This window comes from Hypomesus nipponensis, chromosome 22 (assembly GCF_054491055.1).
Source record: "Hypomesus nipponensis isolate SF chromosome 22, ASM5449105v1, whole genome shotgun sequence".
In the NCBI taxonomy this organism is placed as follows: domain Eukaryota; kingdom Metazoa; phylum Chordata; class Actinopteri; order Osmeriformes; family Osmeridae; genus Hypomesus; species Hypomesus nipponensis.
In genome coordinates, this window is record NC_140382.1 from 14,021,564 (window position 1) to 14,164,028 (window position 142,465).

Consider the following 142,465-nt stretch of genomic DNA (forward strand, 5'->3'; position numbering starts at 1 on the left):
ACAAACCAACAAGGGAAAAACACAACATAGCATTTTTCCATCAGCAATGCTGCAGTTTGCAAGGTTAGCAGCTTAAGCACGTGCTAACCAAGATTAGTACGACATAGGACGAAATTGCCCCCCTAATCTGCTGTAGTCCGTTTGGAGGTTCTAGAATACAAAACATTTGATTATTTGGATGTGATCATAGATAATACAGGAGGAAACGTTATAGAACCCAAAGCATGCAAGAGCTAATAAAGTCAGATATCGTTTTTCTATACTATTCCATTCCTTTGGAGTCTGCAGTGACTGCAAATGTTGGCAGGGGGCGCAAAGTACAACGCAAGGGCCCTAGTGTTGGGATGGCCGTGGCTCTGGGCCTAGGATGAAGGTGTGTGTGTGTGTGTGCGTGTGTGTGTGTGTGTGAGTATGCAGTGGGAACAGGCAGCTGCCACTGACTCCATTCATCTCAACAGCAGGTGTCACATCGGGGCCTCTGCATTGCCCTCACAAGTGTGCGTGCACACACGCGCGCACACACACATAAACCAACACACATTCACAGACACACATACACACACCGTGGGGGTGTGTGGGGGGACCTGGAACTACTTACAGAGAACAAAAGGGTAAATCAGGAAAAAATGCAGCCTCTTCGAATAACTTTCACCACAATGCGGAGAAAAAATCCCCGACCTCACTCCCAGAAACGCAAGGAAAAACCTGGTTTCTCTCTTTCAAAGCAGTCGAAAGTGTCTTACAAAAGCACAAATAGAAAACATTTTCGTTAAAAGGCTCCAGGCCCCCTTTATAAAAAAAGGACCTCACACCAAGAAATGTATAATGGCTACCAGAAAATGGTTTATTTACCAAAAAAATAATACGATTTCAAGCCAAAGCGCAAGGCTACAAATGAAGGACAATAAGAGATGGGTAGGGCAAAGGGTTGGGGCGGAGAGAGAAAGAGAAAGAGGAGAATCATTTGGCTGGGGATAGGTTTCTTTCTGCTTGTTCTTATTATTTCCTGGTATTCTGTATATATGACACAATAAGGAATCTCATAGTGGAGTAGCCAAGGAAACCGGACCTATTTGCAGGACTACCCTCTGAGCTATAAAAAAGAAAACAATAAATATGTAAATACAATTTGTCCTTTTGTGATGACAACAACTTGTTGTTTTTCTCTCTTTATCTCAGAGGAAGGACTCAAGCGACCCTTGTGGCATTCATTATAAAACAATATTAACATTTTCCGAGCAAGTGAGCGATGACGCTGACAAGTGCATAGAGCCAACGACAATATGCAGGACGATGGTAGTAAGGAGGCCTGCCACCCACATCGCTGAAAGAGCACGCTTTCAGACACGGCCGCTGAACTGTAAAACCATACAAACCCCTGTCTTACCCACACTGTCCTATTGGCTTTAGACTGAAATAAGCCAGTCATTCTCTCTCTCTCCTTTTCTCTCTCTCTCTTTCTCTTTCCTTTTCTCTCTGTCTCTTGTCTCACACATACACTGTCACACGCACATAGTTTTGGTGAATGAATAAGGGAAATAAATGAGTAAATACCGTCCAATCCCAAGAGTAGAACAAAAATTCTAACTCTTGATAGAAAGCTGCCTCAACTCCTCATCTCATCTGCTTTTCATTTACAGTACCCCGCCCTAGTTTGTGGTAAAGCAGGCGTGATACTCTGTGCTTACACGACCCACCACCGTAACATGGCACCTGTCACGTTGTCCCCTATTTGAGTTGAAGTTTGAGTTGTCAGTAATGGCAATGTCCTGTAACCATGACTCTGTAATCATGCCTGTGTTCTACAATGTCGGCCTTAAAAACGTGTGTATTAATCTCTTTGTGATCCCTAGAGAAGGAAACCATGTGCACACACTCAATCTCCCCCCTTTTTGGCATTCCTCTGTGTTGAAACTCTCATTCATATTAATATAATCCTGATGGATGTTCTGCTATGTGGTAGGTAGTCTTGAAGTCTGATGTGGAAACACTCCGACTTCAAACATCTTAATAAGTTCACTGTCTCCCGCCCTCCAACCCCAACCCCACACACACATATACATTCACTCTCTAAGGACCTGCTGACCTTTACCAATGACCCTAATTCATCGTTCTCATCCATGTGACGACTTTGAACTCTGTTTGCACAGTGGAAGTCGTACCCTTTCTTCTTCCCCTCTTTCTTCCCCTACTTCGCTTCCACAATGTGAAGCCATCAGAACCACCCAAATCATGCCATGAAAGAAGGTTCCTGACCTGACCGGAATACAGTGTGCCTAAATCGTTCCTAATATGCGAGCCTAGCGGCCCCTGTTGAAGGGATTATCCTCGAACAGAGAAGGAAAGATTTCCAGCTAATCTATATCGGAATGCCCACTGGAGAGAGGGCTAAGGGAAGTGGCTGGGACGAGAGGTTGCTCTTGGACGCCAATGCGGCTCTTTATTCCTTTGTACAGCAATTAGGCCTTCGTCGAAGGAGGGCAGGAACCTATTTCTGACCTGGAACAACCCGAATTTGCCTGGAAATTACAGAAGAGAAGGCTATGGTATTGGGTAATTTTGTGGCAGCAGCTTAAGCAGGTCCCACAAGCGAAAAGAAGAAGAAAAAAAAACCCTGTGAGCTGGCAACCAGGAACAACATCAGGGCTGTTTAATGAACACTTGATCTCTCTTCGTCAGTTGGTGGCCCGGACGTTTTTCCTCCTGTGTTTACGTCTTCTATTTCCTGACTCTTGGAGATGATATGCAACTATGTTTTAATTAGGACAAGATCACCTAGTATTATGACTTGATTGGTGTTTGCGTGGCTGGCAGGCTGGGTCCACCGCGGACCCCCTGCGTTATTTTCCCATGCTGTCCTGCACTCAACAGCAGTGCATGGGAGGGTGGAAGGGTTAGAAGGGAGGGGAAAGGGTGTGTGTGGCAGGGTGGGGGAGTGGGGGGGGGCAGATAGCGGATCCACTGTGAAGGAATCAGTTGCATGCAGATTGAATCAACGAGGGGGGCAAAAGCTGTAAATTTAGTTCACAAAAGGCTGGTCAATAACTCAGCTCAAATGGAAAGCGAGGCTGCTGTTGCAAGGGTCTGCCAGTGGAGGGCAGTGTGGGGATGGAGTGCAGTGTGGGATGGAGTGTGTGTGTGTGTGTGTGTGTGTGGGGGGGGGGGGGGGTTAGCATTAACGGGGAAAGAGTTTGTGTATGTGTGGGGCGGGGGGGATGGTCTGGCAGCGACGGAGATGGGTGCAACTTTAATTAGTGCTGTATTGGAAGCAGGAACAGAGGGTGCGTTGTGGAGCAGTATGCAACAGCTGCAACAACCACGTACGGTTCTCTGGCAAGACTCTACTTCTCTCCATCCCTCCCTCCTTCTCTCCATCCATCCATCCACCCGTCCCCTCCTCTCCTTCTGTCCCATGCCAGCTCAGGTGTCTGGGTCTGCCCGGGCAGAGCTGGGTGGCACACACGGTTGGGCGGCTCTGCGTTGGCAGCGGGGCACGGTGTTGGGGAATGTCTGAGAAGGCCGCTGGCTGGCATGCTGGCTGGAAGTCCTAGGGGGGATCACTCGATGAGACCGAGTTGTAGCCAAGTCCGTGTCACCAGCCTGCACCCTCGTGGGGGTGGCACAGACACACAGACACACTGAGACATACAGGGTCCAACTGTAGTATGTTTGAGACTTACGTAGATAAATATGAATTGCATTTTGAGTTCATCAGAGTAAGGCGGTTTCATGGAAAAGTAACTTTAAACATTTTATTGTACAAACTTGTATGTTAAGCAAACTAGAACATCCCCAAACGGTTTCTGAAGGTTTCACTGCTTCCATTTGTAAAACCTACCGACCAGGGCCAAACCGAACCTCAACTTCCACTCAAGCCTAAACCCAAGGAGCAGCCCACAGCCCCAGGCCTCACCCCAACATGACCGCGCTGCAACCACACTACAGCCCAGTCCAACGTCAAGATATTATGAACCGTTGGTTTAGATATCGTTTTACTTTAGACCTTTTTCTGTCTATTTTGGCACCGCCGAGATCAACACTGGCTGTCTGTTAGCTCAATGAATTACTGCCACAATATTTCAGATTACAAGAGGTTTCAAAATGTAGAGGTTGTTTTAATGGGAAAGTGTAAATCATTTGACATGGAATGTTTCTTGAGTCCTGAATTTGAGTCCAATTTTCCGCCCAAAGGTACCAGTGCTGGCTTTTACGCCAGATATTGCCAAGACTCGCTGAAAAGCCCCATTGATACACTGTTTGAGATCCAAGACAAAACTGTGACGTTCATGTTTCACAGTGATACTAGACTGACCTCTTGTGGACACATGTGGATAGTGCATGGAAGAAGAAGATTAAAAACATATATATATATATATATATATATATATATATATATATTGTTATTGTTTTGGAGATAATTTTTGTTGTTGTTGTTGAATCCAGCCAGACTAAGTACCCTACACGAGCAATGGTTCTGATAAAAAATGATGTGACAATAATTTCTGCATCTACAGTTACACAACAGAGAGCATTCGGTTCATCGGACCAGTTGCATCCCAGTACTATGGAGGTTATTGTGTGGCTTCTCTACCAGTGGACACAAAAGGGGTCAGTCACATTGGGGGTTTTCAAAAAATGTGCTGAATCAGGTTAGAAAGTAACCAAACACACATCTCTGCCTTCAACTATGCTCCCAACATTCCTTAACTATTATAGTATGAGCTGTCAACTATATTGGCGTAGCCTACTTTTTTATAGGTCTTTATAGTTTTTTTCTCTTTTGTTTTTACTAATTTACTCATTATCATTTTTTTGTCAACATTATGTCTGAGTCCTAAAGAAATATTATTGTGAGAAATCGGTATTGTATGAGGTTATTAAACGAATGCAAAGATTTACGTTATTCAATCAAAGCAGTAGGTGACAAATTCACACTCCCTGGTAAGAACATAAAACAAATTCAACCAGATGGCCTACATTTGCTTTTACCTCAAATACCCCCGCATTTTTTCTTCTTCTAAAAAGGTAGTACGTCAGACAGACGCACGACTTACGTACTCAACTTTACGCACGGGCGCGCCATATTTCCTCCCGGCGTTTGGTCCTCATTGGGAACACGTTGCATGAAACTCCAAATTTATATCGTCACGTTACAGATATCATTTTGATCTCTAAGGAAACGAACACCAAAGCAGCGTATTTGGGTGAGTCAATTATAAAGCCAGTGATTCATTTAATGAAACATTTGTTATAATAACAATGAATGGATGATGGTCTACCAATTTACTATCTAGCTAAGCTACCCGTCAGGCTAGCTAGCTACTTAGCTGGATGGCCGCACTGGATAGCCAGTGCTAACGTCAGAGTAACAATCGTCAGCAATCATGTAGCTAGCTAGCTAGTGTGAATTTAAAGACTGCATGCTAGCTAGCATGTGTCATTTCTCGTATCTTGTGTCAGCTGTTGGTAGCCAGCTAACTACTCAGGTTAGACTAGCTGCACTTGATTAATATGTAGTCTTTATAAATTGATATATACTAATTCGTGAATCCCAGCTGAATTACTATTTAGCGTCGTCCAGATGTGTTTTAGGACTAAAGAAGATGGATACAAATTGGAAGAACGGGCGATCTAGTATAGCCTAGCCAACGTTGGGTTCCATCCAACGCTAGCTACTGTAGCCTAGCTATCTAGTTAGCTAGCTATTCCAGTCTAGCAGGGAGAGTATATTAATTAGTTAACTATATGGAAATTCAGTGTATGGGGACATTGCAGACTCAAGCAAACTGATCAGTTTAACGTTGTACCGCGTATCTGTCCATGTAGCTATAAATTGGCTAAGACTCTAAATAGAACGTTTTGCGGTTATTAGTGGTTTTATTGGTTGGCTACGTGCTAACCCAGCTGTGCCAACTTTACAAACAAGTCTTGCGGTACTCCTGTGTCAAATTCAAATTTTAAGTCAAATAATTTGTCACTCGCTAGGGTCCGTTATGGTGACAGTTGCCGGCTTTGTTAGCTAGCTCTAGCTTGTTAGTTTAAAATGGAGTTTGGGCTGACTCACGACCTTGTTCTCTGTTAGCTAGCTATCTGCGGCAGCAGCCGAGGGGGAGAGGACCTGATCTGCCGAGACCTGATAGGAGGTAGTCAGAATGTCGGAGAAGAACACCCGAATCGCCATCGTCAACCATGACAAGTGCAAGCCAAAGAAATGTCGTCAGGAATGCAAGAAAAGCTGCCCAGTGGTCCGAATGGGTGAGATTGGAAATCATTAATGTATCGTAAACCTTGAAATCTGTCACCATAGTTACAGTATGCAACATACCACAAGACCCAAGACACAGACCCCAGCATCATTAAAGTATTTTTTAATAGTATCATTTTGATGCTTTCATGTACTAATTTCTGTCATGCAGGAAAACTGTGTATAGAGGTCACCGCTCAGAGCAAAATTGTCTGGATTTCCGAATCTCTCTGTATTGGCTGTGGAATCTGCATTAAGGTAAAACGTAATAATTTGACCAGTGAAATGCTTAGTAGTTGGTTGAATGTGGCAAAGTCTTGATAACGCTACCCTTATTCCACCCTCATCAGAAATGTCCATTCGGGGCCTTGTCCATCGTCAACTTGCCAAGCAACCTTGAGAAAGAGACCACTCACAGATACTGTGCAAACTCTTTCAAGTTGCATAGGTGAGTTTATCCCCAAGTTAAAGACACGGGGAGCTACATCATGACAAGTCATCCAGCCTTTCGGTCTGATTTTGTTTTTCCAAAATACAACCCAATGTGTGCGACATGTTTTAGATTACCTATACCCCGACCCGGGGAGGTGTTAGGGCTGGTGGGAACCAACGGTATCGGCAAGTCCACAGCGCTGAAGATCCTAGCTGGAAAACAGAAGCCTAATCTGGGAAAGTTTGATGTGAGTGAGATCTGCCCAGATGGCCACACATCAATCATTTTGGTTGTATTCCACTTGGTATTGCTAGTTTGTGTATCCTTAGTATAGTTAGACCACATTTAAATTTAAGATTCCTATTTGTTTATTGTATGCACCACCCTCTTGTCTGTGCAAACATTCATGGTGAATAAATCCATTTCTGATTCTGATCAATCACAGTGATTTCAGTTAACTTCCACATTCCCAGCACAAGCTCTTAAAGGGATTGATTATGGGGAGAAGGGCAATGGGATTTGTAGCATTCCTCAAGTCACAACAGGACTCATGTTTGAGAGCTGAAGTGTGTCGGCCAAAACTCAATTAAATTAAAATAGCATTCATATTAACACTGCTGAACCAGGACACGCATTGAGAGTATATATCACTCTCCGTACACAATAAAGGAAACATTCATGTCAACATATGTTTGGTGTGCCCCAGGCTCCCCCAGACTGGCAGGAGATCCTCACCTACTTCCGGGGCTCGGAGCTGCAGAACTACTTCACTAAGATCCTGGAAGATGACCTGAAGGCCATTGTCAAGCCCCAGTACGTCGACCAGATCCCCAAAACGGTCAAGGTCAGTCCCCTCTCAGCCCGTGTTGAATCACACTACCACCAGAAGGTCAAAGAACCAATGCGGTAGTCGCCCTTTCACGCTGTATGTTAGTAGTGGCAAAGTCATGTGATCTCCAGCCACATGCATACCAAACATGAACAGGAAGGCTTTGTGTCCCAACGGGCCAGGTGCTACTACAACCAAGTGTAACCATGTTACTGTGTTGTGCCACCAGGGGACCGTGGGGTCCATCCTGAGCAGGAAAGATGATACCAAGACGGAGGCCATCGTCTGTGATATGCTAGGTACGCCGGCTCCTCCTTCTGTTTCCAGCCCAGTAGCCTTTTCTAGTGTCCAAATGTAGTTCAAACCTTATTTTTTTTTTCTTTTCTTTTTTTGTTGTTGTGGGAAATGTTATCTTACAAGCCGACTTATTCCAAGAAATGAGTGTGGAAATTGTTTAGAGAGCAGACTTTGAGAACTTTTCCGTGTGTGTTTGTGTCCAGATCTGACTCACCTCAGGGACAGGAACGTGGAGGACCTCTCTGGAGGAGAGCTGCAGCGCTTTGCCTGTGCCGTGGTCTGCATCCAGAGGGCTGACATGTAGGTCCAGAGGCAGTGCCGCCTCAACCAACAGCACCCCAAGTAGCCCTTCCTTGTTGAGTAGCTATGATCAGTGCAGTGTTACCATTGAGGTTTCCCGTTGTCATTCCAGCTTCATGTTCGACGAGCCGTCCAGTTACCTGGATGTGAAGCAGCGTTTAAAGGCTGCCATCACCATCCGCTCCCTCATCACCCCAGACAGGTGGGCAAGAAATCAGTTCAAAACATCCGTCTGTCCGTGGGAAACGGGAGCGTGACTCTTTGACGCCAGATGTTTGTTTTGTGCGCGTGTCCCCTCCCAGATACATCATTGTTGTGGAGCACGATCTGAGTGTGCTGGACTACCTGTCTGACTTCATCTGCTGCCTATACGGGGTACCCAGCGCCTACGGTGTGGTCACCATGCCCTTTGGGGTCAGGGAAGGTACGCACCCCTTCCCTAGCGCTCCTACATCCCAGTCCAGTGCCTTTTGCCGCTACACCCTACAGTCATCCCGAGGACTGGCTCTGCAGGCTACACTCTGTGCCAGTCGTCTGTAAAGACAAGTGATCTGGCTCAATTTGAGCTCTGCTACAGTGCACCCCAGTCTGGCTCTGGCAGGCACTCTCTGACATGGAAGTTGCCTTAGAGCCAGCTGGTACACACCTCCAACATCAGTGTTGATGCGTTGTTACCTAACCTGTTGTGAATGATTTCTGAATGCACATCGAGCTCCCTGGGGGCTATGTAAATAGCTTTACGTTAATAATGTTAAAGTTGCCAAATTTGGGTCTTCTTTCTGAGTGTGTAACTGGTTTATACTAATGCAACCAATTACCAAATGTTGAAACTACAAACTCTCACACCTATTTTCTCTGGCCCTCCGTCTCGCGCCCCTCCCTCCCTCCCTCTCATCAGGCATCAACATCTTCCTGGACGGCTACGTGCCCACGGAGAACTTGCGCTTCCGTGAGGTGTCGCTGGTCTTCAAGGTGGCGGAGACGGCTAACGAGGAGGAGATCAAGAAGATGTGCCGCTACCAATACCCCCACATGAAGAAGGCCATGGGGGACTTTGCCCTGGAGATCCTGGAGGGAGAGTTCACAGACTCTGAGATCATGGTGATGCTGGGGGAGAACGGTACGTAACGCGTGCGCGTGTGTTTGTGTGTGTGTGTGTGAAAGAGAGAGCTTGCTCTCTGTGTGTGCCAGGGACACCGCTATTATAAATGTTTTGCCTTTCTCAGGGACGGGTAAAACTACTTTCATCAGAATGCTGGCGGGGCGTCTGAAGCCAGATGAAGGAGGTAAGCCTGTCTCACCTCCAGTCTTTTGAACAGCTGCCTAACACCACTGCTCCACTGCTATTACCTCAGTAAATCCTTTAACATCAACATTGATTGTCTGATTCATTTTAGGTGAAGTGCCTGTCCTCAATGTCAGCTACAAGCCCCAGAAGATCAGCCCCAAGTTCAAAGTAGGTGTCCCTCCTCCCCATTCAACCCCAGCTGCCTGCTCCTGCTCTGAGGGCCACACCACACCAGGCTGGCACCTAACCCTCCCCCCCATCTCTCTCCCCACAGGGCAGTGTGCGGGCCCTGCTCCACGACAAGATCCGGGACGCCTACACGCACCCACAGTTTGTGACAGACGTCATGAAGCCCATGCAGATCGAGAGCATCATCGACCAGGACGTAAGTGAGATACTGGCATCGTCGTGGCGACCGCAGGTGCCGCAGTGAGCTGGTTTTGTAGCATGTCAACACTTTTTTCAATGATCCTGCGTGTCAAGCTTTTCTAATGGCAGTGCACCACACTAGCCACCCTTGCATAGACTTCAGTCTACTATGTATTAGAAGATAACTTATAGATTATTTATGATTATTTTATCATAGGTGCTGTCTGCGTTTGTGGATATGTTCTTTTGATCCACCTTTTCCTTTTTCCTCCTTCTCTTCCCCCTCCTCCACTCCCAGGTCCAGAACCTGTCTGGGGGTGAGCTCCAGAGAGTAGCCCTGGCGTTGTGCCTGGGCAAGCCTGCCGACGTCTACCTTATAGACGAGCCCTCCGCTTACCTGGACTCGGAGCAGCGTCTCATGGCTGCCAGGGTCATCAAACGGTACGACCAGACTTCAGGAGAGCGCCTCCTACAGCTTGGGGGGTGGTCCAGTGCCTCTCGCAGCTACACCATAGTCATCCCTTGGACTGGCTCTGCAGGCTACACTCTGTGCCAGTCGTCTGTAAAGACAAGTGATCTGGCTCAATTTGAGCTCTGCTACAGTGCACCCCAGTCTGGCTCTGGCAGGCACTCTCTGACATGGAAGTTGCCTTAGAGCCAGCTGGTACACGTTTCCGTGATTCTTAATACCAAGGCATAAGAGGCCCTACCGGAATTGAGATATCAGCTGCTGGAGTCGTTTAGAAACAAATTTGATGGAGTGCATCGAGACTAGTTTAGTCATTTGAGCTATAGTTATCTTGTTAAGTGTGTTTCATTTGATTAAAGCTCAGTAGGACCCTAAAGCTAGGTATGTTAATGCTTTGGGTCTCCTCACACATCCCTAGATTCATCCTCCACGCCAAGAAGACGGCCTTTGTGGTGGAGCACGACTTCATCATGGCCACCTACCTAGCCGACCGCGTCATTGTGTTCGACGGCATCCCATCCAGGAGCACCGCCGCCAACACGTAAGCCCCGCCCCACCTGACGCCTAGCAACACGGCCACACTAATCTCTAGAACACTCCAGATACCTTTTTTTATGTTTCGATCCCCAGCCCTATTTATCAATCTGCGCTCTGTTATATAACCTTCACACCTGTATAACGATGGTAAATCTACTGGCCTAAGCATACATAAAAAAAACTTGGGAGGGGATGAATAGGAGGGTTGCTCCCTCATGAACTTAAGTTGGTGTAGAAGGTTCCAGAACCGTCCCTTATCTGTCCGACCCTCCAGGCCGCAGACCCTGCTCGCTGGGATGAACAAGTTCCTCTCGCAGCTTGAGATCACCTTCAGAAGAGACCCCAACAACTTCCGACCAAGAATCAACAAGATGAATTCCATTAAGGTACCACGTCGCAATTGACAACAAAGATGTTCCGTTGCTTAACATTTTAAACAACCTAGCCGAATACGTTTTATTTTTTTGCCTTTGTGTTTTCACTTGTTTCACACCTGCATATTCTCTATTTCCAGGATGTTGAGCAGAAGAAGAGTGGTAACTACTTCTTCTTGGACGACTAAATCCCATTCCCTCCTTCATAGAAAGAGAAATCTCCATCCTCCTCACCCCCATCTACAGTGGAAGAGAGAAAGACACTGGCCCAGCAGCAAGCCAAGTCCCGCCTTCCAGGGTCCATTCAATTACAACAGGGTTTCCTTGTCCATTTCCCAGGGGAACCTCCCATGGCCAAATCAAATGACAAAATATTAAAGTCATATAGAACGTGTGGATGCGAGTCCCCCTGAGAAATGTATTTGAATATCCTAGCTGAGCTCCAACTTATGCTTTGGGTTAGGGAGTCTAGTTATATATACATACACATGCCTTTGTGACCCAAAGGAGTGTTTTAGCTGAGTCATTTTTAAAGAGAATATCTTATTAAATAAATTGACCCCATATCCTGTGCATGGCCATGTTTTTTTTTCCCCCCCCAAAGTAAAATGTAAACATGTAAAGGAAAACATAAATTGACTAAGAAAATGAAATGTATTTCCTATCACAACTATGTACATTTGAAATGGATATTGACAACCTATATGTCTCGTAAGCATCACAGACCATGGTCTTGAAAGATGACCATAACTTGCTCTGGATCATTGACCTTACTTGCTCCAGGTACCATACATTATTTAACATTCAGTGCATAGCTACAGCTAAATATAAGGTGTACAGTTATGCTTTATTGATAGAAATGATGAATGGGTCTCTGGTCTTAACTGAAATTGTTTTGTTTTCAATTTCTGAAATTCTCACCCAAGTTTAATGTTTTCTTCACTACTGCTTGTGATATCTTAAGTTTGCTGCTAAGGCATATTTGAAGCTTGCTGCAAAAGTTTCTCAGATCAATGGATCACACCTTTGATAAAAATGGTTGTGTATTTAACCAGTGTCATCTCCCAAACCAACCACTAGATGGGGCTAAATATTAAACATATTTGCTGCTCTTTTGTATTGGTGGGCCTATACCTGCAATATGGACACGTATCTTGTTTTGTAACTCAAAATGGCAAGTGTGTGTGACAAGAAGAAATAATCACCATAAAAGAGTATCTTTGTCTCAATGTTTTCATTTCTGTCTCTGAAAGTGCTGGTATTTGAGAATAATCAATGCTATACCAGTGGTTATTGACAATTGATGTGCGAGTCAATCAAAACATCAGAAGTTGACCATTACACCACTAGTTTTGCATGACCAGGACAAGCTTTTTACAAGAGGGTAAATATTTGGACCACCACTAGTTGGAACGGTCAACCTGACATGTTTCAACATTTGTTCTTTTTCTATAGTCAGGTGGCTGAGCGATTAGGGAAATGGGCTAGTCTGGGCTTGCTGGTTCGATTCCTGGCAGTGCCAAATGACGTTGTGTCCTTGGGCAAGGCAATTCACCCAACTTACCTCGGGGGAATGTCCCTGTACTTACTGTAAGTCGCTCTGGATAAGAGACTCTGCTAAATGACTAAATGTAAATATATATCAAGTGCCAGTTTACCAACTGGATAGAGATATGGTAACCATAGAAATAAAATACAATGGGCAAGAAGTCTGAGCGGGCCTCTAACCTACATTCCAGAGAGGGAGGTTGTGGCAGGATGGGCTGGGGCTGGATGGTGGGGCTGGATGGTGGGGCTGGATGGCGGAGCTGGATGGCGGGGCTGGATGGTGGAGCTGGATGGTGGGGCTGGATGGCGGGGCTGGATGGTGGAGCTGGATGGTGGGGCTGGATGGTGGAGCTGTATGGTGGGGCTGGATGGCGGGGCTGGATGGTGGGGCTGGATGGTGGGGCTGGATGGCGGGGCTGGATGGTGGAGCTGGATGGTGGGGCTGGTGGTACTGGCTTGAGAGGCCTGGGGTCATGATTGACAGGTCTCTACTTTGAAGGAAGGTTGTAGAGTGAGAGGGGGCAGTGCGGGGCTAGAAGGAATAGATGAGTGTGGGTGGGGGGAAGGGGTATGCTTTGTCTACTGGGAGTAAAACATGACACCACTCCGAACAGGATCTGTGGGAAGAGAGGGGGCACATCAGTTAAAAGGAGTATCCAATCAGATTACAGCAGATTACAACCGGCCCTGTAAATGCATTACCGGGTCTTAACCCCACCACCACACACACACTCACATACACACAGGGGGTATAGAAAGGGCACAGCTGCAGCCCTCAGGCGTGAGGGGGGGTGTGGGTGCTTGTGGTTGTTCTACCAGGGATCAGTTCAGGACTTTGAAATGACATCATCACCGCATGTGCCACTCTGTCTTAAAGATCAAATGAAGCAAGGGATGTCCCTGACCTTATGCTGTAGTAAATGTGTAGCATTCAGACATTCCCCACATGCATCACCATTGTGTTTTGCAATGGAACTAGGCTTATGTACATGTATACAGGCAAGCTGGTCCCCATGCAGATCACCCCATCCTGATATTAGCTCATTCACATGGCATCTGTCTATTTCTATTAGCAATGTATTTATATTTTTTAGCAGTATTACCAAAGGAATGCATATACCGGTAATATATAAAAATGTTTTTCCATTCTTGTTCATTTGAAAGTGCACACAGGGACTCTTCTGGATCATCCTTCATTGTTTTGTTCCAAATGTTTCAACTATTCATCCTTCTTTGTGTTACTGATAAGCTTTCACTGTTGTGAGCCATCTGCCCCTCCCACACACATTTTACATTGAGCAGACGCTCTTATCCAGAGCGACTTACAGTAAGTACAGGGACATTCTCCCCGAGGCAAGTAGGGTGCCCTGCCCAAGGACACAGCGTCATTTTTGCACAGCCAGGAATCGAACCAGCAACCTTCGGATTAATAGCCCAATTCCCTAACCGCTCAGCTACCTGACTCCCACACACATACACACACACACATACACTGACACCCAAAAACGTACATAGCTATCTCCCCCTCCTGTTTACCCCTGCACCATGACAGTTGACCCTAAAAGCGCAGCAATGATCTAATCCACCGGTGATGATTATTCTGAGGCTGAACCAAATCCGTCATCACGTCTTTTGTTTTGGGAACCGTGCTATTTTCTGCCTCTGCTGATATGCCTATGGAAGCCCAGATCCAGGAAGAGGTGATGTCATGACACTATCGTTTACAATGCCCCCCCCCCCTCACACACACATACACACACTCCCCCCATCCCCAGATGTACAGACCGCCACCTCTCGTGAGAGATGACCTCACTGGACTGTATTGAAGGAACATCTGTGAGATGAGACCAGGCAGGAAGGACTTGCATACAGTCCCATAGTAAAACAGCCACATAGGCAGACACAGCCTTGACTCAGGGGTGAAGTACTGCATCAAATCCGCTTACCAAATCCTGTCTTTGGAGTTGAATTAGGTGTGTGTGCAGGTGCGAGATTCTTCTTCTCGCCCAAGAAGAATCACTTCTTGAGGGATTAACACAAGTCGTAAATGTAAAGTTACAGAGTTCCTTCCGACATTTTTCTACCACCTGCTGTCTCTCTTAAAATCCATTCTGAGAATTAGTACGACTCATTGTTTTTCATGCTGTATGTTAAATATGCACACTGCATGCACACTACATACTACATACACAATACATACTTATTGCAACTGTTTTTACTGTTATAACCTGCCCAGGGACTGCGGTTTAAAATTAGCCGGCTGGCTAAAACCGGCACTTTTACTGAAACGTTGATTAATGTGCACTGTCTCTATAAAAATAAACAAAATAAACAAAACTAAACTAGTACAAAGATTGAAATATGTGTAAATCAGAGTCCGACTACATTGGAAAGCTTTCAACTTGCACCAAACGCCATGGACGTACACAGAATAAATACAATTCCTCTTCAAATCTTTGGAGTCCACCTGTAGAATACCCTCTGGATTTTGCAGTCCCAAGCCCCCCGTAGCACAGTTGTCTTCTCCGCAAGTTCACTGTGTCATCACCGTGTCGTCGACCCCTGCTGTGACGACCCACAGAGGAGCTCTGTCTGGAGCTCCCTCATTCTCACCACCTGGGGACAGCTGATGAGGCCCCCAGAGAGCCAGGCTGCTGTATCCTCAGTGTCACCCGGCCAGTCAGCCAGACCACCCTCCATGGTGCCCTGTCACGGGGGAGCTCCTGTGTGGGGAAAAGGGTGTGTGTGAAAGGGGGGGGGGGGTGCATCAAACTCCAACAGGGATTTTTAGACACAGTTGGCAGTTGACTGAGTCTGTTTTTAAACAATGGGTTCAGTGTTAGAAATGTCAGCATTTCCTGACAGAGATCCACAGCATTTGGCTACCTAAATGATCTAGGAGATCGTTTTGTAGTGTGCCTGTGTTGAATTTGGTCAAAAATTAGGGATGTGGTTGTAAGGTGCGTGTGTGTGAGAGAGATTGTGTGAGACTATCTTGTTCATTGTTCCACACCTGTATGGACTCACTCCTTGGCATTGCGCTTTTACGTGGAGATGATTGACATTAACCACCCAGAGACACAGCAATGTGCCTAGGGCCCCAATCATGATGACCTAAGTGACGGACACCTTCCATGCTACTGTATGTGTCTGGTGCAAGGGTCTGTGTGGGTAAGGTGGGGGGGCTTTGGGCAGGGAGGGGGGGGGGGGAATATCGCTCCTCCGCACATTATTTCTAGGACTTGCGGAAGGCAGCGTCTTCAAGCAAGGCGCCCGTTTGAAACGCGAGCCGGACGATAGGCTGCCGAGGCGATGACTAGCGTTTCTCCACCGGCTCCAGCCAAGAAAGCGCCTATGCATGCTGCCTGCCAGGAGTCGGGGTGGGGGGGGTGAATGGCATGTGTGAGAGAGTGTCATCCCAACGCATGTATGTCAATCAGCTCCAAGCATTTCCACCCCCGTGCCAGTTCACAGTGGTGACTGTGATGTCAAAGTATCCGACCCTCAGCTATGTTCTTCCTCCTCTGCCCGCCGGCCAGAGACAGGCAGGGATCCAGTAGTTTTAAATGGCTCCCGTTCTCCGTAACCCTTGACCTGATACTACTAAGTGAACTCTCCATGGCGGAGCGACCACACACTGGCCATTGACTGACTGACTCTTAAGACCAGCGGACACTACCGACAGGGGGCCAGGGTTGGGGGGTTTAGTTGAAGGACTACTTTATAGGAGTATCTCATGACTCTGAGGTTATTGCCTTGTAGGGCCAGTCACACTGTACAGAACCGTGGTTATATTCTTGTCAGAACACGGCATTAGACAGTGAAGCATCTTCTTTCCCATACACTAGGCTGCTGTACTGGCCCAGTCCCAGCTCCCAGTTCTAACCCAATTTCCAGCCCTATCCCTAGCCCGAGACCTAGCCCCAGTCCCTAGCACCAGTCCCAGTTCCAGACCAAGCCCAAGCCCGTCTTGTGGCCCAGTGTGAGAGAGCAGGAGGGGATGGGAAGGTGGTGACCCTTTTCTCCTCTCCTTCAGTGCTGTCCAGCTGTGTGACGACCAAACAATAAGACATGTCATGGAACGACCTCCCTGAGCTGCTCTCCCACTACCATCAAATACTGGGAAGGCAAAGGCATGGGGTGGAGAGCGGCTCCTCAAGTTGTTCCACTCAGGGTTTGGTTTTCTTCTCATAAAGGCATTATCTCATGGATGGAATTTACATTGATTCTGAGAGCGTTGTTGATGTCTATGACAGTGTTACTACAATTACATCAGTATCAATAATACAATACTAAGAGCTAATAGTTTAACAGTATCCAATATAGTCGATCTGTCAAACCAGGACTAATTCTATTTCATATTTTAGTGTGATAACATTGATTAAGATTGCAGGAAAACTGCACTGCCATCATGGATTTACTTGGATGCAAGCAAAGCAAAGATGCTTGCTTATTGTACCATGATGCAAAAGACAAAAAAGCATGTTTAGCTGCTATCATTTAGCAAATATTTGCATTAAGAATTGCAGCCTGCTTCTTCTACAAACAAACTAGGGTTCAGTCGGATGAAGGCACCCAGGGCAGTAACTGTGGATCAGGGGACAGTGCAGGAGGTGTGGGGGGAGGAGGGGGCGCACACTGACACTCTTTTTCTAAATAGCAAAGTAATCAAATTTGCCGACAATTCTAGTCTAATTTGGGCATCTGTAGTGCCTGTCTTTCCCTCTAAACTACTCCCATCGCGCTCCCCAGATCGCACTGTTTTCCCAGATTTTACATTCACGTGCAGCTTGCTCTCGCCTTACTCAGACATTCTGTCGCCAGGTCCGTGACGTAACCTGCGCTAGGAGCGCCCACTTTCAGTGGTTCTCCTCCGCCGCTAAATCAGCCCGTCTTGAAGATAATATAGTTCCCCATTTCACAGGTTCCTGCAACCGGCGATTCTCACAGTTTGGCAGTGGTGCCTTTGAACTTGACTAAAGACTCAATTTATTTGTAGGTGATGCTTTCACGTATAAACGAGAATTCCTTGACTTTTCCATATTTCCAAGTTTTTCATGGAAGTATGCATCAGTGTGTTTATGTTGTGTGATTTACAGTAGCATCACTGGTATAGGTCCTACAGTCTATCTGTTAATAGCGTACTAAATGCAATTTTCTTTGCAATTATACTATTAAGTCACTAACATTACAACGCATAATACAATGCATGCAGACTTTATGCAAAAATAGTCCAGTTTCAAGAACATGAAAAGAGATGCTGAAACGAGATTTTAACTTCTACCCTTTTATAGTTGCAATGTATGCAACATTAATAAGACCATTTGCTGACAATCAAGACTCTGGTCTATCCTAATCTCTGATGTATATATAATATTGTTTACGACTAGCTTGAACTGTCCGTCTAGACCTATTTGCTCAAACAGAAAGGTGAGCATTTGAGATGGTGTATGACATGAGTGAACACGTTCTAATGTTTACCCCCTCCTAAGAAACTTTTGTTCTCCTGACAACGTAAATAGTGCTTATCATATCACAATCAAAGTAGAAGAGCGGATTGCTTAACACAGTGCAGTTCAGGAGTTCGCCATCAGATAACCAACACCAGACAAGGGAGCTATCTGTCTGTTTAAGGTTGCATGATAGTATGTGGACTCGTTTTGAAAACATACCCCAAAAGAAGTTAACTTTTTTCGGAAAGCTGAACATTTTGTTATGGAAATGATTCACAACAGAGATGTTTATTTGGCCAATGCAGAATACAAGTTCACGTGGAATATATTTTTGTATGGCAAATGCACTTATATGGATATAGGCTTTTGGCCATATGCTTATTTGTTTATCATCATCCCATTCATGTAGTTGTAGTTTGGCCAATTTCACAGTAGGCTATGTTAAACACAATAAAACGCTATTATATGGTTCAGTTGTGATGGAAATGCTTCTCAAAAGAGGAGCTGTGAGATAACAATAAAGCTGGCACTTCATTAAAAAACAAGTGTGTTTACTGGCACAAAATCCCCTTTAACTTCACGAAAGAATACATTGTTTCACAGTTACATAATCCATTCCACAGAGTGCATGAAAATGTTAGATGCGTAAAAGTAGGGCTTGTTATTCACGGACCGCCCCAAACTGTGTACCGCGGCATGATACTGGCGCTCAGCGGAGGGTGCGACGGCCCCGCGACTCACTGACGCCAGCGCGAGTAGACCCAAGACGGGCAGCCGTATGAAAGCACTGGAGGCAAGATTGAAAGCGGCACAGAAGGTACTGTTACTTTATATTTCTCATACTCCGCAAGGGCAATTGAAAGAAGGCTACACTCAATTGAGGGTTTCTGCCAACTTTTCGGACGTTTTATTCCAAACTTCATGCGTAAACTTAACTTTGAGCAATTTAGCATTCTTTCTTAGCCTTCAAACTTTTCTATCTGTCTGATGGCATAAAATATTGGCAATTGGCAGTGTATGGAACTCATTTGCTAATTGTAATCTAGTGTTATCAACACAATGACTGCGGCATTACCACATTTGAAAACATGTGAACGTTTCTGATGTGTGGATGGTGTAAATGTAAACGCGGAAAGTAGCCTATTCTTACGAACTACTAATTACTTGACGATGTACCATTGTGATATCTGACTGAGCTTTTGTGTTTTATCTGTGTAGGCTTGTCGTTTTGCGTTAGCTCGCGCAATCAGTTTCGGTTTTAGACGTACCTAATCATATTAATGCTTTGTTGCTCACCTTTTCAGACTGATTTAGTGCCAGTGTTTTTGGTCCAACAGTACATCTTTGTCTTTAAGGATGATTTGATTGATGTTCTAGCAACACAAAGAGCTGCACAATCCTAAGAATTACTAAATGACTTTGTTGGTCTACCAGTTTACACATGTCTTAACATCCTCTTGTGGAGGTCCTATGCTTTAGAAAGACAGGGTTGCAGCATCAACATATCTCCTGAACGCAGTGTGTGTGTTTGTGTGTGTGACAGAAAGCAAGAGTGAAAGACCCATGGCAGCCTGGGCCAGATCTCCTGACATCATTGAAGATGACATATCAGATTACCCAAAGGACACAAATTTGTCCTTGTCCGTGATTTACTTCAATTGTTTTATTCCGTTGCATTCAAATGAACATCTTTTTTCACTGTCTCATTTGTGTTGTGTATCTGCCTTTTGTAGCTTGGTCAGTCCGAGAAATGTAGGCAGTAGAATCTGCAAAGGTACCATATAGTTGCTTATGACAGAGAGCTTAAATCAATGAGGACTTTTACAATCTCTAGACATGCATCTAGAACAGTATGTTGAAGCAATAATTCGATTTGAGTTACAAGGCCTAACCTTGAAACCATTGACCACTTCAACCTTAAATCTACCGAGTTTTTGTAGCATCCTCTGAAGCTGTTATTATTAAGTGAAAACAACGCATTACTTTCAACTGTCTTTTCGTCTGAGAGCCGCCTATCACGTTATAGAACGATGAACTAATTCAGAATCAATTCTCCTGCATAGATATAAACAGAATGACATTGGAGTGTTTTACACGTATGCCTGTGTGCCAGTCATAACAGGATTTAGGCTCGCCAGCCTCAGTAATACCCATCCTAGAACCCAGACGCCCTCCTCCACCATATGTAGCGGCGAGGTGTCCGCCCCACCACAACACCAACCCCAGAACCCCCACCCCCAACTACACCCCCCCACCCCCTGAGTGCCAGGCATGGTTGGGATTGCTGCCCGAAGCCCATGTGTTGGTTTCAGGCGTGAGTTATGTCTGTGGTCACATGTGTGGAGTGGCCTGTCTGGGTGGAAACGCTAGCCTAGATCAGCTACAGCAGCCCTCTTGGGTCATTGTTGTGAGGTGGTTTGTCTGGGTTTAACAGCTGACCACAGTTCAGTCCCACTAGCCCGTCTGGGTCAATGCCGTTAGAGGCCTTTTCATGGCACAGAACTGACCCAGGATCAGCTTGGTATGTCCCCCTCCAGGTATGTGGTGTGACGGCTCTGACAGGGGTGTTGACTGACCCCAGTTTAGTTTACCACTTGTAGTGGTCTGTCTAGGTCAACGCAGCGTCTAGTCAGGGTGTACAGCATCTCACGTCGGACTGCGGCTATTTCAGGCCTTGCCGTAGACTACACTAAGAAGGCGGGAAACTTGTGGGTGACTGGGGCTTAAGACTACTACTTGAGGGCTTGACTTTCATACTTGCTTCAGCTTATCTGTTTTTAGCTCCGTCACGGACGCTTGCATACTGTGTGAATGTCAGGTTTTGGTGGGTGGATGGTTGCAGCCGCCAGCGTGTGGCCTGTGTATAGCGGGTTGTTTTTGTTTGTCATTCTTTGATTATCAAGTATGCTTTGTGTACTGTGTGTGTGTGTGTGTAGGCGTGAGATTTGGTACTGTCTGTCCTGCGGGTTATGTGACACACTTGAATGGAATTGTGTGGGCCGCATGGTGAAGTGCATTACAGTGAGGTCTAACAGTAACTATTTACATAGGCATGACTCTTGTTAGAAAACACACTTGTGTGAAGTGGCGGGTTTACCTCGAGAGGCTGCAGGGTGTGTGTGTGTAGAATTTGCATCCCCTTTCAGTATTTTTCATCATTTTTCACTCTCTCCATCTCTCCCTCACCTTCTCCATCAAGCAGACAGACACAAACACACACACACACACACTGTATATACTCACTCATGCTCCCTAATGAATGCACAAGGAAAATCTCTCTTTCTCTCAGATTCTCTTTTTCGCTCCATCTCTGCCCTCTCTCACTCTCCATCCATCCTCTCCCTCACTCGCCATCCCACTCTTACCCCCCCCCCTCTCTCTCTCTCTCTCTCTCTCTCTCCCTCTCTCATTCCTCTCTGCTCCGTGTTTTATAGCCAACGACTCAATTGAGCGGCCTCTAATGGAGGCCCTATCCAGGGCCCTGCTGATAAATAATGTAGCTTCTTCATAATGTCCCGTCCCCTGGGAGGGCCAGGAGAGCATCGTTACTGCCTCCTCATCCTCCACAGCCCGGCCCTAAATTGATTAACAGACACTGAAGCAGGGCAAAATGATCCATGCGGCTAGTCTCTAGCGTCTAACTGCTACCTAGCGTTAGTGCTAGCCAGGCGGGTCAACCCCACTCACAGCTCGCCAATGTCGCATGATCCCACTCAGCCTCCGATTAGCCCTTTAGCCCGCAGCGCTGGCTAACAGGCTAATGCCAACCCATTACCGAGGCAAATTGCGGGCTGAAGCGAAGGGGATACCGGAGTGATTTTTATGGTGCTCTTGTGTAAACGGTGGTGTGTGTTTCAGGTTTAATATGGGAGGTAGAAGTTGGCCTGTCCGGACAAGGTATTTATGCAATTCTTCATAGGCGGAACTTGTGTAAGAGAGTGAGTGGGGTTGGGGTGGGGGGGGGGGGGGGGCAGTTTTCAAAGAATGTGTTGGGTAAGGAAATGGACAACTGCGAGGCAGAGGGATAGATGCTTAGGATGTTAATGTGATTTAGGCTGAAGGAAGCTTCTAGGGATCAGATTATCTTTGATGTAGAGGTTCACTAGGACCCACTGATGACCATTTAGACTTGGTTGAGAATCACTGCTCGGTATAATGTGGGTCAATTGAGACAGTTAAAGTACACTTTCTGTGTAACCTTTTTTTTTTATGACTGAAGTGGCTACTAATCCGATACCTATACCATCAACACGTATCTGTTGTGTTCCCTAAATGAAGTCCCATTGCAAAACCTGACCATAAAAATGTATTGTTTCTTATTTCAACTGTTTCAAACGTGAACTGTGGACTGCATGAAAAATGAAGGGCCTTTTGTGGCGCCATTTGGTTTGGATTTTCTGATGGGCAACTTCAAACTAGCATTGTCTAAAGAGAAGCGTCAACACCAACTCAGATCTCCGCCGCTTACGTAAACATGTGGTCAGTACAGCGGTCAGATGTTATAGATCCCCAGGTTTGGAAATACCCTAGAGGAGGAGGAGGAGGAGGAGGAGGAGGAGGAGGAGGAGGAGGAGGAAGGGGTCCAGCTGCAGAGCGATGACAGGAAGCAACTGTGCGGACTGGTCCAGATGTTATAGTGTGTGCTTTCCTGGAATCCTGCATCTGAATTGGATTAAAAGTTAGTAGTTGGGTCTCTCTGCAGCTGGTCTCTCAAACATGCAGTTGGGCTTTCAGTAAACCTGTGAAGGCTGATGTTTGTAATGGACTGTTCTCCTGCAGTCCTCTTTACTGGTCCTCTCCCCGTCTTCAAATGCATTTGGAAGAAGGTCTGAGTATCTTTTCCAGCCTAAAGTGTCAAGCAAGAAGGACAGCAAAAGAGGAGAGAGAGAGAGAGGGGACAAGAGGGAAGTGTGTTTTCTCTCCCAGCCCCAGGATCGTTCGTTTTCTCCACCTGCAGAGAGGCCTCCGGGCCTCCAGCAGGAAGTGAGGGCACTTCTGGGACGGCGATGACAGAGGCGGAGAGATAAACGGCCGCGCTGTTTACTCCTTCTCCCAGAAGCAGAGCTTTTGAACAATGCAGCGAGGTGGCATGAGAGGGTGTGAGCCCAGCCACGCCTCACACTCAAAGGATGTCGGCCCTCACATGATCCACTTGATGTAGCTCCTCCACACACACACACACACACACACACACACACACACACACACACACACACACACACACACACACAGAGACTCATAAGCAGAGAGACATAAGCATACCATCAACCCCTACCTGACAACAGTTAGGCCCTGCCTTTTTAAATTAGCCAATGTGATTGGGGCAGCTGGGCTAAATATAGGAGCAACTCCCCTGCTTTACTGTCAGTGTGGTTAGCGATAGCAAGCCTCCAATGACGCCCCCCCCCACTCCGCCCAACGCACACACACTAACACACCAGCTGTTGTAAACAGCACCTGTTCTCACAGAACCTCAGTCCAACCTGGTTGCCCGCACTTACATTAGCCAACACAGATAGAAAATGGCTATCTGTCTACCACTGCACACATAGCCGGAAATACCAGCTTGTGTGAAAGCTTGAGGTTGTAGGCAGAGTGAAGGCTTGATGATGTTTTGGCTTCTGGTAATAGGAAATCTAATCTAGTCACTGTGTTCACTGTCAGAATGCTTTGTTTGAGTCAGAGAGTATAAAAAGATGAAGTCAAATTGTGTGTGTGTGTGTGTACGTGCAAGAGCAGGGCAATGATAGACACTGAGAAGATTTGCGTGTGTGTTTGTGCGAGTGTGTGCACGCATTCTATTTTAGATTCTAGGCATACCAAAAATACCTCCCGGTTTATGTTGTGACACTTGGTGATCCTTGACTGATTTTGAACTTGCTTGTAGTTTCCAAAGACAGGGGAACAATTTATTCAATGTCCTTGGTTCCCCTTGAAGGTGAGATAATCGTCCACCTTCTTAGGAAATGGGTGTTTGGGGACCACAGTGAATAGGCACATTTACCCACACACCTCTTTGTTTTGTTTTACGGTCCCAGATGTCGCCAGGCTCCTCTTTGGTGGATGTTTTATGGAACATTTCTCTCAACCAAAGCAACCAATAAAGTGTTGTTGATATTTCAACTCAAACAAGTACCTCAACAATGTATATGTCAAATGACTAAACCATCGTTAGACCAAGTTCAAATGCTACCACCCTCATCAGTTGTATTCCAGTCTCTGTAATGGCAGTATGTGTTCATATCGCAACCAACAGTGACATTGGAGAGTGCTAATGTGACGATTCATATGGACAGGAAATCATGTGGAGAATGCGCTGGTCGGCGTGTTCGCGGTCAGGCACACCGGCAGCAACTTCCAAGAAGTCATAAGAGTGACATCATTGGTCCTTGCCTCAGGCAGGGTTGCACCAATAGAGCGGCCCGGGGCTTTAAGATTTGTACGTTTGGTTTCCAGGCAGAAGATGTGTAGCTACGCTGTTCTTAGAAGCCGCGCCTTGAGCAGCATGTTTTATAGTGTCTCGTCAATGGTCTTATTGTCTGTCTATTTGTCGGTCTGTCTGTCTTATCTGCTGGTCTGTCTGTGACTGTAATTTGAGTGTCTGTGGTTATGCATTTGTGATAAACCGGTCTTGGTTCTCTCTCCAGGTGGTTAGAGTTGAAGCGACCCTTGGTTTTGGGACACTGAAGCTGGCAGCTCCATCTTTCACCCCCCACAAGAACAAGCAACATCCCTCCTTTGAAGCTCACCCTTTCCCTCTTCTCCCTGGACTATCCCTCCCCAGTTTCCTGAAACTCCTTCACACACACACACACACAATCAGACACACACGCAATCAGACACACACACAGCCGTCCGTCCCTTCCAAACAAGCCGCTGTGTGGGACCGATAGAAGAAGAGGAGGGAGGGTTCCACGTCCGAAAATGAACGTCACGTCGCTCTTCTCCTTCACCAGCCCGGCCGTGAAGCGCCTGCTGGGCTGGAAGCAGGGGGACGAGGAGGAGAAGTGGGCCGAGAAGGCGGTGGACGCCCTGGTGAAGAAGCTCAAGAAGAAGAAGGGTGCCATGGAGGAGTTGGAGAGGGCCCTGAGCTGCCCCGGCCAGCCCAGCAACTGCGTGACCATCCCTCGCTCCCTGGACGGACGGCTCCAGGTGTCCCACCGGAAGGGCCTGCCGCACGTCATCTACTGCCGGGTGTGGCGCTGGCCTGACCTGCAGTCGCACCACGAGCTCAAGGCGCTGGAGTGCTGCGAGTTCCCCTTCGGCTCCAAGCAGAAGGACGTCTGCATCAACCCCTACCACTACAAGAGGGTCGACAGTCCAGGTGGGTCCAACATTTCAACCGCGCACGCAAACCTACAGCTGCGCACTCCCGCTTTCAAATCGATTCACATTATGACACATTGTCACACTCTGTGGTACAATGCAGGTCAAAGGGGTTCATTGAAAAGGCAGTACAAAAACGTGTATATCTCTGCACTTTACGAAGATGCATGAATCGTCTTCTGGTTTAGTTCATCATTGCTCTGCGTGTGGGTTTCCAGCTTACAAAGGGCTTTCTTTTTTTCTCCCTCCTATCTTCTTCCTATATCCCCCACATCCATCTGCCAGGTACTTTTTGAACTGGGATACTTCAAAACAAACCTCTCAATCTCTGAAACCTGTCAAGAACGGACACAGACTCGTGCAGATACACATGCACATACACACATACAGACACACATAAAAACCATACAAGAACAGGCACAAACACACAGGAGCACAGTTTCCTGGCTGTCGATGCAGTTCAGAAGTCTCAGCTGTGTGTGTGTGTGTGTGTGTGTGAGACAAAGATATATTATTTTCTCTTGCTAGGGGAGAGGCAGGGGACATCAAATGCAGCCTTTTGTCTGTCTACTAAGCAGAAGATGAGTGTCAGCTGACCACACAGAAACAGCTGTGCACAGGGTGCTGGAGGAAGGGGGGGAAGCTGTGTGTGTATGCGTGTGTGTGTGTGTGTGTGTGTGTGTGTTAGCAGGAAATTCCACCCGAGGGAGAATGGGGGCTTTGTTTTGGGCATGCTCTGTGCAGCCAGCTGGGGAATACACACACACACATACAGACACACACACACACACACACACACACACACACACACGGTGTTGCTGTGAGGAACACTGGGGCAGGAAGCCTGTCACTCACATACAATAGGAGGAAGGAGTGGTGGTCTGCCTAGCACACTTTAACTGGAGGGGGGGGGGTGTAAGGGTCCACGCTCCGTGATCTGAAACAGCTGTCTGTTCACACACATCCTCTCCTCTTCCTCCTCTTCACACCCCCCCCCCCCCTTCGCACACACTCCCATCCTCTCTCCCAACCTCAAAGCTTTTCCCAAAACATGAACACAAGAGCTGGATGACATCTAATGATTCTGCCACACATCTACTCTTACACAAACTAATTTGACGTCAAATATTTTGGTTTAACTTCAACCTAACATCGAACTAAGTGAAACTATTACATCAAATCAAACTATCTTTTTTTATATACGAAAGATTGATACATTTTTGAGAATAATTTAGTATTTTAATTTCTATAATTGAAATGTGCCCATTTTAAGGGTGTGATGTCCTCAAGAGTACATTGTGTTTTGCTTTATCAACAGTTGGCCTAGTCATGCCATCAATGTTGTGGCACTAAATAGACACAACTTTATTGGTTCAAGTAGTTGGACACAAAGTGGAGAATATCTCTCTGGTACTGAATTTCACACATCTGAATGAGTTTTTCAAGATGATCTTCCATAATGTTTACCCCGGCATGATGAATTCCCCCAAAGTAGGATCTCTTGAAAGGTGCTTTCTCCCAGAAGAATGTCTGGCACTAAGGCCAAATACGGCTGGCTTAAATCAACAAGCTGGATGCCAAAACTCCCAAAAATGTAGGGGCATCTGCACCCAGTGAGCAGATAGAGAGAGGGGCTCTTTATGATGCTGTAATTAAAGAACTCCGTCTGTGCTAGAGAGGGTCCAGGGTGTGTGTGTGTGTGTGTGTGTGTGTGTGTGTGCATGTAGTCAATGCACGTGTATGTTGGTGAGTGTTTGCCTGGGTAGTGCGCATGCGTGTGTGTGTATGAGTGTGTGCATGCTTTTGCAGCGCTTCTAGACTCCAGGGGCTTACTGACACAAAGAGAGGGCAGAGCCCCCCCTGGCAGGGTCAAGCGTTACATCAGAGAGCAACACTTATCAAACCAAGGGAGCCTCATACACCTCAATGAAAATTAATAGCCCTTTCTAGATGAACGCGTAACTGTGTGTGCGGGCCTGGTTTTATTGTCAGTGTGGTGGTATATTGATTGTAGATCCTCAAAGAGATTTTTATTGCTGATGAAGTGCAGTTTTATACATCGTTCATTTGAGTAACTCAAAATGGAAGCCCCCCTCAATCCACTTTAACTGTTGGAAAGCACCACGGCGCCATTTTGTCTGATGTCTTACAGTTTCCAGAGAACGCAGACATTTTGAAAGGCACACACAGACAAATGGATTGAATGACAATCAACCGGACATGTCTTCTCCCTCTCTTCCCAGTGCTGCCCCCGGTGTTGGTGCCGAGGAACAGCGAGTTCAACGCCAAGCACAGCATGCTGCCACGCTTCCGCAACCCCCTGCACCAGACCGAGCCTCACATGCCGCAGAATGCCACCTTCCCAGAATCCTTTGCCCAGGCCAACACGCTGACGCCGGCCTTCCCCCCGACCTCTCCAGTAAACAGCTACCCCAGCTCTCCGGGCAGTGGGAGCAGTGCCACCTTCCCTCACTCCCCCAGCAGCACCGACCCAGGAAGCCCCTTCCAGATGCCAGGTGCGTTCCCGTGCTGTGGGGGCTCCCCTCCACCCGGGCCCAAGACCCCCCCGTCCCCCGTCCCATCGACTGTGGCAGCTGCCGTGACTGTGTTCGATAACGTTACACGTTCGATGGATCTAGTGCACCGTCTACTAAAATCCTTTGTATCCTTATCGTATCTATCTTTCACCCCCTCCATCTCCCGACCTGTGCCTGCTACAGAGACCCCCCCTCCGGCCTACATCCCCCCGGAGGAGCAGATGACTCAGGACTGCCCCCAGCCCATGGACACCAACCTGCTGGTCCCGGCTCTTCCCCTGGAGATCAGCAACCGGCCAGGTAACTATGGCAACACACACACATAAACAGCACTCACAACCCCCAGGCTAAATCCCCAACATCTCTGGGTCAAGGTGCATTAGGGGGCAGTTTCTGACCCCGCTCACTTGACCTGTCGGCGCTGTCCTTTTCAGCATGTCATATATTACATATCATACATATAGCATATACACAGGGTATCATAGGGAATATGTATTTATATATTGTGGAATACACAAGTATACATCAAGAGGAAAAACTTAGTTCAGCCAAAAGTAAAACAAGTCCTTATCTACCATCAGAAAGACTACCAGACATCCATCCCTCTGTTTTAAGGTCGTTAGGGGTCAAGTAGAAGAGAGCATGATGTGGTGTGGGTGCATGAAACCCAAGGGAAGGTTCAAAGCCTGGAGCAATTAAAGTCAGCCTCGATGCAGCTTTTTACGAGTGCTTTAAAACCCTCTGTCTGATGTCATCTCTGCCGGTGGTCATTACTGAAGGCTCGTTAAGCACTGCCTGTGCTAATTACCTCCCAGTTTTATATCTGAAACCCTGCCTCGACCGTCACTACCTCAAACTGTGTGGTTGAACCACAACTGCGTGCAGGTTTTTGCCAATTTTTCAAAACCACACGTACACAGGTCATTATTTAAGATCCTATGTTGAAGTTGTAATTGGGAGCATGCGACCATGCCCCTTTTCTTAGATCTGTGTCTAATAGAAGTGGCACGCTGCAAATATGGAATGATTTGGTTCGAGCCCAAAACTCAGTGTCTTTTGTTTTTAATAGTGAACGATATACACACTTACACTGAGAGAGGCACTGATAGCGGGAAGAGCTGCACAAATTAGGGAGTAGTTTTCTCTCCTCCACAAGCTGCATCCTGTCAGGGAAGGGGGGAGGGGGGTGGTGGGGGGGAGGGAGGGAGGGTTCTCCATTGTAAGCTGTCTGTTCTGGGAAACTGCAAGACAAAACACACCTGCTAGCCAGTACCCATGGAAGGCAGGAAGTTTGGGAGAAGTTCACATTTAGATAAACACAATACCTAATATCCTAATCCAGAGGATGCCAAGCTCAGTTGGCACAGGGCTCACGGTAAACACATGGGGTGAGGGCATGTGCCACACATAGGCAGGGCAGCTAGTTACTCCTGTTGACTGCCTGTTTCACTCCCTACAGCCTAGCTTGGACTACAGTCTTAAAGAGCTGGATTGGCCATTCTGCGTTGCATAGAACTATCCTGTTTTTGTTACTAAAGCTACTATGTGACTAAACATGTTTGCAAAAAAATGCATTTCTTCTCCCAAGATATTTTCTTGTATGTGTCCAGATGTTTTTAGCAGTGGATGTGCTTACGCTCACATTATCTGCGTGTCAACGTGTACAGGATATCTTACCCTGTGCGTGCGTGTGTGTTTCCTGTGCAGATGTTCAGCCCGTGGCCTACGAGGAGCCTAAACACTGGTGCTCCATCGTGTACTACGAGCTCAACAACCGCGTGGGTGAGGCCTTCCAGGCGTCCTCCACCAGCGTGCTGGTGGACGGCTTCACAGACCCCTCCAACAACCGCAACCGCTTCTGCCTGGGCCTGCTCTCCAACGTCAACCGCAACTCCACCATCGAGAACACCCGGCGGCACATCGGCAAAGGTACGGCCGGCTCCGACCTGCGAGCGCATGGTGCAGACGTTCTTGGATCAATAGTTGTCGTCGACGTGGGGATAGGCTGCTATTCTGAAGAAATATTCCAAAGAATGACACAGGCATGTGTATAGGGGCTGTATCAATGTTCTATTTCATTTTTTTAAAATGTTATGAATATTATACATTTTCTTTTTAATCATTATTTTTTTATGTATTCACTAAATATATTATCATTGATATAGTATCCAGGGTCTTTACATTTAGAATTACATTTTTAAAAAGGGGTTAACCTCATTGGTTGTGAACCAGCCAAGAGCAAAGGCTGAGGTAATGATTAGAATTTCCTTTCACAAACCGTACCTCAGCACGACTCTCCCTCTCTCCCCTACAGGCGTCCATCTGTACTACGTGGGCGGGGAGGTTTACGCCGAGTGCCTCAGCGACAGCAGCATCTTCGTCCAGAGCCGCAACTGCAACTACCACCACGGCTTCCATCCCACCACCGTGTGCAAGATCCCCAGCGGCTGCAGCCTCAAGATCTTCAACAACCAGGAGTTCGCCGAGCTGCTGGCCCAGTCCGTCAACCACGGCTTCGAGGCCGTCTACGAGCTCACCAAGATGTGCACCATCCGCATGAGCTTTGTCAAGGTAACTGAGGGGTGGGGGGGCCCCCAACATTACATTTAACTGACAGCGGAGCATTGTAGAAAGACACCCTCTGACCTTGCAGAGTACAAGATAGTTAGATTGTTACTTTAATGATCCCCAAGAGGAGATTGCGGCATTACAGCCGTGTAAAAACTATCATGGACAAAGACAGGGCTAATGCTCTACATTAAGTGTATATACTGTACTCGCTGACAGTTGACTGTTTTCTTCTCTTGTGCCGCAGGGCTGGGGGGCAGAGTACCATCGCCAGGACGTGACTAGCACCCCCTGCTGGATCGAGATCCACCTGCACGGGCCCCTGCAATGGCTGGACAAGGTGCTCACACAAATGGGCTCTCCCCTCAACCCCATCTCCTCCGTGTCCTAAACTCAGCTGTCCCCAGGCCTGTTGGCTGTCTAAACCCAGCATTTAGGTTCCGGTGTCGGGCGAGGGGGGAGGGGGGTGGGGTGGTGGTGGGTGTAGTCTGATCCTGGATCTGTTTTATCTCCGTCAAAGCAAGATGATTTTGACTGGAATATATTCAGATTTTGTGGCTAGACAAGGGGCGGGTTGTTTTGGGCGGGATTTGGGTTTGTACTCTACTTGAAGGATGTCTGAATCAGGCACATTGCAGATATACAGACGGACATGGCAGGGGATGGGGCAAGTGAGATAGAAGCACCTGGAAGATACTTGATCACTGTGACCAACTGTAATAATCAGGCCATCACACTCATCTTCAACGCAGGTATCCTCCCTGATCTGATCTTGCCACAGCAGTTTATACTCTCTTCTTTTTACTTTTCCTTCTCTTCCCTTGATCCCAGTTTACATCCCAGTTTTCATTGGACACTCGGATATTCCCGGGAGGGTTAATGACTGCCAGGTCGTTACAAATAAGCATGTACAGAGTCGTGGGTGGGGGAGGAGGCAGGTGACCAATATAGGTGGGCGGGGGAAAGATGAATTAATTGTAGCGGTGTTAAGTTTCTTATAAACATATTTAGAGGGTATGAAAATAACCAAGGTCAATAATCAACAAGTGTCTTCTCAGACATCAAATTGCGTTCATTCATTTTTTTGTTTGGCATACAGAATATGTAGCAAGGTTTTCAGATGAACGCCCTTTGTCAGTTTATGACAAATATTCTTGTAGGGGGGGGGGGGGTTGGGAAGTGGGGGGGATTGGGGAGGGAGGGTGGGTGGGTGGGTACGACGCCATAGGGGGGTTTAAGATATTCTTTTTTATGGGGGGGGAATACAAGTGTATAAATATTGCTCATCCTGTGTTACACTCGTGTTCAACTGAATAAAATAAAATAGTGTTTTAGGTATTCTCACCATTAGAGTATTTGCTGTGCAGTCTGTTTTTGCAAAGCGTAGTTGTGTACACATAGCATCACAAAAACAACTGGTAGACAGCAGGAACATCACAGCCGATGTGTAACCAGAGGCCTGGTTCTGGTGATGTGTGTCCCTTGCTGTGTGGGGTGCAGCTAAACAAAAGGTGTCAAATGTAGAGTCATGTTCAGAATATGGACACTGATCCATCTCACCTATGCCTCATTCTTTTATTACAATGACAGCGCAAACTTGCTGAAAGATGGTTCAAATGAAACCTTTTGCATTGTATTTCTTGGCTGGGCATATTAAGTTGTTGACTGAAAAAAAAGATTTGCAATCAGTAAAAGTTACTGATGATTCTATAATGGATTTATTGTTTTTGTTAAATGCAAATTGTCGCCTTTCAATTCTTTATTGTTAGAGGAGGCCCATCCACTATTAAACTGTTTTTTTGTATTTTTTGACATGTATCTTTGTTTTTTTAATCTGCACTTTCACAGATCACCTCTTTTCCTGTTTTTTAATTTGTGCTGTTTTTGCTTAGTAATCCCAGAAAGCAGTTTTATTCCATGAATATCAAGTCTCTACTGGAAGATTCAATAAAGTTTTTTTATTAACTGCAGGGTCATTTGTTGTTCCTGTGAATGAACGCTCATCCGTGTGCACACGTGCACAAATGTACACGTGGATTTGACCTCCAAAGACGTACTCTACCACTTGACCCAGTGCGCAATTTTTGCTCACACTTGCTCACATTGAAGACTAAAGCCACAGGTGTGATCTGGAGTTCAAGCGCCTTGGATCTGTTGTACAATTCTCACAAGCCTAATTGTCAAGTCCTGTGTTTGTCGGAGACTCACTTGGCTTTTACCCTCCTGGTCCACTTTTGCCCCATTTGGTCTGAGTGTGATTCATGGTGAGAAGAGGGGATGGGCAAACTGTTGGCAGCGCTTGCACCTCGCGCCAGTTATGGATTTTTGGGGTCATGTGAGGTAAGGTTGTTGATCAAAGATAGCACTGACGAGCAAATAGGAAATGGAAGGATTATGGGCTGGGTCAGTGAGATGTGAGGCAGTGGTAGTTAAATCATGAAATATTAAGGGTTGATGTGATTTCTTTGTCTGATTTAGAATCAGAAAGGGTTTTAATTGCCATGAAAGTTTGCACAGACAAGGAATTTACTTTGGCAGGAAGGTGCATACATTTAACATATAGGAGAACATCTTAAATAAGTGGTGAAAGTTTAAACAAGTCTAACTATACTATACAAGAGGTTCAACGTTTAATTAACTAAAATGAACTAATACTAAAGGGACAGGTATGTAAATAAAAAGTTATAAATATAATATAAAGTATAAAATAGCTATAATGTACAATATAAAAATACAAATAGGGTGCTTAGTGCAAATGGTGGGTGCAAAAGATGGCATGGATGCAATATATGGCATTTATTGAGGACATTTGTTATTGAGTTATTAGTGCATGCCTATCACTTGATTTACTTGGATTGAGGGAGGAGGGCAGGACCTCACAAACGTTCTAGAATTATCTTTGGATCCATCAGCATCTTCCTGTGGACATTGTTGGACCTGCAGAGTGCAGTGTGTGTAATTTGACACCAGATGGGGATATAGCCACACCAAACTTTTTTAGCGGCAGCGTCCTTAACTGTGGCTCAGATGCACATAATAAACAACTTACTGTGAAGGTGTAGACAGTGCCGCCGCTCCCATAACGCGCACTACGCGCTGTGCGTAGGGCACCAAGTCCTGAGGGGGCACCAAAATCATAAAGGAATTGTGCGTAGGGCACCAAAATGGCTAGCGGCGGCACTGGGTGTAGAAAATCTTCAACAATAGTTTCACACATCTGCTAGCCAATTAAGACCAAACAGGTCTGAACCAAAGCTCTAGCGTCTCTCCAACCTCACCTCACCCCGATTGGCACGCCGTCTGAGCGTCGTTACACCTGCAGAGCGAATGGCTTTGCACACATCCAGGGTTAACTCCGAGGATGAGAGCAGGGTGGACAACTGCTGCATAAATTGCATCCAAGTCCAGCTCTGACTTTGCTATGTAACAGTGTGGGATGCAGACCGATGTATTTTGTATAGCCTGTGAAGCACACCTGGAACAGACTCCATGTACACATCACCCTCTGAAAAAAAAAAAATATATAATATTGTAACAAAATGTGTATTTGCTACCACCTATTGGTGGTATGGAAAGGGGCGGTTTTCTTACGTCACCGGAAATAGGAAGTCAGTGTATCAACATAGCACGGAGGTCAACGTGTGAACGTTATATTGAATAACAGTGGACAAAAACATTGTGAAAACAAACATGTCATTTTGTTCTTTCACAGCAAAATCCGCTCGACCATGACTCGACTGTAGATTGAACAAGCTGGGTGTTCGAAAAGTAGGTAAGGGTGTGAGCGATTAATTTGTGTCCGAAAACGTAACCACTGCAATCTGCATGCAATCGTTTGGAGGTTGTTCAAGAGAAACCAAGCAGCCAAGGATCTTTCTTGAACTACGTTCGGTTAAAGTAGATGATTGACTTGCACCCATTTGTGTTGCACCCGTCAGAAATCCTACATTAAATGCGGTCTTGCCTTGAATTTGTTTCCACACATTTTCTGTTAAAGATCCCACCTGTGCTAATCAAACATGGGACCATCAGGATTCCTCCCCCTCATCCAACGTTTGGGCTACATCTCCCCCTTACGAACCGTCACCCGTACCCCCTGGGCCCGCGGTCTCCATCAGGGTCTCCTCGCCTGCCCCCGTACCCGGCATCCGAACTGCTTCCCTGGCCAGACCGTGCAGCCCCATAGTGGCCTGGGCATGGAAGCAGCTCTAAACCAGCACATCCAGGAACTTAGCGACCCAGAAAAAAGGCTGCTGAATAAGCTGTATGAGGGGCTGATCCGCGGTCAGAGGGCATCTCTGGCTGAGTCTATCACCTTGGTGGAGACCCAGCACCCCAGGAAGAAAGAGCTGGCCCAGGTGCTGCTACAGAGAGTTCTGGCCTACAGGAGGGAGCAGGAGAAACGCAACGGAGGGAAGCCGATGGCCTTCAGAGTTGGTAAGTACTGTGGTTAAATGTCATACACATTGTAGCTCCTCACAGGGGCGGTAGTTCTAAACAATTGTCCATTAGTCTGCAATATGAACAGTTGAAGTAGCCTAGTAGTCAGCGCGATTGTAAAAGAAGCAGGTTTGAGTGGTTGGAAGGATACCGTGATGGGTGGTCAATAAGAACACTCAGATTGCTTAAAAGAGAGAGCATGAATGGTTGACATGTTTTGTGTTTGTCTCCAGGTTTGTCAGGGCCACCAGGAGCTGGGAAGTCCACCTTCATTGAGGTGGTGGGGAAAATGCTTACAGCGCAAGGTCACAAGGTGTCTGTCCTGGCTGTCGACCCCTCTTCCTGCACCACAGGAGGTAACTGGAAGTCACCTTTCCCATTTCTGATATCCAAAGATATTTCTCTAGTGGTAGCTTTTTGAACAATTTTACCAGCCTCCCTCCCTCCCTCCCTCCCTCCCTCCCTCCCTCCCTCCCTCCCTCCCTCCCTCCCTCCCTCCCTCCCTCCCTCCCTCCCTCCCTCCCTCCCTCCCTCCCTCCCTCCCTCCCTCCCTCCCTCCCTCCCTCCCTCCCTCCCTCCCTCCCTCCCTCCCTCCCTCCCTCCCTCTCCTCAGGATCCCTGATGGGCGACAAGACCCGTATGACGGAGCTTTCCAGGGACATGAGTGCCTTCATACGCCCCTCCCCCACCTCCGGCACCCTGGGCGGAGTCACCAGGACCACCAATGAGGCCATAGTGCTCTGCGAGGGGGCGGGGTACGATGTTGTGCTCGTAGAGACCGTGGGTAAGGACCCCTGTGTGTTCGGCTCATAAAACGTCTGCTAACGGATGACACTATGGACACAGATGATTACGATAGCTGGAGACCTTCTCATAGACTTGTGTGCTAAGGTTGATTTGGCCATCTTAGTTCACATGGTGTGATTCATATTGGTCTGTGTTTTCCACAGGTGTGGGACAGTCAGAGTTTGCTGTGGCAGACATGGTGGACATGTTTGTGTTGCTAATTCCACCAGCAGGGGGCGATGAACTCCAGGTAACTAGCGGCAGCACGGCTTTAGGGGCCCTCTTTTCTAATTTATTGCTTTCAAACCTCCATCTCAAGTAATCTTTTGCTCAAAATATTGATAGTTTAAATTAATTTGAATGAAGCCTTACGTTTTCTGTTGTATTTTCTGTTTTGATACTAGATCTAAAGATTGTAGATTCAGATTCCACCCCCCCCCCCCAGCCCTCTACCAGATTACATGTCTAGACATCAGATTTAACAGTACAGATTATTTTATTTTTTAACACAGCCTTGTAAACAAACCCAGTTTTAAATACATTAAGTACATATAATTGACCCCATTATTCCTGCATGAATGTAAACTTGTACGTCCGTATAGTGCACCTGGGTCAACTATAAGTCATCTAGGATGTGTTTATTTGATCTCACATGTTAATTATGGGACAGGTCTGGTCGTTTGCTAAGTCAATGCATCCCAGATCATTTTTTGTTGCAAATAACATGTTACTTTTTAGCCAAAAGACTCTTTGACGAAGGCCTGACTTGCTTGGCAGGGCATCAAGCGTGGCATCATCGAGATGGCCGACCTGGTGGTGGTGACCAAGTCAGACGGAGACCTGGTGGTTCCCGCCCGGAGGATCCAGGCAGAGTACACGAGTGCCATCAAACTCCTCAGGAAGAAGTCCAAGTCCTGGAGCCCCAAGGTCAGGAAGTCTGCCTCTCTGTGTGGCAGGCCCGCTCAAGCTCCGTTATTCCAATCCATTTATGAAATAAAGGCTTATTATAGCCCCCCCAACACACACACATGCGCACACACACACACACACACACATAACCCAACAAGTCATCCAACGAAGGAGTCAGTTGACCAGGCATGGATTTGAAATCGATGATCATCTTAACGTTTTACCTCAATAGCCGCGTTGTTGAGAGGAACTCTGTCTCACAGTCTTTTTGTGGGACTCTGCCGTGTCATCAGACGGGTCCCTTTGTCTCCTGTCGGCCCCGTGCTGCATCTGCTCTGCTGGCATCGGGCCACACACACACACACACACACACAAACACACACAGCCCTCCTGCCGGAAGGGAGAAAGAAGGGGTGGGAACTGTGAATGGCAAGCTGCTGTGTCATGCATTTTCCTGATTAGAGGCCCACCCACTCAGATAAAAAGCCTTCCAGGACTCTCTCTCTCTCTCTTTCATTCCTTCAGTTTAACTATATCCATATCTACCTCTTAGGCTTTCTCTGTAATCAGTGGTAGCTTCGGAGAAAATATCCGCTCTGTGATTGATTTTACGGGTCCCTCTACTCCATTGGTTGAGAACATAATAATAGGATTTCTATCCAATGGGCCTTTTTTTTGTGTGACTATCGGTTCTAGCCTGTTCTTGGATAGCAAAAGTATATTTTTGGGAAAACCATTGCCATCTAATATAATTGTAAGTCTGAGACAGTGTTCAGGGAGACTGGTTTTGAATATGACTAAACTCTGACCAGATTTGGAGGTGTTACTTATTTCCTCATCAGTGCTTGTCCAAGCATGCTGACTGCCACCTGGGGAAACATGGAAATCCAGGGACTCCACTGGGTATCTGATTGCTGTGGGAGTGTGTGTCTGTCTGTAAGCGTGCAGGGGATGCTTCCTCTCCACACTGCGGGTTTGTGTGTGTGCGTGTGTGGGAAGACAAGGTGTGAAACTGTTGCACGTGTGACTGTGGGCTCATATAGACACGACATGCCGGGTCTGTGAATGTACACGCGTGTTCACAAGTACCCCCCCCCCCCCCCTCCCCGTCTCCTCCCCTGTAGGTGGTGCGGGTGTCATCCGAGACAGGCGAGGGCATCGCCGAGCTGTGGGCCAAGATGGCGGGCTACCAGGACGCTGCCCTGGCCAGCGGGGAGCTCCTGGTCCGGAGGAGGGCTCAGCAGAAGGTCTGGATGTGGAGTCTGATCCAGGAGAACGTCCTCCAGCACTTCCGGAACCACCCAGCCATCCAGGCTGAGCTACCCCACCTCGAGGCCAGGGTGACCAGGGGAGCCATCTCACCAGGCCTGGCTGCTGACCTGCTCCTCAGAGCCTTCACCTCTTCCTCATAAGGACTGTGTCTGGGTGAAGAACTGGTTTGACTTGTGTTGGTGTGAGTTCCTACCAGACTTATGATTGAAGGAAGACTGTAAGCACAGGTGTACGAGGACCAGGTCACTTCACCGTGAGCATGTTTTCAGTGTCGAGGAAGAGTGACTGAGGGGTGCTGCCTGTGGACGGGGTCTGCTTAGAACTGCCCCTCATTCCCTGTCTCCTCCCCTCGGAACGCCTGGGAGGAGAAGGTCATCAGGGAGAAACATGAAATCAAATTTTGGGGGGGAAAGCCTGGGAAAGGCAATATAAGGAATCGAGTAAATAATCAAAGAGGAGGGGATGATCTTTTAGTACTGAGATACAACCTTCAATCCCCTAATACACTGCCTTCAGACATTTCAGTTGGACAATACAGTTTATACTCCAGGAGTACATTGCATACTGTGTTTTTGGATAAATTAATAACACGATACACTCTTGTTCATTCTTTCAATTACAAAGGAAGTTAAGTGTGTATCAATAGCCCCCCACAGGTGTTCTTGTACTTCAGTCCCAATAATGTTCTGCAGTTACGTTTATTAATCACCAGAGGTCTCCCTCTTACCACTGACCATAAGCCAGCTCTTGGGTCCATTACCCTAATGACTCCTAAGATTTGAGTGACACCACACCAGACACACAACCACACACACACAACCACACACGTGTAGAGTGACAGGTCACGGAGAGACTCCCTCCCTCCAGGTAGCTTTATCTGTGCCAGGGCTCGTGTTCACCTCGTCACTGATGCCAGCTCGATAGCATACTGCAGGGAATTATCAAAGGAAGGCTACACTTCATAAAGAACCATTTTTCTAACTCTGACATTACAGCCTGTTGTCAATCTCTGTTGAGAGGGAACCTGTGTATAGCAGTAAATCCCTGGTTCATGGTTGTTCTCCTTGATCGCCTACATGTGTCTGTTCCAGAGGACCAGGCAAGAGCCTCCCATCCCCCACTCCCAGGTCGGTATTCGTTTGCTCCTGTCTGCGCCTGGGAGAAGAATGCCCCTTGAATGCAGATGGATTCATTAGGCCTGAGTAACACCCTTCTCCTCCATCACACCTGACACAAACACACACACACACACACTGTACCATTCTCCCTGTGGGTAGGGAACAAGCAGTCCTGCTTTTCTGGACACCATCCATATATACGGAAGAGCACAAACACACACAGACACACACACAAACAGTGCCAGGCTCCAGTGTAAACACGCCATGCGGTTTCAGTGAGGGAAGATTAACTCAAATACTGACGATACATCTTCGGCCATTTTAGCTCAAACACGTTAGGGCCGTCTCCCATGCAAGCAGGACACAGAGACTGGAACTTTGACTCTGCAAAGGGAATTCTTTCACGTTTAAGCACATATAAAATAAAACACCCGTTTTAAACCGGCACAACAATAAACAGACCATGTGTTCACTTTCATGTTTCACAACAGTCAAGATTGACAATGACTGCCGGGGGGATTATAAATAAGCATTGTCGTCGTGGACAGCAAATTGTTTGTCATGGGTGTTTCTGTCATGGGTGTTTCTGTCATGGGTGTTTCTGTCATGGGTGTTTCTGTCATGGGTGTTTCTGTCATGGGTGTATCTGTCATGGGTGTTTCTGCAATTTTTGGGTGCTCCTCCATCCACCCGGATCAGAGTGAGAGGCGTGCGACACTGAGCAAAGTGAAAAATGTCACTCCGCCCCAAACACACACACTGATTTGGGGCAGTGGAGGTGTGTGGTGGTGGGGGGGGGGGGGGGGGGGGTTTACAGTGTACTGACGGTCATGGTCTGACGATTGACAAAGCCCCGCCCCCCCCCTCCCCCCCTTTGTTGTTTGCTCTACTCGTCACACTCTCCTCGCCCCCTCCTCCTTTCCCCCGGCACACACACACATGCACACACTGTTCTCCCTCAATGTCGCCCGCCCACCCCCCGCTCACTCCGCTACTTAGACACACACTTCCTCTCCCCTCCTAGCCGTCTCTCTCTTGCAGCCACGACAGATGAGTATGCGATGTGTTTCCTCTAGACTCGAAGCTCAGTTTCAAGACAAGGAGCCACCCGCTCATGGGGGCTGGGTTGGACAAAAGAGGGCGGTGAGGATGGTGTGTGTGCGTTCACGCTCTAACTGAACTCTGCAATTCTTTAAGTGGCCTTCACAGTTTAAAGTGCTCCTGAGTGCCCTTCTTATTGGGTTCGGGCCCAACTACGGTGCACAATGTCAATGCACAGAACAACTATTTCTCAACCAATGTAAAGGGGGCATGCTGATTGGCTAAGGATTGATAGTGTATCATGAAGTGGGCGGTGACTGTTTAACCTGGCAAACACGGTGGGTTGGACTGAGTGGTTTGAGTACCCTGGGAGGGAGGGGGTGGGGGAAGAGCCCATACCACCGCACATATTATCAGAGATGGCGAAAGTACATTCATTGTTCACTCAAGTAGAATACTTAAGTTAAAGTAAAGTGTAAAGTGTCGTGATCAGCACTGCTGCTGTTGCATCAGCAGTCAATAAACAAGACAAGGGGGGTCATGTATGGGACAAAATGTAAGGGGTGAAAGTAAAAAGTTGTCAGAAAAATACAGAAGTACTGGTAGTCTGCCAGAAAAGTACTACTTAAGTACAGTAACTGAATATGCAATTTTAACTTTGTTACTTCCCATCTCTGCATATTGTAACCTAAGGGCCTATCTGATGTGTGTTGTGTGTGTTCTCTAGAAACACACACAAGCGCGTACACACACACACCTCTATTTGCACTGTATAATTTGGTCAACAGCCTATGGGTCGGATCATTGTGTGTGCGCGTGCGCAGCCAAAAACCATTCCTCAGTGCGGTAATTGGACTTTCGGAGCGATTGGGGAACTTGATTGACCCCTAGTAATGGATTTGAGTGAATAATTATTTGTAGTTCTGGTTGGAAGATGATCTGGAGGAGGGAAAGAGGGAGGGAAGGAGAGAGTCGGGTCCAGTGGCGTGACTCACCCTGGCAGCAAGGCGCTAACGCTGGCAGCTCTCAATTAACAGAATCCAGCTGCCTGGTCTCCCCACATGCAAAGGGGAGACTGATCAGAGAGGCACTGCAGTTATTGATGAGACCCTGGTATCTCTTATTTCGGGTCTCTTTCTGCAGCAAGGAGCAGCAATTTATCTTTTTCTCTCTATGGAAATCTTTTTTGTTGAGTCCAGGTACTATGGTATGTTATTTTATTTTTTGGAACGACCATAACGCTTAACAGGCCAGGCCATGTTAATTAGGCTCTTCAAAATGGCCACTCATTCTTCCCAAAAACCTAACATTGTTTGGATTGTAATAGGGGTCAATGTATTAAAGAACAAGACATGAGTTAGCGGTTTGCCCCTAAGAGTCTGACAGACAGAGAAAGAGAGCGAACAGGTACTAAATGTTCTCAAGCAGTGAAAGACACCTCAAAGGGCATCAGTGAGGTCCTGGTATGGAAGCTTCCCTCGCTGCACTCTCTCCTCTCTTTCTCCCTCTCGCTCTCCTCTCTCAGTCTCATCTTCCCCTGTCTTGCGAGACTGTGTTCCAGATAAGTAGTATGAAAGTGTGAAAAGCAGCCACCTCTCTCTCTCTCTCTCTCTCTCTCTCTCTCTCTCTCTCTCTCTCTCGCTCCCTTTTCTTTTCTCTGTCTCTCTCTCTGTCTCGTTCAAGTCTGTCTCAGTCTCAAGTCTCAGTCTCTTTTTCTTTCAGCCTCTCTTTCTTTCAATCTCTCTGTCCCTCTCAATATCTCTCAATGTCTCTCTCTCGTTCTCTGTGGTTTAAACCACCAGCTCTACCTCATTATCTTTAGCTGTTCATTCAGTCACTAGATGTCTCCCTCCCTCCCTCACCCCTGTCCCCTCACCTCCTCCTCCCCTGCTCTCTTGCCAGGCTCTATTATCTCTGGCTGCCCAGTGTCCTGGCCAGGCTGGGCTCCCAGGGTCTCAGACAGGCCATGTTTTGACAGGCAGCACTGGGCCACACACTCTTCCCTGGCTACATGTGCAGGTCAGCCTGACATACCTGTCCACAGCTCTACTACTACCACACACACACACACACACACACACACACACACACACACACACACACACACAGAATAACAATATAAACACAGTGGCTCACACACACACACACACACACACAGAATAACAATGTAAACGCAGTGGCTCAGACTCACACAAACACACACAAACACACACACACACACCGGAGGGCTGCTGTGTGTGGATAACGACCCCAAGCCACAGTCCCAGACTCAGCATAATTGTGCCATGAGAAGAAGCAGAAATAAAGTGGTACATCTTTTCTATTTTATCCCATTGTGTTTCCCACCCCAGTCTCTATTTTAAAGGTCTTCCATGATGGTGGCATTAATGTGCTGCACTTAAAGGCCAGGCCACCAGTAAAAAGTGTTCTTGTCTTACACCCCACTCCCTGCTTTCCTTTTCGGTTGAGAGGAGAATTTTGGACTGGATAGTGGCCGTTAACTAGCGTTAAAGTCCACTCCCTCGCTCTCCCTTTACCGGCCACAGTGTTTTTTTACGGTTATGACCATGGGGGGAGGGGCGGGGGGCTGGGGGGTTTGAGGGTTAGCCAAACATCTGAGCCCATCCAAAACAACTCTAAATCTCACTGGTCACAGTGTACTTATCTCCATTTGGCTTTGAGCCATTAAAGATGGAGACTGACAGACTTTAAAGATTTGTGCTTTGTGTAGGTTACATATGCCCCCAAATCTTACCAATCCAGTGTGCTACTGCATTCTTTAAAAGAAGATATCTTCTTAACTGGTGTTTTGTCTGGCTGAAGTGCTTGGGGTTTGGCCTGCAGTGTTTGGGGCTACCTGCCATACATTCACACTCTGCCACACCTCAGCAAGATGGCAGCTCCCAGATAGTTGGTCACTGTTCGCGGTTGCCCTGGCATGTTCCTGGCGTGGCCGTCTGATCCTGGGCCCGGCCCCACAAAGCCGGCTGTGTGCGTCGGGGCACCGGCCCTGCACGGGACTGTCATGCCATGGTTGACCTGAGAGGGACCTGCGCCAGGGCGCTGGACAAGTGATGAGGGAGCGGGAGAGTCAAAGCAGGCAGATGGACTGTGGCTCTGGTGCCAAGCACACTGGACCACGCCGGACCACTGGCCCTGGCAAGTGTGTACCAGCCAGCCGGATACAGCACAGTCTCTCTGGCAGTTAGAGAAGGGCCAGGTGTCTCTCGCTGTGTGCAGGCAGGGAAGGGAGGGAACATGCGTGTGTGTGTGGGGGGGGGGCATACTGTGGTAGGCAGCATTTAACATGTCAAAATAAATCCCCCAGTATGGCTTGCTCTGTGTGTGGGCACGCGCATATGCCTGTCATTTCCCATAGTGCACCTCTCAGCCAACCATGCAGTATGAACGTTCGTCTTAGGCAGACCAAATAAATCAAGGGTGGTTTATAAAAGACTTGTCGGTCTAATTGTTGTGATAACCATTCCTTAAGGGCCTTAGGGGTGGGTCTAACCAAAGTGGTGCCCAGAAATGTATGCACACCCACATACTATGTCCCTGGGAACTAACTGAGCTTTTGTGTGGTCAAGGGTCCACATAATGATATCTACCGACGCCTGGAATTGTTATATTCAAGATCTGTGTTGTGGATCGATGCAGTATTATAATTCTGTATTACATAATACAGAATATAATTACATAATTACAGAGTATTTAAACGTACTGATTACTTAGTGTTCTACTTTCTAAGTATATTGCATCTTTACGTAGAAATGTATGAAGTGAAGTTAATTAATACATTTTCTATGTTGACGTTAAAATGTTGAGCCTACTGGCAGTACGAATTGTATTGTTCTGTGTATACGTGGCATGTGACAAAATAATAGCGTTTAGAAATGATGGTGATTTCTCGAAAAGCAGGCAATTTCTCTGTCAACACATCAAAACCCAAAAGCCAATGTCCTTTCCCTTCCCCACAGCTACAAAGAGGAAGGCCTTGGTATTTACATATAAAAGAATGCTAAAGTCCTTCAAAGAATCCATATTTATGGCTATCTGGGTTGAGACAGGGGAGATAATGGAAATGGAAAGAGCACAGTGTGAAAAGGCTATTCTGCCCTCCGTTTGTCTCTCCACCAATGAGGGTTAAATGACTATCTGGGCACCTTGGCAACCATCGCTGTGTGCCTTCTCCTGAAGTCGGGGCTGAACTGGGTGAACTGTACTGCCTGCCAAGGTGCTGAGTAAATGCTCGTTAGCATTGCCACCTCTATTTCACTGAGGTAAAATTATTATAAGCAATAAAGACCTAGTTATGTAGGGTTCTTGAAACATGTAGCAGAAGCCTTTCTGACGTTCGTAAATATATGAATATATAATATATATGCAGACCTAGAAGACAACAATCCATTCATTTAAATCAGGTGTGTTCAGCAGGGAAACATCTAATAAAACATACAGCACTGTATGAGGACCAGGGTGGAAGACTACTAGTTTAAACGATCTGTCAAGCTCAAGAGCTAAGGTGAACAAGGTGGCACCAGGTGGGGCTGAAATAGTTGTGTGTGCACATCACATTCACATGAGAGAGATAACTCTCATGTCAGAGAGAGAGATAACTCTCATGTCAGAGAGAGAGATAACTCTCATGTCAGAGAGAGGGAGAAGGAATGCAATGCTGATGCACACACGTGTCATGCTAATAAATACAAGGATAACAAGGGTATAGATGTAGACTACATACTCTCAGATTTGATGGAAATGCTCCTTTAGGAGGGCCTAAGAGTCAGCCAAACACAACGTGAAATGAGGAAACACGCATCTCGCTTCCAAACAACCACACAGAATCGACAGAAAAGAAAGACAAAACAGACATCTGGATGAATGTGATCAACGCTAATTTGTCTGACCCACTCTCCCTCCAAATGAGAATTGATGGCGGGATTCCAAACGTCCTGATTGGGAGACAGATGAGTGTACGGTGGCTTAATTGATCGAAGACAGGAATTCAGTTAGGCTAATTGAATCGCATTGTGAAAATCATTAAAAGCCCAAGTACATGGGATTATTTATTTAGTGAAGTAGCCAGGATGTAATCAGCCCATACTAATTATTTCAAAGCTCCCTGTTGTGGTTCCTATTGTAAAATGTATGTATACATGTATTTTTTGTAGATACTTTCATGCAAAGCAACATCAAAATGTTGCAAATAAGTGCGGCAGATAACCAAAGACTACAATAACGTAGTTTAGTGTTCCCGTTAGTGTTCCAATTCGCCATCATCATATCAGATGTACAACATCAAATCTCCTCCCGTCTCTTGAACGTGTCCGTCTGTGACCCTGCGTCTGAGCTTGTGCAGGTGGTGGTGCAGGGCTCTGGGTGCAGGAGTCTGGGTGAAGGAGTCTGGGTGCAGGAGTCTGGGTGCAGGAGTCTGGGTGCAGGGCTCTGGGTGAAGGAGTCTGGGTGCAGGAGTCTGGGTGCAGGAGTCTGGGTGAAGGAGTCTGGGTGCAGGAGTCTGGGTGCAGGAGTCTGGGTGAAGGAGTCTGGGTGCAGGAGTCTGGGTGCAGGAGTCTGGGTGCAGGAGTCTGGGTGCAGGAGTCTGGGTGCAGGAGTCTGGGTGCAGGGCTCTGGGTGAAGAAGTCTGGGTGCAGGAGTCTGGGTGCAGGAGTCTGGGTGAAGGCGTCTGGGTGCAGGAGTCTGGGTGCAGGAGTCTGGGTGCAGGAGTCTGGGTGAAGGAGTCTGGGTGCAGGAGTCTGGGTGCAGGAGTCTGGGTGCAGGAGTCTGGGTGCAGGGCTCTGGGTGAAGGAGTCTGGGTGCAGGAGTCTGGGTGCAGGAGTCTGGGTGAAGGAGTCTGGGTGCAGGAGTCTGGGTGCAGGAGTCTGGGTGCAGGAGTCTGGGTGCAGGAGTCTGGGTGCAGAAGTCTGGGTGCAGGAGTCTGGGTGCAGGAGTCAATTCTACGTGAAAACATGACTACTAGTTGGCCAGATGAACATGTTTATGAGCTGCTGCTACACTGAACCTGAATGCTGAGCGCTTGCCACGCTGCCTCGCGGGCACAGCTCTGCTCCTTGGTACGTGGTGACGTACCAAGGCAATGCATTACTTTAGGCAGGAAATGGACCCTGTGCAACTGACCCAAAACTTAAACTTGCCACGTTCAATTTCCATCACCATTCCATCACAGAACCGTCGGGGAGCTGAAGCAACAACGCTAAAACATCCTATTTTAACATCCAATTAACATAAGTTGGAAGGAAGATTTGATTGTAGCAGCATGTTGAACCTGTGCAGGTACATGTGCTGCAGGTCAACTGTGAGGCCTGTGCTAGTTTTACAAATACCAGCTTTTCCCCACCTTCTTGGGAGATCAGGTTTACTGTACTACACTTCTCTATGTAGACATTATATCTTATTAACATGACAGCAGATCAATATCACACTGGCCCGGTGCTACACAAGGATCAGATCAATTCTGGAACACTGGAATGCTTGATCTTATTTTAAGGAATGATGTACAGGGAACTTGATATGTTAACAATGTTAACAAAGACACATTAAACCTGAATACCAGAGTGATGATTGCAACACGGGCAAACCCAGGGATACGCAAATGATCCTTATGACATTTTTGCTTTATGTCAAATTAGGCATGAAAGGCACTGTTCACACCATTGTGTAATGACTCACAACAGCTAACCATAGAAACACAGTAACCTAGGGATGGTCGTAGTCTTCTAATGCCATGGTAACAGTCTAGCCTAACAATAGGGGATTTACAGTAGAGTGTGTAATATTAGTTTAAATGAATTTCTTTGCAGAGTGGTATGATTGGTCCCCCCCCACACACTTTTTAAAATGCGTTTCACAATCCCCCTCTCTTCTTCATAGCATGCAAACTGTGTGTGTGATTGAATGAATGTGTGTGTGTATCTTACCGAGTGAAACTGAGGCACAAGCCTGTATACACATGATCCCCCCCCCCCCCGCCCCCACCCTCCCCTGCCGATTCAGGCTGCCCCAAGTCTGGACACGCCAGGCCCCAATGCCTTGTGGGTAATCCCCCTTCCTCAGTGGTGCCCCCCATGGTGCTTTCTGAATCAGATTGTCGTTGAGCCCCACAGAGTGATGTCTCGCCCGGGCATTGGGAGCTGGGGCTGCCAGAGGGGGTGGGGGTGGCAGGGGGGGCTACTAGTGACACATGCCCCCCAGCTTAGACGCCAGTGGGCAAGCATGTAAATACTCGCCCCTGCCTGCGCCGATCCAAAATTGTCTAATGAGTGAGACACCGCATGGGGATGCGAATCATCCACGGAAATATCCCAAATTTGCTGTATACACCCAATGTTGACGTTTAAGGAATGGAAGACTTTAAATATTTTAAATTGCTATATGAAGTACATACATTTATTTATATGCGTACGTAGTTTACTTGTACTGTAATACAGTACCATTGTTCTCCATAAGACAAAACAATCTTCCACGTCAAGTAAAAATGAATGTGTATCACACCGCGTATGTGTATGGAAAAATAAACAAATAATAATCTGTTTCTACCCGAAAACAAACTGGTTTTTCCCCCCCCACAGATTGACAGGCTGCTTCGACAAAGCATGGCTCCTGCTCCGTACCAAATTGATTCCAGAGATTCTTTCCTCGGCCCTTGTGGCCCTCCTCTCTCCCACTCCACAACTACAGTCTCCCAGTGGCAGACCCTGTGTATGTGTCTGGTGTTTTTGTTTTCTTTGCTGCGAGCAGACGGAGGGTGGGGGTGGGGGGGGCGCTGTATGTCTTCACTTAAAGTCTCTGTGTCCTTGCATGCTAAAGCCGACCGCAAACAGAGGGTAAGAGTAGGGAGCCTGGGAAGGGTTGTTGCTGGGAGGGGGGGCGTGACTGGTAGAGGGAAGGAGAGAGAGATGAAAGTATGTTGAGAGAAAGAGAGAAATAAATAACGGAAAAAGAGGAATTGGGGGAAAGAACCACAGTTGATGTACGAAGAGAAAGACTAACAGACAAGTGGCAAGCAAAAACTGAGACCAAGGGTGAGATGGAGAGAAAACAGATGAAACGGAAAGAGACTAAGAGCAAGAGGGAGAAGAAATAAAAAAAAGCAGCGTGAGATACAGAGAGAGAGAGACAGAGAGAGAGAGAGAGAGAGAGAGAGAGAGAGAGAGAGAGAGAGAGAGAGAGGGGAGCCAGGCAGCTGAGAGCTCCCGCAGACATGCACTTCTGTCTAAGCAGCTTTCCTCTCAGGGCGGGGTCACACCAGGTCACGGCAGGATTACACTTTTGGCAAACAAGAGGGAGCTCCTCTCGCAAAGCCGCGCGCGACTCCCCCATGACTCCCACCAGCTGTAATAAAGCCAAGGCGGCCTGAACCTACAAACAAAAAGCTAACACGCTATCGATCGCCCCGGCCAACTTTGGCGAGGACGTGTCGATAGGTCGCTGCTGTGCAGACAGCTCGCGCTGGGGGTGAAGGGCTATTATTGTGATGAGGTTTCAAAAAAATCACCAAAAAACTCCAGCTCCTGTGTCCAAAATATGTACACAATGCTCCATTCTGGACAATTGGTCATTCAATTGATCAATGTTAATGTAAATTTTTATGAATATCTTTACTATCTTAGCCTAGATCCCAACCACACAATTCAAACATTCCCCTTCCATCCATGTTACAGGGCTGGAAGTGTGCCTGTGTGTGTACAAGTGTGTGCGCGGGTTCATCTCCACCGCCTAATCAACACTTCCACTTGTAGGGAGGTCAGTTGTGCAGGAGCGTGGTGCCCCGAGCGCTGCTTTGAACTTAATTAAGCAGCTTTAAACACAGCGGAGAAGATTCATTAAGACTGAGAAGGAGGTGAATGGCCACAACGCAAACATGGCTGTGCCTGGGAGGAAGAACGAGCCGAAGACTCTCTTTCTGGAGCTCGATGTTGAAACCGCAGACAGGTCAATATCAGGGTCATGGGGATCTACAGGTTATCTGCTGTTTGGGTTCGCTTGAATCTCTCCAAAAGGCTTTTTCATCAACCATACGTTCTAGATGCATCTTTAAAGTGGTGGATAATATTTAAGGCATGTACAGTACATCTGTACTGTGGATTAAAATGTCACTGACTTTGGTCAGAAGCTTGCAAATTAGATGGAAATTTAGAGCTGCTAAGGGAAGCCCTTTGAGTTGATATTATGCCTGTAAAATTCTGTATGCAGTAGCAGTTACATATAGGTCCAGCCAAAGATGGTGTACTGCAATGAAAACTAAAGAAAGGAGAGAGCAAGACAGAGCGAGAGGGTTAGGAGAAAGTGACTCTGTTTTGATTCTCTCTGTGCATGTGAAAAAAACACTAATGGTGAGTGCGTACGTGTGCTGTATGTGAGGATGAGAAACAGTGAGAGTGAGTGTGTGTGTGTGTGTGTGTGTGTGTGTGAGGATGCAGCCTGTCTCCCTCCGGTGCTAGTGCAAGACATGGCCCTTTAAAGGAGAACTCTGGACCAAGGTGTTCTATAGCTGGAGGCCTAACAGTGATAAATGAGTCCCTTAATGTCTGCAAACACTTTATCTCTGCTTCATCTGTTTTCATTAGGCAGCACCAACCTTTGGCTGGGCGGGAACGTGCTACTGCTGCTGTTGCAACGACGCAGAGAGTAGAGATGCTTCCCACATTGTAAATCCACATCTGTCTCTCATTGAAACACCTAAGAGTTGTAATATTATTGTTATTGTCCTTATCGTTTCAGAATAAGGACTCTTCATCCTCCTCTCACATGGTTTTGTTCAGCCATATTTTTATGTTGCGATTGCAAAGCAGACCATCGCTTGATCCTGGGGAAAAATTGGTAGTGGTAGCGTCAGATTGTTTACGATTTAAACTTTGAGTGTCAGGATTCTCTTGTGAGACCCGGAAAGAAGAGAACTTTCAGTGGAGCATTTTCAACTTGTGAAAGCCAACAGAAGCAATGTGACGCAAATAAATTGCAAGGTTAAAAATAAAACATTACACCCACGGTAATATCTGATGTAAGCTTTACTTTCAAATCCTGTTACATTTAGAACTGGCAATTTGAACATAAAATAATGCCAAACAAAGAAAAAAAATATACAAAAAAACAAAAAAGGTACAAATGGTCTATTTACCAGTTATCGTCACAAACAACCCTGTACAGCCTTAACAATGGAGTAATAAAAAGCTTTATACAGCACAAACCATTTTTACTGAGTGCCAAAAGATTAACAAAAAACGAAATGAAAGACAGTTGAGCCATGTTGAGTCATAAAAATACAACCAAACTTAAAGCTAACAGATTGTAGATCGTGCAGTTCGATCCTAACAACTAAATGCAACCCAAAAAAAGTTAGTTTTGAGAATAGAGAAGCACTGAGAACTAGAGAAAGAGAGAGAGAAGAGCAAATGTCATGCATACTCCGAAGTGCTGAAAAGGTAGTCACGCGGTTAACATTAAAAGTCACTGTGTGCTGCTTACAATTATGCAAAAATAATAATAATACGTAGAAATAAGTGCTTAGAAATACTGGTTTTCCAAACTAAGGTCAGAGCCCTGTTGCCTTTTTCCAACATCTAACTAGGAGATAGGGGACCTAGAGAAACGGCAGCCATTCCGGATGGTGTCATATGTAGTATTAAAAGGCAGGACAGTCTGAGCAGTGTCTTCACTGTTCTTAGATTTCTTCTACTTCTCTCCGTTTCCTTGAGGCTTGGACACTGAAAACCAGTCAGACTAATTCTCAACAGTCGGTCCCCTTCCACCAAGTGGCACTATAGTATAAAAGATTACGCAGATAGTAGAGGGTGCTGTCTGACTGGGGTTGGGGGTGGGGTTGGGTGACAAGGGCTCCATTAACTCCTATGATGCAGCAACTGGCACAGCATGCCTGACAACATTGACACAGCAAAATGAACTGAGGAAAATCATTACAGGGGCAGGAGAGGGTACTTTAAAACCATTACCCTACAGGAAGTGACGGATTGAATCCTATCATCACATCCTGTTCTAAGCTTTATTTTGGTCTTGACAATGCGTGTTCTCTGTTCGATTGCCATTTATTGTATTAATTTTGTATAAAAACAAAGAAATAAACACAACAACAAATTATTAGAAAATAATAAGTACAACAAACAAACAAAAAATGAATAATAAGAATCCCTTTACAAATAAGAAACCATTTTGGCTTAAAGACCACTTAGGCGCTGTCAATTATGGGTAACATGAAAATAAAATCAAAATAAAGCCTTGCCTGTATTAATGTACACTGCCATTGTGTCATGGGTACTCTCCTTCTCAATTTGTCCATTTATACGGATAAATACATATTTCTCATGTTCAAAAGTGCCACAATGTGCAAAATTGGCTTTTCACAATTTAGCCTGGGCCCTGTGGTACCCAGGGGGGAAATCTTGACCTCTGCAGTCTAATTAATGCAATTTGTATTTCATATGTTCTCTCCAATTTTGCGGAGGAAGACCCCTGTAAAACCATAAATGTCTACACACAAAAGTAAAGTCAAGGGTTTGATTCAGCTACATTCCAAGCCATCTCAAAAAGAGAATGATACAGCTGATTTCATCACACGGGTTTAATTTGCGCTGTCAGTGAAGGATAGGTCTTAAGTGCTTTTGGTTTGAAATGTGTCTAATATAAGTGCAATTAAAGTCCAACGATACAGAAAGAAGGGGGGTTGGGGGGGAACGGAGTACCATGTCTGCCCGCTTTACACAAACTACGGCACAGAACAATCCTGAACAAGAGCAATGGCCGCTTCTTAATTGCACCAACAGGAACCTTTTTTCCTTCATTTACAATGGGTTCATAATGGATGTTAGTAGAAAATTATCCACCTACGATCAAAAGGCTCAGTAAAAAAAGAAAACATACAAGAAACAAAAAAACAACGCTAAACACAGAAGGCCACCGGCACGCCTCTCGTCCTCTTTATCGGCACAGAACGCTGCCCTGCTACACCTCTGTAGAACTCTCTCATCAGATACATCAACGGAAAAACATACATTCATTCAAGTCATTTTGGAACAGTTTTGTTTCTATTTTTCTTCTATTTTTTTTTTTTTTCCTCCGTTTCACAAAAATTACAAAAAAGCCCCATAAGCACCATTGAATCGGTCTGTTGTGGCCGGATGCTGTGGGCCGGTTAGGCCCACGGAGCCACGGTCACCTCCACAAAACTGTTCACTCATATTTTCTCATCTAAGTATAGGTGCGTCTACATAGCTCTACATCAGACGCCAGGACTGATACCCACTGGATCTCAGGGCTGGGCTGGCCCATGGTCTTCTTCTGGTGTGAGTTAAGGAAGCTGAATAGCATCCGCCACATTGACCTGGAATCTAAGACTGATTACATACTATGGCTGTGGAACCAGCTTGTCTGTTTTGATGGTTAGGTGGAATATTAGAACATGTTTGGGCAACATATGCTTGGAGATAGGGCTCGGAGTCGGAGTTGAGGCCTGATTGGTGGTGAAGGAGTGACAGCTGTTCTAATTGGCCATTGGGCCAAGAGAATGAAACGTACGACATTGACTGCAAAATCCATGCTGGGCTACCACAACAACTGTTGCCTGAGACAAAGGTGATATCAGTCAGCATTTCTGCATTATACAAAACCAACAGAGGTCAAAGCCGAGAGAAGGGGGGAAAGGCTACAAAACTATATACATGTTTGATAAATAATTAAGTGCGTGGTTTGAGGCGTTGCTTTGGAAACAAGCTTTTTTCCCCAAAACAAAAGCGCTCTGTTTCATTGGTTCTGTCCAGGGGTCATATCGCTAACACTTCTGGGTAATTCATATCTGCTCCCCTGAAATGACGTAAAAGCTAGCGGAAACACAGAGGCAGGCATGCTATTCTGATGCGTAGCATAAAAGACAAAAATGCACTAAAATGTAGCACTTGCAAGTTCTGTTTCTTTACACATTTTATCTTGTCAAACAACCGAGTCAAACTGAAACGTAAAAAAAAAAAAAAAAAAAAGGGATACGTTTCTGATAATGCAGTTGGGTCCAGGTCATTCAAAATTCCAAAAAACGGGAAAAAAACTGTATTAATTATTCAATCGATATAGGAGATAAGAAAAGCAGCTTTTTGATATAAATGCATTTGAGCACATACAGCCTTTTTCTCTCATAAATGTCCCCCCCCCCTCACTGTTTACAATAACAACCATAGAGTCTGTCTGGTCCAGCTTATTTTGCTGGTCTGATTGGAAAGTGTCTCCCGTTGCAGTGGATTAAGGATCATTCACACCACTGTCCAATAAGAGAGGGCCGAAGAGAGCGGAGGAGAAACAGGAGGAGAGAGCAGAGAGGGCGGTCGAGGTCACATGGTCTTGGGCCTCTCCGTCAGTCCCAGGTAGGCCAGGAAGGAGTGTTTGAGTGAGGGGGGCGAGGGGGCGGGCGAGGAGGAGAGGAAGGACGAGGCTCCGGTGGACTTCTGCAGTCTGGAGAGGGGCAAGTGCTGGGAGGAAGAAGAGGAGGAGGGCGGAGGGTGGAATGTGAAACGGCGTTGGGAAAAGAGGGTGGTGAGGGGGATCAGGTGAGCCCGCTCGCAGTTCCTGTACTCCTCGAAGACGCGGCGGGAGGAAGGGAAGAAGAGGGAGAGGCCGCCGCTGGGGCCGCCCCCGCCTCCGTTGGTGTTGGCCAGGTAGTGCTGGGAGGCTGGGGGCGGGACTTCCTGGTGGGCGGACCTCCCCAGGGTGAATGACAGGGCCACGGACTGCAGGGCCTGGGAGGCGGTCAGGCTCATCAGGGGGCTGCTGCTGCCGCTGCCCCCGCTGCTCCCGCCCCCAGCCCCGCTCCCCAGGAGGAAGTGCTCCTGGACCCGCCCCGCGGAGGACCCCTGGGGCGAGGAGGACCTGCCCCCCAGCTGGGCACGCAGGAGCAGCTCTTCAACCTCCTCCTCCGTCGCCTCGCTGGCCGCCGCCTCCTCCTCATCCTCTTCCTCCTCGCCCCCCCTCCTCCTCCTCCCACCCCCGGCCCCGCCCCTCCTCCCCCCCCCACTCCCCCCCCTCCTCCCCCCGCCTGGTGTTTCTTGAGGTGGCGGCTGAAGACGAAAGGGTGCGTGGTGGCGAAGGGGCACTCGGGGCAGCCGTAGGTCTGGCGCGGCGCATGCTTCAGCTTCTTGTGCAGGTTGAGGTTGTCCTTGCGCTTGCAGCTGTAGCTGCAGCGGTCGCAGTGGAAGGGCCGCTCACCCGTGTGCACGCGCACGTGCTCGATCAGCTTGTTGGCCGTCTTGGACAGGTAGCCGCACTGCTCGCACTTGTAGTGGTTGCCCAGGCGATGGCCGCGCACGTGCGCCTCCAGCGACGGCTGGTCGGGCCGCAGCGCCTGGCAGATGCGGCACCTGTACTCCATCTTGTAGTGCGTCTTCAGGTGGCACTCCATGGCCGCCGGCCGATTGGTGGAGTAGATGCAGAAGGGGCACCTGGGTAATGAAAGTAGAGGGGTTGGAACATGAGAAGGGGGCGGGGCAGTGGGAGGGACATGGACACACAAACAAACAGCACCAAGGGGTGGTTTAGTCACACACACACACACGCACACACACACGTTTAAGAAGCCAATATTCACATGTTGCATTGAGACACACACGGATGAAGACAGGGGAGGAGAGAGAGAGGTGTGGGTGTTTGCAAGCTGTCTTAAGTTTCAATTCTAACCTTGAGGGGGGGAGATGGTTGTGTTTGGGTGTGTTCAGTTTGAATATTGTGTATGCATGTGTGTGTGTGGGGGGAGGGGAGGGTGGGATGGTGGTGGGTGCGTGAAAATGGTGTGGGGGTGTGTGCGTGTGCGTGGGCTGGTAGACAGGTTGCAGGAAGAAAAAACAGGAGATTTGGATGAAGAGAAATGAAGAAATGAGTGGCACTTACATTTAAATAGCACCATTCATCTGCTCAGGGCCCCAAAGCGCTTCACAAACCCTGCAGGACAAAATCACCTCAGAAAACCTCGCATGGTCACAGCCCTCTCCCTCTCTGTTTAGGTACCTTTTATTCATATCTCTCTCTCTCTCTCTCTCTCTGTGTATATATATATATATATATATATATACTGTATCTCTCTCTCTCTCCCCCCTCTTCTTCCCCCTCTGGGTCTAAACACCCATTTTCTCTCTTGACTTCATGCTCCGGTGAGCACACTCTCCGCACCACACGAGAGGACACATTGATAAAGAGGTGTGCTCTTGACCTGAGCTAGCGGGTCAGACATGTTTAGACTAGTAGTGTCCGATCCTCCTGTTCCATCGAATAACCACCGCTGACCTCTCATAGAACACCGATATCTAATTAGACTCTTATTTTACTGCCCTCTGCCGTCTGGTATACGTTCAATACACACGCACACTCCTGGACTAGCATGTCAGAAATGGACGTCAAGGTTTGGCCTCTTTCAATGGAACGTGTGGATATTACGGCTGGTGGGATGACTGGGCGTGGGTTGTGGTGACGGGTCATGGCGGACCCGTCCTGTTCTTAGTCCTGTTCTTTCCCTGCTCAAAGAGATGACAAGAAAAGCAAGGCCGCGGAACAGGAGGCGACTACACCTGTATTCCTTCTCACAACTTCTGAGTCTTAGTTCTACCCAAGACAGAAGAAGACGACAGCTTGTGTCACTGTTGAATTGTTCAGCTTTCCTTGCCCTTTGTCTGGAATAGTAATTGTACAAGGAGGCTTTGAACAAAACTGTCAACACTCAAAAGGCTACTTTGAAAGGCACATTGTACAGAACTTGATCTTGATATTTCTGTTATCTACCAGGCTCAAATCTTGCGCCGCAGCATGTGACCATCTGTGATAGTGTGAAGGCGCTAAGGCTGCAACTGAATGCACACATTTCCACACGCTGACCGCAAAACATTGTACACTACACACTACAAGCTACACACAATGAGATAATGTACACGCTCTTAACTACAGACTTGAAAGCTACACTCTGAAACACACACACAACCTTGTGTCCCTTGGTTTATGTAAGAGATCATGGTTTGTTGTAGCTAACTGGTAGCGATCTGCATGTGCAGATTGTGTTGTCATGGTAAAGAACTTGGACAGCGTATAAATAAATTACAAATTAAAAAAGACAGAAGAAATGACAGTGGCTGCTGTGAAACTTGAGATGGACTATGAGAAATGTTAACTTCCTGCTGCTTGTCTGTATTATCTGTTTACTTCCATGTTTGACAGTATCTGAGTGACAGTTTATAAGAAATAATTTACTCTGAAAGTACAGTAAATATCAGAAGACATAGAAATGCTACACATAAAAAAAGAAAACGAGAACTGAATAACACTTTGTGAAATACATTCTTATGTCAGTCACCACAGACTAATCAAGTCGTTGTGTGTCTTGTGTGTTGCACTAGACAATGTGTCCTGGCAGTGACACTGAAGAGAGCAGATGGGCCTATCGTTGTCTTGGCTAGGCTGTGAGTGTACATGTAACACAGTACTTCGGAGGCTCCTTCAGTATTGGGGTGTGGAGCAGGAGGGGGGATGAGGGTTAGCCAGTTAGCTATGTGACGCTGTGTGAACCATGCTAATGCTAATTGGGTTTGAGTGGGATTGAGGCTAATGCTAAAGTTGCTGTATGTGCGTGCTAAAAGCTAAATGTGTGTGTCTGCGGATGCCTGTATGTTTGTATGTTTGTGTGCTGTATGTGTTTATGTGTGTGTGTGTGTGGGTGGATGCAAACCGCTTAGAGTGTTGGTGTACACACACACACACTTTCTACTGCGTGCCCTTACATGCATCACCTTAAAACTGCGAGTAACTGTGTGCGTACATCATGCGCTTCTCTGAAAATATGCTCCTTTAAGAGTCATTCAAGTGTGCAGGAATGTACTTTTATACAATGTGCCCCCCAATGTGTGCATGTACTATACATGTGTGCAGCGCTCAACTTGAACGCCTGCCATGACCTGAAATTCATGTGCGGTGCACCTTGGTGTGTTCGTGTGGCGTCAGTGAGGAGGGACAGGGAATGGTGGCTGGGGGTGAGGATGACGGGTGGGGGTGAGGATGAGGGGGTGGGGGAAGGGGTGGGGGAGGGATGGACGGAGTAGGAACCTCTGTCTGTACTTGCTTTCCTTACTTGAGTCCTCCGCTGGGCACGGCGTGACACTTCTTGTGCTCCAGCAGCTGCTCGGGCGTCTTCATGAACTTGTGGCACACGTCGCACTCGAACATGCGCGTGATCAGGTGGATCTGCAGGTGGCGCTCGTACATGGTCCGCGTCTTGCACACAAAGTTGCAGAACACGCACTCGAAGCCTGCCGGGAACGAGGCGGGAAAGGGAGAGGAGAGAGAGACAGAGGGGGGGGGGAGGGAGGGAGGGAGGGAGGGAGGGAGGGAGGGAGGGAGGGAGGGAGGGAGGGAGGGAGGGAGGGAGGGAGGGAGGGAGGGAGGAGATGATCACTGAGCATGATTGTAGTGGCTGGTTAAGTGGAGACTTTATGGTCCCAGTTTGTCTCCAAGGGCCAATTCGGCAGAACAGCTGGAAGTCAGTAAAGTAAATACTGCTGGGAGATAATGGTAGATATGGATTGACCAACAGTGTAATGCCAAAACTGTACGGGAGAAAACATAGACATATAGCTACATTTGTATAAAGAATATCAAGCCAAAGTGATTTGAGGATCTTGAATGTACTTATGGAATTCACCAAAACCCTTCTCAAAGTCCAGCTCTTTTTACTTTGAACATTTCCCAGGATTCCTTGCCTTTTTCAGACTTTTCTTCGTTTCCTGATCCCGAGTGGCTGCCGGCGCTGGATTGGCTGCCTGCGGAGGAAGGCGGAGCCAGCAAGTTCTTGAGTTCCTCATTGCCGTGGGCAACGTCTCCTCCCTCTGAGCTGTTGAGCGAATCGCTGAGGGCCGAGAGAGAGGAGGAGGTGCTCTTCGTCTCACTCAGGGGGCTTCGTGAATTCAGACCTGAGGGAGAGACAGAGAGAGACGAAGAGAAAGAGAGATGATAGGATTGCAATAAGTCCAACTCAGAGGTAAATCCTCTCACTGTGTCAACCTCAACAGTTCACATCCATGTCCGGAAGGTTTCCTGCAAATAATCCTCATCACCTCATTTCCCTAATAGGCCGAGCCTACAACAAAAAGGTACGATGGTAATCAAACTGAAATGCACGGCAATCACTTTGATGCAGTATGCCACACGCTGCTTCTCTCAGTCCTTACACACACACACACACACACACACACACAGATAGACGCGCACACAGACGCACAGCCACACGAGGATCCGCAGGCAGCATCGGCTGCAGTGCCATGTCCTCCTTGCCGCCAGCCCAATCACGAGCCGAGTGCTTCTTTTTATTGATCTCCTCCCCCTCTCTGCCTGCACTTCACCGGGATGGGGAGAGAGAGGGAGAGTTACAGGGACGAGGGAGAGGGGGGGGGGGGGCGGGTCACGGCCAGGGGAACCAAGATGGTGGGAGCACCTCAGGGCACGGCTCAACAAAGGGCATTCATTCAAGAGGGGGTGGATGGAGAAGAGAGAGCAAAGGAGAGACGGAGGAGGGGGGGGGGGGGGGTGCTAGATGCGGCCAGTGAAATGGCTGACAAGCTAACCTCACCTAGCCTTTCAGCATGTGCACAAGGCACACGCTGTATGTTCTGAGGAGCTGTAAGCGGTATAGTATCATCCACGCCCGCTCCAAACCGTGACCTGGCGGCACCCTTATTCAGCAGTCCGTTTACACTGCAGGAGCACACGGGAAACTAAAAAGAAACGCTCATCTTTGTTCTCTTGAGGAGACAGAACCTGATCGCCTTCAAGGACCCGCGTTGCGTTCAAGCGTCGGTCCGCCCGCCCCCGATCCCCCTCTTAAAGCCACTACCTTGACTCACATCGTCTTCAGGTCTGGCACGACCGAAGCCAGCGTCGCAATTTGTTCTGACTTTAAAGTGTGCTGAACACCTGGATCCAAACCTCTCTCCTCGTGCTAGTCTACCGACATGAGATTCTCAAATGCATTTCTTCACCCTCGAATTTGGCCCATAATTCCGACCTATTGTCTTTAGCATTCGGAATAAGTCTACAGTTAGTCCCCCTGATAGTGATCTACAGCGAGGCTATGGGTAGACGCTAACACAAACTGCATGTCTGTCTCAACCTGTTAGCCTGTTAGCCAGCCCAGCCCCCTGCTGTGGGAGGGGCAACACACTGACCCCTCGCCCATGTGGCGGACACAAGTCTTCACAGGGGGGGCGGCCTGAGCCACGTCACCTGCTGGGCTCAGCCATTTCCTGTCTAGGAAATGGCTGAGGAGGAGGAGGAGGGCTGCCTTTGCCTTTTCCAGCCTGGCTCAGCCCCTGTGTGTGTGTGTGTGTGTGTGCTCGAAAGGGGCGGCCATCTTGTCTTCAGGGTGAACCGAGATGATGAGACTGGGCAGTAGAGTCACTATGTAAACTCTGCTTGTCTCTGAAGGACCCAGGACCTATTGATTTTTCTCCTCAGGCACGATAAGGGCCAGCCCTCTAAGATAAACAAGGCCACTGCGGACTCCGTGAGGACCCCTCAGCTGTCCTTTCCAGACCATCCCACACAACACACACTCAAGACGCACACACACACACAGGTGAGGAAGAAGGGCAGACTTTTTCTGCGATAAACTACACAAAAGCAGATTCGGTCAAAAGCAACAACAACAATATCGACCAGCGGACAAAGGTGCAGGCCTTGAGAATGTGGACTGCATTTTGAAATGTATACATATACCTTATTGAGTCTAAGAACACAAAAAAAAAAGCTAAAAGTAAAAAGGCAGCAATATTCTCCACTGGGTTCAGGGTCTTTCTTTGAAAATCTCCATGAAGGACAGAGAGGGAAATGGTGGAGAACAGAGGAGATTATATTTGTGTTTTGAGAGAAAGGAGAGTACTCTCCTCAGAAGGAATTTTATTTTTTACAAGACCACTTTAGTTCCTCCTCACACAACTTGTCTGTAAACAGCATTTTTGGACTCTCAATGATCAACTAAAGGCGAAACTGTAGTCTGACTCAAGCACTCCCACAAAAACGTTAAAGGCTTATTCATATTTTTCCTCCACGCCAAACAGAGCTAGCTGAAAACCGACTACCTCTTGACCTTCACATGACCCCACAAAAGCCTCTGAACTCTGACCCCGGCGGTGACCAACCTGCGTGGCCGGCGCTGACGTGGGTCTTCATCTCGGCCTCCTCGGCGCAGACGTAGTCGCAGACGCTGCAGCAGAGAGAGAACATCCACTGCTCCTTGTCCACGTGGAGCGACATATGGCTGACGAACTGAGCGTTCAGCTCCGTCTGGAAGCCACACACGTGACAGCTGGAGAGGGAGGAGGAGGAGGAGAAGAGAGGACAGAGGAGAGGAGAAGAGAGGAGAGGAGAAGAGAGAGGAGGAGAAGAGAGGAGAGGAGAAGAGAGGAGAGGAGGAGAAGAGGGGAGGAGAAAAGAGGGGAGGAGAAAAGAGGGAAGGAGGAGAGAGGGGAGGAGAAGAGAGGAGAGGAGAAGAGAGGAAAGGAGAAGCGAAGAGGGGAGGAGAAAAGAGGAGAGGAGAAGAGAGGGGAGGAGGAGAGAGGAGAGAGGGGAGGAGGAGAGAGGGAGAGGAGAAGAGGAGAGAAGAGGATATCAGTAAGAAAGGGCAGGAGAAGCGAGGAGAGGAGAAGAGAGGAGAAGAGAGGGTAGAAGAAGAGAGGAGAAGAGAGAAGAGAAGAAGATAGGGGAAGAGAGAAGGATATCAGGAAGAGAGGGGAGGAGAAGAGAGGATATCCGCAGGAAGAGAAGATGAAAGGAGAGTTAAGATGTACTATACATCTCATACCCAATCTTGCAAATATCCGTTTACGGGACTGTGTGTGTGCGTGTGTGTCAATGAGTGCATGTGGCAGTAGTACCTGTAGTAGTAGGGGTGTGTCAATGAGTGCATGTGGCAGTAGTACCTGTAGTAGTAGGGGTGTGTCAATGAGTGCATGTGGCAGTAGTACCTGTAGTAGTAGGGGCAGTTCTTGCGCTCGGCTGTGTCGTTGGTGACGGCCGTGACGATCTGCTCGGCGTCCGTGTTCAGCAGCTTGACGGAGTGGATGGTGAGGTGTTGGTTGAGGTTGGCTCTGCACTTGGCTGCGTAGGGACACAGGTGACACTTATATTTCCTCTCCTCTGCAACGACACACACACACGCACAAACACACACACACAAACACACACGCACAAACACACACACACACAGCATGAACAGACTTTCATGAATGCGCACAGCTTGCAGGTTATACATGTTTTTAAAATGCGGTTATTTGATGCATACACACACACACACCACATACACACATTGACATACAAACACCCCCTCACCCCCCAGAAACTTGCCCCAAGGACAAAAAGCCAGGCAACCTTTATGTCGCCGGGGAAACCAAAAAGACCATCACTCTGACATATGCCCCTGCTCGTGCTCTCTGTGGTGTGGCCAAGCTGTTCACAGCCAACCGCCTCAGATGGGCTGTGTGTGTGTGTGTGTGTGTGTGTGTGTGTGTGTGTGAGAGAGAGAGGGGGGGGGGGAGTAGGGTGCAAATATGTAGGCCATGCATTACACCGATAATACATAAGCAAAACGGCAGATTGTAAAATAGAAGCCAAGTAAATTCGCGAATGTACTGTCGTGTACAATAGTGTGAGTGTGTGTGTGTGTGTGTGTGCCCTGAGAGAGAGAGAGAGAGAGAGAGAGAGAGAGAGAGAGAGAGAGAGAGAGAGAGAGAGAGAGAGAGAGAGACAGGAATGTGTAAGCGAGTGCAAACATGCCTTTTTTACACCACAGAAACACACATTGCCAGACTGTAGCTTGTGATCTAGACGGCAATTAGCAGTGCTTATCACATCAACTTAAAGAACATTAACAACGAGGATAATAGCGGTGCCAAAATCATGTGTTATGTGTGTGTTTGAGCGAGAGTGGGAGTGTGTCGGAAAGAGTGTGCATGTGTGTGTCTTACCAGTGTTTCTGCCATGTGCATGTGTTTGTACAGGAGGAACGTGTGTGTGTGTGTGTGTGTGCGTGCGTGTATGTGCGTGTGTATGTGTGTGTGTGTGTGTGTGTGTGTGTGTGGTTACTGGGTGGGTAGTTAAGCAGTGTGAGAGGACTGGCTTGGTAATTACACAGGTCTTATTCCCAGTGAGACTAATCATGGTGTTAATCTGTTTAAAGGAAGAGTAATCCATTCTAGCCAACCCAGTGCACTTACCCAGGGCGTTTCACACCAACACACACACACCTTGCATACCAGTCGGCAATGGTTGTCTTTGAAATACCATACGTGCCTGTGAGCGCTGGTGTGTGAGGCTGAATGTGTGTGTGTGTGTACCTCCTCTCACCTGTGTGTAGAGACAGGTGTCTGGAGAGGGTCTGCTGTCTACCAAACACCTTCCCACAGACGGGGCATGGGTACAGCTGCTCACTCAGTCTCCACTGGGCCACTCCGTTCCCCGGCTCCCCGCCACCCTTCTCTGGGTCTGGAAAACACACACACACGCGCACAGAGACACACACAAAGTCAGACAAGTAACCTCACTCAAATGGCCAAAGAGTACCGTTTATAGACACCTGCTTTACACGACCATAGGTACATAGGTACAGCATTAGTAACAGATATTTGACAGTGTTTTGGGGTTTCAATGCCAGTGGCAGGTATGGCACGATGTCTGTGTTTGTGCACACTATTTCTGTCCTCCGATCAAAACCCCTCCTCGTTTCCTCGAATCAACAAAAGTGTCCTCTAAACGCCGCTTCGTCTTGGCTCACTGCCGCTCTTGTTACAATATGCTCGCGAAGACACGCCCAAGTGCCCTCCGCCACCTATCTGTCCTGAGCCCCAGTCTCTCTCTCTCTCACTCTCTCTCTCTGGTGAGTATGGCCTTCCATACTAATCAGGCCGTCTGCATACTACTCTGCCCCCTGCTTCCACCTCATCTCCAGCATACAGTAGACAGAGGTGAGGAGAGAGAGACAGAGAGACAGAGAGACAGAGAGAGAGAGAGAGAGAGAGAGAGAGAGAGAGAGAGAGAGAGAGAGAGAGAGAGAGAGAGAGAGGAGGGTGAAGGGGGAAGAGGAAAAAAAGGGAGGGTGAAAAGGAGAGACAGACAGGGGGGGAGAGAGAAAAAGAGGCACAAAGAAATGGAGGGATGGAAAGAGGCAGAGAGAGAGAAAGAGAGAGAGAGAGGGACAAAGAGAAAGAGAGATGTAAAAGAATGGACGGAAGGATCAAAACTGAAAAATCACCTCCCCGCCCGACAAAAGGAGAGAAACTGAATTAACCTTCTGATGAAGGCACGGCTCACAATTAAGATTCTACCCCACACCCCTCCCCCCCTTCTCCTCTCCCTCCCCTCCGCTAGATAAATAAATAAAAAGTAACTGGACGCAGTGTACGTCTCTCTCGTTCTTCTGCACAGCACAATGCACAGCTCTCTGCTCTTGATCGGTGCGATCAGACAACGCAAAAGGTAGCCAGGACCAAGAGAGAGAGAGATTAATACAGTCTGTTAGTATCGATGGACAGTATGCTTATTACAGTATGGCTACTATGATATCAAATTGAATAGGGTTTAGACCAAGATGCACACGAGCCGTCCCTGGGCATCACGTCGCTGGAAGGAAAGTGATCCAATGGGCTTGAGAGGGAAACAGTTACATGGGGGACAGACTGAAAGGAGCTCAGCTAAGGATTCAAATACAGTATTATGACTAGCGCTGCATGTTGGCATCGCTCGTATCTCTGACCTACTCTCACTAACATAGCATTTAAGGTAGAGGCTTCCTAGAACTAATGACCTGTTTACACCAAACTTGTGAATGCAGCCGTACGAAAAGCATTGAACCTGTCTGCCCTGTCTTGATTCTGAAATACACCCGCATGATGTTCCAGACGGAGGCCAGAGAAATAAAGGATTCGTAAGATGCATTTTGGCTGACTGACACAAGCTACACTTGCACCCGGGAGTCACTGTTTAATACTAAAAGGACACATTTTTTTGGCAAGAGCTGTCATACGCAGTACAAGCTGGTAGACAAATGGGGGCATTTTGGAAGGAGGCAGAGAGAGAGGGGAGGAAGAGAGAGAGTGGGGAGGGGGAGAGAGAGAGTGGGGAAGGAGAGAGAGGTAGGAAGGAGGCTGTGTTTTGGGGGATTTTTTTCAGGGAGATTTAATGGTGGAGCATTAAAGTACAGATGTATTGGCCTTGGATAGTGGGTCTGAAGGACATCTTAGTGACGGCCTGACTGTAGCTAGAGCTGGCCTGAGCACTTCTCCCCTCTCTCTCCCTTACTCTCTCCTTCGGTCGCTCTCTATCTTCGTCTCCCTCAATCTCCCTCACCTTCACATCTCTCTCTCTCTCCTTTGACTCTCTCTCGTCTCTTGCTCCATCTTTCTTAGCCCTACTCCTCCCCCCCCCCCCCCCCCTCTCTCTCTCTCTCTCTCTCACACACACTCGCTCCCTCCCTCTTTCTCTCTCGCCCTCCTCTCTCTCTCAGACACAGTAAAAAGGAGTTCTCGCAGGGATACTGCGGGATATTCCATCTTCATCTGTGTGGATGCACAGTCGTATTAAAATGGAACGGCTACAAATTTGTGAGTGTGCACACCGCTTTTGTTCTCCCATCCCAAAGAGCCAATGAACAATAACTAAGACATCACCGACTGTGGCTTTACAAGCCTTTAGAATTCCAAGTGAGGTGTCAGCTGGAATATTAAAATAATTCAAACTACAAGGCTGAAGTAGAATCGCTAGTTCTGTAGTTTCTTAACTTTCCCATCGACCCCTCTTGGGTAAACCTAAGATCGATGTCCCCCACTTTACAAACTGTAGCCTGTACAAGAGGGGAATAACGAGTTCTAAGCTGTGGAGATGTTGTGCACAAGCCGGCCTGGCCGCACACAGTGGAGCTGAAGACCCACTGCTGCTGGTGAGTCAGCAGTCATATGGGCCCCTCTCTCCAGCTGCCTCACCACCCCCACACGGGCCACTCAGACACCCATGGGAGGGTGACACCCAGCTGACACTGTGTGTGTGTGTGTGTGTGTGTGTGTGTTGGTGTGTGTGTGTGTGTTGGTGTGCGTGTGTTGGTGTGTGTGTTGGCACAGGCAACCTGCTTTTGCGATGGTGACTGGCAGAAGGGAGAGGTGAGGGTAAAGGAAAGAATGTGCGCGTCTGTGAGTAGATGAAGTGTCTGTACTTGGACTTTCTCAAGCACACAAATCTACACTATGCCGTATAGCTGTCAAGGTGCAGAACAATAATAAATAGGGAAGGTAAAGTCCACACATGCCTTGTCTGCCACTGGTGTTGATAGCGTGGGCTCGCATTAGCTGGTTCACTTGCCATTATATAGATATCCCTCTCAAAGTCAGTCTCTGATTGGCTGAGTCTTTGAATCTACTCTCATCTATTGGTTAAGAGGGCCCAGAGCCTCTTAAGCGGTTTGGAGCTGAGAACATAACCACATTAGCTGTCCTGAGTCAGAGGTGGGACCTAGCTATGGGCGGGGTCAACCAGGGTGCCCGGGAGCCAATGGCCAGCAGCGACCTGGGTCCCCGAAGCGAGTGACGGATAATTTGTCCAATTAAGGGGTGGCGTGGGCCTTGAAGTGGTTAATGGTTTAATTAGTGTTATTAGAGATGGAGAACGAGAAGCACGGAGGAGGAAGGGGGGCTTGAACTGGGCTGGAGTCGGACGGGCGGGGGGGGGAGAGGGCGAAGATGGACCTTCCGAGTCATGCCACACAACGCCAGACTGACACACACACACACACAAAAACACACTCCAGGCGTCCAGGGGCGTAACGCACAAACACACTTTCCATTCACTCCCAATCAGAGACACACCATCGCATCGTTCCAACTGCCTTGTGACTGACATACAACTGTGCTGGTGTCAAGATACACCCATGACGGTTCCAGGTCTAATTGGATAATAGCTGCTGTGAACTTGGGCCAATGAGAGAGGAGGAAACCAAGAGACGCAAGCCAATAGAGAGTACAGCTGTGATACTGAAGCCCTGCCCAGCTGGAACGAAGGAGAGAAAGAGAGAGCAGGGGAGAGAGACAGATAAAATATAGACCCCCCCCCCCCCACACACACACACATCTCCCCTCCAAAAACACATGGAGAGGAAGAAAAAGCTGAAAACACCGGGGCGAAGAAAAAAGGAAAATAATGTTGAGAAGGGAAAAGAGGATGAAGAAAACAAGACAGAGAGAGAGAGAGAAAAAGCGCGAAAGAGTCCAGAAGAGGGAAGGCAAGGGTCTCTGCACTGTGCACGCGCAAGAGAGATGCGGCTGCAGCGAATTAACTTTCAGGACACCCCTGACACGTTGGAGCCAATCGGATCTTCATGAAATGGGCCAGGACGCTGGACGAGGGCGGCCCTGGCTAATTACCCTCTCGGCATCTCTTCCCGGCGCCGGCTCTGAGGGGAGAAGCACGGAGCCTCCGGATGCCAAGGAATGGGAGAGGGCAGCGGGGCCTTCCCAGGCTAGAGGCCCCGAGGCTGGGTAGACGAGGCTAGCGGGGAGGGAAGGGGGCATTCTGAAGCTGTGGTGGAGGTGGGTAAAGCGGAGGGAGGGAAACACTGGAGAGGGCTGCCCAGGGTGAAAGCCCCGGGGGTTAAGGTTAAGGTGTTGGTGGTTCACTGAGAAGGCCAGCCCTACTATGACTTAGCACTCGTATGGGTACGTGACTCAGTGCACGTGTGGGTGCGAGTGCAACCGTGCATGTCTTGTATGTGTGTGTGAGTGTGTGTGTGAGTGTGTGTGTGTGAGTGTGTGTGAGTGTGAGTTTGTGAGTGTGAGTGTGTGAGTGTGTGTGTGAGTGTGTGTGAGTGAGTGTGTGAGTGTGTGTGTGAGTGAGAGAGTTTCTCACCGTGGAGGATGGCCCTGGCGGACGAGCTGGCCTCTGCGGGGGAGGAGCTCTTGGAGCGCGAGCTGAAGGGTGATTGTCTGAATCGCTCGTCCAGAAACGGACTACGAGTAGGGTCGCACACACACACACACACACACACAAACCCTCATCAGCCACTCCATATCATCGCAATAGCTATAAACAGGTAATTAGCACAAACAAATGCTTTCTGGGACGATAGACAGTAGCGATATGAAAGTAATGAAGCAAGATGAAGTCAAAAATACTAATAGATGTGTAGTGTAGGAAATACACCAAGATATGTGTGTTTTAAGAGAAAGAGAGAATTAGAGGGAGTGAAAGAGAGCGTGAGAGCAAGGCAGAGTGACATAGAGAGTGTCTTACCTGCTCATTCCAACCATGTTGCCATCTTTGTGGTCGTTGGCTTTGCTGACTTTTTCTGGAACAAGAGGACAACGGTACATATTAGCGCCAATGAGAAATCATTACATTAACAACTCATTTGTGGCTTTTATTGAACCATCAAGTGCCTATTCAGGGAAGCATTGATTGCTCAGCGTGTTGGAAGTAGTTCATACTGGCCTACAGTCCTTTTAATGGTCATGCCAGCATGCTAAAAACCCTGGGAGCGAATCTGGTTGTCCTTCTGGTCTACACATTTTAATTTGTTTTGCCACCGTGGAACAATCACATGACTGTTCTTAAGTGTAGCATTCCTATTTCAATGTCAGTGTGATTACCTTTTCTGTCACCCTGTTGCCAACAAGCTAATTACATATATATTTTCTTTAAACCCGGGGAAAGATTATGGTTGTCCCCCTCAGGCCTGAACGCCACAGTAATGACCTCATCCCCAGCCCAGGCTCCCTGGGTGGCACTCTGCAGCCCCCGCCCCCTGCCCTCCACCCCTCCCTAACACCCCGCTCTAGCGCACGGCTTGCCAAGGACAGAGGTCTCTCTGCCGTTGCCATGGCGATGCCGCACGGGGAGAAATGTAAAAGGGGGGAGGGAGGGGGAGAAGGGGTGTGTGTGTGTGTGTGCAGCCAAGTGCGCTTGAGCCGTCATGTTTGAAAAGGAGTCTAGGGAAGTCGAGAGAGAGAGAGAGAGAGAGAGCGATGGACGGGATGGAGGGAGGGAGGGAAGGAGGAGGAACGGACACTTTGCAGACACGGCTCCCTGCAGGGACTTATGTGAGTGTGTAAACGGCGGGGGGGGGGGGGAGGGGGCAATTGTAGTAGCCATTTTTCTCCCCCCATCATAATTCAAAGGTGCTCCTCTAAGTGAAGTGATCAGAGTCCAACTGGAACTGGACACAATCCGACTGCGACGCGACACCCCCCCCCCCCCTCCATGGTTTGTCTTCATCAGGTAGTAAAAACATCTGCCTGCTGCCTCAATGTCATTGTCACAACCAAATGGGGAGAAACCCAAAGCACCTCATGTGTCATATTTGGTCCCCTCTTTACCGCCCAGACCACCAGAGCAGAGGGAGGAAGAGATATGTGGGTTTAATGGGCTGGTGTCACACTAGGTCCAAGGTTGATACTTGGATACCCCAGGGTAAGAGACAGGGGCTCGTGTGTGTGTATGAGGGGGGGGGGGGGTACTCTGTACTTGTGCATGCAATCACAAAACTGCTTGTTTGTGTGTGTCTGGGGAGTACGTGTGTATGTGTGTGTGTGTACGTGTGTGTGTGGGATCTACCTGACAGTTTGAAGAGTAGCTCGGAGGCCATTTTGACAGATATGTCCTGGGAGAAGAGGTCTTTCTGAGGGCGGGCCAGACCCTCCGGGAGGCTGGCCATTGGCTCGCTCTTTTCGCACGCTGCTAAAGTGCTGAAGGCCAGCAGGTGAGAGGGCGCCGGGTTGCTGGGCGGGTCCACCTCCATTGGCTCCGCCTTCACCTCCATCTTCTGGTAGTGGGCGTCCTTGTTGCTCTCTGCGGATTGGACAAGAAGACGGTGAGTGGAAGAGGCAGGTCTAACCCTGACGCAATTATCTGTCAAGCTCATTTATTACAAGCGCGTAAACAACACCTGCTGAGGGAATTTAATCTCTCATCAACACTCATTTGGAAATAGATGCAGATAAAGGGTGTGTATACCGAGACACAGGGCAATGCCATTTTCAAGACAAAACACATACAAAAAAAAAGTTCTGCAATGCTCTAAAACGTGCAATTATAAAACTGAAAGAGAGAAAAAAAAACAACATTCTCTGAGCCATATCGACCATTCTGAGACTTAATCAGTGAGGGACTAAAGCGAGGAATTCCAAACACAAGCCCAATAAGGGAGAATTCCTCTTTAGAGCTGGTGAGAGCCGGTTATCGTCTCAGTGCAGGGTTACAAGGGGAAGAGGGCATGGCTGGGGCAGCCGCTGGCTTGGGGGTGGGGTGAGGGGGGCGGGGGTGAGAGGGGGGAGAAGGGGATGTCAGACAGCCGGTGCAGGTTCACTGAAGCAAACAGGAAAGATGTGAAGGACATCAAATATGTAACAGGCTGAAACCAAACTTATTACGACCCTGTGGGCCCTAGGTGCAGTGAGGCCAAGGGTTTCCCCTCTCTGACATATATTTGGTCTCTCTCACACTGGAATGACGACACATTTGGAATGTGGAAATGTGTTGACAGAGTTGATTTACTACACAAAGACAGGCCATTCCAAACCTCCAGGAGGGTGTTTTTTAAATGTTTATATATGTATATATATACAAATCACTAGTCTTGTTTTTTTACTTTTCTTTTTGTAAAAAAAAAAAAAAAAAAAAAAAGAGAGAGAGAGAGAAAAAAAATACATTCTAACTCATTCATCAGAGGTCAATTGGCAGGTCCAGGGACCCAGGCTAAAAATAGGCGAGACAGAAGATGTTGTGAGGACGTGTGTGTGGTAACGCTTCGTGACTGGGCCAGCGTGTCAGACACAGAGGTGGGTGGAGGAGGTGGGGGCAGATCTGAGGGCAGATACGGGGGCCGCTGACATGGCAACTAACCACAGGTATGAGACGTCGAGAGGAGAGGAAGAGTAGTCTAGCAGAGACAAGACAGGAAGGAGGGAAAACAGGGGAGTTGGAAAGACCGAAAGAAGGAGAGAGAGAGGAGGGAGGGAGGGGGTACTACTAACCCCAGGTTGACCCCCCCCCCCCCCACACACACACACACACACACACACACACTCACACACACACACTCACCCCTCATTGTGGCACAGCTTCTCTGGGGAGCCTGAGTATGGCGAGTCACCGTTGGGTGAACCCAAACCATATTGTGCGTTCGCTTAAGTGCACGTGTGTGTGTGTGTGTGTGTGTGTACACTGTAAATACACTGCACTGCTGACAAGAAGTGGTGTGTTCCCAGCAAATGCGGATTTGTGGGGGTGCGTGTGTGTTCGCTGACCGGACGTACTGTACATCTGCGTGCGTGTGTGTGTGTGTGCGTGCGTGTGCTGGCTCTTATCCGTGCACACTGTGGCTCCAGGTGTCGAGGGTGGCCTGAGCCAGTGAGGGACACTGACAAACACTGGGCCACTAATCTCTTAATCAGGTGCCCAGAGTCGACCATGATCGCTGGGCGAGGGAGAGAAGGAGAAGCGGAGGGGTGGAAGGAGGGTGATGGTGATGGGGGGAGGGAAGGAGCGGGGGCGCTGCGAGGCCAGGGTCAACCAAGGGACACGCCGTCTAACGCGCGCTCCCGCCTGGGGTTCACCGCCCCTGCCGTCAAGGGCTGGGCGGACCGCTGAGCCACACACACACACTCACATATGCGCATACACACACACACACTCATACTAGAGAGATAGAGCGAGAGAGAGGTAGCTGTGGTAAACAAGCTTACGTCACAGAGAGGATTCATAGAGGGGTCATCTGGTCATAGTCACTCAGAAACACAGAATTGCACAAAGACACACATCGTTCATAAACACACTTGGAACATTAAACGCATCATGGTAGTAGGGGGTCTAAGGGATATTTTTGGTGTGTAAGATTGCACAACCCATTAAAAATGACCCACAAAAACACATTGACACAAACACACACGCACGCAGAGGTTGTGACATTATGTTCTGGTGCCATAAAAAGCAGCACTCACTCAATCCTGCTCCTGTGTGTGTGTGTGTGTGTGTGTGTGTGTGTGTCAGTCTGTATGTGTCTAATCCCCTCTGGTACAGGAGCAGTCTCAGCAATCCACCAGCTGCCACTATTCGACAGCATCCGGTCTGGAGGAGTGAGTGAGTATGTCTGTGTGTGTGTGTGTCTGCGTGTGTGTGCATGAGTATGTGTGCACGTGGGCGCCTGTATCTGTACACCTCCCTCCAAAAACAACAGTACCCCAACCGCATTTCCGACAACACGAATCACGTACTGTGATCCAAAACATCCAACTGAAGGACGGCGTCCTTGGTGTGTTCCGTACGTCCTCAAGCGTTGCTCGCCCCTGATACCGAGACCGAGTGGAACGTGCCGCGTTAGCGGGCTCCTCCGTTTTGCCGTCACATCTTTGACCCGCCACGTCTATTTCAATCAGGCAGCACAAAGGACAGCCGCGCCGTGTTAGCGGGCTAGACCCTGGCTAGAGGTTGTGCTAGGCTAACGTGCTGGTTACACAAAGACTTACAGCTTGACAGAAAGAGAGAGAGAGCGAGAGAGAGCGAGAGAGAGCGAGAGAGAGCGAGAGCGAGAGAGAGAGAGACACTTACATGTGTCTAGGATTCAACACCAGGCAAGGTTTTCTTTTCTCTCAACACACACACACACAAAATAAATACACACAAACACATACACAGTTTTTTAAGTGTCAACAGACGGGGAACAGAAAGAGATGCAGTGCTGTACTAAGGTAGGAAAGGTGGAGAAGAAAAAAAAAACAATATAAATGGGGAAAAACAACAAAACTAAAAAAGGCAGAGACACCCTAGGGCAAAAAGAGGAAGGAGAGAAAAGGAGGAGGACGAGGGGAAACGAGGAGGAGCTGTAGATGACAACCTTTCCTCCTCCTCTCCTCCACCCACCCACCCACCCACCCTCTCTCACCATCCCCTCTCATCCCACTTTTCACCCTCCCTCCCTCTCTATCTCCCTCCCTCCCTCTGCCTCTCTCTGCCTCTCTCCCTCGGTCGACCTGCTTAGACAGGGGTGAAGAGTTCATGAGCTTCAAAGGGGCTGCAGAGTGCAGCCTGCATGTCATCTGGGAGCAGGAGACAGACCAGCCCGGCTGATCCCAGACCAGGCAGAGAACACAAGAAGCTGCAATATGAAAACTGCAGAGTTTTCTAGCTGTTTCCCAGACAAGCTCAAAATTAAAGTGGGCGTGCTGCTTACCAGCATTAACACTGATTTCAGACCAGCTATAGATCTGTAGGTGGGTATTAGGAATATGTATATGGGGGCCCAGTAAGGCTGACTTCAGACCAGTTGGCTTTCAATAGCTCTTTCAATCCTCTTAGTCCGATACGGCTGTTGACACTGATTTGAGATCAGTTATTAGAAGCCCTGATCATACGAATGTCTGACGAAGCAGTTTAAAACAGCCTGCAGACAGAACGGTAGTGCTGCTAAAGCTGATCCCAAGTACAGCCAGATTTAAAAACCATCAACCCAGAGGCTGGGTTCACAACAGCCGAGATGGCACTAAGAGAGAGAGAAAAAGAGAGAGCAAGAGAGACAGAAGCGAGGGAGAGAAAAAAAAACAAAGCGAGGGAGTGAGTGTGTGTGAGAGAGAGAGAGAGTGTGATCGAGAGAGAGAGGGAGACAGAATAAGCATGAGAGGGAGAGACGAGGACTAGAGAGAGGTCCCAGAGTGGGTACTGAGAGGGCATCACTGAGGCCCAGGTGGAGGGGAGGGCTTCAGACAGGGCTAAGACTGAACTTCTGTCATTTGATATGTGGGCCCTCCCCTTTAAGGAAGCTCCTCAACGTTAACACCCTTATCCCATCATTGTCAGTAAACTGCATTTGTAGATACAAATGATAATTCACCATTGTGAATAGTTCTGTATTTGTTTATGTTTATTTTAATGGGAAAGCTCTAGGCTTTGAACAAAGCCTATTGGTGTGTGTGTGTGTGTGTGTGTGAGTGTGTGTGTGTGTGTGCGCGTGCATCTCTGCCTGACCCCGCTCACCCACATCCCCTCAGGTCCAACATCACCCACCCCCGCCACGCTGATCACACGGCCCCTGAACGCCCATGTCCAGGCGCTGTGTTTCATTACCGAGGTCACGACCTCTGTGGATGGAAGTGAGGATGGGTATGGGCTGCTGTTGGGGGGGGGGGGGGGGAGAGACATCGAGGGCCTCTAATACAGACAGCCTTCCTGCAGCCAGACAATGGTGTGACTTCACACCTACGAAGGAGGTGGTGGTGGGGTTGGGGGGTGTTGAGTGGGTGGCATTGCTGTCACCCCCCCACCCCTTCCTCACCACACGTTGCTCACCCAGGGTGCCCAAGGCCCCAAGGCCTTACCTCCCCACCGAAGGTCCCTAACTACCACCCATGTCCCCAAGCATCGCCCCCATCTGCTAGCTGTGGTTGGCCCTGGGCGCTAGGGACCGGTTATCCTAGCGTAATTAGCCCCCAGATGCTAACAGGAAGCTTTAAAAACAGATGCGGGGTGGAGAGGGCTCAGCACAGACTGAGGCCGTTTGGTAAGCAGGAGAGGCAGGGAGGGAAGATTCGAGGAATGACCTAGTTTAGAGGAACGATGCTACACTGCGTCAAGGTGCTACTGTTAGACGGGCTCATCCTACTAGGGTTTTTTGTGGTCAACGAGCTGGTTGGTAATTCAATTACATCCCACTTCCTTTCTTGTTGTAATTTTTTGTTCTGTTTTTAATTTAGACATTTTGGGGGGGAGGATGAGGAGAGGAGTTCTGTCTGTAAAATATAGTTCTGCCTCAAATTCATGGTAAAAAAAAGGGAGGGAAAAAAGCACCTTTTTGAATGTATTTTTTATTTTTATTTTTAAAAGCACCCTGACATTGCTGTGGCTCATCTGCTCTGGCCGTTTGCTCTGTGCCCAACATGACTTGAGAGGTCAGTGTGGGTATGGATCAACGAAAAGAAACGCTTGTGCCATGACCTTTCCCCTGGCTGCTTCCCCCTTTCACTTCCCTCCCCCCTTCCCCCTTCCCCCTTCCCTTCCTTCGCCGTCAGTATTGTCAGTCGTCGAGGCTCCGGAAGAATTCTGTCAGGGCCGTCACTCCAGGGCCGTCACTCCAGGCTGCAGGCTCTGATGACAACCTTTGCCGTTACCATGGCGACGGAGAATGACGGCGATCTCTCTCCCTGACCCCGGGAAACAGCCGGTATGTACTGTAGCACATACTGTACAAGAGGTGGGCTGAAAAAGAGCTGAGAGACAACTAAGAGATGACTGACAGCCTCACGTTATAGTCCAGAGGTGGGGGGGAAGACAGACAGAGACCGAGAGAGAGAGGTGATGAAACCGAGAACAAAGGCAGCACAGTGGAGGACTCTCTCTCTCTCTCCCTCTCTCCGTTTCACATGTATACCCTCCCCCTCCTTTTCACTCTGCCGCACATACTGTATCTACACAGCTCTCTCACTCTCTCCCCCTCTCTCTCTCCCTCTCCCCCCCCCCTCTCTCTATCCCCCTCTCCCCCCCCCTCTCCCCCCCCCCTCTCCTCCCCCCCTCTCCCCTCCCTCTCCGTCCCCCCCCCCTCTCCCTCTCCCTCTCCCTCTCCGTCCCCCCCCCCCTCTCCCTCTCCCTCTCTCCCCCTCTCTCTCCCCCTCTCCGTCCCCCCCCCCCTCTCCCTCTCCCTCTCCCTCTCCCCCCCTCTCTCTCCCCCTCTCCGTCCCCCCCCCCCTCTCCCTCTCCCTCTCTCTCACTCACACACGGTGAGAGAATGCTACCCAGGGGAGCAGGCAGTGGACTGGCATGTGTATGGAGCTCCAGTATGAGTCACTCAGAACAATGGCCGACGGTGTGCAGGGTGTCCGTCAAACACACACCGGCACAAAATGAGGGGGACTGCCGAAGGCATTGCATTCTGTTGCTTCAAAAACACACACACACACATCTCTGGGCAGATCCTTTTTCCATTTTTTTTCCCCACCAGAGTACCACAGCACATCTGTGACACAACCGAACAAATACACTCCATAGATGTGACACTCGAGAGAAATGACATACTTGATTAGCCCCCGGGGCCACACACTCCACGGCCACACAGTGGACAAACACCTGCCCAACACTCACACTTGAACTAGGCCTCGCACTTGTCAGTTAGCAGTGGCTAAAATAAGCAGCCGCTTTAAACTTTCATTAGCTCCAGTGACACAGCGAGTAACAGCGGCAGACCAGGAGCCACATACAGCGCCTATCAAATCAAGACATGGCGTGCCTGATTAAAAGTAATAATGACTTCAAACGGACGTTCAGCCAAGAGCTGGAGGTTGGGATTCACTTATCAAGCTTCTGGGTGTACAAGTCAGGTTGTGTTCTTGGGAAAATAGGAGATCTGGTCTTTGTTTTAGGGGCACAGTGCCTCAGTGAAATCTGTTTCTCTCCTTCATCGTATCTGTTACAGGAAGCCGGGCATGGGGGGGGGGGGGGGGGGCGGGAGGTGAGTGGGAGACGCAGAGTTTTGGGTTCGATCCACCAGTGGACCTAGCTTGGATCCATGGCTTTGTTTTGGACCAGGTCATTGCGGGGAGGGGGGTGGGGGGCCGAATCGACCCTCAACCCACCTCCCTTGTCTGTCGCAAGGGACAGAAAAATGCCGATGGTGAAAGAGAAGAAAGAAATTTGAGGTTATGGAGAGGAGAAGGGCATGTGCTGTCACCAGAGGATCCAGAGGCTTTCTGGGTGAAAACATTTCAAAGAAGTCTGGTTTTGTCACCTTTCCAGACCCCTCTATTATAGATGTGCATATAGTGCAACACTGCAATCCCAACACAAAACCAACTCCTTATTAGGTCAGACGTTTCACCCTGATTTAGAAAATGCTTTACATGTCAAGATTTTTGTAAACAATTAGGTACAAATCTTCAACTTTTGCTATACATAGTTCTGGTTGAAGTTAGTCCGAAAATGTTCAACCCCCCCATTTCTCTGAACTCATCATATCAGAGTCACCGCATCGGAAAAACGGATTAAATCAAAGATTGCGGGGGATTACAATAATTATTAAGATGCGTACGCATTGTCAGAACTCAAGAGGTCAAGTCAGGGTGTGTGGAGCTTATTTGAATATCAGTTATTACCCAGGGTCTACCTCACACGCACACGCACACACACACACACACACACCCTTCCCCATCCTCACCTGACAGCTTCATCAGCAGCTCCGAGGCCACCTTGACGCTGATGTCCTGGCTCAGCAGGTTGGTTTTGGCCATGGGGCTTCCCTCCCTGGGCTTCAGGGGCCTGGCTCGCTCTGCGGCCCCCACGGCCCCCAGGGCCCCTGCAGCCCCATCCTGGCAGAACGCTGAGTAGCCTGGAAGGCCGTGGGTCTGGGGGTGTTCCTCTGCCTGAGGCTCCTCCTTCATATGGAACGGAGCCTTCAGGGCCTCTTTCTGATTGGCCGCTGCAGAGGAGAGAGAAAGAGAACGAGAGAGAGAGGGAGACAGAGAGAGAGACAGAGAGAGAGGATGAAGAAAAAAGAGGGATAGGGAATTAAAAAAAAAGAGAGACGGAGGCAAAGAGATAAGGATGGTTAGCATCTGAGTGTAGCAGAGTTCAACTTGGGTTTGGGTCCATGTGGTTCTTGATTGTTTGAACCCAGCAGTAAACCGCTGAGTCACGAGATGTCACACATGGCGTCTATATCCTCCTGCCTTTATAAAGTCTCCAACTCTTAGATTTGACATTGCACGTACACACGCGCACACACACACACACACACACCCCGGCCATCAACATGTGCTGGGGCAGATAAAAGCGGATGGGGCGGGGTGGGAGGAGGAGGAGGAGGAGGGAGGGAGGGGGTTATTGGAGCAGCCTGAGCAGCAGAGCTGTAAAGCTGCTGGGTGCAGGGGAGTCTGGGGACAGTGAATCCTGGGGCAGTGGAGGTCCCACACAAAGGGGGCAACCTTATGACGAGCCTCTTCCTCGCTTCCTCCCTTCCTGCCTCCCCCCTCTTCCGATCGGCAGGGCATGGCTCAGTACAGGTTTTTCAGACTTTCTATGCTGCCTTCCCTCCTCTTCTCTCCTACAAAGTCATTTGCCGGAGAAACTGGGCCACATCTAATCCGCCTTAGATGAATAATTAATAATTAGACATGGAGCAACTTCCGATGGCCGCCAAGAAAAGAACAGAGGGGCCAACCCCACTCCCAGCCTCGCTCCCTCGCTCCCTCGCTCCATCTCTCACACACACGCAAAACTAAATACTCCACCGCACACACACACACACACACACAGATCCACCCACATGCCTACCCACCTAAATAGACACACGCATTAAGGAACAAACCCATTGCCATCAGTTCCACACACACACACACACACAAACACACACGGCGTATACAAGACGGGGGCCATCACTCTGGGGCAGGTTGCGGCCCGGCCCCTCCGCCCCTGCGGAGACCTGCTCCTGTCCTCACCCCTTCCTGTCACACCTTACATCTCGCCCCTGCCCGTGTCATCAATCTGCGCCGGCGCCCGTCTTTGATTAATGACTATCTGCGCCGGAGGTAAGAGAGGGCGCGGGGGTGGTGGAAAAAGGGGGGTGAGGGGTTACGGGTGGTGGGAGGCAGGGCATAGGTAGGTTTTGACCACCCCGCACGTTGCCATGACACCACGCTGGGGTTTTACCCGGGTGGGGGGGGTGGCGAGGAGAGAGAGGGGTTAGGGGTGAGCGAACGGGGGGTGGTGAGGGGGGGGTGGCGAGGAGAGAGATGGGTTAGGGGTGAGCGAACGGGGGGTGGTGAGGGGGGGGTGGCGAGGAGAGAGATGGGTTAGGGGTGAGCGAACGGGGGGAGGTGGTGTGGGGGGGGTGGCGAGGAGAGAGAGGGGTTAGGGGTGAGCGAACGGGGGAGGTGGTGTGGGGGGGGTGGCGAGGAGAGAGAGGGGTTAGGGGTGAGCGAACGGGGGGAGGTGGTGTGGGGGGCCTGATGACCTTCACACTGGGGGGGCAGGAGCTCGGGGTCGTGGAGAGGCACCAGCTGGAAATGTCACGCCGTCGGGTGTCAGCGGGCTGGCTAAGTATAACCTGGTCAGCACCTGGAAGGACGTCCTCTAATTAGGAGCGTGTTCGGGGCCGTGTTGGATCAGACAGGGACAGCACGCTTGGCCGTGGCGATATACTCACACACACACATATACACACACACATACGCGCGTATGCATAGTAACCGGTCCAGATATATGGTTCAAAACCGCACAAAGAGGCAGGCATTTGCGTTCACAAAAATCCACATTTAACATGCACACCAACAATATTATACACTGACACACAAAAACTGCATCTATTTACTCCTCTCTCTCTCACACACACACACACACACACACACACACACACACACACACACACACACACACACACACACACACACACACACACACACACACACACACACACACACACACACACACACACACACACACACTGTCCCTCCGTTCCAGTGACCTTTACCATTGTCACTATAAATAGAGTTGTTGTTTTTTTTCTACTCCCAATCTACATTGCGGAGTCCACTCAATTATTTAGTGTGTTAATCCGACTGGGCACGTTTTTTTTTTTTTTCTTCTTCTTCTGGCACGGAGTACGGTCCTGAAACAAAAACACTCCACCGGATGGGTACAGGCCCAACAGCCTGCCTTGATTGCGTAATCAACCCAATGCGTGAGAGTGGTGCGGGCGGCGGGAAGGGGACAACAGGCATGTCCAGGTGACTGGGCATCGCAACCAGGAGTTTTGTGTGTGTGTGTGCAGATGATGCCATCCACCCCTGCAGTCTAAGGTGTGTGTAAAGTGTGTGTGTGTGTGTGTGTGTAATGCAGCAGGGCTGTCTGTGGCCCTGGGGTGACTGTGCTATCAGGCTGTCTCTGTGTTATCACGCCCCGATGACACCTGCCACCAGTCACTGTGGGCTCCTACGAGCCAGCGATACTACATGTTCCTCTCTCTTTGTCTCTCTCTCTCTCGCTCCCCCTCACTCTGACTCACTACCCATCTGTATTCCTCTCTCTCTCTCTCTCTGTCTCTCACTCTCTCTCACACTCTCTCTCCACACATCCCTCTTCACCTCCCTGTCTCTCTTCACCTCTCACTCGCTCCCTACCTCTGCTCCAGCCACACTCCCTCCCGCTCTCCTCTCTCTCTCCTCCCTCTCTCTCCCTCTCTCTCTCTCTTTCTCTCGCCTCATCCGTCTCGCTGCCAGGCGCTTGTCCACTCGGCCTCACCTCTCGCTCCGCGGCCGGGGCTGGCCGTCAGGCAACTTCATTAGCTTGCCACCTCTGTCACGCCAGCCTGCTGCCCTCCTAACAACCTGAGCTCCCCCTTCTCACCAGGGGAAGGAGGAGGAAAACCCCTGAACACAGACAAATGCCAGAGCCACTGTGTTTCCAGCAGGAACGGACACAACCCAGGGTCGGACGCTCGCTGGACCGCAATACCGACGGCTGCATGTAGTGTTTGTGTGTGTGTGGGGGGGGGGGGAAGAAGAGTGCAGAGAGTGCAGAAAGGGTTGTTTTTCTTCTGGTGCACAGAACAGATTTTTTTTTGGGGGGGGGGGGGGGGGGGCGGTTTAAGTGAGTAAATTCAGTGAGATGAGATATTAGGCTTACTAGATGTAGGCAACATACACACACACACACACACACACACACAAACAAACTCGGTCCAGGCCCTTATCCCAGGAGAAGACAGATAAAGAAGACAAATCCTGCACAGCAGTCAGACAGACACACACCTCCCACAAGCCCCAGCGTGCCAATTATTCACACCCCGGTCGAGGTCATGCTCGTTGTCCCTGTGTCACCACTGAGGAGTGTGTGTACGGGGGGGGGGGTGGGGGGGCTACTGTGGGGACCCTCTATTCTGAGCCGAGGCTCCAGCGGACTGAGGGCTGCATGTGTGCGCCGTGGCGGAGGGGGAGGTTTGAGCAGCCGAGCATTTTTCAAAGCGCCTCTCTGGCCTTTCATCTCCGAAATCAAAATGTGGATCACACTGGAAGGGCTGACACTTGTGACAGTGTGGGGGAGGAGGTGGGAGGGATGAGAATCAAAGGGGATTGGTCCAAGACCCGAGGGGAAAGCAGGACAGCCCAAAAATGATATACCTATTATGTCAGAGGTCAAAAAGAGTTCGCTAGGGTTTTTTTTTTTTCTTCTTCTTTTTTTTTTACACCAAGGGAGCCGAGGTACTGCTCTTTGTCCAGATAGCCGTCACTTCATCTACGTCTTTTTTTCTGCTCCCCTCATGGCTTTTTACCCCTCCCCACCTCCCTCCCTCTCCCATCTCCCCCCTCTCAGACCTTGTGGGATGGAGGCACAGACAGCAAAGCAGGAGGGATGAGCCACTCGTGCACACACTCAATCGCGGTTGGCAGCGAGGTCAAAAGAAATGGAGTGGAGAGGTCCCACGAGGAGCTTCCTTCTCACCTTCCTCCGTCTCTCTCCCACCCCTCCCCCTCTCTCTCTCTCCCACACCCCCCCTTTCTCTCTCTCTCTCTCCCCCACACCCCCTCTCTTTCTCTCTCTCCCCCTCCCTCTCCCTCTCCCCCTCTCTCTCTCTTTCTCTCTCTCTACCCCTCCCCCCCTGCCTGTCTCCTCTCTCTCTCTCTGCCCTCTCTATTCCTGTCTGCTAGCTTGGCGTGTTGAAATCAGCCAAGGATTTAAGGCTCTCCTTTTCTCGCCTTGGGTCCGACACCTTTCTCTCCATCCCCATTAAGCGATTCGAGTGCTTGGTTAATCACAAAAAAATTATAATATAGAAAATAAGCATCCCATTAAAATCCCCCCCTTGAACACTCAGTACCAGTTGCTATGGTATTTTGGCAAATGATTGTAATTGTTCTTGGGTGTGTTGTCCATCTCATCTCATTTTGTCCCTGAGTGGCGGCTGCGACCGCAGAGTCTGCCACTCGACGTGGGAGCTGACACTGCAAGGAAGCCATCTTGGCTCCTGGCAGCTCTTCATTGTGAAGTCTGGGAGTGAAGTGGGACTGCCACCCAGGGGAGGCTGGGGGCGGGGGGGTGGGTGGTGCAGGGGGACGGAGGGAGGACTTAACCAAGCTCGGCCCAGTCCTCACGCATCCCAGCACGGGTCACAGGCTGGCGCTGCTGAGGGCGCTAATCATTTCAAATTATAAATTCCTTTTTAATTATGAATTATGCATACATTTTTAATTAATCTAATGTTCCCAGGGTTTTCTCTCTCTCTCTCTCCCCCTCCCTTACTTGGAGATCTCAATCTAATTACGCCGCGTTAAATGGAAAACTGGTGGTCGTGCCCGCGACCCCTAGGGTGATCCCATGGTCAGACATTTTCCATCAATCTTGCCATTGTCTTTAAAGTAAAGCCCTCGTTTCTGACATGGCGGCACGCTGAACTGCATCCAAACATACCTGCCCATGTGTGCTTCTAGCTAACGCTAGCATGTTTACAGTTGTTGGAGGGGTAACAGATGGAGGGGGTTCACGGAGGTTGATTGGTGAGGGACAAAAACAGCATTCGCCATCAGTCTTAAAAAAAAACACTTGGAAACTTTTTTTGTTGACGCGTCCTTAATGTGAGGCCTCCTCGGGGGCTAACACTGTTCACGACACATTGAGGAATCTATCTTAGCTAATAGGATAGCTAAGCTAGCTAAGAGCTAACAGCTATGGTCAACCACGCTCGCGGTCTTTACCTGAGAGCTTCATAAGCAGGTCGGTGGCCGTCTTGGTGGTGATGTCCGGGCTGAAGAGCGAGGCGGCTGTAGGACCGCTGGGGCTCGACCTCACCCCGACCCCGACCGCGGAGAGGTCTAGGGAGTTGGCGCTGCTGCCTGGGCGCTCCCGGCAGAGGGCGAAGGGCGAGAGCGCCGACAGCTCCCTCTCCTGAGGCTCCTCCTTGACGTGGACGTGATTGGAGGAGACGTCGCCCGGGGGCGAGGCCTGGAGACCCACGTCGGAGTGCAGGGGCGAGGTCTCCGGCCCTCTCAGGTCCCCCGACCCGGGACAGCTGTCGCCCACGAGGGAGCCCTCGCCCTCCGTGTCGGTGGTGGCCTCCTCCTTGACCTTCACCTCGCCGCGTGGGAAGTGCTGGTGGCAGCGCATGTGGAGCTTCAGGCTAAAGTGGCGCGAAGAGGTGAAAGGGCAAAGTTCACACTGGAACGTCTCGCCTCGGTCCTGGTGCTGATGGACCTAGAATGGAGGGGGTGATGGGATTGGGGTAGGACAGAGGAATTGACAGGATGGGTAGGGATGGAGAGGACGGGCGCCGTCACATTAGGGTTAGACGTCCAAGATCGCGTCCCTGCGCATTCTCAAAACACACTGGAACGAGAAGGCATTCCTCAGCCCTTCTCCATTTTAAGAAGGGAGTCAAGGACACAAGGAATCCAGGCAAGACTTCTGAGATGCAACCACAATTTCCTCTGCCCCTGAAAACCGAGCACTACCAAGTTAAAAGGAAGAATTTCCTGGTGAAGCCTACAGGGGATTTACACACTAAGCAAACACTCGAGGCAATGTTCCTCTTGCACGGCAATAATGTTTAGTTTGTGCAATGCTACTGTACCTAGGGGTGACTTTGACTAACGCATGCACAGCCTATCGTGTCAGCAATTAGTTATACCAACAACACTGGGGACCCGCTCATGTGCGGTGGGGGAGGGGGAGCAAGGTCGAAAGGTGATAAAGACATTGGAGGGTCGTCCCCATAGTCCTCACCTTCATGTGGGACTTGAGATTGTCTTTGCGAGCGCAGCGGAAGGGACACAGGGGGCACTGGTGGCTTTTCAAGCCTGTGTGGATGACCATGTGCCTCTTCCAGTAGCTCTTGCGCTTGATCACCAGTCCACAGACGGGGCACTGGAACGGCTTGCCCACATCCTCGGGAGAACCTGGGAGGTCAGAGGTCATTCAAGAGTTAAGGTATATAGATGCGTTTCAAAAAGGTTGTCGTTTGTTTTTCGCTGTGTAGTGATTCGGACACAGCTTGCATTGTAAGCGTTGCAAGCGGATTGTTTTCATGATGGGTGAGAAACCAGAAAAAGTAGAAGTCACTCAAGTAAGTTGAGTTACATTTTATAAATGCCTTTCTTACATGTGGCATAAGTGCACTTAATAATAACTGAACAGTGATGGGTGACAATAGCAGACCGTATATGGCATTGGATGACTAGTTAAGGGCCGTTCTCCTTCAGCCTGGGGCTTCTAGTGAGCTGTCCTTTCTATCCACCTGAACAAGTTGGAACCACGGTTCACCCTGGATGTATTCAGCAGGAAACAATGAAGACTCGAGGATGTTCTAGAGTCTCCGCCATTGTTGTTGGCTTCATATCCGGCATCCATTACCGTTTAATTGGTCTTATTAGAAAGCGGCATGATTGCATTACAAATTCTACAGGAGGGGGGGGGGGGGGCGTCAGGATGGCTTCATAAGTATTCCAGTCCAGTTCCTTGAAAAACATCTGGTAATCAGTGTTTGGTGAAATTACCGTGCTCAGCCATTCATTGACCCGGGGTGTAAAACCTCGAGACTGCCTATTTGCAACAATAAACCGCCATCTGCGGCCCCTCCTCTGCCCAGCGCCGAGGAGACGGTCGAGGGGAAGGAACGGGAGGAGGGGGGCTTTGGTACTGGAGGATGGAGAGAGTGAGGTAGACAGAGAGGTGGAGGTGTGGAAGGGGAGGAGGGTGATTGGTGGAGGTGTGGAAGGGGAGGAGGGTGATTGGTGGAGGTGTGGAAGGGGAGGAGGGTGATTGGTGGAGGTGTGGAAGGGGAGGAGGGTGATTGGTGGTGGGAGTGTGTGGGCTGATGGGGGCGGCCGAGCGCTTGGACATTTACACGCCTGTTTTCCGCCCGATCGAAATCAGTTACTTCAAAAGACAGTAGGTTGTAGGAGCTTGGATATGTATGCAAAGTACTGTTCACAGCGTGTCCATCCCTAGACGTCAATCTGATGCTGTTTTGCAGAAGAACTGGCGAGCGGACACCATAAAACGAGACGCGACAGTCAATAATCAAGGTCACATTTGTCAGTCTGGCGACCAAACTGCTACCTGTTTGGTTTTTTTATGTTACAGCTGCGGACGACCTTGACGGGTCTTTGGGTTCCGACAGACCCCCTCCTTAACATGCAGATCACAGAATATTACATCGACTGCCTCTCGTCAGTCTGGAGTCAATTTGATCCAGCCATTTTAGATTGGGCAGGGGTTGCGACACAGTCCCTCACAAGTGGCCATCCATCTCCCGGGAAAGCCTCCCTCTTCCCTGAAGAAGGCTCACTTCAGGTTTGTGTGTCTGTGAAGGTACGAATGCATGTGCGTATGTATGCATCCATGCATGTCTTGGGGTGTATGTGTGTGTGTGTGTCTAGCCGATGGAAACTCTGAGAGGCTAGTTGTACTTGGCCAGGAGTGTGCTGTGGTGCAGCTCTGAGCTGCTCCGCTGAAGGCCCCGGGCAGGAGGGGACGCAGCCAGGACCGGTCTGCGGAGATGGATATGGACTCCCAGGCTTCCCACTGTGCCGAGCACACACTGACAGCCCCTTTTGGCAGCCGCTACATCCGAGCGCAAACGAGACGGTCTGGGAAGGCAGGCGAGGTCTCGGTCGGAAGCCCCCTGCCGTGCCCACAGACCTTTTCCCAGACGCGGGCCAGCCGCGACTGCATCTCTCGCTTTCTCTCTCTCTCCTCTCGCTTTCTCTCTCTCTCCTCTCGCTTTCGCTTTCTCTCTCTCCTCTCGCTTTCTCTCTCTCTCCTCTCACTTTCTCTCTCCCTCTGTCTTTTTGTCTTTCTGGCATCCTCTTCTCAGCCACTTCAGGGGCTGACAGTGAAACTGAGGCTACACTACAAGCCTGTGTTACTGTGGCAACAACAAAAACAATACGGAACTAGAGGCAAGTCTGCTGTAAAATGCTCCTGTGTTAGCTGACATGACAGTAAGCCATGTTGTGGTGAAAGCAGTTTTAAAAATGCTTGGGCACTCTATAGAAAGTGAACACATTCATCAGGTGTGGAATGCAGCTGGAGTAACATATTTGTAGTTATAGTTTTGGTTTGTCTTTTTTCCTGCTGAGATTTAAGCAAACGTTTTTAAGAAAAGTCTTTTCAGATACTTTCAAAATCAGAATGAGCAAGGTCAAGTGGAGAGAAATCATCAAAATAAAAAAGGCAGGCAGCTCTTAAGATTTTGTTGCTATTCAGTAAATATGTAGAAGGCCCTCCATATAATATTGAAACCTTGTTATAAAACCTTGATGGACTATTTCGACCTAATTCTGAATAGGCCCAGTATGTCCTCTAAACCTACTTGCACAAACAACTTGTAGATCCCAAAAATTGGAAACATATTGAGAGGTTGATGGATAAGTAAACTTTACATTTCACTTAACGAAAGATTACCCATCCAAACTTCAAACGGTGTGAAACGGTGTGAAACGAGCTCTGAGGTGCGTTATCTCCCGTGTGCTGGGTGTGTCAGATGCATCACCCAATCAGCAGTGACGGGTGACTAAACCCCGCCGCGTCAAAAAGCTTGTGCGCAGCTGCCATAGATGCAACACTCACAACCACAACAACAGGTACACAAAACGCACCGCCATTTTCCCCTCAAAATGAACATTTGGCTCCGTTCCGTCCGGAGCTGAGCGCGCCCCCTGCATGATTACCTGCATGGCTGCTGGGTTTGGCTCTGCCCTTGGGGGTGGAGGGCAGCAGGAGGTCCAGCCCCTGGGTGGGTGTGGGCGTCTTCTGCTGGTTCCTGTCCAGCAGGGGCTTGACATCCTCCTGGAGCATGCCCACCGACAGCGGAGACGACGCCTCCTTCTTGTCGGCCGCCAGGAGGTTCCCCGCCGCCCGGGCCGCCACCTCTTTGAGCAGGGCGGCCGAGGACGTCATGGAGACGAGCGACAGGAAGGAGCTGGCCGAGGGCTGGTGGTCCGAGGCGGCGGCGCCCCCCGCGGACGACACCTGCTGGCTCCGCTCGCTGACCTTCTTGGAGAGCGCGGCGAGGGTGGAGCTGGCGGACTGAGGGCTGAAGGGGGAGGTGAAGGCATCGAAGCGCACCGCGTCTTCCCCCCCGCGGCCCCCGCCGCCGAGGGTCGGCACGGCGGACGAGGCGGAGGAGGACGAGGAGGATGACGAGGAGGAGGAGGAGGCCAAGGCGTTCTTGTCCTGGAGCACGGCGTTGGCCGCCGCCTTCAGCTTCTGGATGGCCGAGTCCGGCGAGAGGCTGGAGCCGCTGGCAGAGCAACCGGCCAGAGGCCACTTGTCGGCCACGCCCACCCAGACAAAGCCGCTGCCGTTGCTGGTGGCAACCGAGGCAAAGGGGTCCAGGGGCTCCTGCTTCACGCCGATGGCCGATGGCGCCAAGGAGGCGGGCGAGGCGGAGGCAGAGCTGGCGTTGTTGTTGTTGTTGTTGGCCAGTTTCCGGGCAAGAGCACTTAGCTGCTGAGCGTGGTGGGACGAGGGCGAGAGGGTCAGGGGCGGAGCTAGGCCTATGGGCGGAGACTCGCCCCCGCTTCCTCCTCCTCTCACAGCCCGGCCCAGGAGCTCGCCAGCGTCCAGCTTCAGAGAGCCGGCTTCCAGCAGGCGCCGCAGGTTGCTACTGAGGGGTTTCCCCAGGGCTTGGGAGGCCGCCTCGCCGTAGAGCGACGACACGACCGACGACAGAGTGTCCTGGGCCGAGAACATGCCGGAGCCGTCCAGCCCCAGCAGCTCCAGGGAGGCGCGGTGGACAGGCGTGGGGCACCCCAGAGAGCTCTCGCCGCCGGAGGTGTCGTGGTCGCCAGAGGCCGCCGCCGCGCCCTGGCGCTCGTCGGGGGAGGAGCCCCGGGGGAGCAGCGCATCGTCCTGCGCGTCACCGTAAGACGACTCGGAGCGCGCGTCCGAGGTGTTCCCGAACCAGCCGGCCTCGTCCTCCACGGGACCGCCTTCCGGCCCGCCCTCCTCGACGCTGTCCACATCTGGGAGGGAACACAGAGGGGACATTTTACTGAGGAGTAACAACTGAGGGAGAGGTCATCGTTGAAGCTGCCTGGATTTCAAACACGCGAGGCATGTGTCACATGACACATCCTTTAGAAGTAAGTAGGCTAGATAGGACTAGATCAGACACTGATTATCCCTGGGGAGATCTCTCAATTATGTTTACCGACTGCAGTACACTACAAAGGCACTGGCTTATTATAGCTGCCAATAGACTTCAGTACTCACAGTAGGAGGGAGACTAAATGTGATGGCAACGAATGAAAAAGCACAAAAATAGTTAAATTCGTAGCTTTTCTATTCAAAATCCACAACTTACTCTACATCAAGACACAACAACTTAGAAAGATTTTTTCATTACCCTTTTTTTATGATTTTTTTTCCAGAGTCTAAAGGAGTTGAGAAAAGGGGGTTACCATGGCAACGGGCCCTTCGGGGAGGCTAGACAGCAAAGATTAGGGTAATGGAGGTTACAGAACTGGATTAATATTCATGAGCTTGCGGATACCACCAGGGAGCCAATAAGGATAGGGTTAAGGTCACCGAGGGTCATTAATATACACTTCATGTATCAATATTCATAAGCAAAACATTACAGCTTGCCAGACAAGGGCGAACAAAGAAAAGTGAATATTCCTGATACACATTTACAAACTCTTATAAGAATGTCAGAAAGCAACAAGCCCGGGTGAAAACAAATGTCAAAACACAAATATATTTTTTGTTATAATTTTTTTTTATACAACCATGTGCATCAACCGCAAAACAAAAATCAGAGCAAAAAAGGGCACAGAGGCTCTGCCACATGTAAACCATCTGCAAAGAATTCTACAAAGATGTATTTGAACCACATCTCGCTCTCTCGCGCTCTCTCTCTCTCTCTCGCTCTCTCTCTCTCTTGCTCTCTCTCTTTCTCGCTCGCTCTCTCTCGCTCTCTCTCTCTCTCTTGCTCTCTCTCTCTCGCTCGCTCTCTCTCTCTCTCTCTCGCTCTCTCTCGCTCTCTCTCTCTCGCTCGCTCTCTCTCTCGCTCTCCAGCCTACCTCTCAGTCAGACACACAGACACATATCAAGGCTGTCTTCACCCTGACGACCCTGACTGAAGCCTGCTGGGCTGCTCTCTGTTTACAGAGGACGGGACAGGGGGCCAGGAGGTGGGCTGTTGCTGGGGCAACACCACCCCTGCGACCTGTCGGGATCATTAGAGTCGACTCACATCTGGTCGACGTCGCTGACCGCTGTCCACAGAACTCTCCGTAACTGCGGCCAGCTCAGGGCTCCATGCAGAGGCCACACGCACGCACACACCGTTCATCTTAATCTATCCAACATACACAAGGAGACATTTGGGCCTGTACACAAAGGCCAAGGGCTGGAAAACAAGAGTGATTCTACAGAACTGCAAACATGCAGCTTCTCTGCATCCTTGCACATGTGTGTAAGAGATTTGTTTGAGTGCATTCACCTATGTGTGTGCGTGTAACCTTTCTCAGGTTAAGCCATAAGAATGTCTACGTGTGTGTGTGTCCTTCTAACAAACAGCTTTTCCGTGCTCCTTAAAGCTTTTAGTCACCTGAGAGGGGCGACCCTGTTCCATGTGACACTGGGGAAAGCGGTTGGAGCCCTAATGGCTGTAATGTTGTTAGTGTGAAATGGCTAGATTGCTGACCCGAGGTCTCGCCTTCTGAGGGTGAACTCTCTGCTTCCTGGGTTCAACGCTAAAGCTCGAGGGAGGCAAAGAGCTACTGTACGGCAGGGGCCTAAGGGGGGGGGAGGGAGGGGGCAAAATGCTGCTGCTGCTGCTCTTCTGCCCGCTGAGGCTCGACGCTCCTGCGGATTTGTGGGACATGGGCGGACCACCCGGGGTGATACATCCCCAAGGTAGCGGATCAGGCTAGCACTGCAGGGGCCTTTGTCTCCCCCCCCCCCCCCAGTAGCAGCCATAGCTTAAGAAAAACATTTGCCTTGGAGATACAGGCCGGTGTTTTACTTTTCCCTTGTAGCACAGCAGACACACACGCAGCAGATGCTGGGCTTGAACATCCCTCCACACAGCGACAGCAGCGAGCAGTCCCCTCACAAGAGACGGCTTGGCCAACGGCAGGAGCGGGGCGGCGGCGGCGAAGAGCGTCTTCCTCTGGAAAGCGGAGCGTTTAGCGGCGTCATGGTGGGGACAGAGCCGGCAGCTGTGGGGCACTCGGCGGTCGGGATGCGTTAGCGCTCACACACACACACACACACACACCCTGGTGAATCATCAGCACGACATGGCTGGCTTCACCCCGGGAGACGGAGGGGAGGGCGGGGAGAGAGAGACAGACTGGAGACAGACAGAGAAAGAGACAGAGAGAGACCGAGAGAGACCGAGAGAGACCGAGAGAGACCGAGAGAGACCGAGAGAGACCGAGAGAGACCGAGAGAGACCGAGAGAGACCGAGATAGAGACAGACAGAAAGAGAGAGAGACAGAGAGAGAGAGAGACAGAGAGAGAGAGGAGAGAAAAGCTCAAAGAGAGGGGCTCAGAGAGAGAGAGAAACAGGGAGAACAAGAAAGTGTGTGTGTAAAGACAGTGAACGTGTGTGTGTGTGAGATCGAGGGGGAACGTGCGAGAAAGAGATCTGCCTTAGGCCAGGCCAAACACAGGGCTACTGTGCTGCACCGCTTCCTGGTTCACTTCTGAAGACGTCCACCAGCGTAGCACTGCTGCTTTGCGTGGCCGCCGCCCTCCAGCCCTGTTCAGCAGCAATACGGATGGATGTCACATCACACCGTGCTCATGGGGCAAATGTGGCGATAGCGCTTTTTTGGAAGACAGGAAGCGTCATGCCCATCACTGGGAGGGGCTTGGGGAATGTGTGTGTGTATGAGGGGGGGAAGGTCGTTCCACAGGGCTCCACAACAGCGTGTCCATCACAGCGACAGAGACGCGCTGCATGTCAACAACATTCTCCGTTTGTGAACATGGCAGGGTTATTTTGGCTGTGCCTGTGCAACCGGCCCTTTGTCCTAAGGGGGAAGCAGAGTGAGTAAGTGTGTGTGTGGGATTGTCTGCGTGAGTGGGGGGGATTGTCTGTGTGTGTGTGTCTGTTTGTCTGTGTGTCTGTGTGTGTGTGTGTCTGTGTGTGTGTGTCTGTCGCTGGGCCAGACAGAAGTCAAGCAGATTTCTGCCAGCCTTGTCAGACACAATGATCCTTCGCTAGGGGAGAGAGGAGGGGGAAGTGAGGAGGGGGGAGTGAGAGGAGGGGGGAGAAAGGAGGGGGGAGTGAGGGGGGGGGGAAGAGGGTTGCGGGGACGACAGGGGGAAGGCGGGGGAGAGAGAGGGGTTGGTCCGCAGGTCACCCACATGACTTGCGTGAGGCTGCCTTCCAACACACACACACACACACAGCAGCTATTCTGTGACTTAGCCGGGCGTAAAAGAATCGGCCTCCCTGACCTCGAGACCTGAACAGGGTAGGAGGAGGATGGAGGCGAGGGCGGGGCGGGGCAGGGGCGGAGGGGACACAGGGTTAAGAAGAAGGGGAGGCTGCTTCAGCTAAGCAGAGCAGAGGCCATTAGCCGATTAAGGGCGGATGGAGGCATCGATACAGCGCGTCCATGCCAAGAGGGGAGTCACGGCCAACAGAGTGACAGGGAGGAAGGGGGAATGGGACAGAGAGAGAGGAGGAAGGGACACACAGAGAGAGAGAAGAGGAAGGGACACACAGAGAGAGAGGAGGAAGGGACACACAGAGAGAGAGGAGGAAGGGACACAGAGAGAGAGAGAAGAGAGAGAGAGGGACACAGAGAGAGAGGAGGAGGAAGGGACACACAGAGAGAGAGGAGGAGGAAGGGACACACAGAGAGAGAGGAGGAGGAAGGGACACACAGAGAGAGAGGAGGAGGAAAGAGAGAGAGAGAGAGAGAGAGAGAGAGAGAGAGAGAGAGAGAGAGAGAGAGAGAGACGGGGAAACGGGAGGAGGGGGAGCATAAAAGTTAACCTGTCATCACTGTGGGTACAGAAACAACACAACATGGACTCGGGTGGGGAGCTGGTGACCAGGACGTGGGGGGCTGAGTGGGTTTGTGGGTGTGTGTGTGTGGGTGTGTGTTTGTCTGGGGGTGGGAGGGAGGGGATAAGGAGGGTCTGAACTACTAGGGGGGGGAGTTTTTTCCCAGAGAAGGCGCCGCGACGGTAATTAAGTGTCCGGCTGGGCCCTACCGGGGGTTGCCACGGCCGCGGGCTATGCTAATGAGCGCGCCCGCCGGTCAGGGCTGCCTTATTAGCGCACGCTGGACAATATGGTGGGAGCAATGCTCCAGCGGAGGCCTCGCGTCCTCGCAAATGACTAACAGCGCTCTCCGAGGAGAAAGGTAATTCTGTTAATTGGGATGTCTTGGATCCAGGATCTCTCCCTCTCTTTTTGCCCGCCTTTCCTTCCCCCGCTCCTCTCTCCCTACCCCTCGCTTTTCTCTGTGCCCCTTTCTCCTCCTCCTCCTCCTGTTCTTTCCCCTCTCTTTTTTCCATCTGTCGTGGAGGAATACGAATCGAGAAGAACAAGAACAAGAAAAAGAGACACCCACAGTCCTCCTTAAACATAACCAGCTGCATGTGACCGGACTGGCGGTCATAAATTCTGACCCCCTTTGCTTGGCTGTATGGGACATCAATCTGTTAAGTGCATAGTTCCCCTGTCTCGTTTTTTTGGATGGAAGTGGGTGAAGAAAAAGAGAAATGGTGCCTGGTTTCACTGTACATCCAAGTGGACTACAGTCACAGTTTGTGCTATAATTTCTTGGCGATTCGGTCTGTGTTGCGCCTTTATGGATTTCTGCGAGGGTGTGTGGACCTGGTCGATCCTGGTCGTGACTGAGGCTGGTCTCAGATCAGAGACTGAAAGGGAAACGGGCTGGGAGACGCGGCCCTCGACGCCTCACGCTGATCTGAGCGCGGGGGTGCGTGGGCCTGTTTAAAAAGGGGTCGCGGACCTTTACAGTATAAGAACACCAGGCATTTGCCGGTTAAAAAATATAGCACTTAACTACCACAGAGCTTTTAGCACCCCTACGTTCACACAATAACACAAGGCCTCCACTTGAAATCAGTTGGAAACCTTGACCATGGGAAATGTGATGACCACAGTTTATCCAGACCTCCATCCTGGTGCCGCTGGCCTCCATGTTGGCTACTGAGCACCTAGAGGGGACATTGTTGAACCTTTTGGGCGCACTTGATTTAGACCTGGTTTATCAATCATGGATGTGTCACAAACATGAATATTCCCTGAGGCGGGATCATGCAAATGAACCTCCACTTCGCCCACTGGGGGCAGAACCAGGATCTGTCCACGTTCATTAAGCCACTTTAGATAACGCCATCAAACTGACCCCCCATACCTGCCTCTACTGTACTGTACTGAACTCGCATCACTCCAGGTGATACACTGACCACTGGCATGGCCACTTAGCCCCACCACCAGCCAAACTTACAGCCGAGATAGATAACCTACAGGCCAAGCTGGCAAGGAGGCTTAGACCCCTCCCCCATCTGTCTTCCACAGGCGCCTGTAGCGAGACCACTAAGCATGGACCAGGGTAGGATACAGAGGCAGAGAGGGCAGCTGTTTATATCAACACATATACATTAGTATATATGCATAACGGGCGGCTCGTGTCTTAGCGAGACGAAGGCTCAGCGCATGATATTACCATCAGCGTATTTTGGGCCCTGGCCCGCCAAGGGGTTTGTGGGTACGTAGTAGTCAGGCGGCGTGCCAGAGGTGAGGCAGGATGGAGAAGTGTTCTTGGAAGAGAATGAGACGGCCCGGGGCCTCGGGACCTCCGCTGAAATTCCTCATCGCAGATGGAGCGCCCTGACTCACCCTTGGTTTATTTTTCCCCTTCCATTTATAGCATTTTACGTAAAAAAAGCAAAGGGAAAAAAAGAAGCAAAATAAAAGAAGAGACCATGGCCGTAATCTCTGATGTGTCATCAAAGCTACGTGGCGAGAGGGAGCCAGGAACCCAAGCGCTGTTTGGAGACCCGTTGAAGACACGGCACACACACACGGCTGCGATTGTCATTAGTCTAAAGTGTACTCCGAATTTACGAGTTGGAGTTTGGGTTCAACATCTCCAAGGTGAAGAACAATAAACAGGAACCGAGAGAGAGCCAATGAGAGGGCTTGGGGTGCTTGAGAGATCTCCAATGATATTTTCATCTTCCGTCAGAATGAGAAAGGCTGTCTGACGAAAAAGAAAAGGAAAAAGCCTTATCTTTGAGGTGGCGAAGAGTAATGGATCAATTAAATGTTATAGAAATACTGAGAGAGAACAATAAGTGAAAGAATATCATCATACCTCAAACAAAGCAATTTTCTTGTGTCTAAAACTATTTTGCCAACCATGCTTCCGAATTCTGTTCTGACCAGGTTGGCAGACAAATAAGACTTATGACTAATGAACTCACTAATGTCCTCATTACAGTCAAGTCCCTGCTAAAAAAAAAAGATGTCAATAAAGATTTTCCTGAGCATCTTCCATTGGCCACCCAACCCATGTAGTCCACTGCCCCACCATCCACTAACACACACTGATCTGTTCTGTAGGTAGCCACGATTAGCTGTGAGCCCCTAACGAAGCCACGGTACAGCTGGCATGAATACCAAGGAGCTGGCAGCTGAGCAGACACCTCGAGGTGGGCTTGTGGAGATGTGGGGACGTTAACGTCACCCATGTCCTCAGCATCTGGATAGATGAGAAGGCTGCCCTCTCACAAGGGAGGGAGGCAGAGGGAAGTGTGTGTGTGTGTGTGTGTGTGTATCATCTGAGTATCATCTGTAGTACAGAAAGCGGTGTGGGTCCTACTGTATGAGACAAGGAGCGGTCCAGCCACAGTATATCACCCTCACCCTGTACGACTGGCAGAGGGACACACACTGTCACACTAGACAAGCCAGTCACCCATGGAGAGAGAGGCAGGGGGGAAGTGTGTGTGCGTGTGTGTGTGGAGGGAGCAAGGGAAAGGAAAAGAGGGGGTGCGGGAGCAGACAGTGAAATGGAGAGAGTGTGTACATAAGTGGGAGTGAGAGAGAGGACGAACAGTGAAATAGAGTGTGAGAGACTGCGAGAATGTGCGTGTGTGTCAGAGAGCGAGCGAGCAGGGGAGAGCTACAGAGAGAGAGAGAGAGAGAGAGAGAGAGAGAGATGGCTTTTTTTAACAGTGGGTATTGGATCGACAGCAGTTTGGCAGAGGTGCCCAAGGCAATGCCTGCTTGGATTGGAGCTTGTCACTCAGGAAAGGGACACTAATCAGGATCGGTCCTGGTCCTTTTCCATAGGGGGAGGGGGAGGGGGGGGGGTGTCAGCTATTATAGACAGAATATGAGAGAGAAAGCGAGAGAATATGAGAGAGAGAGAGAGAGAGAGAGAGAGAGAGAGAGAGAGAGAGAGAGAGAGAGAGAGAGAGAGAGAGAGAGAAATAGTCACAGCGGCACAGCAGGAAATGCTAACCTCATTTACATGCTGGTCCAGGAGGACAGGGGTGTGGGGGTAGAAAAGAGCTCTTATTCCGTTTCCAATCTCCATGTTAAATGCTGGCCAGGGCAGCCGCTGGGAAGGAGAGGCATTGTTCATCTGCCCCTCTCCTGCACCAGTACCCCCCCCCACCCCCCCGCTCTCATACATCATACACACCTCACCTCCTCCCTCAAGGTAAACGGGAACACGCTCCTCAGACGGGGATTCGTTTCAGACCTGACCAGTGATTTCAGACTGTATGGATCAGAAGGGGAGGGGGGCAGGAGAGGGAGGGGGGGAGGTGTATGGGCTTGTTTTCCCAGTGTGGTACAGCCCTGTGCATCGCCCTCTTCTCTGTTCTATCAAAACCAGGCTGTGATCCGGAGCTGGCGTGCTGAAAGCCGCCCCCCCCCCCCCCCCCCCCCCACCGAGTCGGCTCGGTGGCATAATGATTGCTATGACAACCATCACTTAAAGCCACGGGTGGGTGGAGAGGTGTCTGTCAGACTGACCGGCTGTGCTCAGGAAGACCTCATCACCGGTTGCCAGGTTGGTTCAGGTCAAACCCCCTGCGATGGGAGGAGGGAGACCACGGCTACATGCAAAATCACCTAAACGCTTCCGGAGGAAGAAACGAGCCGACCCAATCTAAATAGACTCTGAGCGTTTGATGAGAGATGGAGGAAGAGAGAAATGGACAGCGAGGAGGAGGAGAGGGAGGGATGACTGCCCCTGGCCGGCAAACAAGCGCCGCGTCTGGCTGTGCGTGCCAAATGAGGTTTTTAAACGGTTTTTCAGGGAGGATTTGCGCTAATCTAGAAAACCTTCTGGAGGAAGTGCAAATACATCTGCCACTGACCACTCCCCCATGGTGTGTGTGTGTGTGTGGGGGGGGGGGATTAATATAGCATGCCAATCGGAACCAACATGGCCCCTCTATTCAGAACACAGCTCGGGTAAGACGGCCAGCCAATCACTACCATCCCACTCCCATTCTGTCCAGTGTCAAACAAGCAAGCTTTGACATGAGGCAACTTTGCTGAAGGCTCTTTTGAAGCCACCTTTTACATGAAAAGCCTTCTTCCAGCCTGGCTTTCCTGAGGGCAGCTCTTGAGGACACAATGTCCAACCATGCTCTAATCCCATTATAGCCACCAGGAGAAACCCCAATGACCCAACGCCCTTCTTTAGACTACAGGAGCCCCACACCAACTTTTTCCCCTTCAGAATAAAAGTATGAATTTCATGTAGCTCCAAAATCATCTGCATGGTTGGCGATGGCGAGGTGTTAGTACTGTAGTCGATAGAATTAATATCCTTCACTCACCTGTTTTTTAGTCCTTTTTTTCTCTCCCCTTTTTACACATCGTAAATAACCTTACACTCTGCGCTGACAATGGCTTTCAAGAAGATGACTTCACGTCAGTGGTTTTAACTTCTCCCGGAGATTTTTGTCCGGCAGCCAAGCGCTTCCTCCCTCAGTCTCGGTCCCTCTCTCCCTCGCTTTGGGGATGATATATTGTTTCCCTTGAGAGCTGTCAATACCTTAAGGTCCCACTATTCTGTCTGAGCACCCCCCCCCCCCACACACACACAGACCCAGACACACCTTCCTAGCACTTCTCCCATCTCCCATTCCCTGCGCTATAAAACAGTCCTTGTGTCATTCAAGAAAAGAAAACAGAGGGCAGACACACAGCTGCTAGTCAGGACCAAGCCAAACACGCTCCCCTATGCCCTGCTCTCGTCCGTCTCGCCGTGCAATGTGGAAACCAGCACACCAACAGAGAGGCGAGCAGTTTGCCCGGCTAGCGTGCTAAAGGCTAACGAGAGCCAGGCAGTGTGGATGAGCTTGTGTGTGTGTGTGTGTTTATGTGTGCGCGTGATAAGAACGCATGTGTGCGTTGGGGCCGTGCCTGCCCTCTTCCACCCACACAGGAAGTGAGGTCATCTCCAAGCACAGCGCCGTGCAGAGTGCAGTTGGCGAGGGTGACAAAGATCTGCGCGTTGGCTGCAAGCCATTTCAAGCCCCCCCCCTGCCATGGCAACATACATTACGATGATAGGGCTACATTCTTTTAGCATTTAGCTTAAACCACAAGCTTCAGGGACTGGTGCTCGTGGGCCGTATGGATGAAACCAGAACCAGGAGGTGATCTACAGAGTTGGCAAGGTCATTCCAATAAGACAACTGACTCAGACAAGGAAAAAGAAAGTGTGTATGCTAACCTAGGCAAAATAATAATAATCTGGGGCTGATTTCATGCACCAGTTAGACATGTTCCACGTGCTCTGAAATTTCACCAGCCTATGGGCCACAAGACCTTTCTTCTCAGAGACAATTGAAGGAAAGCTTTCATTCTTTGATATGTCATTTCTCTGTAACTGCCATCTCTTTTATAAGTAGTGAAATATAAGAGAGAGAGAGAGAGAGAAAGAACGACAGAACGAAAGAAAGGAAGGGAGAGAGACCCAACAATAAATCACATCCCTGTTTAAAAGCGTTCGTCTGGCACTACTTGCCGACTCCAGCTTCCCAGCCCTCCACCTCCTCAACTCTCCCTCCTCAACTCTCCCTCGCTCTTTCTCGCTACATCCGTCAATCCCTCACGCCTGTTAAAGACCCTGTCCTGCAGGGTCTGGATGCACTTGTGTGGTACAACAGAGAAAAGAGCCCAGAGCTCTTAACAGCCTTCCCCTCCTCTTCTTTCTCCTCCCTCCCTTCCTCCTTCCCTTTTCTTTCTCCTCCCTCCCTCCCTCCCTCCCCTCCTCTTCTTTCTCCTCCCTCCTTCCCTCCCCTCCTCTTCTTTCTCCTCCCTCCCTCCCTCCCTCTCCAACACCACCAGCTCTCTACCTCTCTCCCTCGCCGTCTTTCCCAGCTGCACCGACGAGCTGTTCCTTATGAACTGCTGCCAGCTGAAAGCCCTGCTACTCCTGTGAGATTGCTATTACTCCGTGCAAGGGGGTAGGGTGTGTGTGTGTGTGTGTGTGTGGGGGGGGGGGGGAGATCGCTATAGCCAAAGGGCTGCTCTCCGTGCTGTAGATCTCCATGTTGTGACTTGTCAACATGGGGAAAAATCGTTACCGAAGGCTGAGGAGCGTCCATTCCGCCCTGAGATAGATGTGGAAGGAGGGAGAGGCGGGGGGAATGAAGCCTGGGCAGGTGATGTAAAAGTGTGGGTTCTGTTTTTTTTTTTGCGTTTCTGGACCTTCAGTGGTGGATGATTCCGGTCAACCTGGGTTAATTGGGTCACCGTGAATTACAGCAAGGAGAGGTATATTGGATGTTTTCTACTGGCCGACAGGGTGAAGGCCTTGTAAACACTAGGGAGGGAAGAAGCACATTCCGTTCTTTGTCAAGACAACCTCTCAAATTAAGTGAATAAGCATTACAGTACTGTAGGCATCACTAAATAATTAGCTCAGGAGATTTACATACGCGTCTGCGGGTTCTACTCGTTGGCGCAAGCAAATCCGAGCTCAAATTACCTGCTTTATCGACTTCGATGAATTTGACGGTAGAGGGAAGTGTGCCCAAACCTGAGCTAATTATTCTCACTCACGCACAAACGAACGCTAACAAACAACCACCACAATTATTCTCAAGCGTCAACTGTCACCCCTCTAAATAAATAAATAACTAAATAAACCTCAGCAAAAACAAATACTCAGACAACAATTGGAAACTCGACAACACCTGCAGGACTGGCGGGCGAGCTACAAGCTAAGATGCAGTGCCACGTCCATGGAAGCCGGCCCGATAGCTTTTGACTTTCTTTTATTGACATCAAAATGTATGTATTTACAGAGGGAGAGGAGAGGAGCTGGGGCTCTGGCTGGTTGTGACTGCTGAGAGGAGGCAGCCACTGTGCACGGATCTCTGTCGGTCCTGCGACGCGCGAAGCAAAAAGGAGGCTCCGCCACCTCTCTCCTGGCCTTTAATTCTTTTCTAAGTGAATGCCTGTGTATAATTATTCGCTTGGGCTACGTTGGGGCCAGCACTGGGAGAGAGCTTGAGCCCCATCAAACTGGGGGGGGGGGGGGCAGGTGTGGGGGGGCAATGGCTGCGGTGTTGGGTGGGGGGATTCTTGGCAGAAATTCCCCACAAATTTGATGCCAAGAACGAAATGGAAACCTCCCCTCGTTTTCCTTTCCCCTTAATCCAATGTTTTCAAGCCCTGGCCCTGCCAAGGTCATTATAATCATAGCGAGTGGAAAGGAGCCAGTGACCTGCCATTACGCTAAGGTATGAAGCCACCCAGATGCAGCCTGGCCATTGGCCGGTGAGGAGGAGCACGGAGCTCAAATCAAATCCCTCCATTTCAAATGCAGATAACCTGAGAAACCGGAGAGGGAGGGGAGAGGAAGGGAGAAAATGTCTACCCTCTCACTGCCCTCGAGGTTTTGCCCTTCATGATATGGTCTCGCTCTCGCACTCCCTTTCTTTCTCCCTCCCTCTCTCTCTCTTGCATGTATTTATAGGTTACCATTTTTGTTCTATGAATTAGGCCAAGGTGTATCAGAGTGGGTGAGGAGGAAGTGACCATCACTTGAAAAAGCTTTCAACGGAATTAGGAGACATAATGATGACCTGTGATTATCAAAGATGATTAATGTGTTGTTTTTTTGTTTCATTAATAAAAGGCTTTCCTGAAAATGTGGACTTTCATTCAAGTTTGGCAACCTGAAAAGCTGCACACCCAAGCCTTGGCTTATAGGCAGATGCGTTTGAGAGTGTGTATTTACAGTAAGTAATAGGCCAATGGAATTACACAAACAATCACGCACCCACCAAGGTCATAAAGAATGGCAGTTTTCATCGTGGCACCAAAGGTCATGTTTACTTGTCAAAGTGAGAGCGCTGTACTGTACTGTGACCTCCACTGGCAGCTTGTGTTGACGTGTGTGTGTGTGTGTGTGTGTGTGTGTTTGGCACGCATGTGTGTTGTCCTCCTCTCAGATGCCATGCGACAGAGTCGACGCAGCTTGACACCATGCTCCCACAGTACGCAGCCCAAATAACTATGTGGGTCTGGGGCTAAGACGAAGCACCTCTGGCTCAAACGCCCAGCGCTTCAGTCGGCCCCCCTTCACTGCAGGCGGGCCCAGATGAAGAGATTTGCCGTTCCAATACCGTGCCTGCCGCCTGGCGCACGACCAATAGGTGTTGTTGTCGGAATAATGAAAGCAAACAGGACTGACAGCCAATGAGCTGAGGTGACACTTCCATTCCAGAGTGGGAGGATCCGAAAGGGGAAGCAAAGAGAAGCCTCTGACAAATGCATTGTGTTGTGACAAGTCTGGGACAGTGCAAACGGGGTATTTGGCACACCTTCCAAAAGGCTTCTTCTGCCGCACATTATAAGAGGTGCAGCCTCACAAAGTAGAACACACTTCTCACTGTTTGTTACACCGTAAACGTGTTCTATTTGATCATGTTCAGAAAACATTTCCATATCCTGTCTAATATTTAAGCTAATATAATTCTGCGTGTGTGTGCGCGCGCGTCAATATGGAGCATGTGACCCCGTGCCATGCCGTCCAATCCAGTGGCGTACATTCTCCGTCACTAACATGAGAGTGTGGGCTTACTGTCCAAATATCTCTCTCTCTCTCTCTCCCCTCCTCCTCGGTGCTCTCTCACTCTGCCTCCACCTCCACGCCTCCCAGCCAACCGCTGCAATTTCCCCAAGTTCAACTCTGGGTCACCTGACACCTGAGCGCCATATTGGTGGATGATGATGAAAAGCAAACTTATTGTGGGATGTTTTGAGATGCTGGGGTTGTGTGTATGTTTGTGGGTCTGTATTGTTTGTGCTGGGAAGACATAGGATAGTTATTTGTTACTGATGTTTTATTACAGCTGATAGCTGATTTTATTTAATTAAAAATGCAGTTATCGAGCTTTGCAAAATGTCCTTTGGAGGGTATGCTGAGCAGTTGGCATTGTTTGACATTTGAGAGATGAAGATGACACCCTGTCATTAAGGTAAATTCATTAAAACATCGTTGATTTATGGGATTAATCACTCAATTATTCATGGCATTTGCATACCAAATATGACTCATTAAGTGGTGTTCTTATGCATGTCTTCAGAGCAAAGCACTTCAATGGCAACATTGCCTCACTTGGCCAATTCCTTAGATCAGTCTGCCTGTTAGTAATCCTCTAGCGGACAGAGTGTGTAATTGCAGCTTTTCATTAGCCAGTGGACTGATAAAAGCACAATCTTAACACCAAACCAACGCAGGGTCAAAATAACTCAAATGTATTCCATGAAAGTCAAAGATACATTTCATTCCTTGTTTCGACATTTGGTTGCGTTGACACGTCTCGCGACAAAAAAAAATGAGAAGGCTATAGCAATTTACCGTCTCTACCCGCGGTATTGATCGTAGTCTGTCTGCAATGAATGGCTGCAAAGGGAAGGAAAAAACCCTGAACTTCAGGTGACCGACCATGGCTTTGACATAGCCCCGCATGCAGACAACCCTCGTAACAGGGAGGGGTGGTAGAGAATACCTCTGCTTAAATATTCTCACCATACTTTCAAAGAACTCGACGTACAACAGCGCGAGAAGTCTGCGAGCGACACACACTAACGTTATGAGCCGCGGTAAAGAAAGTTAGACCTATATATTACCAATAAATATGAAGTTACCGATCTTTGCTAAATCGCGCTATTGCTAGGAACAGTAGGGCATGGTAGCCTGAGTCTGGCTTGTCTGATCCGACTGACCCTTCATTTTATTGCGGCCAGAATCTCAGATCCTCCCCTTTCTCCCCCGAAAGAGAGTAGCTCGCACGGACAGATAAACCAAAACGCTCGGCCATAATAGCACATACAACCGATACACAAGCTAACTGACCGCAACCTTTAGGGGAACGGGACCTTTATCGATTATACTCTAATAAAGCCACGTACCGCTTTTCACTCGCTGGCTAGCTAACGTTACTCATCGCCAACAACATGGCTGCCTTGCTCAGACCTAAAAAAGGAGAAATAACCTACGCCGTGTCTTTGTCTGTTTCACCTCTTTAACCCTAAACTACTGCGCAAAACACACGGAGAGCCATTAAAATAGCAGAAATACAGCAAACGACTTACGTGAAGGCAGGCGCTTGGGTTGCTCCTGCTTCCTCCTTGGCATTTTCCCCCTTTATATCACATTCTCCTCGTTGTTTTAGGGATAAGAAGAAAAAAGGTTTTTTCCCATTGAGATTGTAGGCGCGAGTGATGGCAGGGACTTGGTCGTGCACCTGGCTTGTCCTCGGTTTAAAGTGTATTGTTGGGAATGGGAACACAGGCGGAGGAGGTGCTGTTGTTGTTGCCGTGTCTTGACTATGGCTGCTCTCGGTGTAAGAGTGTGTCTCCGAGCCCCTAACTAACACTAATGCAGGGATCAAAGGGCAGCAACAGCAGAGCAGACACACACACTCGCACACACACACTCTCGCGCACACTCTACACACTCGCGCACTCAGACACACACTCTCTCTCTCTCTTTCTCTCTCTTTCTCTCTCTCAGAGGAGCTCGCCCGCGAGAGCAGCATAGAATCGCACAAGGTGCCCCCAAGCTTCCAGGCTGTATTGCTGTCCAGCAAACATAAAACATATTTGAAAACAAGAAAGTAAATATGAATCTGTGGAGTTTATTTTCAATTGGTATTTTGCTACGTATTGCAATTTTTTTACGATCATATTTCTCGTTCAGATTTAGCAATAAATCGAATGCATAACAAAATGATAATTTTGTTAAATTAATGATAATTCATTAATCAAAGTATTTTGTGTTAAATTTCGATTTCTGTCTTGAATCTCAATGTTTGCAGTTCCAACAATCTTACTTTATAAGTGACATTAATACAATCATATATTAATAATAAGTATTATTATTATGTAATAATAATAATAATAATTAATTGCTTTGCATTTTGTAGCGTTATTTTACTACTGTATTTTAAGTTTACACAGCTGTCATTTCATGGTTTCTATATTTATTACTGGGTCCAGTTACATCTAATCTTCTTCATGGAGACATGATAAAATGTTTTGAAAGCAAGTATTAATGAGTCAGACTGATACTCTAATGCATCACTATTTCATAGTTATTAGGCTACTTGATTTATGACTTGTAATAACTCACAGATCAGCTACTGGGGTGTGTTCACCCAGGAACATTACCAGCCTTACAATGTACAGACAATAAGAACCTTGCATAGCTAACACATTATCCACATGCACAACACATTTCATGTCATTTGCTTGTAAATAAAGCTTTGTTGACTATGGTTCTCTTGTTGCATTTGGGCTGACACCTGCCACACAAACACAACTCAAAAAACATTTTACAGCTCAAAACGAACACACTTTGTCCCCACATAAGGTCATAAGTATGTAATGCCACAAGAGTGGGATCCTGAATTGGCACCAGAGTGGCGTTTTCCTCTCCTCTCTCAGCTAGGCGTTTGGGCTTTTTCACAGCGCAGCCTGTGTCTCACTCCCTGCTGTACTCCTCCAGGCTCTGTGCTCTTGGCCCGGCGCATTCTTTCACACCTCGGACGCGTGTGAGGAGAGCTGTGTCTTCATCCCTCCATCCCTCCCTCTGTCCTCCTCCTGCCATCTCTGCCACCCACCCCGATGAAGGCGCAGGAGGCTCGTTACCGTGGCAATTAGCAAAAGCCCAAATTAGCCCTCTTGGCTGTCCACAGGTGACAAAGACTGTGCTTTGCATCCTGCTAATTAGGACACAGAACAACATGATTAGAATCCACACTGGTTGACAGGAAGTCCAAAGAGAGACTGGACAATCTCAAAAAAAGTGATGGATGCCTAGAAGCCTGTTAGCGTATAAAGGATAATTTACTCAAGTCACACGGACGTCTCATGAATTAGCTTTGAACAATTGTCATGACAAAAAGGAGCAGAAATGAATAAATCATCAAAACACATATTCGGGGGCTGTGTGTATATTTGTGTTCTCAGTCTTCGAATATGTTGAAGAATAACATCTGAAATCACAGAGAAGTGTATCTTATTTTTGTTATATCTATTTTTTTTTAATACCTCTGTCAGAGTTGTATTTAATCATAACAATTAGAGGGGTTGACACAGGTGAATGTGTGACACAGGTGAATGTGTGAGTGTGTGTGGGGATAGCTAGTCCACCTTACCACCACTGGCAGCTGAGCTCTCCATTGAGCTGAGCAGGTGCTGAGTTGACAAGTTCCCTCCTTACTCCATCCACCTTCCACACAGTTAAAAACGTACTTTTTGTATTGATAGAACAGTCAATCCAATAGTTACCTTTACTATTACTATTACCACTACTTTATTTACTTCCCCCTCAAAGAACATTTTTTGTTTGGTAATCTGTTTCGGGATAAAACATTCTAAGGACAACTATATACATCAAGTCCCTTCCTAATTAATAAGATGTTTTACATTTCTCTAGATGGTAAAATGTGTAGTTTGTATGGATGCATGAGTCTATGTGTTGTTTTTGTTCAACTTGAGTTTAGGCACCGTAGGAAAACAGGTCACTGGGTCTGTTCCATGACCCCTGCCATGCCATGCTGATGAAGTAATGCTGGCAACAGGACAATCCGCTGATAGTAGCCATGGTAACGCCAGTATGACCTCACTTGGGGTCACACCTAAAGGTCGTTGCTCTGACACCGGCCCTGTGTTCAAGCTATTGCCAGGGTCTCAAATGTCAACATGCTAGAAAAGCACACAGTGTCCCCTCTGAAAACCAACTGAGATAAATTACAAACAGTTTCTGGATCTCCATATAATATTACTTGCATCTGAAGATCTATTGGTATTCAGAACTATTCAAGGTCAGTATTATTCATGAAATATGCATACATACATTACATTTAAACAAGAAATCCAAACATAAGCCCTGATTGGGGGTCTTTGCTTTATGACTAAATCAATTTCCGATTTAAATTGGATATTAAAAAATCAGCAGGATTTGGTTGGACTAGATGCCCCCCTTCCCGCCTCTCCTGCCTCATAACTCCACTGTTCCATTGCTTTAAAAACAGCTTATTTTGTCTGTTGGCATTATTACTACTTATTAAAATGGTTCCCCACAGCAGTGCGCAGCAGTTAGTGAGGTGCTAAATGAATTTCAGGTGCTTTGGCGCGAGGAGACGGAGCAGACAGGAGAGGAGAGAGGAGGTGTCCGCCTCAGGGTCCAGTTTTCTTCTAATTTCTCTCTCTTTCTCTCTCCGTCTATCTCTCTCTCTTTCTTACTTTGCAGCAGTGTCTTCCCTGCCTCTCATGTCCCGCGTGGGCTATGCTAGGCTAACGCTAGGCCGGGGCTAGTCCGATGTCGCCCTGGGGTAAACGGAAACATCTGTCCCCTGCCTAGCCGGTGCTGTCGAAGGGTGATAAATTCTGCGGGTGGCTGGTGCCAGGGTTGTCCGGCATGCCACCTGTCCCCCCGTTCCTCCAACACCCCCCCCCCCCCCAGCCCCTGCCGCCCACTGCTTCTCATACACTCACAAAAACACATACATGCATGGGCACACTACGCACTCACACACAAACTTTCAGACTCTCTCTTGCTTTATCTCTCGCTCTCATACCCTATTCACACAAAAACCTGCCAGTTCTCCATTTTTACTTCCTCGTTCACACTTTATGGCCTAACAATTATCCTTAACACATGAAGTTATTTAAAATTGTATTACAATTTGTAAAGGAACATTGTGACCATACCAAAAAGCCTGACATTAAGCTAAACAAACACAACGCTGTTATTGAAGATTTTCATCTTTAATAAAGGTACTTGGAGGTCAGTGCAGAGACTCAACTTTCCTCAGTTGGTCTTGTTTCACATATCCCATTCTAGGGGGAACAACTTAAAACAAGCTCAAGGAAATGGCTGTTATCAAGGGCTGGGTACGTTCGCAATTCTTGTTCCTAAGCTGAGTACTTTGTTATCCTGGTTAAGTCAACCTCTTGACCTGTTTCACCAGTGGACTCACTCACACAAACGGCTACCGTGCCACCTGCTTGTGTTTTTTGGACGTGGGAGAAAGGGGTATCTCACACACAGACACACACACACACACACACACACACAGACACACACACAGACACACACACACACACAGCAAAGTCACATAATACACACTCTGAAACATGCACACACACCTCCACTCTGTGCCCTGATGGTCTGCCTGTGGCCTGACAGTGTGACAGAAGCAGGTGTCTCGTCTTGCCCTCTGGCCTTCCTCTCTCTCCGCTCTGCTGGGGACATTTGGACAGAGAGAGGAACCTCTGTCTCTCCCCTGTCTTCCCCTGGGTAAATATCACAGAGGAAAAGGCCTGGACTGTATACACATGTGTCTCAGTGAAGGAAGTCGTGACCCGTCTTGCTAGACTGTATGTATTGTATGGAGGTTGTTCGGTCCATTACGTCCTTGAGGACTCAAACCAACACTTCTAGGTTTATATTTGAAGCTAGGGCAGCAGATGAAAGACACATGTTGATCTGATACAACACACAGCCAGCAGTAGTAATACTGAAACATATAGTTTGCATTTATCTTCTCTCTCTCTCTCTCTCTCTCTCTCTCTCTCTCTCTCTCCCTCTATCTCTCTCTCTCTCTCTCTCTCTCTCTCTCTCTCTCTCTCTCTCTCTCTCTCTCTCTCTCTCTCTCTCTCTCTCTCTCTCTCTCTCTCTCCTCCCTCCCTCCCTCCCTCCCTCTCTCTCTCTCTCTCTCTCTCTCTCTCTCCCTCTATCTCTTCTTCTCCCTGTCAGTGTGACAGAAGCAGGTGGCTCACTTCCTGCCCTTTGACCTTCAACATTTCCCCTGTAGCATATTGTACACACACACACACACTTACACACACACACACACACACACACACAGAGGAGGAGTCTAGGTTGCTCCTAGTGAACTGGGGGAGAGGTCTCTTAAAGTCCTGTGGGACAAAAGAAGGGTCCTCCAACTCAGGGAAAATAGTGTTTTTCAGCCCACATTGCCAATTCTGTCTAATCAAACTGCCATTCTCAGATGGCCTAAAACCATCCCTTGATCTGGATCCTAGTGGTTCATTGTTGCGGTCAGTTGAATGGACCTTTACGTAAAAAAACATGTTTAACTGCATTAACTGATATGAATGGCATATGGAGAAACCACATTTGAAAACTTCTAGCAGGATGATTGTGACTTCCCTATTCAGAGCAGTTTATATGCAGCTTAATGTTCAAGGACTTAATCCCCCTCAATATATACGAGCAAACCACAGATTGTTTTGGCTGTGGCCATACACAGACCTCATATGGACTGCCTCTCCATCTTTCTTTACTTGAATAGCTTAGATACATTGATAATGATTATTATGAATAGGTATTATTCAGTACTTTATGTACATGTATTTTGTATTACTGTTTTTATATTATAGGCACAACTACAAATACCTTTATAGTGTATACTTGTATAATCGTCATTTATTTGTTTTACACTGATACATTCTGATCTACATTTTATCTGGGGCTGCTGTGCCACCTTTATTTCACGTTGGCATCAATAAAGTTCAATCTAATTATTTGAGTAAATCGTTTCTAGTGCACGTCAAGCATGAGGACCAGCTAGAGGAGTGCTCTAGGACAGGAATCCTTCCAACACCCTTTTACCAAGAGTGTGTGTTTGTGTACTGTGTGTGTGTGTCTGCTGTGTGCACAGTGTGTGTGCTTGTCTGCTCTGTGACTGTGTGAGTGTGCTTCTTTACGTTGTGTGTGTGTGTGTGTATGTGTGTATAATAAAGAGAGAGAATGACGATTGTGTACTTGTACAAAGAGCATGTAAGTTATGAACGTGTGTGCAACACGTGTGTGTGTGAGGCAAAAGAGAGACAAAAAGAGAGACAGTATGAGGCTGTGTTTATGTTGTATGTGTATAGTTGTTTGCCTGGGTATGTCAGAGGGGAGCCTGCTGATTAATGTCACCTCATTCTGTAAATGGAGCGTGGTGAACATGTTCTGATATCTCCACGGCTCCTCTCAGTGCCAGCCTGATTTTATTGCCATGCTCTAATAGGATATTGCCGCTGTCGCAATTTAGATTAAGTTCCATATCGTCACTGTTGAACTGAGAGGTGTGTGCGTGAGAGAGAGAGGCAGAAAAAGGACAGAGTGATTGTGTGTGTGTATGCGCGTGAGTTTGGATTACGGTTGCATCATTTTATATCACGTCCCAAATGACCCCACCGTTCAGTTTTGCTAATGCTGTCGGTTTACAGTGCACATACACAGGTGTGTTATTCTCTCTTTGCATCGACTGTGTTTTTGGGAGAGAAAGCTGCCCTTGTGTGAACCTTTGTGTATTTAAAAGCATTTCAATCTATCTAGAAAGCAAATCTATCCAGCACATCAAGCCAACAAATTGTCAATACACAACATAGCTTTTTAATTCTGAACAACATTCATTTGACTATAAGTCTATCCCGGTTGACCTTCTACTGCCAAGCACACACACACGCACACAGGTAACAAAATCCTAGCAGTGCAGCGAGACGGGGGGGGGGGGGGGGGGTGGCGTGCCTTTGTGAGAGCATGTTTTTGTCTGTGAGGAACATGCTGGCTGTATGCAGAGGAGCCTGCCCTTGGTCTGTACTCCTTTGTTTCCACCCTGCCTCCCCAAGCCCCTCCCCTCTCCCCCGCCAGCCCTCCAATGGGAGAGTCTTCAGGTGCTGACCTTATCGGGTGGAGGTCAACGTCAGGTCAGGGATCCGTTGCTAGGCGACCATCAGATAACCGGCAGTGGTAGGCGGGCGGCTGGGCTCCGTCGTTCACTGCTTGTCATGTAATCTCATTCATTTGCAGACAATTGCCTGGACGTCAGAAAGGTTATCTGGCCCATCCTGTCGTAATGAAACACATTAAAATATTAAAAACCAGCCAAGCCGACCATTGGCAGCTCCACTTGGCACAAACACTTTTCTGCTCATGCCAACTGTCATGCTGTAACATGAACCCTTTTAAATAGCTGGTGTGGTTGGCTGTGTTCAAAACGAGTCAGCCGTCAGAAACACCTAAATGAGTTTTAAGAAATGGAAATTAAGGGATGTGTAGAGATCTGTTTTGAAGCAATCTGATAAGTTGTTTTCTATTTTTTCTTTCTTTTTTGTTGTTGTTCAGTTTCATTAGGCTATGTCCATGCTGGAACATGGCAATATTATGAGTTCAGTTACATTATATTTACAACCCAAGGGCACAGCTTGTGTGTGTGAGGTGTGAGTGAAAGTGAGTCGGTATGTCTGTGTGTGTGTGTAGCAAATACCTGATCCATTCATGACTCCCCCGCAAGAGGGGAAGGGTTTGTGTGTGTGTCGATGCATGATGTGCGTGGTAATAAGTGGGGGTGGGGTGCGACGAGTGTGCGTCTACCTACCACCTTTTACAGTAATAGAGGCAACACAAGAATCCAGAATGGCGAGACGCCAGCCTAAATAGAGAGCGCCGTTGCGTCTTTTCTCGCAAATGCCGTTCCCTCACCCACTCAGCTACTCAGCCACCTGGACATCCACACGGACAGCCTCTTAGGTTCTCCCAGACGCTGATGAACGACACCATTCGGTGTCGTGCCACTCGTCTCCTTTCGCACGGTGTACCAGCGAGACAGGAAGAGATACTCCGTCTTACCCCGGGTTCCTTTATGTGACACGCGTGCTTTGTCAGTGTCACCGCGAGCGGACCGGAGCTAACGGGCGAGGTCGGGAGGAAGTGGCCGTCAGAGGCCTGGCGGAGAGTGTGACCTCAGACGGCGAGCGGGCAGAGAGGGCGCAGATAAGGTGTGTCCATCTGTCCACGGAAGCACCTCCCTCATACACACACGCTGACACACACACACACACACGCGCATCTCCAATATGGGGGTCGCTCTCTCATCCGGAAGAGATTGGCATGTTCTGAAAAGAGGCTACTGGTCGTGGTCTGGGCGGTCGCCAGCTGACATTCCGTGGAGACAAATTGAGGGAGAGAGGGAGGGAGGGAGGCGGAGGGAGAGAGACAGAGAGAGAGAGAGAGAGAGAGAGAGAGAGAGAGAGAGAGAGAGAGAGAGAGACAGAGAGAGAGAGAGAGAGAGAAGCTGGGGCAGATTTATCGGGCCGTTGGCTCGCCTCAGGAATTCTCTTGTAACACAGCCCTCCTGTGAAAGGGATGAAGAAATTAGTGTAAAACATCAGCTCCCCCGTCCCCTTCTCCCCCTCACCAGCCCTTCCCCCTGCCATCGAGGTGTATCCTGTGCTCGTCACCTCAGTCCCCCCCCCCCGTGCTTTTAAATGTCGATACATGGAGGATTAGGGACTTGAGAATGAAATGGAAGCACACACACACACACACACACACACACACACACAGTGTTCCTGTGGTGATGAATATTCATGAGGGAAGAGAACAGGGAGAGAAGCGTAGCTGTACTCTCAGCTGTTGAGTCACAGGCCCTCAGTGGCAGGATGCACTGCTGGTCAAATGGCAAAGAAAGAGCGAAAGAGAGACAGCGATAGAGAGAAAGAGAGAGAGACGGGGAGAGAGAGGGAGGGAGAAATAGAGGGAGGGCGGCAGTAAGAAAGAGAGAGAGAGGAAGAAAGTGAGAGGGAGAGAGAGGTAGCGATAGTACGGAAGAGAGAGAGAGGAAGAGAGAGCAAGCTAAGACAGAAAGCAGAGGAGAGATGTGTGGGATTTGAAAAGAACTGCTTCTGGCTGTCTTCGATATTTATTCCTTTCTAAAGCAATGAGGTGTTTGGAGAAGAAGGCCAGCGATGTTCTGAATGCTACACTGCAAGGCGAGAACAGGGAACTCCCAGCTACACTTCCCTTACCACACCAAAACTCTGTCAATTGCTCTTTCACACATACGGTGGGGGTATTGCAACTTGACTCTGCAAAAGAAGAAAATGCCACCCTCTAAACTCAAAGCAAATTTGTCTCCACGAAACACAGCAAGACATAATCTCAAAAACATTGAATTATCAGTAGATATAGGAACGGCTGCCCTCCTTGTTCACGCACGTATACAGGCCAGCGGCTCTCCACATCTCCATATCGCCTGCCAACATCTAGAGGTTATCTGCCAGGTTGATGAACAGAGAGATTGGCGAGGAAACACAAGGTGTGACAGTATATGGCAATATGTTATGGGATGCGGACGGAGCTCATCATGAAAGCGGGGACGCGCGGCTTTGTTCCAAATGTCACGATGCATATTTATGGGTGCGCTGGAGTGCCTCCTTGTATAAGCACCCATTCACCATCCGTCAGACAAAAGCCACCAGGTTCTCTCTCTCTCTCCCCCATCTCCCCCTCTCTGTCTTTGCCTCTCTCTCTTCTCTCTCCAACTGCTCTCTCTCTCTTCAGAGAGTGCGCACCCCCCCTTCCTCTGTCAACACCTTACTCTCTCTGTTCAACATCTCTCCCTTTCTCTCTGTCTCTCTCGCTCAAACACTTCTCATCTGGCCATCATCATTCTAGTTGTCCAATTGAAATCCTGTTCGAATTATAGTAATGTCCCTTTGTTACAGAATAGTGATGTTATTTTGATACTACCGTATATTTTTTCACAGATATATTCTGAATCATTGCACAACAACTTCCTAAACCATGACATGACAAGTCAAGCGCAGAACATTCTGAGAATTCGTTCATTTTTCCTTGAAAGCATAAAGCATGACAGAATAATTTACAATTCCAACATCTTATAAAGGGATACCTCAAAGGCGTGTCAGATTGAGATATCACAGTCGATCAGATTACGATACACATGAGAGAATCAGCCAGACAGCCAGACAGACAGCTAGCACCAGACAGAGCAGCATAAGCTCCATCTTGCCTGTTTCCCACTAAGCGAGGGTGGGTTGGAGGGGGAGGACCTCCCGGGGAGACCTGTGTGAGATGGTTGCTGCTGGGCATTGCAGCGGTGGATGGACAAGGTGTGGGATGGAGAGGGAGGGGGGTCTGGTGGGAGGACTGACTGTCTGTCTGTGGTCCCAGAGCTCCTAAGGGATGAAACATGCCTCCAGGGCTGGGGATGATTTGTGTCGGTCCCAAAACTAACCCCTGGGGGACGCCAACCAGCCGGGCCCGGTTCTTTCTCCAAGCCTCTTTCTCTCTTTTTCCTCTCTTCTCCTACTCTATGTCTATGGGAGGGAAAAAACGCTTGGTGCAGAAAGACAGAGGAGGGTGGGCTTTCATCTGTGTGTGTGTGTGTGTGTGTGTGTGTGAGTGAGAGAGAGCAGCTCAGCGGATTTCTTCTAAATTACCGTCAGTGATTACACCCGCCTCGCGCCGTGCCTGGCTCACCACCGGCCCCCAGGCGGGGTGGGTGGGGGGCGGGGGGGGGTATAGTGGGGCGGGGGGGTATAGTGGGGGGGGGGGCATAGTGGGGGGGGTTCTGTCAACTGTCACCATCCGCCACCGCTCTAAGCTGAGTCACTAAGTGGCGGTCGCTGTATGTGCCACCGGCGTGGAAATAACAAGGAAGTCACTACAAAGCAAGAACATACTGTCCTATAATATACATCCCTGAAGGTAATCAGTTTAAAGATGGCAAAGTGATCCAGGATTGATGTATTTCATGTATTTATTTATTCATTTTACAGTTATTTTTCTCCATCATTGTGCATTAAAAGGGCATCATCAGTATTGAAGCTCAGGTGAACAAATGCAAGGTTGTGCTGAAAGGAATCAATGACAGGCAGCTATGATGTACCGGGGCAAGGATGAAAGTCGGCCTTGGACATAACCACAATATCCAATGAATGAAATGACCGTCCAGAAGACTCGGTAGTTCGGGTGGTGGCTATAGTCTCCTCCCAGATTGTCGCTTTTTTGGAGTCTGCCTATCACTTCCAAGCTATTACCTCAATACAGTGAGGGATTTGCGAGAGGGAAGAGCAGGTTCACTGTGACAGGGAATGTGTTCTTTATTGGGGAAACTCCCATGAGCTTTTTCCATTATCCTACTGCATATCAGGCTTGACCCGGAGAGAAACCCGGTCCCTGGGGGGTCAGGCTAGTCTAGACTTCTCCTCCCTGCCTCTAGATCGCCTGCGGACACAGGGGGGGAGAGCTGCCTCCCAATCCCCCTTCTCCTCCCGCGTCACCCTACCACCCCTCCCCTTCCCTTCTTTCTCACCCTAACAATCTTTCCCTACAGCCCCCCCCCCCCCCGCCCCCTTTGGTGCCTCCATCCCACTGTAATCTTTCTATTTCGCCAGTCCACCCCTCCAGGTCAAGAGGTCTGGAGGTTGGAGAGGGATTTGTCTCTGAATCGACTAAGCTGTGGCTGCTGTCCATTCCAGCTGACCGCTGTTAGCCTGGCCCTAGCCAGTCAGAGCGAGTCCCATCTGGTCAGACCGTATAGTTATTACAGTAGCTACCATTCTTCACAAGTCGACGGTGGAGCATGATAAGGTTGCCCAGACAAAGTGCTGTACACTGAGGTGAAACGTTATTGTTAACACATCTGCACGCGTCCTTGTTATTTCTATCAGGCAATACCAGTCTGGCTGCAGAGGAACCGAGGACGAAGTTGAACCAGGGTGTCCTTTCTAACAATACGTCTTCCTCAACAATACATTCGCGATTTTTCCTGTTGATGGGATTCCAACACAATGCAAAGAGGCTGAAAGGGATGGATGAAGTTCAAATCACTTTTTTTCACAGAAGGGAGACATGAACAATAACATGGACCCCTCCCCCTGCTTTCCATTGATTGGAATTTATTTTTTTGTAAAATATCCCAATGTTGTGAAACAAACATGTTTCTTTGGCTCCTCTCATAACAGGAACACAACAAACCATAGCGCCCCCACAATGGATACCATTATATAATGTTCTCATGCCAAGATAGGAGCTTGGAGTCAGAATATTGAATTGTACCTTTAGCTCATTTACAGGTGATCCAAAGTAAATGTTCTTCTTATGATTTACCCCACAGTAGTTAACAACTAAAAAGAAACAGTAGTCTATGCAAGGACACAGTTCACAGTTGGTTTCCTTTTCAAAATCTTCTACAGCACCGAAGCAGACAACCGGGGGAAGAAAAAAAATCCTCCTCATTGAATATTCATTAACCTGTGCCTAGGTGTATACAAGGCTCTTAACCACTCTTGTTTATGACTTAAGGACTTGTAGTACTGACCTTAGTTTAACAAGGTGGCAGATACCAAATTAACCTCTAGCCTCCGCAGGGCTAGCTATGCCCTGCTAACAAGCAACCTGTCTAGATGCACAAGGGCTGCTTCTGCCTCTCACGTTCGGTCTTTTCTTTCTTTCTCCCAAATCCTTGCGCTCTTGTTCACATTTGTCTGTGAACACACACACACACACACACACATACACACACACACACAGAGGCCCATACAGTAGGTAGGGCCTACCTCCCCTACGTTCACACTCTCCCTTTCTCCATCTATCTTCCCACCATCCTTCCTCTCACTCCAACCTAATTTTTCTTGTGGCTCAAAATCGTTTTTTGGGTCAAGAACTCAGCGACTGTGGGTTATCAGATGGCAGACTTTATCTGGGTGAGGCACAACACCATGTCTCCTGCATAAACCTTTTAGATGTACCAAGCAAGGGAATCTTCCATTTCAATTAGATCTAATATGAAAATAATAGTTTTTTTTTTTTTTTGCTTTACATTCACATTGCATTACTGAGATAAAATGGGTCTTTGTGAATCAAATAATGGTTTGTAGATGGAACTCGCTTTCTCATGCATATTTAATGAAGTGCTATAAGTGGCACTGAAATCATAATAGCCCAATGTAAGGACATTATTATCAGCATGAGTATTACAGGGCATGGCAAACATTAAGATTATCTATGTTTACTGTACTATTCTAATTTGGGTATTTATGGCTAAATAATTGTATTGGGAAAGTGTATGAATGAAAGATTACATCTTTTTGATGCAGTGACAGCCACTAGCCAATAGTGTGGTGTGTAAATAATTTAAACTCAGGTTTGCAAGTTAAACATACGTTTGGATATAATACACTATGCCAATTTGTGGGGTGTGTCAATTCGACACAAATGGGTGTCGTATTCGGTGGCGTGTCTATCGTTTTGAAGAGAGCAAAAAAGAGAGACGAAACCCTATATAGACGAACTTGTTTTGTCCCTTACTTATTACCGTAGACTGAAGACCAGTATAAGGATCTGATTGGCTTGTGTTTTGCAGCCAAAACCCAAGATAAATCGTGCTGAGAACGTTGAGGCAAAGCAATTACCGGTGGGTACAATATAGAAAATCAAGCTTTTTGGTTTGCAATATTCTGAGTATATTCGTATTAGTTGTATTCAGAGAAACTACCCATGCGCAGCCCTTTTTTAGAGCCAATTTGTGTCCCTGCTTTCAAGACTGAAGGGCCTGTTAGCTTTTAGCACGCCAGCCTTTAGCTAGCTAACGTTAGCGTAGATGGTACAGTAACATCATTAAACTCACAGCTAGCTAGATGTCTCTCTTTCAGGATTTAATGTACGATACTTGATATAACATACATTACGAAAAGTGTTTAGCTTGCGATCTGACTCATTATCCTAAACCATAGCGAGTAAGCTAGGCCAGCTACCTAACGCTGGCGATTTAGTGCAATCACAATGCATGGACATAATGTCAATGGACATGTTGTAGGCTTCAACTATAAATAAAATCATGTGACCAGTTGTCTAAAATGTCAACACCCTGTCCTTATTAGAGAAGATGAGTCTCAGAAAGCAGACCCCGAGTGACTTCCTTAAGCAGATCATTGGCAGACCGGTGGTGGTCAAGCTGAATTCTGGAGTGGATTACAGAGGTAAACTTTTAACTACAACGAGTTGGGTTTGGATAACTGTCTAATTACAAAAGACACATAACTCACTCCATTGAACAACAGGCATAATGCAGTTTCATCTCTCAATATCTACCTATTAAAACCTCATAATATTCACATTTGTAACACAGATGTCACACTAGAGCTACCTGTACAGGATCGAACCAGTTTCACATACCGTTGTCTGAAATGTTATTTTCTTTTTTCGCATAGTCGTAAGTAAAGATGAGCAACACAAGTTAGTTAGCTGCACTTTGTGTCTGTAGGTGTGCTAGCTTGCCTGGACGGCTACATGAACATAGCTGTGGAGCAGACAGAGGAGTATGTTAACGGCCAGTTGAAGAACAAATACGGAGATGCCTTCCTCAGGGGAAACAATGGTAAGGGCTAAAGCATCTGAGTCTCAACAGCACTACCCAGTTTAAGCTGCACCACAAGCTATGAGAAAAAACACTGCAACTGCTAAAGTGCATTCATTCAGTTTTAAAGGTTAATGTTGCAGCTGTTTACCCTGTAATCATTTTCTCCCCCTCCTCCACAGTATTGTACATCAGCACTCAGAAGAGGAAGGTTTAATGAAGAATGTTTTTTTTTTTTGTATGAATCACCTTACTGAAGTTTCAGTGGATAATTGTTTTAAGGGGAAAGTGTTTGGTTTCCTATGTCTCCAAGCAGAAGACCATTTGGTTTTGTAAAATCAAAATGACTCATTAAATTGTTTTTTGGTAGTTTGTGTTCCAGATCATTTTAATGTGTGCTAGCATAGCCGTCATTCAATACAAAGTGGCACACTATTATTTGAAATATTGTCCTCCTTGTTTCTTTTTCTTTAGAACAATAACGAGTCATTAATATGGGAACATTTACTGTCGTGTGTTTCTCAGGGAAACATTAAGTTTCAACTGTCCTTTCTTGGCACACAGTAGTGGCAGGCAGTACATGAGTAATGTCATCTGCTAATATTGTCCAGTCCCATATGATGACTAAGCCCATTGCTCCACTGATGGAGAGCGTGCTTCAATCCAGTAATGCACTCGCCACTTTCTCTCTGCCAACTCCCAATAACATAAGAGACTATAAAGCTTTGGGCCTACCATCAAACCGACATACTCAAACTGTAACATATGGGTCGTTTTCCTTCCAACATTGTAAGGATTGGACAGTTATATGCTTTATACTGAGGTACATGCATCATGGCTACTACTTGGAATGACAACCTTATTACAATTGGTTGACAAACTGGGTGGGTTGGAACAGAGCATGACCAGTGGCTTTAGGAATTGTGTTAATTATTTATCAACCTATCCCGTCGAGGATATTAGCAGTTGTAAATGGCGCCCCCTAGAGGCAGTGCTAGATTCCATTCCATTAAACAAACGTTAGCATTACATGCCCCCCTCAAAGCCTCTGGTGCTTGATACAAAGTAATGGAAGGTGTGAACGATTAATGTCATTCTGTTGTGTATTGGTAACAGTTGGTGTAAAGAAAAGAAAAGGTATTTAACATGCTTCTGAATGATTGATGTGATTTGATCCAGCACGCACAAACTCACAACTTCACAAATGAGATGGACGGATGTTTTTGCTCTGTAGAGTCGCAGTCCTTCCTCCCTCCACCGTTTCTATTACCCTCTAAATACGTGCATGTGCTTCCGACAGACCTGGAGGGTTCTTTCCCTGTTGTGACCTGTGTAACTTCAAACATTCCATCACTTCATTACAATAAAATAAGAACACTATAAACATACGATTCATTAGGCTCTTAATGAGCTAGTGAAGCAGTGAGGGAAGGTTTTTCCTCTTCTCAAGGGTGGATTTCTGAGGGCCTTGTTTTCCAACCCGAACATGCGCACTCTGGCCCTTGTAAGGAGACAAAAGGCTGCCAAGGTCAGACCCGACTTGAGGATGAAGGGCGCGTTATTGATCAAACTCTGCTGAGCGGCGGCTCGAGGAGGAGGGGTGTGTGTGTGTGTGTGTGTGTGGGGGGGGTGACGGGGAAACAGGCTGCAGTGTGCACGCACACACACACACATGCTGACAGACAGGCACACTGTATGGACAAACTGCACACACACATACACAAAGGATCATTATGCGGGCTAGCAGGGTTAGCGCAGGCAAATATTTACCTAGTGGTATCATAACTGAGCCGCTGGCTGTGCTGTCTCACAGGGAGCCCAATTAATATTGTTCACAGCAATGACCTGGTGGCAGACCCCATGCTATTGTACTGTGGGGCAGCAACCCATGTATAGTGAGTACACACTCACACACTCACACAGTGGGCGTTCATGTGTATTGATTTTAGCACCACAGTGTCCTTTGTGTCCACACCATTTTTCCCCCATTGCAGCCCTTGAAATAAAGACTTGTATGAAGAAACAGATCAGTCTGCCCCCGTTCTCTCCATTCCCCCCCCCCCCTCTCTGTTTTACTCCATACACATCGGCACTCTTCATCAGTCTGCATTATGTTGTGTAGTGCACTCTAAGGACAGCCTGGTCTCCATTTACTGAGCAGAAAGGGGAGGGATCAGGGTTAGTTAAGGATGCCGCAGAGGTCTGACTGACGCGTGATGTGAGGCGAGGGTAGAAGGAAGAGGAAAGAAGAGAGGACGGGAGGAAGTGGGGTGGAGGTGTGTGTGTGGGAGGGAGGGGCCTTGTGTGGAGGGGGTTAGACAGGGGAGGTGGAGGGGAGGTGGGGTAGAGGTTACAGCCTTGTTATTGAGGAGCTGCCACCGATGGTGATGGAGGTAGTTGTGGTAATGGGGGGGGAAGTGGGAATCCTAGAGCACCACCAGCTGCCAGCCCTGATATGACTGCAGGGAGAGGGGGGAATCGCAGAAGAGCTCCAAGCCGGCAGGGAAGAGGGAGGGGGGGCGCTGTGGCTTTGACACTGACAGACCATTGAGGCACGACTCCCTTTTCAAGAGAGTCTAAGGAATGTGACCTGTGGGGACCGGGGAGGGGGGGGGGGGGGGGGGGTCTTGTAACTTCTGTTCTTAGATGCGACATGCAAAGTGTCCTTGTCTAAACGTAAAGATTCTGCCCCATTATTAGATACTGTTTTATGATGCCTTTTAGACACTCCTTGAAGCCAGCAAAATGTTTCACGAGGCCAGGCCATAAGTAGCATAGTTTATATCATGATTTGGTTTTAGGGCAGATTTTTATTCTCTTTCTGTCTTGTCGGTTGATGTATTATTAGTAGACTGATGACGCTGTGATAACAACTGAGCACCGCAACGTTTCAAGGTGAAGCACCACAGTGATTGTTATTGTAATGAATGGTGTGCTGCATGTGTGTGTCTGTATGTGTGTGTGTGTGTTCATGCGCTTATGAGCCTGTTGAGCAAAAACAACTGGGAGGGTACAAGGATCTGGGCTGTCCTTTGTGAACTTGACCTGTCCTAAACCCTGCCGGTTTGCATGTCATGTGTTTAGGATGTAAATGATGGTGCTAACCTCTCACATACTGCCCCCCCCCCTCATGTTCCACCACAAGGTCAAAGTTCAATGTGAGAGCTGACCCTGGAATACTCAAATACCTCTGATAATATGTGACAACCTCGTTGAAAGGAATGGCCTTTTAAGACCAGGTACCAAACATTCTAACTAATTATTCTGGAAAAATGTACTATTATTGTTCTAATACTGTAACTAGCACCATACTTTCTGTTGTTTTAGTATAATATTTCGTATATTTTTTATATACATTTCTATTTATTTCTAGATTCGGCACCTCACCTTGGTTTCAAAGTCTTAAGAAGTTAAACTAATAGCAATATAACAATGATTCACAAAAAAATAGGAAATAAACCCTGAAAACCCACCAGCCGAAGCTAGAGCCCATTTCAGGGCTTGTTTTGATCCAAACACAGAGGGAGCTGGCCTGGACTTGGGGCCAACACCCCTAGGCTCCTGTTTTAGCCTGGAGCACAGTCAGCCTCGGTCAGGAATGTCCCCTCTGACCTTCTTATCTGGAAGAAGCTATTCCCAGCGAGGGGGCAGGAGCCCCACTGCGATTTATCTTGGCCCCGAATGGCAGTGTGAAGCCTGTGGGCAGGGTGAGGAGGTGGAGGGGTTATGGAGGGGTGGGGGTGGGGGGGGTAACCTTCTGGAGACCAGAGGGCACAGTCATAGAACCAGGCTACAATGAGTGCACTATGTTGTACTGTAAGCTGAAGGCCCATACCGACAGGCTATGACCTCCCATCTATGACAGATTCTGTACCGTGACCCACTTTCAGGCCTGCCATGTGACCTGCCGGGTCAACGCAAACCCAGTCTCCTGTGAGGGGCTCGGTCACGAGTCGAAAATGTTTTGCAACACTGCCCTACAAGGTTCGCTTCAGAATCACAACCAACAAAGAGTCGACCCCCCACCCATCCACCCACCCACACCCCCCCCCCACCAACCCCCACCCAACCCCCCCCCCCCCCCCTTCGCCGCCTCACTCACCTGGAGTACTTCAGACTCTCCATGGGACATTGTGCACTAACATAATGTTCACCAAAAGACTACAAAGTACATCAACACAGACAAATTGTAAAAATATAAACTTTTACCAGTATCACCATTGGTAATAATGCTACACAGTGCCAGGCATTCCTGTATGAAGTGTGTAAATTCTTCTACACTTGCATTGTGATTAGTCAGTCCTAACGAGCTAGATTAATGAGCTGTGGAACTGAGTGAGGTAAAGCCGTGTGGCAAAGGCGGGGGAGGTGGGGTTGCTAAGGTGTCGCACCACTGCATCTGGCCACTTCCTGCTGATCTGGGCAGTACACTGCGCAGCGGCATAAAACGTCCCCAACGGTGCAGTCTTGTAGCAGGCCTTTTTGCCCATATATGGCCTTACCAGAGATGTATATAGGCCTGACCTCCACAAACAGAACATACAGAATCCTCAACACAGAGATCCCAGAGATACAGAGAGCAGCCGCACACTGTGGCAAGTTCAACAAAAGTTCCCCAGGCTGTCATTTGCGTTGAGATTCTTGTGAAATCAGACTAGATGGTCCTCTCACTGTTTCCCCCTACACAGATTTAGGGTAGAAGATTTGCATGAAATACAAACTAACCCTGCACTCAGGCAATTAGCCTCCATTACAACACCACTCTGAGTGCCAATTTGTCCGCCATGCTAGGTAATGCAAAGTGTCGTTGGCGTGCTCCCAACATGGTAATGGGATTGCCAGCCAGACCCTTTTGTTGTCGTTTCCTCGTGGAGTCAAAAAGAAAACGCTGGTTGTAGCATTGCTGTCGTGTCATCAGTTGAAACCGTTTATAAAAGGGGGGGGGGGGTCGCCACACAATTGGGGGCAAGCAGACAACCCATTACACCCCCCACCCCAATGTTTCACTGTGGGTAAAAAAGCTTCTGTTGGAAGGAGAGAGAACAGTATCGCTTAAATGTGTATTGTATTACCCTCCTCTGATTCAATCTTCCAGAATGTCTCATTAAGTTAGAACCAGCGGCAGAGTTCTGCACCTTCCACTATTGAAACATGATTACTTCACAATAGGTTGGGTTAATATGTTTAAAAAGAGGAACTTGCCTGAATGACCAGTATTTCAAGGCCACAAAAAAATGCCATCTCTCCTCTATCATTTATTTGACATTTATTTTCTGCAGAGGAGAAATAACTGCAATCTTGGCAGATAGGCTACCAGGTACGGAATGTTGTATATCTTTTTAGTTGGCATGGAGCTTATTTCATTTGTCATTGCACCAAAATTCATTATCTCACCTTTTACCCACAAAGATGCGCATCCATATGAAATTGATAATTGCTCTCCCCTTCTGTGTTAAATATTTCCTAAATGGTGATGCTATGCCCTTATGTGCCAGTACGTGTGTCTTCTTCTGTGTGTACCTGTGTCAATGTGTGTCTGTGTGTCTGTGTGTGTGTGTGTGTGTGCAGGCTCTGAGAGGAGCTCATTGGCTTGACTTGGTGCACTCTGTGCAGCTCAGAGTGGCTGTGATATTGCTCAAGGGTAAACCCAGACAGAAGAGTTATGACTTCAGCCCATCTCCGGCCATCAGGGAGGTCATAAGTATGCCACCCACCCACCCACACACACCCACACGCACACACACACACACACACACACACACACACACACACACACACACACACACACACACACACACACACACACAGTCGCCCTACCCAAACGAACCCACACTCAGAGCGGTCAACCAAAATACACAAAGTGGCGCAGACACGCGCTGCACTCGCGCGCGCGCACACACACACACCTCTGCACGCTGGACTGGGGCCAATCCCAGAGGCAGGGCACTGTCATAAACACAATTAAAGGCTCTCAGACTCCAGCCGGTGCTGGGTCTCTCTCCATCCCTCTTTCTCTTTCCCTCCCTCATTCCCCCTCTCTATGTCATAGCCTGTTATGGGACAAGCAGGGGTAGAGCACCTTTCAAATCAAGATATGATTCCTATAAAGCAGAAGTGGGGGGACAGAAGAGAAACAAGAGGCCGTTAAATTCAATGTGACACCCCCAGGTTGGCCACTTACGGTTTTTACTGGTCCGTGTCACTTTGAGAGTTTTAACGAGCATCGCGTCGAGTACAGGAGGGGTGCCCTCTGCCACACGCGCGCGGCGGAGGACACTCCTGGCACGAACGCATCAGTCGGACAAGCGTCGGCGGGTTTTTCTTTTTACGAGGCAGCACAGGTAGAGCCGGGAAGAGAAGACGTCTGATAGACTTTTATAAACTGCCAAGAATGAGGGGCCGCCGTGAGCATTTAAACTGGTACATTATTACAGGGAGGCACTGAAATAAATTCTTACCTCACAACTCGCAACCCATTTTAGCTTTATTGAAATGATCAGCGCTCTGTCTGATAACTAAAATGCTAGGCCTGTGAGGCTCACTGCAGTCTGGCCTACAAGTCTGGCATCAAGTCTACGGGAGCAGCAGACGAATCATTCAACGAATCTTAAATTTTTAATTGTGAACAGCATTTGCGAATCGTCCCTATATACTTGAGTAAACGGCACCACCCTGTGGATAAGAACTGGTACTGCGGTCAGTTGTGTCAAACGCAATTGGGCGGCTGAGCTCCCCTTGTTCTTGGGTTTTTATAATTGACCTGGATCTGTTCCACTCTTCGCTGTAAATGAAGAAAAGAAGAAGCGCCGGTAGACTGAAAATCCTGTCAGCTTCTCCCGCGAGCAATTCCCACCGCACAAAACTAGGTTCCCTCTCCCAAGATTCGCTGTTTGAAGCCGAGAAGAGATGAAAAATTAAAAAGACCGGGGTGCTACAATGCCTGCCAATGAATAATTGAGAAATGTGAATTTCCGGAAAATGGAAGATGGACTTTTTTTCTTTAAATAAATGCTTTTGTGTAAATTCATAGGAAAAATGTTTGCATACATTTGTGTCGAGACTTGAACATGAGTTTGTGCTGAGGCTCATTTGTGTGTAAAGAAATGGTCAAATATTCATTGAATCTTTCACACTGAATATTCCACTGTGTTAAATACAGAGAATTATTTCCCTCTTTTTTTGCTGAAAAAAAAAACCATTAAATAAAACTAATGGGACATTTGAGTTTGACACCAAAAGGAAAAAGGGGAAGAGCTGTCTAATATATTAATGTTGTCTGTCTAGGCCTAGGGACTTGTAAAAGAGAGTTGTGTTCACATTATTAAAACAACCACAATCAATATTATACATAATGGACGAGACTCTTCATAACATATCCATCCATATCCATAATCATAACATTGTGGTTAATAGATAAAAATATGTAGTCAGTTTTCAGCACGAGGCCAGAAATCAAACACAGTAATTAATGGATCATTCACACACAGTGTAGGCCTATTGGAAAAACAATTGTATTTTCAAGAGACTATCTAATCAAATAAAACTTCTGTGTTGTGTATTACTCATGAAAAACTAGACAAACAGTGCACTCATTATCTCTATGTCTATGATAGTAGGATACTGAGTTCCCACAGGAACTCCACACTGTTTATAAGCGTACTACACAGGTTGATAAAAGTGTTCAGTACCAACATGCCATAGAAAACTACAACCACTTAAGTTGGGCTTAATAATATAAGGAGGCAGGCTTTACTACCCTGTGGTTCTTTGTGTCCCAGTGCAGTTATGTGTCACAGACTAACAGGGGCCTGTAGCTTTTACTGATGACTCATCAGTCACCTTACTCCTCATGCTAAAGCCCACTGACAATTTTACGACCCCCCTTCAAGAGGTGATGGAATACGCAGTGTGGAGCAATGGGGGAGAGGGAGGAAGGGTGGGTCTCCCATCTTCATAAGTTATTTCCCATGATGCCCAGTCTGTATTGAATCATCTTTGGTTAGTAAGGTTGGCAGGGGAATGGTGAGGGTGTTGTGGGTTGGGGGGAAATTGTGTGTGTGTGTGTATGTGTGCGTGCTCGTCCTAATAGCCTCTTGGATCAAGAAGGAGGTACAACTTTACAGCCGTTAAATCAGGACAATGCTTTTTGTGTCACTGGAGTTTGGTGGCTTGGCCCCTCCTCTCCTCTCCCCCCCCCCCCCCTTCTGACACCCCCCACCATTCTGACACAGCCACACCGCCTCCCCCATTCTGCCCCCCCGCCCCCGCTCCTCCTTCCTTCCCTCGCGTTCTCACAGCTGCCATGTAGTTCAGGCTCCAAAAATAAATGACGCCTCCCTGGATGCGTGGTCAAGGCCAGGCGTGTTGGCAGGCCCTCGTACTCCTTGATGTGCTGAGGTTGTGTCTTCACTCACACTTGCCCTCCACTGGCATATAGCGGTAACTGCACCTGAATCACTTCCATCGCCTCCCTTCCAAGTATCACGTTTACAAAGCGGAGTCCAATGTGTCCAATCGGAGACGGGTCGAGTCTATGTGGGTTTGACCTGCTGTATACACACCATACACTTTCAGTTTCCATCGAGGCGTAACATCTAGACATAACAGTGTTATGTTTACGTCCCCTGTCCCCTCCCTTGACCCATGCCTCAAGCAGGCCTGCTTGGTAACCAGCCAAGTATAAACACACTGAGCATAGCATAACAGTAGTTGATGTTAGGCTCTGTGGAGCTCATTCGGCAGCTTGCTGCTACACTACACTGTGAACTCAGGCTCACCTATCCTCCTGCTCCCTTGCTTCGACCCCCTGGTGAGGAAGCCTATGGTTTGACGGTAGCAGAGAAAAGCAGCAGGGAGCGGGTGATTGGAATGCCCCACCAGCATGGCCTAGAACTGGGCACCCCACAGGATAGCCCCAGGCATGACCCCGGGCCTAGAGCCTCCTGGGGAGGGCTTCAACGTCACACAAAGAGAGACAGGGGATCGGTGGCACAAAAGATAGATTGGCTTGCAGGCAAATGTTTTACTCTGGTATTCATCAGACACACTCTTAGGAGCATCCCATACATCTGTGATCCATTGAATTAGTTCTGCGTTCTCGTATTTGGTCAGATTGTTTTACTCTCCACAGTCTGGGCTCAGTCCAGTCTGCCAGCCATGGAACTCATCATGAATGGCATCTCTTAGGAACGCTCAGCTTTTATACATATTCAATGTATGAGTTATTGTTTTCAAAGAGAGAGAGAGAGAGCAGTTTATTTCAGTCCAGAGGATTGAATCGATGCAAATCATATATCCACGCAGGTCCTTTTATTGAAGTTAGCGCAGAAACTCCATAAATCATAGCTGACTGTGTTTAGATGCAAGTAATGTAAGAGAATAACAGTCTGGATTCTGGCTTTGGCTTTTGGGGGTATCTGTTAAGTCGTTGCTTGTTTATCAAACTGTACTTGTAAAACAGAATAACAACTATAACCAGATAGATTATTAATCCATTTAACACTTGTGGCTTGCATTATGTAGTGAAAATTTTGTTTTGTAGATGTTTCAGTAAATAGTTTAGTATCAGTTAGGGCTTGACTGGCGATCTGAGGAAATTCTTTCTATTATTTTTATGTTCACTAGAGGTCAGGCTTACACAAGTCATTCAGTACATCAGCCACTCGATACAAGATGCTGAGTTTTATTTTATAATTTCTTTAGGATTAATATTTTCATTGAAACCATTTATTCATTATATTATTGCGTTTTTTAATAAATAAAAAAAAATAGATATAAAACCAACCTAACCCCAACCCTAATGTTTACTAATACTTTAACTATTAACTACTTAATTTTGTATTTACTTTTTATTTAAAGTCAATTTCTATTTTATTTTAAATATTTGACAAATTATTTAAAGCTGAAATATAATATTTAAAATAAACTACCAATCACAATATATATTTGCTCTCTATATTGTACAATTATAGCCCATTACTGAGCAATGTTGCATTGAAATAAATAAATACACTAAACTTTTTCTGCATTGAAACAGTAGCTTCAGCAATGGAGTACTGGCCAAAGTGAATGTCAGCAATCAGCAGACGCTAACCTGTTAGCATTGTCCAATTGAAGCAAAAGTATAGCCTGTGGCAACTTTTTACTGATAGCAACTAGCCTACTGTATATGCATGCGCTAGAGAGCCCTTCTATATGGCCCCCGGCTAAATGATGATTTAATAATTGCTTTCAAACACGGAGGCAAAAGTGATATCTTTTATTTCTTAAGAGAATTGTTTTTAGCCTACTACGTTTCTAGACTCCAAGGCGAAGTCGGCGATAATTCATGACACAATTACTTTTATTAGTATTGAAATGAAAAGATAAAATTATAGATATAGAGCATAAACACTAGAAAAAACATACACTCTCACACACAGGCCGACAGGTAGCTTACACTGCAACTAAAAAAGAGAATAGACTGAGTACGAGGAAGAGAACAGGAGTGAAAAACTCTAAACAATGGTTACAGTACTGGAACCTCAGAATCAGAAATCAGAATCAGAATCAGAAAGGAGCCGTTCTTAGGCCTTGGTAGAACTGTTTCATTCCACACATCTTTTTGCTAAACGAGGGTACATCAACTCACATGTGAGCGGGTGTAGAGAAATGATTGTCTGTAAAAGTGCCGCGCTCCACTTCCAGCGGCGGGTGCTGAACGTACCCGCCGTTATGTCGCCTACTCTTGTGTGGTTTTATTAATAAAACAAAATTCCTTAGAAGCATCCCGTAAAGAAATACAGCTCTTAAGGAATCTCTTTCACTCTAAACAAACACTGACTTTACCCCTCCACCTCCCCAAAATAGAAAGAGGAAAGACATATTTTGTTTTGGGTAGCTTCGAAAGTAGGACCCCCTAAACTTGACGTTCTCACTCTGCATCTGTATGTTCTTGTGTGTGTGTGTGTGGATGTCTGAGAGAGATGTATAACGCACTGTTTATAACTAGACAGGTAGGCTTACACACATTATTTGTCTTTTACATGTACTGTTAGGTCACACTCTTACAGAACATTCACCTGTTTCTCTCTGTATGTGTCATCTCTCTGTGTGAGTTGCGCAGTTCTCCAGTGTTGAGCTTGGTGCTAATGTAAGCCACACAGGGAGCAGGCTCACCACGCTGAAGTCTTTAACAACCTGTCAGGGGCCGGGACATTGTTCTCCAACAGCATTTAAAACTACCCTGAGGGTTAACCCCAGATAGGGTAACAGACTACTATTGTAGTCCACACACACACACACACACACACGTACACACACACACACACAGAAAGAGAGAGACCCTCCCATCCAAACACATGCACACACACACACGCAAACTCACATACACACCCACACATAAGACCAAACATTTCTACACTGACTCACACACTCACACACACAGAACTTCCAGTACACACATGCACACACACACACACACACACACACACACCCTGGCAAATACACCAGAGAAACTAATAGGGCTTGGTGTACTTGCTTACAATAATGGAAGTTCAGCCAGAGAGCCATACACTTCTAGGGTGTATAGAGCCCTCTGGGAAGGATTGCATTAACCTATCTGGAGGGTGTGAATTCTAGTTAGGGGTTATTAACTGGGAGCACCTTAAGCTGAGCTGTGTGTGTGTGTTTCACTCAATGTCTGGGACCACCCTGACACACTCTGCCTCCCAGGAGTGAACCAGCAAGCAAGAAGGTTTAAGAGGGAAGCTTATGGTGATTATCACCATGTTGTACTAACCACTTCAGTAATTGGACTCTCAGCTACCCTCAGTTGCCCCACCCACACTGCTGTGCTGGAAGTACAGAGTTGGCGCTACAGTGTACACAGCCATTAAGACACTATCACAAAGTATGAAAAGAAAGTTGGGGTGCTTAAAATCATTCAATTGAAGTCTGAGCTTGACCTCTAAGGCTGTGCTGTTTTTAAACGCATGTGCACGCGTTCTACTTCCAACATTCCGCTTTGTGATATAACAGTCATAATGGCTGTGTGCTGGATGTGCTGGAGGGAAAAAAAGAGAGAGTGATTAGACTTGTGCCATCCACCAATTTTACCCCAATTAGCCAATTAAGGCTAATTACAGCTGTAGCTTTGGCACAAATCGTATTCTAATTCTCCATTCATCATTGAGCTACACTTTCTCGTCACACAGCGACTAGCCAGGCTCCTATCATAGACTGCTTCCGCTTCTCACCAGTACACTGATGGAACCCTTCCCAGTGCTGCCCAGGGTCAGGCTAAATGTTACCCAGGTAGACGCACTCTGGCTTGGGCCCAGGTTGGTCCTGTGGCCCCTGTCCTCCCAGGCTTGCACAGAACAACACACAAGAGGCCAGACTGTCTGGACATACACTAAGCCTTCTCTGTGGGGACACCATGGGGTCACAGAACCTACTCAACAAGACTGTCCAGCAACACACAGACACACACATGTGCATACATACAGTACACACAGCACTCCCGAGCAATACCCAGTGTAACCTCTCAGCATTATCTTTTGGTTTTATTCTCAAGTTTCTGGGTATAAGTGAATTCTTTCCACATCTGCATTATTAAAGGGCAGAAATAATTTATCTAATATTTATTTATTATTTATATTTATACAAGAGGGTTGTCCATGGGGAGCAGGTCTCATTTTCAGGCTCACGGTTGGTAAACAGACAGTGGAAGAAACGACAGTTCCTCTGATTTAAAGAGACAGCCCTGCTTATGGAGACTGATGCCCTACCTTGAATTCAAATGGAACCAGAATCAATTTTTCATATTTTTTCCGTGCGTCATTTGCATCTGACTCCCTTCTCCTCCTCCTCCTCCTCCTCCTTTCCTCTCAAATGGACAATGGGAGAGACAGATGAGTTGGAAAAGTGGGAAAAAAAGGAGGGCTGTGAAGAGGAAACCATACATGGGGCAACTTGGAAAACTGGGGTACTCGTGCTGGGCCTGGAAATTCTATTTCAGCCAACTTTATTTATAATATACAGGCACGCATTGTCCTTAACCTCGAAAAAAAACAATTTGAAGAAAAAAGAACTGGAAAGAGAAAGAAAAACACTTTCAATGAGTGTGGAAGCAACTTGTATGAGGAAACCACCTTCTTTTTTTCGGTGTCCCTGGGATGTGTCGACGGCGGGCAAGTCAATGTGTGTTGACGGCTCGCAATGTTTTCTGTCACAGAAGACAGACTGGCGGAGAGAGACGTCTAGGCCACACGTGTGTGTGTGTGACTGTGTGTGTTTGTTAACCCCAGTGCGTGCCCACTCCTCACCGAGTACCCTTAAAGTACGAACAAAATAGCTTTTCAAAGGGAATAATGTAAAACAATATCATGTCAACGTTGGCTGTACTTCATAGATATATTTCTTAGGCTTTGCATTAATTTTAGAGCAGTGTTTTAAAGTTAAGGAAAAGGAGGGCACCATTCCAACTAAGAAGGTGTTTGGAGAAAGAGGGAAGGGAGAGAGACACAGACAAGGTTATGCAAATGAACGAAATGAACGTCAAAATGGAGGTGAAGAATTGATGAGGACAGAGAGCGCTTGTCTCGGCTTCTGAGGGAGGACGGGGACAGCTGAGAGGGCGACTGACGTTTTCCCGTTTCAAAGGAAAGTTTGGCGCCGCTATCCTGGCAGCCGCTGTGACTCGCGGATTAATTTTAATGTCCCACTCTGACGATTCCGTGTCACTCTCCCCGTCTCGTACTTTTAGAGAGACCCCACTTCTCTCTACTGGCTCTCTCTTTCTCACTCTCCCCACCTCTCTCTCTCTGTCTCTGTCTCTGTCTCTCTCTCTCTCTCTCTTTCTCTTTCTCTTTCTGCAATGACATCTGAACAGACACTTGTGCATGCCCCGCACCAGGACTCTTCCAGGCTGAGCATGCCTCCTCCCACCCCACCCCAAAGAAACTTGGTAAAAAGGAGTGTCCATAAAAGATTAATCAACAATGTCTCTCTACTCCACTACAGCATTGTCAGGGAGATGTTGTAAAGCACACATTGTAAATGGATTATTCTACTCCCTCCTTCTTCCTCTCTCTCTCTCTCTCTTTCATTTTCTCTCTCTCTCTCTCTCTCTCTCTCTCTCTCTCTCTCTCTCTGTGTCTGTCTCTCCCTTTCTCCCTTTTTTTTGTCAAAAGTCATTTCTGCCCCAGGTTGGAGAGAGAGACAAGGAAGGGGGTGACAGGGAGAGAGAGAGAGTGGGGGGTTAGGGGGGTGCATCCCTCTGCGGGGGTAGACAAGTACATAGTGTGAGCAGATGAGCAGCACTCTCTGGGACTGCATTACTACCTGTCCCCAGCGCTGGGCTGAGAGGGAGCTACTTGCCTCTAATGCATCGGTCCCCAACCCCCCCCACCTCCCTCCCCCTCCACCTTGTCAAGGCCCTGACACGCTTGTCAAAAATTACCCAACCCAAAGTGACAGCCCCCTCCCACTCCCTCGGCTGCCCAGTCTCTCTCTCTCTCTCTCTCTCTCTCTCTCTCTCTCTCTCTCTCTCTCTCTCTCTCTCTCTCTCTCTCTCTCTCTCTCTCTCTCTCTCTCTCTCTCTCTCTCTCTCTCTCTCTCTCTCTCTCTCTCTCTCTCTCTCTCTCTCTCTCTCTCTCTCTCTCTCTCTCTCTCTCTCTCTCTCTCTCTCTCTCTCTCTCTCTCTCTCTCTCTCTCTCTCTCTCTCTCTCTCTCTCTCTCTCTCTCTCTCTCTCTCTCTCTCTCTCTCTCTCTCTCTCTCTCTCTCTCTCTCTCTCTCTCTCTCTCTCTCTCTCTCTCTCTCTCTCTCTCTCTCTCTCTCTCTCTCTGTGCAGCGGGCCGGGGCTGCCAACGCCGGGACACAGTAGCGGTCCGACTTTATTTATTCGCCTCCGCAGGCGAAGGGAAGTAAAAACAATATGGATGGGCACCAAGATCCTCATAATGTTAGTTTTACCTGTGGGCTCTCAGTCATCAATATCCCACTGGAAGATAAGGGTTGTGAGATAGGACAGGGCTGCCGTGTCAGAGTTTGGAAAGAAAAGACAAAGAACGAAAAAAAGACGAGGGGGATGGAGGTGGGGGGGGGGTGATGAGTTTCTCTCCTCTATCTCTCTATTACTCTTTTCATCTCCTGTAAAGTCTTCCCTCCCCTCTCTTCTGCCCCGTTCCCTTTCTCACTCCCTCGCTCGCTGGCAGGGAGTGACATAAGTCTCTCATGCTTTTAGTGGCACTTCGAAAAATAAGATCTCAGTCAAGCAAAAATAATCATTCATCCCAACACTTCACTTAATCTGCCGTCGCTACCTCCTCCATTTCAAGACCCCCTCGATCACATGTGAGGATATTATGCATGACTTATTTAGTTCCAGTTTGAGAGGAGTGGCTGTGTGTATGTGAGAGGGCTTGGGGGGGTGATGAAAGAGCAGGAAGTGACAGGGAGGTGAAACGGACCCCCCACTCCACCCCCTGTTCCTGTACGTCGTCATTGCGACACTCCAGACATTTTGTAGCAGCTTTGATCTGTGGGACCTGCTCGTCTGAAGCTTTGGTAGAAACATACCTTTTTTAAAAAAATTTTGTTGTTAAATTTTCTACTTTAGAAAAATGATACTGTCTATCAAGGGAGAGTAAAAAAGAAGTATGTGTGTGTGTGTGTGTGTGTGTGTGTGTGTGTGTGTGTGTGTGTGTGTGTGTGTGTGTGGGGGGGGGGGGGTAAACAAGTCATCCATACTTGACTGAGTGGATTTGACGCTTAAAGTATTTTTCCTTGCCCTGCTATGTTATAAAACACAGTCTGTATTTTGGAGACTATGTTTAGGAGGCAGCCTGTCCTGGTGCCACAGCATGCCTCTCTTATCATTGCATTACTTCAGGCCAGGTACCACAGGCAAAAACACAGATTTTTGTTCAGTTTGTCAATTTGGATATTTTTGGATAATTTGGTTCTATACACAAATACCACAAATATTACCCTTAAAAAAAAAAAAAAATGTTTTTAATGATTTTATACAACCTTCGCAGAGTAAACAAAACCTTAAATCAAAAGCTTTTGTTTTTTTGGACTTGCATAATTAACTGAAAAAACATTATTTTTACAAAAGCCTCTGAACAATTCTAACCAATTAGTTATTGATCCCATTAAAACAAACCAAAAAGTTCTGACTTCATTTATGATGTAGCTAGTTGGCATGTTCTACATTGTATGAAAATTAGCGCATATTTAATGAGAAAACACGTCATTTGCATAATTGATTGGGGGGAAACTAAAAGTCACAATACAAATATATCTTATAGTTCTTATAGTATATTCATGTGGTAAAGTTTCATTCTGATAGATGAAAAAAAAAAAAATCTTCCTATTCACCTGTAGTACCTCACCTTAAGACAAAGGGGTTCAGTAGCCACAGATGAAAGCCTTTGGCACCAGATGATGCTACGATTTCCAGAAGTGTGTGACAAAACCTATGTAGTACACAAACACACAACAAACTCCATCAAAGAATAGGTGCTTCAATGGCACCTAAAGTATAGAAGACCTTGAGAAAGCCATAAAAATACATAGACTTTGTTGTGAAAACCTCTCAGAACTCTCGCTTCGTACGTAGCGTCTAGGCCATGACAAAAGAGAGTGAGCGGTTATGACATGAAGGCCCAAACGTCAGTCCTGGTCATCACTGACCATCTCTGCCTACAACACTCTGAAGTCCCACAAGACACAGTTATTAAGATATGGTATATCCGACCAAACAACATGAGATTGGGAAAAAAACGTCAACTTGACCAGGAACGACACTTGTTTTTGCCCCGATTAATAAATCATTGGTTGTTCTTATGTAGCGGCGACACTGTGGCAAAAAGAAAATCCCCCTGAAGGCGATGACCATTGTGGCCAGTGTGCGTGCATCGTCTCCTCCTCGTCGGTCGTGAGTGTGGGACGAGCTGGGATGCTTCTCGGGATCATGTGTGTTGTATGACCAGATACAATGCTGGGCAGGACTGGTTGATGCAGCTCCCTTCTGTTGCCTAATCCTAATCTCAAGTGTTGGTGTATCCTGGAGTGCTACCCTTGAGAGGACTGTCACAAAGCTATTAGCTCTCTTCTCTTTGACCTCAGAGTGATTACTTGGTGGAGCGCCAGGTAGACAGACAATTAGTGTCCCGTCATGAAAGAAGCAGAGAGGGATAGGTACATGCGCGTTCTGGTCTCCACCTATTAATCCTTCACACGCCCCGCCGGGACGGAGACAAGAGGACACAGCGCGGACAGTCAACTGGGTCACTTAGGACCACCGACTTCTTCCCACTTCAACTTAGTTGACACAATGCTCCGCCACTTTTTCCACTACCCTCTCCCTCTCTCTTTCGCTCTCGTTCTCCCTCTCTCCTCGCCCTCCTCCCGCATCTGTGTGTCCGCGTCCCCAACTGCTCTGTAATTAAAGAGAGATGAGCAGCGGCGCTGTTGGTTTATAGGGGGGAGGGGGGGGGATAAAAATCAGCTGAGAAAAAACATAAAACATAATGTGGTTTGTGTGTCACCATCAATTTACTGCATGCTGAAACATTAACAGCCAAGATGAATAATTTGAGACGAGTGGAGAGGGGTAAGGTTTTTGTGCGCGCGTGTGTGTGTGGGGAGGGGGGGGAGGGAGATTGAGTCTCCATGAAGAAGAAGGAGGGAGATGGAAGGCGAATGAAGGGAAGGTGGCAGAGGCTGGGGCGGGGGAGAAGAGGTGCAAAAATGTGACATTGTTATTCATTCATCTTTTTGTCGCGCCTCGAGATGCGAAAGATGCGGCAAAGAAAGAAAAAGGAGAGAAAACTTCAAGCGTGGCGTCTCCCGCAGGGCTTGATACTGTAGTTCAAACAAAGTAAACAACTGTTTTTCTCTGATGCACACTTTAGTGTTGCTGGAGGGTAAGTTGCCTCCCTACTGCAGCTGGCGCTGTGCGTGGCACAGTTTGCCGTTAGGGGAGCAAGGGGGGAAACGTTCCCAGCAAAGATGGCACCATATTCCCATCCGGCAGGCACAGAAGACCGGTCCCGGTAATTATTTGCGAGAAAACAGAGGGATTTGCCTTTTTTATTTACTAAATTGTAGGAGGATAACAAATGATAAGAGACACACACACTTCGAGTTTACAGACTGTGCCAACATGATGTATCATGCGCATACAACATTGCGATTCACAGTTTTTGTGATTGTCACATTTGTGTGAATAGAGTGGGATTTGGCCCACTTCCATTTTACAGTTACTTTCTGAGGGAGTTGTGCGGAAGGCCACTCGTTGCGGTAGTCATTCCAAGATGGCCGCCTCGTTTGTTGGGGCTTCTGGGAAAAAGGTTGGTGGCGCATGGGAAAATGGCAATAACATAACCAAGCCATCTTCTGGGGGTAGTCTTTAATAACAAACAAACGATAAAATGTTTTTTAAAAAAAGTTTTCCCTGCCAGTTCTGGGAAAGAAATGTATAAAGTGGGAAGTGAACAACAGCATTGTGCCCTGGGTGAGCCCAAGACGTTTTGTTTAAAGTTGCAGCTTTTATGTTTTACCTGGCCCATGAGAAAACTCCCCAACAAGAACACATATCAAAGCTTTTTATTATAAGATGAGCCAAATGTACACACCTGTGTAAACACATGGAAGAGTTTGGATCTCGCTCACATCGTTTCTCCATGGTTTCATTGAAATAAACAATCTTGAGGGGTATGTTTTGTACTGGTCGCCCTTTTTGTTTTCAATTGAGGGTGTATATATCTAAGAGTGAAAACGCTTGCCTTCAGCTTTTTTCCACTGTTGAAATGTTGGCCCTCTGATAAAAGACACATAAGCCACAGATCCATACGTTTGATAGAGAAGTGTACCAACAAAGACTAAAGCTTGTTTGTTTACCTGTTCCTGCACTGTCGGTTGTGGCGCATTTGTGAATACATGCTGCCGTACTGTACATAAGAAAGAAAAAGAGGAAGACAGGAAGAAAGAGAGGGGAAAGGGAAGAGAAAGAGAGACACAGAGGTGAGAAGAGAAAGAACAAGGTGGAGTGCCGTGCTAGTGCCGTGTCATCCTTGGGATGTGACTTGTGCCTTAAACTGACCAGCATCATGTAGATGCTGTGAAAGCAAAGAAACGAAAGTGTATAAAGTGTAAACACAATTATGTTCACCATGGTTACATTGTCAGCAATGTACAATCACATAAAAAAATCTAGTCACAATTCTTCCATCATTTATTGCAGTCTTTAACTTGTTATCTGTGAGGTGAAGTGTAATTCCAAGCATTGTTTCTTGAGACACACAAATGCACTCATCAGACATATAGTCTATACATACAGACATGTACAAATGTAGTATTGTCATACAGACACGTACAAATTTAATATTTATGCAAGCATCTTTGTTTACACAGCAGGCTGATTTGATGAGGCATGACACAATTGTATAGATATTTTCAATAAGTAAATACCATTAAATAAAGTAATGTGTTCCTGTATACAACAACTACCTCTCACTTCCTGTTCAAATGAAATACTGAATAAGAGATAGGAGCAAAAAACGAAGCCATTTCCCGCTGTTATACTTTTAAATGCAAATCGAGGCCTTCATTAAAAATTGCGGGCTAAACTTCATTAGCACGACTTATTGATTTATAGACTCCAGCAACCTGGCGGCTCTATACGCAGTTCCAAGGTACAAAGGTTTGTCTAAATGCTTCTTAGAAGCGTGTGGCTGGGGGCTAGCTAGTGTGATGTTCCTGAGAGCTGAAGGAGGAACATCTGGAGATGTACCATTTACATAAGCTTCTCTTTGTGAGTGTGGAAGATCATTAGTACTGCAATGCTTTGAACTTCTCAGAATTTAGTCAACAATAATGCGGCAGCCAAAGCCCTTTCCCAAAGTTGAATGGAAAGAAACATTTTTAAGGGAGTGGTGGTGGTGAAGGAGTCTTACAACAAGATGCTAATTCTTCACTTGTGGTGTTTCCTGTTGCGTGTCAGTTAGCAGGAAGTGTCGCAAAGATGGAGCTTAAGTGAAATGTAGAAAGACTACAGGAGGCAGGCCTTCTCGACAGGCCGGGACAGGATTAGAACCCTTCTCTCTCTTTTCAAAGGTTGAAGTCTATGAGGAGAGTTAAGCGCATGCTGTACTGTAACATATCATTAAGTTCACATGTTAAATGGATGAATCATATAGCCCTGTCAGTTACCTTACCGTTACTATGAGTGTGAGGGAGTTTGACATGTCAAACTATGGGGAATAGCAGGCTGGAGGGATTCTATACACTCAAGATGTCTGATGAGAATTAGAAGTGGAGAGGGTCACTGCTTTGATTGAGATGCTTTTTGACCACATGAGGGCTGTGGTCCCTTCTCTTCTACTCCCCCCACCTCTCATCCTATTCTGCCTTCCTCTCTCCATCCTCTTCGTCTTCTCCTCCCATCCTCCGGGCCTGGCCCCTTCACATAGACTCCCTGTTTATTCAAGGCTGTCTCATTATTTTCTCAAACATGGCCGCCTTGCTCACCTCAATCACTGGGTCGGCCTAACCCCCAGGTCTTGGTCAAATGGAAGACCAGCCGTGCGGCACTCTGCCGTCCATACTGCGCGGACAAAAGGCCATGACCCAAATTGCAGGGGATTAGGACCTAATCTGTCTCTACTCTCTGGGTAAAAAAAAGATGGCTTGGATCGAGCCCAGAGGATAAAAAAAAGCAGAGGGGAGAGGGAAGAGGGGAAAAAAAGGGAAAAGGAATGAGATGGAGGGTGGAGGCGAGGAGCTTGCCCCCAATTGGGGAAACATCTGCCGTTTATCGTGTGGGCTGGCCTCGGCCAGAGAGGTGTGCATGTGTTTATCTGTATGTGTGTATGGTGTGGGAATTTATGCTGTATGTATGTGTGTGTGTGTGTGTGTACGAGGTCAGGAAACCCAGTGGCCAACGGGCAGGAGGCAAACATGGCCTCCGCTGCATTTTTAAACGGGGACACGCGAGGCGTGTTTATACAATCACATAAAGGCGGTGAATTATTGAAATGATCCTGGCGCCTTGGCAACGCAACATGAAAAGCTGCACCTCGCCGTACCTGGGAGGCGCTGTCCGACGCAACATGTAAACAAGTGTAATGCTATGTGGAGAGCAGCAAAAGCAAGGGTAAGGCCATGTAATTTATTTATCCACCCGCCAACAGCAGCTGGTAGTAAGACACACCAATACACAACACAGGGATAAACACCTACACATCTACACACACCCATTGAGAGTTTGTGAGTGTGTGGATGTGTGCGTACAGTATGCATGTGTGTAACCCAGGGAATTTAATTGGGTGTACATTTGGGGACACAGACTGTCTTGCTTGACCAAATCAGGGGACCGGGATTAAAAAGGTTTCACACGCCCCCCCCCCCCCCCACCCCCCACCCTATCACCCCCTTTCAATATCTCAGCACTGATCCCAGCTCTGTCTCTTTTTCCTATGATTAAGGTGTGCACCTCTCGTCTTCAGGCCATGAAAATAAAAAATACCACAAGAGAGAGAGCTGTACAGAGCGAGAGGGGGGATATATATATATATATATATGAGAGAGAGAGAGAGAGAGAGAGAGGGAGAGAGAGAGAGAGAGCGAGAGAGAGAGAGAGAGAGAGAAGGGAGAGAGAGAGAGAGAGAGAGAGAGAGCTGTACAGAGGGAGAAAGAGGGAGACAGGACCAGACACCTTGGCATACGGGGGCTAATGAAAGCCATGAATCATGGCGGGGGCTTAAAGAACATATTAGTGGCATCATTAACTCAGTACAGAGGCCAGGACCGGGGTGAGACAGTCAGGTCGCTCACCCCCCACCCCCACCCATCCCCCAGAGAGAGAGTAGCCTCATTAGAGAGACACCCATACAGCCCCCCCCCCCCCTTCACCTCTCCCAATGGGCTCCACACAGATCCGAGGTGAGATGAATTGGCTTGTTCTCTAAGCTAAGGCAAGACGCCAAAGGTTTCGGTACAGGGCTTTCACACCAATAGAATCAGCCACTTCCTTTAGAGGGTTTCCTGCCGACCAAAAGAAAATTAAAACAGAAGCAGTTTGAAAGTTTCATTACATATTGATACTGTAGCATTACCTAGGGGCGAAAACAGTGGCTAAATGATGTTTTAAATGTCATGTAGTCTTTTTGTGAGAGCTCTTCATGGTTGTTGGTGTCATCACTGATGGACATCTTTTCTCTCCGCCTGTCACTTCCTGTTCATACAATAACAACTCCGGCCCCAGAAGCCCTGCAGCAAGGGCTTCTGGGTAACTCCTTGCGGGCCTTGACCTTTTCACACAGCCTCGGGACATGTTGGGCCTCCTAACCCCCCCCAACCACACACCCACACCCACACACGGAAAGTCTCATTCTTCTGGTGATTCTGGGGGGAGAGATGGGGGCTCGTGCCCTCACGATACCGCTACCCATCAGAGCTGCCTCTGGAGCCCGCAGCCCAGGTAGGCCCTGCTCAGGCCTCATTAGAGCTCCATGATGAAATGAGCTGAAAGGGCCCTACGATGGCAGAGCAGACAGAGCCAGCGATACACTAGCCCGGGCTCAGCTCATCTGACGGACCCCACGTGTACTAAATCATGGATAACCCTACTTTCTCTCCATCAGACACAAACACACCCTCACGCATCCACACACACGTTGACACGCACACTATTATTACTTATGCAAGGAGAGCGCAGGCACGCACACACACGCGCGCACACACACACACACCTTAGGTGTCTCTCTGAATTGACTGCTACTGCTCCAGCTGCTGCTCACGGACCACCACACTGAAACCCACCACCTGCCAAGACTCGCAGGAGACATCAAAGATTAACAGGAGCAGCTCTCAATCTCAGCTCTCTGCACGTCTCTCTTCCTTCCATCCCCGCTCACTTTTCCCTCTCCAAACCTGATTCTACTGACCTGACTTTCAATTTCAGACCCTCCTTTGTCTCTCGCTCCGTCTCTTTCGTACTTCTACAGTTCCTTAGCGAGTCCACGCTCTCCTTCCTCTCTCGTTCACTTAGTCCTAAGATAGAATGAGTTCTTGGTCAATGGGAACAGCGAGGTCGCCCCTTCTGTATGGCCCGCCTAGCGCATTCAGGAAATGCTGACTAGTCTTCACCAGGGCTCCTCGTCTGGCTCACAGAACATGTGATAATGAAAGGAAATTACTTTGTTGCTCTGGTTTATTTCTGGAGGCGAAAAAAATACACATCTTCCTTTGACTTCCATTTTACACCTTGGAATTACAGCATAATTCCATGATTAAAGCTAATTTAGGGGAATTCTAATGTTATATTAAAATTAAGTTAATCAATGCAGGAGCCTTAACACCATGCATTAATATGCCCCCTCAAATGCTTTCATGTGCAAAAATAAGATGGGCTGGCTCATGAGTGGATATTACACAAATTACTACAGGTTAATACAACTTTGGCTTTCTTAATTTTTTATACTGATTAGTGCAATATGTAAATATTTCATGAGGCCTTTATTCTTCAGATATTCCAACAAAAAGGAAAAGCTCCAAGATGGCGGGCTGCAGTACATTAAAAGGGTTCCAGAGCAGAATGAAGGAGAACCAGAGAACAGGAGATGAGCCCAGAGATGTTGTCTATGCCAGATGCTAACATGAGACACACATAAATGGAGTATCTGACGCACCATCGATGTTTAACATCATAAGAAGTTTGATCGTTGCATATATTTGAACGGTTCTGATCCTATGATAACAGCTGAATTACGTACGAGTAAATGAAGGGCCTGGGAAGAGTAGGTAATCCACCCGCACTGACTTTAATCAGAAATGAAGTTCAAGTGTCACTAACATTCAAATCACTCACTTCCATAGTGGTACGTTGAAAGCTGTGGACCATGTTCCACACAGTAAAGCAAATGTCTTCATTAACACAGGCGGTGCGGTATGTTGCTGGATAAAATTAATATTTCATCCCACTTCCCCTCGATCCTTGATGCCAACACGACTTAATAGACCAACGACAACCCCACTAACGGGTGCACCGTCCCATGAAAAATGCACACGCCATTTAAAACCAATGGCTGGTCGCATGCAGACATTTCACCCCTGAAGAGGAGCCGTGACACCACAGGCTAGGTAGGATAGCCTTCACCTGGGCAACATGAGGAAAAATAAAGTTTTTTGGCTTGGCGCTGGTCGGTAGAAAGGAAGGCCCACTGATCTGATATGGAGATTGGATGAAATGGTTTGATAGTGAAACATTAGGCTCTTTAAATCTCACGCCTGCTGAGCATTCTTCAAATGTAACGCGGGGTTAATAATTTACCAGCCCGCCGCCCGCCCTGATATTCATCGTTGAGGGCGATCGGATGATAGTTCGCTCGGATGGAAAAAAAAGAGGGGAAAACCGCTTTGACTCTTTTAGAAGAAGCTTTGAACTGAAACTGAGGCCGCTTCTGGTTTCATAGCGAATGAAAAGATTGAATGGCCAGGGCTTGAAAGTGTACTTTGCCCAGTTTGCTTATGAAGTAGGCTACAGTCTGCTTATACGTTAATATGCCTAAAGCACATATCAACATTAAGACAGAGAAAGGGAAGGTTCTCCTATGAATCACCTGTTTAACACTTTTTTCAGACCCCATTTAGTAAAAGATCGGCTCATAGGTTGTGAAAAAGTATTGTTTAAATAGCCAGGAAGCATACGGGTTTAGAGGTCTTTTTTAGACCTGTTTAACTAAACATTACTCTTTGCAAGCCCTCTCTCCCGCGAACCTTAACGAACCCAACTGTTCTCATTTAAGAACAGGACACACAACTGTTAAGACATGCAGTGATGGCTGCCCCAGTAACTGTGCAAACTGTTGAAATATTAAAGGTAATAAATAAATAGACTCAAATTACCTGTGAGGGGGGCTGGGAAAGTGAGAGGGAGAGAGGTTAGACTAAGAGAAAGAGCATGTGTGTGTGTGCGGGAAAGAAATTGTAAAAGAGGATAAAGGGTCTAGTCTGAACACCAAGACGGCGTCAGCCTTGCCCGTACAGGTTTGACTGAACTCCAGCCTCCCTGTTAATCAAGGGCGTCCCCCTTCACTCTGCCTCCTCTGATGAGTATAGCTGGAGGTAGCCGGGGGAGGGAGAGGGAGGGAGAGGGGTGGAGATGAAAGGTTTGGAGTGACGGGGCCAGACAGGAGAGGAGCAGGACCCCCCAGGATGGGGGCCAGGGAGGGTGTCTGTCTGACACGCTACCCACCGCCTGGTACTACAAGAACCCCTCCCTGAAAGGTGGAGGCCCGGCTCCAAATGCACACAGTGTGAAGAGAGAGAGGCAAACACACACACACACACACACAGGGAAAAACTCTAGGAAACACTCCACCTGACTTGCAGATATATAAACGCGCTCGCACACATGCACAAATACACATACGCGTTCACTCACACACATCAACACACACTTTCTCCTACGATACACAGGCACACAAAAGACACACAAAGTCCATTCAAATCACCTACCCTATCCCACTACACACACATTCCCCTTCTAGTGAAAACATGGGCTGTGTAAGAAATCGAAATGGAGCTATTTCTGAATCAGTGACAGGTGCAGGATCTATATCCTTGACCCTCTCTATCTTCCTCTTTCCCTCATTCTCCCACCACCATACAAATGACCTCCTCTCTCTCTCTCACTCTCCCCTCCATCTTTTTTCTAGACCCGCTAGCACAGCTAAAGCTAACAGATAGCTTTAACACATAAGGGAATGAATACACGTCTGGGGGAAGATTAAAGTAAATGCTGGTTTATTATTAGCCTGGTCGCCCATAGCTAGAGATCACTAGTATGTCTTTGCCAGCTGGTGATAGAGTATGCGGGGTGAGTGGGATGGGGGTGCTGTAAATGAAAGGACTGAGCAACCTGTCACAGGAGGAGGAGGAGATCATTCACTCTCTGTACAGTAGGGTGCAGCACGCGCTTTTGCACACTCAGCCATGCAGTTGATTTAGTGAGGAACCGATCCACTGTGGTTGGAACACTGCATTGGTAAGACACTACACTACAAACAAATACACACGTACAAACACAGACAGAGAACCATCGAGTTGTGTTTGTAGAAGAGAGGGCAAGTTTTGGCAGACAGAAAGTGGCACATCATGGTCAAGAGCCACTGATGTCCCTTGTTACTCACCCCCCCACACCACACCACACACTCCCTCACCACCACAACCTGTCTTGCCACTCTCATCCCCACAACCCCTGAAGGAAGCACTCACCCTCCACGGGAGGAGCGGGGGCGGGTCATGATAATAAGAGCACTCTCTCTGTCATTTTCCCTCTCTTTCACTCTCTCTCTCTCTCTCCCTCTCTCGCTCTATCAATATGGCTCCGAACCCACGACAGCTGTCCTTCTCTGGTCGCCAGGGTGTACACAACACGCTTACACGTGTCCAAAGGAGTGTGCCGACACACAAAGGCTCTCACGCAAACAGGCTGGCGGTGGAGCCTGGCACACACTCCCACCACACACCCAATTAAGGTTCCCTGTGGACTCCTCTGTTGGCCCTTGTGGAACACTGTAATTACTGGAGCACCCCTCCACGTCCA

The 142,465-nt window shown here is 48.1% G+C and overlaps 5 protein-coding genes across 10 annotated transcripts; 4 read left to right on the forward strand and 1 right to left on the reverse strand.

The window, feature by feature from the left end:
* The first annotated feature begins 5,067 nt into the window (after positions 1-5,067).
* abce1 (ATP-binding cassette, sub-family E (OABP), member 1) lies at positions 5,068-12,365 on the forward strand. 2 transcript variants are annotated; one of them, XM_084687353.1, is made up of 18 exons: positions 5,068-5,204; positions 6,087-6,255; positions 6,417-6,502; positions 6,595-6,692; positions 6,807-6,924; positions 7,384-7,521; positions 7,736-7,805; positions 8,007-8,103; positions 8,216-8,305; positions 8,406-8,527; positions 9,002-9,223; positions 9,330-9,389; positions 9,501-9,559; positions 9,666-9,776; positions 10,059-10,201; positions 10,648-10,770; positions 11,041-11,152; positions 11,281-12,365. In XM_084687353.1, exons 2-18 carry the CDS (start codon positions 6,153-6,155, stop codon positions 11,326-11,328), a joined length of 1,800 nt encoding a protein of 599 aa, XP_084543479.1. In that variant the 5' UTR covers positions 5,068-5,204; positions 6,087-6,152; the 3' UTR covers positions 11,329-12,365. The 2 variants fall into 2 exon arrangements, with proteins under 2 accessions (XP_084543479.1, XP_084543478.1); XM_084687352.1 differs by having other exon boundaries at positions 5,070-5,204; positions 6,083-6,255; positions 11,281-11,465.
* Positions 12,366-18,868: 6,503 nt separating this feature from the next.
* Positions 18,869-31,048, forward strand: smad1 (SMAD family member 1). 2 transcript variants are annotated; one of them, XM_084686860.1, is made up of 7 exons: positions 18,869-18,958; positions 24,789-25,465; positions 27,711-27,983; positions 28,188-28,304; positions 29,712-29,933; positions 30,319-30,575; positions 30,820-31,048. In XM_084686860.1, the coding sequence occupies exons 2-7, from the start codon at positions 25,066-25,068 to the stop codon at positions 30,961-30,963; spliced, it is 1,413 nt and encodes a 470-aa protein (XP_084542986.1). In that variant the 5' UTR covers positions 18,869-18,958; positions 24,789-25,065; the 3' UTR covers positions 30,964-31,048. The 2 variants fall into 2 exon arrangements, with proteins under 2 accessions (XP_084542986.1, XP_084542987.1); XM_084686861.1 differs by lacking the exon at positions 18,869-18,958 and adding an exon at positions 24,269-24,580.
* A 3,133-nt stretch (positions 31,049-34,181) lies between these two features.
* mmaa (metabolism of cobalamin associated A) lies at positions 34,182-38,574 on the forward strand. Of its 2 annotated transcripts, none has more exons than XM_084688045.1 (7): positions 34,182-34,344; positions 34,570-35,009; positions 35,246-35,368; positions 35,626-35,796; positions 35,963-36,048; positions 36,576-36,725; positions 37,832-38,574. In XM_084688045.1, the coding sequence occupies exons 2-7, from the start codon at positions 34,592-34,594 to the stop codon at positions 38,117-38,119; spliced, it is 1,236 nt and encodes a 411-aa protein (XP_084544171.1). In that variant the 5' UTR covers positions 34,182-34,344; positions 34,570-34,591; the 3' UTR covers positions 38,120-38,574. The 2 variants fall into 2 exon arrangements, with proteins under 2 accessions (XP_084544171.1, XP_084544172.1); XM_084688046.1 differs by having other exon boundaries at positions 34,182-34,340.
* An 11,574-nt stretch (positions 38,575-50,148) lies between these two features.
* Positions 50,149-102,174, reverse strand: znf827 (zinc finger protein 827). Of its 2 annotated transcripts, XM_084686897.1 has the most exons (16): positions 101,773-102,170; positions 85,852-87,147; positions 82,904-83,076; positions 81,880-82,375; positions 76,350-76,610; positions 68,771-69,004; positions 67,451-67,505; positions 67,067-67,167; positions 62,525-62,662; positions 61,147-61,318; positions 60,322-60,488; positions 57,889-58,098; positions 57,261-57,438; positions 54,153-54,594; positions 54,079-54,114; positions 50,149-54,036 (listed from the first exon to the last, which is right to left on the reverse strand). In XM_084686897.1, exons 1-16 carry the CDS (start codon positions 101,813-101,815, stop codon positions 53,491-53,493), a joined length of 4,548 nt encoding a protein of 1,515 aa, XP_084543023.1. In that variant the 5' UTR covers positions 101,816-102,170; the 3' UTR covers positions 50,149-53,490. The 2 variants fall into 2 exon arrangements, with proteins under 2 accessions (XP_084543023.1, XP_084543022.1); XM_084686896.1 differs by lacking the exons at positions 50,149-54,036; positions 54,079-54,114 and adding an exon at positions 55,040-55,090 and having other exon boundaries at positions 54,456-54,594; positions 101,773-102,174.
* Positions 102,175-114,805: 12,631 nt separating this feature from the next.
* lsm6 (LSM6 homolog, U6 small nuclear RNA and mRNA degradation associated) lies at positions 114,806-116,234 on the forward strand. Of its 2 annotated transcripts, none has more exons than XM_084687164.1 (4): positions 114,806-114,923; positions 115,390-115,488; positions 115,773-115,886; positions 116,048-116,234. In XM_084687164.1, exons 2-4 carry the CDS (start codon positions 115,395-115,397, stop codon positions 116,080-116,082), a joined length of 243 nt encoding a protein of 80 aa, XP_084543290.1. In that variant the 5' UTR covers positions 114,806-114,923; positions 115,390-115,394; the 3' UTR covers positions 116,083-116,234. The 2 variants fall into 2 exon arrangements, with proteins under 2 accessions (XP_084543290.1, XP_084543291.1); XM_084687165.1 differs by having other exon boundaries at positions 114,826-114,923; positions 115,395-115,488.
* Positions 116,235-142,465: the final 26,231 nt, after the last annotated feature.

Coding starts and splice junctions, on each gene's coding strand:
- mmaa (XM_084688045.1), top strand. CDS start 34,592: ATGGGACCATCAGGATTCCTCCCCCTCATCCAACGTTTGGGCTACATC. Junction 36,049..36,575: donor CAGGGGGCGATGAACTCCAG/GTAACTAGCGGC, acceptor CTTGCTTGGCAG/GGCATCAAGCGTGGCATCAT. Junction 36,726..37,831: donor CCAAGTCCTGGAGCCCCAAG/GTCAGGAAGTCT, acceptor CCTCCCCTGTAG/GTGGTGCGGGTGTCATCCGA.
- znf827 (XM_084686897.1), bottom strand. CDS start 101,815: ATGCCAAGGAGGAAGCAGGAGCAACCCAAGCGCCTGCCTTCAC. Junction 82,376..82,903: donor ATCTCAAGTCCCACATGAAG/GTGAGGACTATG, acceptor CCTCCATTCTAG/GTCCATCAGCACCAGGACCG. Junction 67,168..67,450: donor AACATGGTTGGAATGAGCAG/GTAAGACACTCT, acceptor CCCTACTCGTAG/TCCGTTTCTGGACGAGCGAT.
- abce1 (XM_084687353.1), top strand. CDS start 6,153: ATGTCGGAGAAGAACACCCGAATCGCCATCGTCAACCATGACAAGTGC. Junction 8,528..9,001: donor GCCCTTTGGGGTCAGGGAAG/GTACGCACCCCT, acceptor CCCTCTCATCAG/GCATCAACATCTTCCTGGAC. Junction 10,771..11,040: donor AGGAGCACCGCCGCCAACAC/GTAAGCCCCGCC, acceptor CCGACCCTCCAG/GCCGCAGACCCTGCTCGCTG.
- smad1 (XM_084686860.1), top strand. CDS start 25,066: ATGAACGTCACGTCGCTCTTCTCCTTCACCAGCCCGGCCGTGAAGCGC. Junction 29,934..30,318: donor CCGGCGGCACATCGGCAAAG/GTACGGCCGGCT, acceptor TCTCCCCTACAG/GCGTCCATCTGTACTACGTG. Junction 30,576..30,819: donor TCCGCATGAGCTTTGTCAAG/GTAACTGAGGGG, acceptor CTTGTGCCGCAG/GGCTGGGGGGCAGAGTACCA.
- lsm6 (XM_084687164.1), top strand. CDS start 115,395: ATGAGTCTCAGAAAGCAGACCCCGAGTGACTTCCTTAAGCAGATCATT. Junction 115,489..115,772: donor TTCTGGAGTGGATTACAGAG/GTAAACTTTTAA, acceptor TTGTGTCTGTAG/GTGTGCTAGCTTGCCTGGAC. Junction 115,887..116,047: donor CTTCCTCAGGGGAAACAATG/GTAAGGGCTAAA, acceptor CCTCCTCCACAG/TATTGTACATCAGCACTCAG.